Source organism: Ursus maritimus, unplaced genomic scaffold (genome assembly GCF_017311325.1).
Source record: "Ursus maritimus isolate PB19 unplaced genomic scaffold, ASM1731132v1 scaffold_6, whole genome shotgun sequence".
NCBI classification, from domain to species: Eukaryota; Metazoa; Chordata; class Mammalia; order Carnivora; family Ursidae; genus Ursus; species Ursus maritimus.
Genome location: NW_024426774.1, coordinates 85,239,241 through 85,383,419, shown reverse-complemented (window position 1 = coordinate 85,383,419; position 144,179 = coordinate 85,239,241). Strand labels below are relative to the sequence as shown.

The following is a 144,179-nucleotide window of genomic DNA, read 5'->3' as shown; positions in this document are numbered from 1 at the left end:
AGGTTTTACAGGTCCTAGCCACAAAGCCCCTCCCACCTAGCCAAATCCTGTACTCCACTGGGCCCCACCTTCTTCACAAAGTGTCTTTCTCCAGCTCTTCCAGCTCCACTTTGGGGGTTTTATTAGTAGTATTACACAAGTCAACTTTAATTATTTCTAATATCATTATGTCGTATAGTTTCCTTTTCCTTAACAAGTTGTAAAGTCTTTAAGGGCTGGGATGAAGCGTTTTTCTGCTTTGCATCCTCTCCAGCACTTATGTGATCCTCGCTCAATGCTTTCTGAATGATTGAATGATTTAATCTCTCCTTCCTAATCATCAACATCCAAAAGACAGGGCCAGCTATCCCACTGAGGCCATTTGGTGAGGATTTTTAGACATGTGAGTCCTGGGTAACCCTTGAAGGGGTATTTAAAGGAGTTGTTTGCTTCTTACTGAAGCAGGGAAAATAAAGGTGCAGTTCCATTTCTAGTCACAATCCTTAAAGGCAAGTCTGCGAAGGAAAATGGGTTATCACTGGTTCTCCTGATGAGGAGTGGTACCCAGGACCTCACAGAGCAGCTCCACAGGGTAACATCCCACCAACAAGAATTGCTCATATTTAAGCTGACAGTGAAAGTTCTACTCCCACAGCACAGGGACCAGGGTCCGCCACCAAGAGCTGTGTTTCCGTGACCTTGGTTTTACCTGTCCTTGTGATGCCATCATGTGTCCCTGTCCCCGCCCCATATCTGCCATCCAGCCTTCAAGAGTGTAAGAGTCAGGGAGCAGAGCCCATCTCACCGCTGTGTAGGGAAACCTCAGGACACACCACACACAATCACAAACCAAGCTAACTGGGGATTAGGATGGTACAGGCTCACACCATGGTCAGGGCCTCAATCCCTTCTGGTTCTTCCTTCTGGAAAGCCTGTGCTTCCACCCATTTCCAAATCACAGTGCAAACCCTTCCATTTCCCCATCACCACACACACACACACACACACACACACACACACGTGTAGCATACAGCAGCTTTTCTGATTGATGAGGAACTGAGATCACTTTTGCATAAGGAAATGATGTCTTTGTCATCCAGATGCGAGGTCCACCTCTAGCCCTAGAAAAGGAGCCCCTTGTGACTCTTACAGCTCCCTGTGAGATGCCCGCTATATTCGCATGAGCTGGTCTTGCCCTGACAACAGCCCCGGCAAGAGGCACTGTGCTCACCTGCTGTTTTATGTCTACTACTTCCACTCAGCTTTTGGCTTGCAAGGGCTCTGAAGCAGCTCCTATATAATCTTTTCATAGTAATTTCCTTAACATTAGAGCCATGGCGCTCAACCCCAGCCCAGTTTTAAAGTTTCCCAGTGTCTTCCCTTCACCCTAGACCAATTATATCAAGATCTTTGGATGCGGAACCCAGAAATCAGTGGGATTGCTTTGTTGTGTTGTGTTTTTTTAAGCTACCCAAGTAGGTGTAATTTAGAGCCACTGTAATTGAAAACCACTGCCTTAGAGTAACAAGGTATATCAGTTTAGGATGATTTCACTGCAAGAAACAGAAAATCATAGGTCAACAGTTTAAACAGGAAGAAATTTTCTTATCTCCTCTAACAAAAAGTCCTCTAACAAAAGTCCTCCTCTAACAAAAAGATGGAGTAGTTTGAGGAGTTGGTTTGACTCCGAGATGTGATGGCATCAGCAAGAACCCAGGCTCTTCCCATCTATGTCCTGTCAGTGGGCTAGGCCGCCTGGCTCCTGGCATCCCATTCTTACACAGACAGGTCCGCAGGCAGAAGGGGCGTCTGCTGATGAACAAATCAGGGCTCTGACCCTGTAGGACAAGGACAGGGGCACTCTGGCTGGGGTGTGGCCAGTGGTGCCTGCCATACCACCAGAGGCTCACTCACTCTCTTCACATTACCCAGTCTCTCTCAATGATATCATTAGCTTATCTGAAACACCTGTAGATTCTGAGCACTCTGGCCTTAGGGCACTTGATCTGGTTATTCTAAGATTAAGACCAAGGGGCACCTGGGTGGCACAGTCGTTAAGTGTCTGCCTTCGGCTCAGGGCGTGATCCCAGTGTTCTGGGACCGAGCCCCACATCAGGCTCCTCCACAGGAAGTCTGCTTCTTCCTCTCCCACTCCCCCTGCTTGTGTTCCCTCTCTTGCTGGCTGTCTCTCTCTCTCTCTGTCAAGTAAATAAATAAAATCTTTAATAAAAAAAAAAAAAGACCAAGACTCACTGAGCTCCTCAGAGACCAAATCCCAAACTGGGAGAAGAGGGAAACATGGAATCAAAGAGCTGCACATCAGGATCCTCCATGTTGAAAAAATACTTACATCCAAACCCCACCTTCAGAGGTTCTGATTTCATTGGCTTAAAATGGAGCTTGAACGTTGTTTGGGGCTGAATTAGGAAATATGTCAAAATCCATATGTTGCAGTCCTATCCCTCAGTACCTCAGAATGTGACTGTGTTTAAGATGGGGTCTTTAATGAGGTAATTAGGTTAAAGAGAGGTCATTAGGGTGGACTCTAATGCGGAGTAACTGGTGTCTTTACGAGGAGGTTAGGACACAGACACCTACAAAGGGAAGATCATTCAAAGACCCAGGGAGAAGACAGCCATCTCCAAGCCAAAGAGAGAGGCCCCAGGAGAAACAAAATCTGCTGACACCCTGACCTTGGACTTCCTGCCTCCAGAATTATGAGGAAATAAATTTGTCTTATGCTACCCAGTTTGTGGTATGTCGTATGGCATCCTCCACAGACTAACGCAGATGTCAATATTTTTTACTCCCCAAGTGTTACCAATGTGTAGCCAGGTTGAGAATCCACTGCTCTAGACTCTTGGTTGAGAGTCAAGTGTTCAAAAATAATGATACCCGGGCCCCACCCCAGTGGTTTGGATTTACCTGATCAGGTGCGGTATTAAGTCTTCAGTATCTCTCCCCAGGTAATTGCACCACACAGCCAGGGCTGAGAACCACTCGTCGGGACCTTGCTCAGCTCCTGGCACAGCCACAGTGATACAAGCACTCAGAAAGGGGAAATATGGCCTCACATTCCTGAAATTCTTCCCTGGTCTTTGTGATTCAACACAGTTTATCCTGGCGAAGATGAATGTTGTTTTACAATGCAAACCCCCTGTGTGGGTGGGTACAGAGGAGCCAGAAGCAGGGGTTATTTACAATGCACTTTTTAGCTTGAATTCTTTGGATTCCTTTAATTAGAATTGCTTTCCTCTGGGTACTTAGCTGAGATCAATTACCCTGAAAATTAGGAATTTTGGTTGAGGGAGGAAGAAGAGAGTTCTGAAGTATAAAATAAGAAGTAAAATTCCTGCCTCTGTCTCATCCCATTAGCTCTCCCCAAAGATAATAATGGTTACTGCCATTAATAATTACTGATGGCTGCCAATTTTAGCAATTTCTTGTGTCCTTACAGAAGTTTTATGTACATACCAGCATATGAATAGACTTAAATTTTTACAAAATTGGGATTATACTGTATATATACACTCTATTATACTGTATATACCATATTATACTCTATATATTTGTGGCTATCGCTTTTAACTTAATAGCATAATGCACTTGAATTCTTCCCATTGGCTTTTACATATTCAAGTCTCTCCCACTTAAAAAGTGGATCTCACTTTCCTCTCACCCAATTCCATCCATCGCCTTATTTCTCTCTGTTTTCATGTGCACAGTTTTCAAGAGTTCTCTATACCATGGTCTACTTCCCTGCCTCTTGTTTCTTCTCTAACCCTCCAATCTGGTGTCTGTTCCCTTTGGCACAGCTGTTGCCAGAGTTCCGTATGCCTTCTAGGCACTAAATCCAAAGGGCAATGTTGTTCTAATGTGAAGCTGGCATCCTTTGATTATGGGGGCCACCCCCGTCCTCCTAAACTCAGTATTCCTTCTCTCTGGTTTCCCCACCTAACTCCCTGCCCCTCTGTCTCCCTAAGGCCACCCTACCCAATCATGGCCATCCTCTCTCCTCTGGCATTGTGACTGGCATGCAGAAATTATGGTGACTGTTGTGGATGAAAGCAGTAGATGAAGAAAAGGTGAAATGTATCCTGAGTAGCATATGAGTATATACAGACCTAGTTCATTCTTTCTCATGGTTGCACAGAATTCAATTTTACAAAGAAACTGCAATCTATGTAACCATTCACCCACTGATGGACATTTAGGTCTATCATTTCTGGTTTTTTAAGCTGTTACATCCTATGCAGTGAAATATCCTTCTATGAATATTTTGAGTTATGCTGTATGGTGAATTCTACAGGAATTTTGCTAGGTCAAAGGGGGTGTGTATTTTTAATTTCTGTAGATACTATCAAAATGCCCTCCAAAAAATTTGTTCCAATGTGCTCCCTCCCAACAGTGTATGAGAGCACCTGTCTTCCCATACCCCCCAACACCGCAGGCCATCATCTTTTAAGTTATTTGTCAGTCTGATAGATGAAAAATGACCTCACAGTTTTGCTTTGCATTTCCTTCATTGCGATTCTGGCAAAAATAATGTTTTAAGTGGTGAGCTAAAAACAAGAACAAGCAGCCTTAAATTGCTGCCTGGGGGACGTGGGGGCAAAGTGGGGTGGGGGATGAACCGTTTCCTGTAAAGACAGAGAGGAGCCCCAGGCTTCAAAGATGCTCTGCCATTACATTCTAATGGAACTGAGGAAAGATCATCACCAATGGCAAGACGTCTCGGGTTACCAGAAAAGGGGGGCAGTCTTCTAACTGGGTACCAGGTTCTCCCAGACATGCCCCAGTTTCCCCTCTGGCCTCTATCCTGGGCTGACGCCCACTTGGAGGTCCTCTGCAATGTTCCCAAACATGGCTCTGAAGACTCTGCTCAGGGAGCCATTGAGCTGTTGCCTTCTGTTCCTGGACAAAGTGCTGCCTGAGTTCTCAGGGCAGTGATAGGAACACAAGTGGGTAAAGCATATCGATAACAGACAGTAGCAGCCGCAGGCAGGAGGTAGCCAGCACTGGACAGGGCAGCGATAGATCTGAGAAAGATCCGGACAGGTAGGTGGCTCCTGATTGTCCCTGAGGTTCAATTTCTGATATAATTCTAGAGACAATCCCCCTCTCCTCCCACCATTATGAGTTCTAACAAAGCAAGGACTGGGTCTGTTCCATTCACCATCACATCCTTCAAGTCCTAGGCTAGTCTCCAGCAACAGTAGGCACACAGTAAACATTTGTTGAATACATTAATGGGTTGTGGAAGGGGGACCAGGGACCATCCACAGTGTTTAAGAACCCCTGTATTAGAGAAACCCTTGCCTCTTTTCTCTGGGGCAGCCAGGTTGGTGGCTTGCACAAAAGCACAGGACCACACTACCTGGGAGGAATCTGCTGTTCTGGTTCCTCCCTACTGTGGCTTTGGGCAAGTTATCCCTATCTGCCTCAGTTTCCAAGTCTGTAAAATAAGGATAAGGATAATGCCTACATCATATGTTAGTATAAGTAGTGAATATATTAATATAAAGAGCTTAAAATAGTGTCTGGCCCCTAGGAAAGTCAACAAATGTTCCTATCATCATCCTAACCTCCTGACTGCCACCTTTGATCCCAGCCAGCCTATTTCTGCTTTCAATCAGCCCAGCAAATGCCTTCTGTCTTCTCAACCCCCTGCTGGATGGCTGGTCAAATTTGGAAATTAAAATACAGAGCACCCAGCTAAATCTGAATTTCAGATAAGTGACAACAAAAAGTTTAGCCTAAGTATATTTCATGCATACTTATACTAAATATTATTCATTATTTATCTGAAATTCAATTTTAACTGGGTGTCCCGTATATTTATCTAGCAACTTTACTGCTAGGCTCAATGTCAAGATCCCATTCTTTTCTCTTCATGAAATTATAATATTAATATAAATTTTGAATTATTTTCAAAGCATCATCTCACTATTTACAGTAACGTGTGTATTCTTCTCAGAAGAATGTCCCCTAGCACTAGATCACTGTTTCCTAAAGTTGTCTGATCGAAAGAAGAGCCTGGACTCCCAGATCCTGCCCCAGCCAATCAAACCAGAATCTCCAGCAGGTGGGCTTGGGAACCTATATTTTTGGCAAGCACTTCAGGTGATTCTGATGGACAGGCAGGTCTGGGAAACGTGGGAAAGAGGCCACCTCTGCTCCAGAGAACAGAGTAGATCAGTACCTCCAGGGGATGTTTTGTCTCCACTGGCCTTGAGGTAGATAGAAAAAGTGTAGGAGAGTTGCTTTGCACATAGTAAGTATTCAGTAAATCTCTGCTGCTAATGAACGTGGTGGTCTTGGGACAAGACACATTCCCACTAGCCAGCTGTGCCACAAACACACACACGGAGCCTCTGATGTTGTAACACAGTGGGGCCAGTCACCCTCTAAGGAAGACTGCTGGGGTCACTGCAAATGAGCTCCAGAGGTGACCCAGGGCTCTGCCTCCTGGTTATGATTCTCCAAGTTGGTGTTCTATGAATTTTCTTTGAATACTTGGGTTTCTGTACGTAGTCTTTCAAAATCATTACAAGTAAAAAGTTCTTGTAACTCCCTTTGACATATTCCTCCTCTTCTTTTTAATGCGACTCAACTGTTCTCGATCTTTGATCGATCCCTGACTCCAACCACAGACTTCTTCAAACTCCTGTCTTTCTTTTTTAATGTTAACTTTTACTAAAATCTAATATAAATTTAGTAAAGTGTATAAATAAGCACACAACTAAAGAAATTTTTCATAAGGTACAGACACATGTATTAGCAGCCCAGAATCAAACCTAAGTAGAAACCTGAAAATACTCATGTCTCTCCTCTCCAGTCATGAGTGCCCCCTCCAGAAAGCCCCCATCCTGATTTCTTTTTTTTTTTTTTTTAAGATTTTATTTATTTATTAGACAGAGAGAGAGACAGCCAGCGAGAGAGGGAACACAAGCAGGGGGAGTGGGAGAGGAAGAAGCAGGCTCCCAGAGGAAGAGCCTGACGTGGGGCTCGATCCCAGAACTCCGGGATCACGCCCTGAGCCGAAGGCAGACGCTTAACCGCTGTGCCACCCAGGCGCCCCCACCCTGACTTCTAACATCATACATTAGTTTTGCCTTCCTTATACTTTATATGAATGGAGATATACAATGTGCTTGCCTGACTTTCTGTTTGTGGGAATCACCCACATTGAGGATTCATTCTATTTGCTATATAGAATCCCATTGTATGACTATTCCAGTTTACTCACCCATTCTACTGTCTTTGGACATTTAGGTTTCTTCCGGTTTTTGATTATTACTAATTATATTCCTGCACTTGTCTTTTGGTGAATGTACTGAAGGGAATCAGAACATGCCACCCTGAAGTATGCTGCTTTGGCATTTTGAGTATTTTGAGTTGAAGGCACTTGAGAAATAGCAGATGCAGGAAAGCTCTCTGAATTCCCTCCTCTACCTAAAAACAAGTCATAAAATTTCCCATGAGAAAGATGACCTTCCTTTACCAGAAAGAGAAGAACATTCTCGCCAGAGATTGGAAGTACATGTCAAAGTGGGCCTGTGCAAACAGACCTACTGACATGATCCTTATCTTCCACTCATTCTGACACATATTTTCATCTTCCCGTACCTAAAAAAGAAGGGAAAAGAAGGGAGGGAAAGGACAAGTCACACCCCACAATTTACCATCACTAGAAGCTTAACTCTTTCCCTTTGTTGCTTTTCCAGAAATTTATTTTTCATCATTAAAAATGGTATACAATCTGTCAGGCCCATCAGTTGTTTGGGGTCTCATTTTTCCTATGAAGACTCCCATGTGAACATAACAATACTCAACAAAATTTGAATTCTTTTCTTCTGTTAATCTGTCTTATGTCAGTTTAATTCTTGGGCCCACACAGACCCTAAGAAGGTAGAAAAAAAGGGTTTTCCTCCCTTGCAGTACCTCCGCCTTTAGAAGTGGAATGGCTGGGTCATATTATATGAGCACGTTCAGCCTTACTAGGTAATGCCAACAAGTTTCTCTGCGTGATTTTACCAAGCTATACTCCCAAGAGCAAGTTTTGAAAATTTCACTTTGAAAGAAATGAAGAAAGCTAGAAAGCAAGGAAGCAAGAAAGCAAGTTTCACTTTCTCCATATCCTTACCAACACCAGGTGTTGTCGATCTTTTTCATTTTTAGACACCCAGATGGGTGTGTTGTCCTACTTTTCTTTCCAATACAATTTTTTTTTAAAAAGTAACCATTTTAAACAGAAAAATCCAGAGAGGAACAAGGAAGGTTTGAAAAGGAGGTAAGATTCACGTGGCTAAAAAAGTGAGTATGAGGAAAGGGTGATGCCTGGCTTCGGGGAGCTGACTGAAGTCCAAGTGACAGGAGGTAATAATAATGATGATGATAAATGGTTGGTGAGTATTTCCACACACTGCTCTACATATTCTATGTGTAGGAATATATGTGATTCTAAGACGACCATAAGATACAACTACTATTATTACCCTTACTCTATAGACAAGGCACAGAGAAGTCAAGCAGCCTTCCCTTAGATCACCCGAACTTAAGTGGACCTGTCCACTGGCCTTCCGCAAGTTATTCCCGGAGGTGCAGTTTAGTCTGCTTTCATCCACGCACACATAGTGGGTGGGTGGAAGAAGAAGGCTCTGTGATTTGCCTCTTGCCCTGGGCTCAGACAAAATGCTTCCAGGGCTGATCTTTCTAACTAGCTGGGAACCTCTTCACTGTGATTCTCGAAGATGAGTTGTGAGCTTTGTAAAGCTATATAAAATACACACTCACATTGCTAAGCTCCTGCCCTCTCTTACCCAGATTTTGTTTCAGTCGGTCAGGAATGGGAGTAGGGACCATGAACACACAATTTTAACAAGGTCCCCTAAAATTTTTTTATATAAGCAAGGTTAGTCTGATTGAAAAAGTGTGGGATTGTTAGATTTAGAAATTTCTACTTAGAGTAGAAAGAGTAGAGTTTTGAAACCAAGGAACCAGAAGATTGTTCCAATCAGCTGAAGGAGGTAATATTTATGATGGGTGCCGTTAAGGTCATACCTTCTGTGCAGTGGGTGGATATAAGGAGTAAGTTTTGCTTTTCAAATGCATACATACATACGCATATGGGTGTCATGCGTATGCGTATGCGTACATTTGTGTACATGTGTATATATGTTCAACTTCAAGAGACATAAATAACGCCATATACATATGCACATAAATAGTTGTTCGTCATTATTCACAGATTCTGTATTTGTGAATTCACCCACTCTCTAATACCGTTTGTAACCCAAACTAACACTTGCAATGCTTTTGTGGTCATTGTGAATATGTGCAGAGTGGAGAAAAATTTCAAAATCTGAAAAACCAGAAAAATCTGGCAGGTTCCCAGCTGAGGCCAAACAAGTGAGGTTTTACTGCTTGTTTCCACTTGCCCTGCTGGAACAAGTATCTTTTTTGTGGTCTTTTTAGTGCCACAATTTTTACATTCTGTGCTTTTTGCAGGTGATTTCACTGTTGAAATGGTCCCCAGGCATCCCACTGAAGTGCTGTCTGGTATTCCTGAGCAAGGGAAGGCTGTGATGTGTTAGACGGAGAAAATACATGTTTGATGGGCTTCATTCAGGCCTGAGTTAGAGTGCGGTTGACAAGAGTTCAATATTAATATTTATATTAAATATATTATTAAATAAGGTATCTTTAAGCAGAAATGTGCATAAAACAGAGTTATGCATTGATCAGTTGATAAAAGTACTGTGCTCATGGGACCTACTCCTGTATGATCCTTAAGGGCAATGACTGTGACTTTACAGAATATAAATACTGGGGAGCCCTGTGTGGCCAGGCCCAAGGCAGCTCACCTGCCTGTTCCCAGCCAGAGCTCTGAGGGTAGGGAGTACCTCCCTGTCTTTAGAGCTTTTGTATCAGCACAGGACAGGCTCTTAACAAGAATTTGTTGAATGCTGAGTGACGGAATGATTCTGGGTTGATTCATTGATTGTGCTCCTACAGTGCCTAGTCCTACCTGGAGATCACCATTCCCGGCCAGTTGCTGGCTTCACAGCTACAAGGTGGTGGGGCCTTCCCTGAACCCACAGAGACTTAACGATAACCCTCTTCTGGCCCCAGTCTACAGTCTGGATTCAGATTCCTGCACCCCACCAGCTTCCCTTCATGGAAGCTACCTTAACACATAGGAAAGCAAGAGAAGGAAAAACAGTCACAAAGTATATGCTGTGTATTATTTGTCACAGAAGGAACTTTGGTCCATTGTTCATGATTATTTGACTCACGTGCAATCTTTTCAATGCAAGTATTTCAAGGAACTTAAGTTCATACAAAGGTTTTCTACATTTCAGATGGGCAATAAATCTGAATGTTCTTTATCCTGAGCTAAGCGAGTCAGCGAAGTATCAACTATATCCAGAAGGCATTTCTGTCCTTGGAGACCAGCTGACTCTGGTCCAGGCCAGGCCAAGTGAGTGAGTTCTAAGTCTGAGCCTGCAGGAGAGTCCTGGTTGCACTCCAGGCCAGCAACATTACTGGCCACAGCTAACTGAATTTTTCTTTTCAGGGAACAGAAGACAGGCTGTGGGTTCTTGGAAACCCTCCCAATATCCCTCTGAACCAGTTAACCTTCTGATGAGGTAGACGCTTGAGTGTGAATATCTCAGATTTTTTTGTCCTTGTGATCCTTGAAAAAATTATGTATTTTGTGCTTAGACAAAAGAAAAAAATCTTACCTATTTTTTAAGTGAGATAAGCCAAAAGACCTAGTCTTTCTATAAGAATCATTTGGCTCTGGACATTGTGAGTGACAGGAGAGTGAGGAAATGTTGCTAGGCAACACCGTACACCCCTCCACAGAGCCCCATCATCACCTAGCAACAGGCTGCAAGGCTTGACCCTCACGCTCCTGCTAGGTAGAACCACCACAAGCATGGTGCCTGCCAGGTCCTTGGGTCAGGTCAGTGGCTCACTCTTGCAACAGCTGGGTGTACTGAGTGCTTACGAGTCCCTTGCTAGGGAATGGGGATATATAGATCAAAAGAAGAGGCGCCTTCAGTGAGTTGTTCAGACTGGTTTCAGTGGGAGGCACAGAAATAGATGATTATACTACAGCGTGGTGGTTGCTATTTTAGGAAATAAAAACACTGCTTTATCTAAACAGTTGACACCAGAGTTCTTCACTAGGAAAGAACTGGCTTTATTGGAAGGATATCACCTGATAAACTTCTGGGTCAGGATTTGGCACATGAGGGAATGGGTGTTGTCCTAGGATTTAGGGGAGAGTTCCTGAAAAAAGGGGACAAGAAGTTACCCCAGCTAGAAAAATCATAGCTGGAGGTTTAAAAGGTGATTTCCATTTTAAGTGTTTTGCTCTTAAAAGCACTTCCCGTGACCCATAAACCTTCAATAAACATTTTGCTGCTCATAACAGAATCCAGTTTACTGTTACCGCGAAGGGAATGATCAAAGAGAAAAGGTCTCAACCCATATTGAGTTGATGTCAGGGCAGAAGTACCAAAGTAGCTGCAACATATAGAGAAAAGAACAGTTTGGGCAAGGCTGGAAATTGACACAGTTGTGACTTTGAGAACACCAATTCAGAGAAATCTTGGGCAGGGCACACACTTCCAGTCTGACGACCTGGGCAAGAGGACCTGAGTCAGTCCTATCCAGATCCTAAGGGGGCGGGGGTAGCCTGGCCCAGACAGGGCTGTCCTGTATCGCAGGTGAGGCAAGGAGCTTCTGATTGGCTTGGAGAGTCAGAAGAAAGTGTCCAGAGGAGGGGACTCCTGAGAGAACTGAAGGAGAAGAAGGTGAGGAGGTGCTGAGAAGAAGCAGCAGGAGCAAAGACAGAGGGAGCAAAGGGCCACCTGCAAATTGGGGTATCAAACCTCAGGAAATGGAGAACTTGTCATAAAGTAATGACACCTCACGTAGGAAGGAGTGGAGCAGAGATGGAAAACCTGAGATGATACCCCAGCTTCTGAAACTTTTTTTTTACTCAAATTTAAATCTCACAGCACGTATGGTACTGTTCACTTTCAAGAGTGTCATGGTGTCTAAGGATAGGTAGATAGGTGATGATAGATAGACCAAAGAATAACCTGTTGCTGTCTCTCTCCACATGTATCTGTAGGTCCCGAACCCCAAAACTGAGATCAGCCTCTGACTGTGGATGTGCCCATTGCTCAGGGAAGAATTCAGCTACTGTGTGAAATGAACACACTGTGCTATCTTGCTTTCCAAACTCAAAGTTTGCAAGTACTTGTGTTGTTGATGTCTTGCTTGGCTTCTTATGCTGGGGACAAAAAAAAAAAAAAAAAAAGCTTTCTTTTCTTTTCATCGATAGGCTTACAACCCCTCCTTTAGCTGGAATTTCCTGAGCCTGTCATGTCCTGTCAGCTCTATGGCTTCTGCTCTGACAAAGGTAATCCCAGTGCTTAGGGCAAAACCAGTGCTTTCTACCTGATGATGCTGAATAGATAGAAAATTTATTTGACATTATTGCATGGCCTAGACTCTGGGCAAAGGGTGTGTTCGATGTGTCTGCACATGTCTGTGGTGGGATTCCCTGCTTCTCTTTAAGAGCAACAATTAAATTGCATTCAGCAAAGTTACTTATTTAGTCAGTGGAAAGGACGGGCAGGAGGGAGCACGTATGGTGGTGGAGGATGATGCTGGCAAAGGCTATCCTATAAAGGGGCTACGAGGATCCTGAGGAAGAGTCTGGCCCTATTTTTACTCATACCTTCCGGGGCCATGGGGGTGGAAGTAGGAAAGCATAGAGTTCAAGGCTCAGGGTAATGAGGGCCTGGCTGAGTGACATCATGTTAGTTGGCACTGGTCCCTCCAGCTTGTTGGAAAAGACTTCTCTTGAGGACCTCACACACAAAGCAAGACTGTAGTGGATGTTACACTGGAGGGTCCTCCTTGTATGTAAATGTTTGTAGGAGAAATAAATGCATGAATAACTTGGATAAACAGATTCAGTCTTCCTCAATGGCCATTGTAATCTCACTGATCCACACATGTGCTGTGTTCCCATAGGAACCAAACAGTTCCCTTCACAGTGGAACATTTAACAAACTGCTCTGTAGAGTCCTCACAGATCATAGGGTTTGAAAGCTGTAGGACCAGCAGAGGTTGTCCCTTTGCACACTTTCAAGCAGATCCCACCCTAGGGAAAGAGAGACAGCTAGAGCAAGGGGGCAGGGGTTAATATGGCCACTTAGGTTGTCGGGGTTCCTTTCTCCATTCAGGTTCTGGCTTCTGCTGATAGATTCAGGAATTTGGGAACTTGTTCTCAGTGCACCAAGGAAGGTAGTGTCAGTGGGAAATTAGTTCACATTCCCTGGACTTATAAAGCAGAGTGCTGTGGGAGGTTTACAGATGATCTTATCCAAGGGCCCGCCTGACCACTTTCCACTTTGGCAAGTTTTCCTTCGAGTTTGAAGGTGACAGAAGCTCTCCAGTATCAGAGGAAATCAGCACTTGAGGGCTTTTATGAATGTAGTTGAAAATGAAGTGCAGCCAACCAAGAGATGAATCAAAATCAAAAATTAAGGGAGAGAGAAGGCATGATAAAAAGACTGGTAAAGAGGGATGACCCCACGTAAACAGAGTTAAGATTCTGCTATGGTAGAAATGGTGGTTTCAGAATAAAATGTTAAATCTCAACAGTATACAGCCGGCAAACTCAGGAGGGTGGGAGAGAGAAGAGGAAATCTACGAATGTTAATTTCCTCATTCATGACAAAGAGCAGATACTGCATAAAGCCAAACCACATTTAAAATAACAGTTTTTAAATAAAATACTTTCTATAAACTCTTTCCTTAATTTTAACAGGTCTATTTTAGAAACTAGTATTTTTTATGGTAAGAAAATATTTATTTGAAATTTAGCAATTCCTTCAATTTTTCCTCAGCTTTCTTTCTGCTAAATTCAAGTAGACTTACACTCGATGGTTATTGTTTAGAATAGGATGTGTTCACTAACTGTAAAAACTAACATGATGCAAAGCTGCCATCAATATAGTCATAAGAGTGAAAGGTATTCCGCTATTTCGCTCTTCACACAGGGCATGAGAAGGTATTTATAACATAATCCCAACAAATTAGTGAGAAAAAGGCAGACAGCCAAAAAAAAAAAAAAAAAAAAAAAAAAAAAGCAAAAGCAAAAGACTGGAACAGGCACTTTACAAAACAGATATGTCAAATGGACAATAAATTCAGAGAATTTATTATTCAGAGAAATGCAAATTAAAACCAATTGAGCAATGTAGTGACATTACTCCCAGAATAGCTAAAATGAAGAAAAAAAGAAAAAAAACCTTGTAATTTCAATTGTAGACAAGGTTGGAGATCACCAGTAGTCTCACACATTGTTTGTTAATGGCAGTTTCCCTGAGTAAGAAATACATTTCTATTGTGTTTCAGCCATTACCAATCATATATTTATTATCATATATTTATTACAGCAGATAAGCCAGCCCTAACTAACCTAATGAATCCTTACTAGTACACTGAGGTCCAAGAAAGAGGCCAAGGCTAAAGATGTAGTTGTAGGTGTAGACAAGGGAATCCAGGGAGAGAGTAGAAAATGAGAGAAGAGAGCTGAAGACAGACACTCGGCTAACATCTTCTCTAAACCCAAGGGCCCAGCTGAGTGACAAGGAGCCAGGGAAAGAGAACAAGATGTCAACCCAGACTGTTAGGAGAACCAGTGTCATTATCATTGTTTTTCAAAAGAGGAAAACGAGGTTCTGAGAGATTTGTCTAACATCATTGGATGGGAGAACCAGAACCAACACGCTGCTGGTCAGGCCCTCGACAGCCTGCCCGGGACAACACTGGGCAGCCTGGCCAGCTGACACCCTCTGGTTCCCCCCACTGCCTCCTGGCTATGGCGATTGGTTGATCTTTCCCTGTAGGCTCTGCTCTTCTGGTCTTAAATTTCCCTGGACTAATCCTGACTGAGACAAGAGCTAAGCTCCTGCTGTTGATTCTGTGCCTTCATCTTGTGCCCCAGGTTAGCCATCTGGGCATCCACTTGGGCCTGAGACTTAGCCCCACCTTGTGCCCCAATTCTCATAAAAGGGGCTGTGGTTTGGCCCTTGGCCCCAAGAGCCCTGTCCTCCTAACCCACTGAGAATGTCAGTACCCACCCACACTTTTCTTTTTGTTCTCCTCCTAGGTACCAAAGATCAGGCCCCTGCAGATAGGCCCTATATTCAGGTTTCCTGGTCCCTCTGTTTCCCCTTCCATTAGGGGACCTCCACCTCATCTGTAGCCTAACCCTCGGGCCTGGGCTTTCTTACTCTATCTGCCAGACAAAATCTTTGTACTCAGTCCCTGCTGAAGGAGCTGTGTCCCACCCATTACTGCCACCATCCACCCAGCAGCAAGCCACAGACTGCATTCACAGCCATCTAAGAATAAATCAGAAAGTTATTAGAAGACAGGGCTCTGATAGTCACCAACATTCACTTTTGAAATGGAGCCTAGCCCAATGAGGTGCTGTTAATTGAGCTTATTTGATTTTGTTATCTAGTTTCCTTCCTGGGATATCACTGATCTCATCTGTCAGTCTTTGAATAGCTTTAATAAGATCCTTTCACTACAACTCAATAGTGTTCTAAAAGGATCTTATCACTAGATATCGTGGTGGTCTGTTTAAATGAGAAGAGAATGTTGTAATTGTGATTTACATTTGTTAGAAATGAAGTTATTCTATTCGGCTGGGGATGGTGAGTGAGAATCGGCTTATCAATTCTAATTTGTCCTAATTTCAAAGTTATGAAGTTGGGGTAAGTCTTCGACATTAAGTAACTAATGACAAACTCAGCTAATTCATGCCTTTGGAGATTTCAGTCAATTTACATTCCTTTCTAAGAACATATTCTTCCTCTCCCTTCATAACGATACCAGTCTTAATTAGTAATAGTTACACATACTGACCAAGAATTTATAACCAATTTAAATATTTATTTTAAGTTGAACTTCACTCAGCACACTTTTATGATTTTCTTTCTATGGGAACATAGAGAAAGAACATGGTTGGGAGTGTCTGCTTAAGTAACAGCTATTTGGCACGTTAAAATGCAGGGCTGTCTGCATGTCCCCACAGAGCACGATCATTAACCATTTAGCAGTTAGGTAATGTCTAGGTTTAGACTATTCATGAAAGCAGAGTATCCAGGGGTTGTTTCTAAATTACCTGAAATGACCTCATCTTTCAAATCATATCACAGATTTTCTTGGACCCAATGTTGAAATAATTGGTTGAAAGATCATCTCCATCCTATAATTAATTTTTACCATTTGCCTTTTCTGTTCTTCACAGGAGATCTTGATTTTTCCTATGAATTTTTCTACATTTCTAAATTCTTTCCATTTTCCTAACAGAATCATAGTAGATCATTTTTTGTGTTTTTCCATTCCCTTGAGATCTTACTCTGCATTCACTAAATTTTAAGCTGAAGAAAACCCAGAATACTCACATGATGTTAATTAGTGCCAGTGGACCAATTAATTTATAATTTCTCTCTAATTATTGTATGAGATATATTTCAGAAATGACTGTACATGATAAGCACCTGAGCAAATGAAGTTGGGCCTGCTTTGGAATTTCATTTTTAAGAACAGGAGTTGAAAATTAAAAGAAAGAAAGAAAGTGGTTCTAATGGGCAGTAGATGCTTCTCTTACTCCAGAAACATTAATTACCTCCTCTCTGCTATGCCCCGTTGGGGATAGAAGGTGAATGGATATGGCCCCTAATTGCAGGATGCTCATAGCATGGTAGCAGAGATGAAGCAGGTATATAAAAAGGTAGTATGTGAGGCAGAGTAGGATCTATCTTCTGAGGCACAGAAGGAAGGTGACTCCCCTTAGGGACTTAGGAAGGACTTGTGGAGATATCGCTTGAGTTTGACTTTGAAGAATGGGTTCGCAAATGGAAATTGGTAGGTCTAAAAGGGCATTCCAAATGGAACTATTATCTTCATTTTACAATTGAGAAAATTGAGGTGCAGGGAGGGTAAGCCACCCAAGGTCATGCAAATAATAAGTGGTAGGCCCAGAATTGGAACTCTGAGCTATCTGATTCTGAAAACAAGTTTTTTTTTTCCCCAGTACATCCAGGCTTTCACTCAAATTACCTCATTTAATACAATGATGCATTAGAGATGTTCTTTCTTCCTCAGACGAGGATATTTTGGTTTTAAGAAAGACAGACCATGCAAACAGTTCAAGTGAAAGGGAGGGTTTTGTTTTGTTGGATTTGCTTTTGCTCATTTATTTTAAGATAAAGATAAAGATATAGGGGCTTCTTGAGGAACCCACATGAGGAAATAAGCAGAACCTTGTGCACGCTGGCACTCAATGAAGGCCCGTCTCACTCTCTCTTTACAGTCTCCCTGTGTCTGCTTCTTCCCATTTGCTCTGTTTTTCCTCCATTCTTCTTTTCCTATGAAGGAGTCATCTTTGCTTCTTCATCAATTTATCCGTGGCCTTCAAACTTTCCCAAACCTGAGGAGCTTCTGCATCTTATTATCCATTTTACTTTTCAAATGAGAGACTTGATTGGAGCATTTCTTCTTTCTGGGCAGAGCCCTTCATTGCCAGTCATTTATAAGCTGCTGATTGGATGTCCTCTTAGTTCCAGACAACTGTGTCTGGAAGCAGTGGGAGTAGAGATATATGGTTCATGACCATTTGGCAGTGTGTGGTAGGACAAAGATGCATTCCCTGCCCTGACTGGTTCCTGACTGTTCCCAGAAGTAGTCCCAGAAATTTGGAGATTCAGGAATTCTGAGAATGCTTACCTATTTGATCTTGAAAGCGGTTATGGGCTCTGTCAAGTCTATGATATCACAGTGACTTATATTATCCTCTGTGCTGACTTGTGGTGAAGGACCATTGGAAAACAAGACTTTGAGACATAAAAGAGCTACTGTACTTGATAGTTATGGTAGTAATGATGGTTATGATAGTAATGAAGAAGGACCGGCTTCTTCATGTGGCACTGGAGAGCTTATGTAGAAGAAAGCTTTAAGCTCAGGGCTTTAAACTCTTGGCTCAAGTCAGGGCAGGGTCAAAGAAATGCAGAACTTCCATGATGGTGTTAATAGAACTTCCTATTTTTATATCACATACTGAAGACTAGACCAAAATCTAGTTGTACAGGCTTCCAAATTACAAGACAAGTGCAACTTTTGCAATGTCAAGACTCTTATGTTAAAATTAGGTTATGTTAGTATGGCATGTGGGACCTTGAAACTGAAGTGAAGACATTTGGATAGGTTTCAAAATCTAAGAACCTTGCACCCCAAATCCACTAAGCCTTTCTTACCAGTACAAACACCTCCTTCTATACCATCTGAAGCCACTCACCTGACATAATAGGCTTTCAAGGAAAAGCCTATTCTGAAGATTTGCTATCACTCTGCTCATTACCTCCAAACCCATACTTAGAGTAAGATCCATGAATCCTCAGTCTGTTCCTAGAGACAGATTATACACTAAAACAACAGTAAGATTTTGCTAAGTTTATATCCATAAGAACCTGAGATTGAAAAAAATATTTGAGTGGACTACACTTATTAATATGGGTACTATGATCCAAGATTCTGGACTCCCTGTGCTACTTTGAAGAGCTGGAATTAGCTCTACCAATTTGGTTGGTTGGTTAACTGTTGGTTGACGATTGGCCCAATCGCAGTCTATGTTTAACAAAGCAGAGAGGTTCAAACTTCCCTGGAATAATGTCAAAGACTTAGGAATATGAGAAAGCTGAAAGGAAATTATTTTGTGCAACCCACTTACCCACCACCTGACTGTCTCCCAGGAAGACCCAGAGACTGACCTTTATTAAGGCTTTGAGACATGCTCTGGTAAGGGGAAGACCAGAAGCCTTGAACAGCTTTGTGAAAATGACAATGGGAGAATTTCTGATGAAATGGGCTTTCTGGTTCAGTGGGAATGCTGGGGCCCTGGGACAATGAGTCCAACTGACAGTGCTCAACCAGCAGACAAGATGGGTACAGTTACTATAATGTGCAAAAGGGGTAAAGACAGCTTCAAGTTTGAACTGCTGGGATTACCTTTCAAAAGAAGCATGGGCACCCTACTAAAACATTCCTTTCATAAGCAGAAAAATTCTAGGTCAGCAGAAACATGATTTGAGTAACCGCAAAAGGAAGTTATTTCTCTTTCAATTTCCAGACCTTTGCCAGCTCACAGGAACCCCAATTCCTTTATGAAGAGAAGACTAGGTCTCCTTAGGAAGGGACCTTCAGCACTGTCAGAAATACAATAATATAGAAGTCTTTCTCCAAGCCATCCCCAAAGGGACCCAAGGTCATTTAACAGGGTGACTAAGCATTGAGGAAAAAGAAAAAATAAGAGTTTTGAGGGTTTACTAAGTACTAAATATATATTGATATTAATCGCTGGAAAGCCAAAATATCCCTGTGTTCTACCATTCAGAGCAAATCTGTAGCATATTCTACTGACAACTGTAGTTTATGCTTTTGAGAAACAGCTGCTGGTTTCCTACTGAGCTCTGTTAGAGACTGAAAGGTTGACCACAGTACCCCAGATTAGTAGGCAGCACAACTTGACATCATGAACTGCGTGTAATCTAACCCACCAAACGAGGAATTCATTATCAAGTGATAAATGCCTTCTTTTGATATGTAAGAGTCCCTTGGTCAGAGTAAGTTTTTACAAAATAGCATGATGGTAAATAGAGCATTCTTTGAGCCCATCAATAGTGGGAATAACAAAAGCATTGCAGGCAGAGAAAGCAAGTCCACAGTCAGAATAGTTGTCTGTTGTCTTGAGAACAAATTGCTTTCCCCTCCATGATGGAAAGGGGTTTAATGTAATCAACATACCTCCATGTTGGCCTGTCACCAGCCCCCTCTTGGAAATGGTGCCCTACAAAAAGAAGTGTTGACTTCTGCCATCAGCAGATTGGGAACACAGCAGTAGCAGTAGCTAGATCAACCTTGGTAAGGGATAGTCCATATTGTTGAACCATCATCCCTGTTACTATGGCCGCTTTGTACATGGGCCACTGAGCAAGCTGAGGAGAAAGCTAATATATTTTGAACATGAAAGTACTAAGAAGAACCCACTAAATCCCCTGGGTGCCAAACCCGGTCCTCTCTTATTCCCTACTATACAGAACCAACCTAATATCCCCTTGGAATTCAGGAAGTATTACCCAGACTGCTCATTAAGTCCCCTTCTCTATCTGCCTATTGCTATGAGGCAGTGGTATAAGGAGGGCCCAAATTGCCACATTTCAGCATGTGAGTCAGTGGGAACGTATTAATATCATCAAATCCACCTGACTTTTGAAAGTCTCCTCTGCATTTGATGCCATAGGGAGGTTATCAGATGAGACACAAATATCATCATGTTCCATCCATTTTGAGAAATCAGACCTCTTCGCTAGATCTCCTTGTCATAAATCTTCCAATTTTGTTCTAAGTCCCCAATCAACCAGCCAAACCATTAGCCACTGTCTAATGATCCTTATCTCTGGCTATCTCTCCTGTTCAGCAAAGAGTTCGAAGTTCTGTCCATTGGGAAGATTTCTCTTTACCACTGTCCTTCAGGCCCACCTTGAAAGGGTCTGAATGCAACAGCAGTCTGTTTCTTGTTGGTGCCACATGTTGTGAGGATACATCTGTAAACCAGATCTAAGTTTTTATGTCCCTCTCATATGGTCATAAGGAGTTTCTATAAGGCTTAAGTTTGGAGGGAGAGAGAGGCAGCAATGCAGCAAGAGTGGGCATCATAAGACTCTGTGCTTTCTGGATCTGCATAAGCCCAATCTTATATATATTTAGTTATAGGACCAGCTGGGAAACAAGGTTGGCAGGGGGGAGCTAACCTATAGAATGCTTTCAGCTGGGGAGCAATATATGACGCCGTTTTTTCNNGAATTTACAAGTCCAGGGATCAATGGGGTGGAGATGTTAAAGAACCCTCTCACCATTACCTGATAATCTATCACCATTCTTGAAGACTTGGTCTAGAGATTTAGAGTTTTTTGTTGTCAGGGGCTGGGGTGGAATGCTTTACCAAGGGATACACAACGTTCCCACTGACTCACATGCTGAAATGTGGCAATTTGGGCCCTCCTTATACCACTGCCTCATAGCAATAGGCAGATAGAGAAGGGGACTTAATGAGCAGTCTGGGTAATACTTCCTGAATTCCAAGGGGATATTAGGTTGGTTCTGTATAGTAGGGAATAAGAGAGGACCGGGTTTGGCACCCAGGGGATTTAGTGGGTTCTTCTTAGTACTTTCATGTTCAAAGTAAAAGCCAGTAGAAAACTACAGCTATCCATTAAAGCTAGGACCACTGAAGACTCATATGACTCAGAAATAAAGGTTTGTGTCATTCTACCAGGTAAAGAATGCCAACTACATTAGATGGCAAAGGGAATTTGGAAAGGGTGGTTTAAAAAAAAAAGGGATAATGTCAACCTAATGACAGTTACAGAAATGAGAACTATAGTAGTTTTAAATAATAAAATATAATGAAAATATAGTAAATAAATAAAAATAAAAACACAACATACATAAATAAGTTTTTAAATTATATATACACACACATCTACTTTATCTGTTGCCTATTATTTTAGACAAGGAGAATTGGTGCTACTTAACATGTATAGCTCACTGACCACATGTGAAGTCACATCTGAATCTGACAGGTGAACTATGTATGCACTTTGAGGTGGATCCGAAGATTGCTGGGGCTTTGTGTCTCTCTCTGTGAGGAGAGAGGGTATCTTAAGGGGAGCTTATCCTGGTAGTTGGATTTAATGACATTATTGTATGGAAGTTAAATATGTCTAGATATATGAGAATAGATAGAGCCACAGAAGGAGTGATTGTGCCAGTTATTTTTCATCTGCTCTCATACCTTCTCAGCCCTCAGCCTGCTCTGTTCTATCAGACTTCATTTCCCAGACTACCTTGCAAGGCTCCAGTTAGAATTGGCCAATGGGAGGAACTGGCAAGAGATTGGCAGGAAGGAAAAGGAGACAAGCAGGGTACTCCCTCCCCATTCTCCCTGCTCTTGCAGTATCTCTGGCTGTGTCTCTTGTCCTTCAGTTCTGACTAGGTGGCTTCTCCCCCATTGCCCCAATTCCAGCACACATAGGTGGTCCTGCCTTTTGGATAACAGGCTTCACGTCCTTTCTTTGTCCCTTCTGCCCTAGGGAGGTAGTGCTTCCTGAAATTACTAATGTCTGGGATACCGTGCCCTCCACTGTGCTCTATCAGCTTCCTGACCCATTGCTCCTAATTCCCCAGATTAAATTCCCTTTCTTGATCTCTGTGATTTAGGCTGTGTTTCCCAAGCCTAACTACTGCTATGTGTGCTGTCACATCACTAGAATGTACTGTGTTAAGCCTTATGAATGTCTATCATCCGCTTGACTTGTTTCCCACAAAATCCACATGAGCACCTACATTTGTGAACCAGTTAAAAAATCAAATCCGCATGCGTCAGTGCCCTGCAAAGAACATCCAGACTGAGATGGCTCTGGGAAGCTTTAGGACTGCTGCAGCCTTGCCCAAAGAAAAGGTCACAACCATTTTGTAACAAATAGCTGCACCCTAGAATTGTCCTTTAATCATGTCTAGTATGACATGCTAATGAGGGAGGGGTCATGGCATCCGAGGAGCTAATTATCATTGTGATGGCTTTTCCAAGTTCATCTCTGCCTAACTAGCCACTTTTTGCCCTTAAACACGCAGGAAGGGGAATCTTTCTTAAAGGAAAATTGTGTTCTAGAAATCAACTCTTAAGAACACCCAGACTGAGTCAGGAATTCAAATTTCAGCATGGTTCCCAGTTGGTTCACATTCACCTTCAGGTTTGGAGAAGCATGGTTCTGTGGTGTAGAGGTTTTTACTAAAGTAATTTTAAAAAGTTAAAGTAGTCTTAGGTAAGCATGCACACACCTGCTACTAAAAGTAACGCACTCAGATGTCAGAGTGCCCAGGGGTCTACCAGGCCAGCTGAAAGGGACAGGTATGGGAAGCAGGGGAGCATGAGGGGAGGTCAGGGCCCCACCTTCCCCCAGCTGTGCACCCGTAGGGCCCACAGCCTCCCTGTCTGCTGCTTACTGGGGAGATGGGAGCCAGCACTTGGGGAGGCCGCCACCTCAGAGGCGGAACATTTCCTGCTAGACCTGAGTCCAGAGGAAGTGTTTGCATCATTCTGGTTGAATGAATGATAGTCCCCAAATCCACAGCACCAGAAACCAGCTACTCATCTTTCCTGAAGGCTTCAATGGGTGAGGATGGGGAGGGATATCAGAAATGTTTCTATTTCCTCTTTTCCAGTTTTGCCCTCCACCCCAAGGGCTATGAGCCAGCAGTTTGTTGGAGGCATTCCCAGGCACAGGTGCAGGAAGGCCAGGCTATGGAATCCCGTTTGCTTCCTCAAGCATACTGGAGAAGCACTTTTCCTTCTGTGCAATTATCTCTCATGGCCCCGGTAGGAAGAACAATGGGCAAAAAAACAGACCCAAACTTATGGGGCTCCCTGGGATGGCTGAAGAGCAGGCCCTCTGATTTGAGTAGCCAGCCTAAACAGAGAGGGGCCCAAGGGCACAACAGGCCTGCTTTACTCAGTGGTTGAGATCAGAAGCTATCCTTGCGTGCTTTCTCTTACCAGGGACTCAAGGTGACAATTAAATACATTATGTGTCAGCCCCCATAAAGGTCCCTTCCCAAACCAGGACTCACTGACCCACTTCTGGCTGAGACATGTGGGGGGCCAGAGGTGTGGGGGGACAGAGGTCTTTGAGAAAAATCCTCTCACTCTTGGAAGGAAGCTCCGGGGAGAAACTGGCTCTCCTACCACAGACAGTGTTAGTATCTGGCTGTGATGGGAGCCCACATGGGCAGCCCTGGAGGGGATTCACCTGAACATAGCAGTCTAAGGATGGCAGAGCATAACAGTGGAATGAACCTGGGTCCCCGATGACATCACTGAATGACCATCACACCTCTGGAATGTCATGTGATAAGAGATAATAAATACTTGGGGCGCCTGGGTGGCACAGCGGTTAAGCGTCTGCCTACAGCTCAGGGCGTGATCCCGGCGTTAATGGGATCGAGCCCCACATCAGGCTCCTCCGCTATGAGCCTGCTTCTTCCTCTCCCACTCCCCCTGCTTGTGTTCCCTCTCTCGCTGGCTGTCTCTATCTCTATCGAATAAATAAATAAAATCTTAAAAAAAAAAGAGTTTAAAAAAAAAAGAGAGATAATAAATACTCTTCCTAAGACAACTTGGTTGGAATTTTTTTTGGAACTTAAAGATAATAAGAGTCTGAAGTCCTCCTAATAACAAAGAGAGTAGCCTTACTACTCACACTGAAAAAGCAAAGGCTCTGCCCTGTTTATCAATATTACTTTGCATTTCTATGTTCCTTCATTATTTGTCAACACACATGGTCACAACCACTACTTATCTCTTAATGTGTTTGGGGGTTAGCTAGAGGGAGGGGAGCACTCATCCTTCCATCTTCTGATATTGGCTCAGAGATGAAGAGGGTGTTCTGGTTAACAGCAGCCACTCTACAGGAGTGGGACCACATACATCTCTGAGTTTTTGAGAGGCTTGCCTTTGTAATACATTCATCCTGACCCCAGGAAATGGTGACCCATGAGAACCTGACAGATCTAAGCATTTGTAGGTGACATGCAGTTACTGCCAGGGAGAACAAAGTTCATGCTTTCCTACCTGCACCACTACCCGCCTGCCCAGGTTACACCTGCCAGAGGGCTGGAGGGTGTGGTCTGACCTAATGACTGCACTCCAGACCAGGTGATCTCAGCCTGGCTTTCCACATCAACTATGAGATCTCAGGCCTGACCCAGACCCTGCTCTAGGCTCCAATTTCCAACTGGCTGCCTTACCTTTCTACTTGGATAAGCATCTCAAACTTAACCCACCCTAAAATATAAACCCTGGTTTCCCCCTAAAACTTGTTCCTCCTACCAGTTCGCCATCTCAATAAAGCCACCAAGTGTTCAAGTAAGAAATTGGGGATCATTTGTTTTTTTTAACATACTCCATGACACAAACCAGGCAAAATAAATTGGCAATGTTGGAAAGCAAGCCATTGGCTCCCTCTGAGGAGGTGGGTGGAGCAGGGACTGGGAAGGGCACGTAGGGGCTCTGGGAGCTGATGAGGTTTTCTTCCTTGGTCTGGGCAGTGGTCACCCAGTGTGTTTACATTGTGATGATTCATTGACTGAGCAGCAGTAGCTCACCCCCTACTCTCCTGTCAGAAGAGCAGACAGGCCCAAGGATATTATTGCTTTGCCTTATTTGAAATATATTGGTATTAATATTACCTTACACTTATACGTTACTTTTGGATTTTTGTATGTTGAACCTACTTGTATGTATGCTATTTTTATTTATTTTTTTAAGATTTCATTTATTTATTTTTGTGAGAGAAAAAGAGAGGGAGGGAGTGAGCATGGGCTGGGGGGAGGGGCAGAGGGAGACGCAGACTCCTAGCTGAGCAGGGAGCCCGATGTAGGATTCTATCCCAGGACCCTGAGATCATGACCTGAGCCGAAGGCAGACAATTGACTGAGCCACCCAGGCGCCCCTGTATGCTTTTAAAGTTTATTTTAATATTCTTTGGGGTTAATTAATATTAATTAGGTTAATTAATATTAATATTTCTGTGACTATCTCAAAAATATTAGAATGTCATGTGAAATGACTTGGAACCTAATTCTTTAGACTGGATAGAAACTGATGAAATGTGGTGGGTCTTTTGCCAGGTGGCCTGAGTTTGAACCCTAGTTCTGCCACTTAAGCTTTAAATTGTGTCTCAGCTTTCCCATCTGTAAAATGGTCATGGTGATGATAAATATGGCATTCAAATGCAGTAATGTACATTCAGAATGGTGTCTGGCAGGATCGAGCGTCATATAACATTAGCTCTTTCTTTTTCTAAAAAAAATGTTCAATGGAAAATTTCATTCATATACAAAAGAAGAAGGAATGGCATATTGAACCCCACACATCCAAAACCAGGCTTCAGTGATTATCAACACATGGCTGGCCGTTTTTCATTAAGACTTCTATCCACTTCCCCTTTCCAGCCAGACATAATACCATTTCACCCAAATATATTTTAGTATATATGTCTAAAAGATAGGAACTCTTTTTGAAAACATAACTGGGCTTCTTCCTTGAGTGTTCCCAAGCCTTCTCCATTCACTCCACCCGTAAGTCCTGAGGATGCTAACTCCAAAACAGATCTCCAACCTGGACCTTGCTCTTGGCCTCTATCCCTTCTCCTGGTCGAGGACTCCATTGTTGCTGGGACCGTTACCTGGTGTCCCATCTCTACCTCTCATCCTCCAACCCACCGGTCCATTCTCCACAAAGCAGTCACCTTTATGCTTTTAAAAGATATAAATCATATGATGTCATTCTGCTACTTAAAATCTCCCAGAGGCTTCCCACTATATGGAGAATATGGTCACAGATTCCTGCCAGCCTTCCCTCAGAAGCCAACCCTGTCGGTCCCTGTATTATCTCATCCTTTCTGCTTCCTTCCTAAGATTTCTCTGGTGTGTGATTCCTGCTTATGTGCCCATTTACTTGCTTATTGTTTGCCTTCCCCAACAGACTGTAAGCAACTCCAGGGCAGGGATGGGGGTCACTTGTCACTGGCCACAGACGCGGGGGGGGGGGTGGAAAGCAGTGAGGTGACCAAGGAAGGCTTGTGGAATGGTATGTGTTCTCAAAGTCTGAGTCACACCTGTGCTCCAAAGGCTTTCGAGAAAGGGCATAAAAGCAAGTCTAGTTTTGTTCTTAGGCTTTAACATTGCAAATCTGGTGAGTTGTGCAAATGACTTCGATATTTCTATGCCTCCCTCCTCTAGGTGCTAAGGCCTGTTAATCCTCTTCTGATCTCCCTGTTATATTTTCTCAGGTGTTCTATTCATAAGGTATGAGTTACTAATGACACTGAAATGGAATAATTTCTGTTTCAGCATTCATTCAATTCATTTATTCCATCAAAAAGGGTAGTCCAGGGGTGCCTGGGTAGCACAGTCGTTAAGCGTCTGCCTTCGCTCAGGGCGTGATCCCGGCGTTCTGGGATCGAGCCCCACATCAGGCTCCTCTGCTATGAGCCTGCTTCTTCCTCTCCCACTCCCCCTGCTTGTGTTCCCTCTCTCTCTGGCTGTCTCTGTCAAATAAATAAATAAAAATCTTAAAAAAAACAAACAGAAAGGGTAGTCCTGAGGCTGGGGGCTGATTCGAAGCCCAGCGCTCACCTGAACTGCCACTTAAAACTGCTGTCAGGATCAAAATGTTAACTCAGGTAAGTGCTAACAGCACTGGTATGGAACAAGTGCTACTTAAGCATTGGTTGCGAGTATCCATTCTAAGAACAAATATTTACTTGTGAGGAATGGGAGTCTCTTGTAACCAGGCATTTGCAAGTTTTAGGGTTGCTTTGGGGTCATGATATCACAGTGAGATACTATTTTACCCAATGCATGTGTTTGTTTACATTAACAAACTAGTACTAAGCGCCTGGCATTGTCACCCACTGTACTAGGTACTGGGGACCAAATGGCAACCAAACAGGTGTAAACCTCTGCCCCCAGGGAGTTTACATTCCAGCAGAGAAGACAGACAATAAAATATTCTTACAAATATTTGATTACATAATTTTGGAGGGACTCATCTTAGGCTAGAAGTCAGGGAAATATTCTCTGAAGAGGTGGTGGTTAGCCAGGGAGGCTTCCTGCAGGGGCTTGAAATAGCCAGTCCTGGAACTTCCCTGTATTACTTTCCACCTGCGAATTGATTTGTTAATATTATCTTCCCTCTCTGACCTTTCTCATATATTGTATTCAGGAATCTGTGGTCATCGCCCACGATAGCCGTACAAAGTGAAGCCATGTTCCTAGGGCTCCACTATCCTATTTGACTCACTAAATTTGCCTCAAGGAGTTTTTTTTTTTTTCTTTTTAATTCTAAGTAATGGAAATTCACCTACACTAGCTAAAGGGTTAAAAAAAGGACTGGATGATAAATATATGAATGCAGCTCATGAAACCCACTGCAGCTTCATGAGGAAATACCCAGGACCTAGAAAGTTGTTTCCAGGTCCTGCTCCCAGCCACATGGTCACTTGTCTCCATTTCCATCTGCACATGGCCCAATATTCTGTCTTTGCAGACTGTTGACATGTAACCCAACAACATGAGTTCACACATTGGTAAGTTACAGGTAGAGACTACACCAGATGGAGTTGTCACACAAAGGGAACTTTATTTGCAGCAAATAAGGAGATCACAGGAAATAACTTCCAAAGCTGTGACTTACCCTGTAGGCAGATTCTTTTTATTTAGGATTTAGGATGAATATTCAGAGGGGGAGCTTTGTCATCCCATGTAAAGGCAGGCATAAAGTTGCACAGGCATACTTAGAATACATGCCTACACATGCCTGCATAGATATGCTGACGAAGCTTGTGCTCCTCAGAGGCTTTAACACTATATGAAGCAGAGGTAATGGGTTGGCAAGGGAAAGGGCTATGGGCGTGCTCACAGAGCTGGTATAAATTGGATGGGGTCTTGGGCTCCTTATCTCTGTAAGGAATGCAGGGCTTTGCTTACTTTTGAAACAGCACTGGGAGTTTCACTACTGATTTACCATCTCTGATATTCTTAAGCTATTTCCTGGCCTGGTCAAAACTGTTAGTTTTTGCACTCCCTTTGTTCCCTTAAAATCCTTAATTAACTACTGAATTTTTTGCATTTCTTTGTAATTCAGACACCTCCTAGGAAGTCCCCCAAGAAGTGTGCTAGGGCAAGTAGAGCAGGTAGGTAGGGCGGATGGATCATGGAAAATAGCCAGGGGCCTAAAAGGACTTCTCTACTGTCATGGAACCTAAGTCTCATCTCTCTTTTTCTGAGGACCCCTAACTCTTTCTGTATACACAGCCATAACTATCCCCTTGTCTCCAGGCTAGCATGTCCCCATGCACTGGCCAGCACAGACTGGCTTCTCTAGTCCCCAATTCCCAATTCTCAATCAAGATCTACTGTGTTTGGTGCAGTTCAGGTCATGCGTTCAGATGTGTGCTTGTGAGGGTCACCTGGGACAGATGTGACCTTCAGGGACCGCTGCTGGGGGTGGAGGAACAATGTTTAAGTAAGGAGAGCCATTGGTTGGGCTGATGCCTCTCCAGGCTCATACACATGTTCGAAGATCACTAGGCATGGAAGGCAAGCCTGGGGCCCTGCTGAGCAGCCATATTGGAGCTTGAGGCAACAGGTCAAAAAGGTCGGTGCCCCCTTCAGATTTTTATGTATTTTGTAAGGATTTTTTCCCCAGAACATTAAAGTAGTTCGAAAATTTTGAAATACAGGTTTATTAAAACTCCCAGCATTATTTTAAGTTTAAAATATTTTACTTACACTTAAAACAGAATTAATTATCATTTTATTTTCCAGGCTTTGATGGAAATGACCTTTTTAATAATATTTTATCAAAATCATTAGCCATTTAAAAATACATAAAAACATGAATATAGGGAAGTACATTATTCCCTTTACCTCAGACTCCAATAAGGCTTGGATCCTGTCTTCATTTAATTTTTAATATGTTATTCATCATGAATTTTTTGCATTCATGTGATTTTTTAAAAAATATTAAATCACACTATTACTTATCTGGATGACTGAGTTTTCTGGCACTGTACCCCTTGAAGTTTGTGCCCAAGGTAAATTCCTCACCCTGGTCCCTAACTGAAATATGAGGGTCAGTCACCTGAAAGGAGACCAGAAATATAACCAACTGACAGAAAGTAACCTACAGAGCATGCCCAGTGAGGTCTCCTTCAGGAGACCAAGGTGCCTGAGGAGGGAAGGTCAGAGGTCAAGAAGTAGGAAGTAGCCTGGATGGGGTGCCGATACCATCCCACCCTATCTCCTAGTGCCTTACGCAGCTGGTGTCAGGCTTCAGATTTCTTTTGACTTTAGATACTTTTGGTTCTAAAGGGATCTTTAGATCAATTAGTGTCTTAGTATCTTAGTGACTTTAGATCCCTTAGTGTCTTAGTGAAGTTTTTTCAAATGCTGCAGCCTTTCTGCAAGAAATAAGAGTTTTATCCACGCTGGGAGTAGAGAGTTTAAAATGGGAACAGTGAACCTCTGGGAACTAGCATGGGGTGACAGCCATAATTAAATAGTCATAACACTTACACTGGGCTTCCTATGTGTACACACAGGCTCCCAGCAAAGAACCACGACTCTCCCACCTGTCAGCGCACCAACCCCTGGAGCGTTAGCGTTCCATCCTCACCTGGAAAGTCTCCTTTCAGATGTAAACTTGGGAGGACCTGGATTTGTTTTAATAAAGTGTGGTCTCATTTACTAATGGCAGCAGCACTTGGGTTTACACAGAGAACAAAATCTTAGGGCAAAAGGGCAGCATTTTAGGCGTCTCCCATCAGGGATGGGCCAGAAGAGGCTGGGTGCCCACTCTTTTTGCTGCTGTAGGACAGGTAGTTGAAATTACTGACTGGACTGGTGAGGATCTGCAATGCCAGTCCCACCCCCAATGCCTTCTTCCTCCCTGTCTCTACACCTTGTGAGATTACCCCGGCACTCTCTTGGCAATGGAGGCTCAAAGACAGTCTGCAAGGAATTAAATTTGCTGGGCCCATGAAGGCGTGCATTACAAATAAAGTGCCAGTGGAAGAATTTTGCCAGTGGATTGAAGAGTAAGCTCACCACTAGCATTCACTCTGACATTTAAGATCCCACTGGCTCGTGAATCAAGACATTGTCCATTGGGGCCTCATAGTCCGGGAAGCAAACAAAAGCTGCTCAGAGTTAGCATTGCATTGCTATTCCTGGAAGTGGGGAAGAGCGGGAACAAACCAACCCGGGAAAAGTCCCTAAAAGTAGACAGTGTGAGCAGAGCGGTTTCTGCTGACTTCCTCTTCTGTTTGTTCTAAGTGACAGGCTCTGGACCTTGGCAGTGATTGGCGTCCTGTGATCTGGAAATCAAATATTGACAAGCCGCTGAGGAAACAGGGCAGGAAACAGAGTCCAGGTTTGGATAACAGTTCCATTTCTTTGGAAAGTGGAGTGCTAGCCTCAGCTTTAAATTCCAGTCCAAGGTTGCAACAAGGCAGCATTGCTGCAACTTCCCCAGCAACCGTGTTCTAGATGCTCCGGGGATAAAGAGACACTGGAGCCAATTCATAACTCCTATGGTTCGAATATGGTCACTGCAAAAACCTGATTTTCTTTTTTTGCCTTAGAGAAACTTTGCACATGGTTTCTAAGTACTCATCTTAGATTCTGGAACATTCTAACTTAACACGGACTACTTTCCTTCAACCATGCTATCTCCCCTAGTGACCTTATTTGATCCTGTGGCCTTAAATGCCTTCAGTTGGCCGATGACTCCTAATGTGCACCCCCAGCTTCATCACCTCCTCTGAGCTGCACAGCTGGATGTCCAACCATGGACTGACACTTCTAATAGCCACCTCAAACTCAGTATGGCCAAATCTGAACGTCTTTTTTTTTTTTTTAAAGATTTTATTTATTTATTTGACAGAGAGAGAGACAGCCAGCGAGAGAGGGAACACAAGCAGGGGGAGTGGGAGAGGAAGAAGCAGGCTCATAGCGGAGGAGCCTGATGTGGGGCTCGATCCCACAGCGCCGGGATCACGCCCTGAGCCGAAGGCAGACGCTTAACCGCTGTGCCACCCAGGCGCCCCCAAATCTGAACTTCTGAGTGCTGCCTCTCCCAGTTCTCCTCTCAACAAATTCATAGCCATCCTCCCAATTGTTCAAAGCCAAAAACCTAGGTATTATCTACTTCCCCAAAATATATCCTGAATCATTCAGTTCTCACCATCTCACTGACAGAACCAGAGTGCAAGGCACCTTCACCGCTCACCTAGGTTATTATATTGTGAAAGCTTCCCTCCCTCCTTCTCTCTCACTTATTTTTACTTTTTTATGTTTTAAAAACTCTTTATTATGGAAAATTTTGAACATATAAGAAGTAGAGAGAATAATACAATAAACCGCCATAAACCTATCACCCAGCTTCAAAATATCAGCATTTTGCTCATATTATTATTATTATTTTTAAAGATTTTATTTATTTATTCGACAGAGATAGAGACAGCCAGCGAGAGAGGGAACACAAGCAGGGGGAGTGGGAGAGGAAGAAACAGGCTCCTAGCGGAGGAGCCTGATGTGGGGCTCGATCCCAGAACGCTGGGATCACGCCCTGAGCCGAAGGCAAACGCTTAACGACTGCGCCACCCAGGCGCCCCTGCTCATATTATTTTTATCTTTTTTCACACAAATACTGGTATTTTGTTTTATTTCAGAACATTTAAAGCAAATCTCTCCTATCATGCCACTTTTTTTTCTGTAAATACTTCACTATGCATCTGTAAAACTTTTAAGAAACATATCACCATAGTATTATCGTATCTAACAACATTTGCAATACTTTCATACTGTACATATTGTCTTAAAAATCTATTTTTACAAGTGTTTTGGTGGAGTCAGGATCCAAACAAATTCCACATATTGTGTTTGGCCAATTTGTTCCTTAAATCTCTTTTATAATCATCCTTCCCCTCCTTTTTATGCCATTAATTTGGGGGAACCTCGTCATTTGTCCTGTGGATTTTTCCACATTCCGGATTGATTCATTGATGACATCCCCATGGTGTCATTTAATTGTCTCATTGTTCCCTGCTATTTCCTGTAAGAAAGTTGGTAGCTAGTTCTACAGGTTTGACTAAGTTTAGGTTACATTTTTTTACAGCAAGAATACTACGTAAGTGATGCTAAAAACTTCTTTCTGCATATACCAAGAGGCACAATGTATATAGTTCTGGTTTTAGTGTATTTATGATTGATTTGTGGGTTCAAGTGTCTAGCTTATTTTTATGTAGGCTACAATTCAGAATCCCTTCAAGTCAAAATTAATGGAATGGTGCTATAATTTTTAAAATTCTGTGAGAATTCTATTTGCTGATCCAAACCCAGAGTCTATACAGTAAGTGGGGAAAGTGAGACAACATGATTAGTTGTGACTGCTTGAAGATAAGGGATAGGGATAAGGACATGGCAATGAGGCATCCAAAAATCAAAGGCCACCTCTCTCATCACTGGGATCAGACACTGAATGGATGTCATCCTGAGATCGGCTCTGGACCTTGACTTGCATCCTTTTCTTCCTCCCAGGTGTGACCCTCACCTCCAGCCTACCAGCCCTCTGTCTTGTCTGGACTTCTGGAGCAGGGTGCTCTGCCAGAAAGGAGCCGTTGCTGGTGTTACATTGAATTTTACATTCTCTTTTAAAGAGGAAGTGCCAGCTACTTCACAGCATAGTCAGTGCTAAAAAAATCTTGGTCTCACCAAGAATGGGCCAGTCATCTCTTTAATGTTTTAGAAGAATGATGAAACAAGATATTTTGAGTTCCGAAAGTTTGAGAAAAATTGGTCAAGAGAACTTTAGTCAACAAGAAGTTGAGGATGGGGGGAGCTGACAGTTCTAGGCTTAAGACTTACTAGAGTAAGTCTTTTCAGCCTTAGTATCTTCTTAACTATCCAACCCATCCATCCACTGTGGGCTGTACCCCAAAAGAAGATAGGTCAAAAATATGTCCCCTAATGACCCCCATTATTATGAAGGATAGTCTGTGTGTATCAAGAGGAAGGGATAGTGTTTTGGAAGGGAATAGACTAGACCTTGAGGCTGCTACTTCTGAATAGTGTATAATGGTTTTAAGATTAAGCAGGTCTATGAATTGTATTTCAAGCTGTGTAGAAGGACATTGAGTTAAACTTAGCATATACCAGCTTGTTGAATTCCCATAACAAGCCTATGAGATAGTAGGTATTATTCATCTTTATTTTGCTGATGAGAAAGCTGAGGCTCAGAGAAGTGAATCAAACTGATTTAAGTCTCACAGCTAGTAATGTTTTATTTATTTTTTAACAGATTTTGTAACACTGTCCTCTGAAAGGCCTAGAAACAATGATAGACTCAAAAGCAATGTGCACCCTAGATGTCTCTATGGCATTTCTCACAAAAACTAAACAAAACAAAACAAAAACTAGCCTTCTTTAAAGAAGTCTCCAATTCCAGGTATGGGTGAGGAAATGTACAAAATGAACTTGGAACATATTGTTATATTAGAAAGAAAAGAACTAACAGCAACTACTAGAGTTGTGTCAAAATGAGTTATTAACCAACTTGAGAGCCAACCAAAGATCAGAAAGACCCTCTCAAGTTAGCTATGAAAATTAGAGCACCAAAAAATAATTATGGAGGGTTGAAAACATTAAATATGCTAAAGATCACAGTTCATAAAGGTATCTTTAAAATTCCATTCCTTGGGCACCTTTGGAAGTTTCTAGGAAACCATTTTATTATTTGGAAAACTGGCAAATAAAAGGGTAAAACCCATGCATTTATCCTTCTTTTCCCATATGAACTGAATAGTGTAACTGAATAGTTGATGAGAAGAAGTTTCTCTTTACAGAAGTATTCCAGTTAATAATTGAAGAGGGAATGATAGAATTAGGAGACAACCATTTGGCAACACTTAATTAAATAGTGGATCAGAGCACCCATCTTCAGTAACTGTAAACTTCACACTTACATGTACAAAAAACAGATGTTATGGGTTTCCTGATAAAAGTACAGAATGCTACTTACGAAGTGTTCCTGACAAAATGGAACCTGAATACAATTAAGTCTGTAGATATGAATACCAATTTCTAGGAAATGAGGAGATAGAAGAACATGCTAAATGACACCATCGGGATACAGTTGGCAAGATCTAGACTGTGGGAATTCTCCAGGAAAAAGGAACCAATTTTTTCAACAAATAAATGGAAGCTATAGGGTACCTGGGTGGCTCAGTCTGTCAAGTGTCTGCCTTCAACTCAGATCATGATCTCAGGGTCCTGGGATCAAGCCTGGCATCAGGTTCCCTGCTCAGCAGGGAATCCGCTTCTCCCTCTCCTTCTGCCCCTCCCCATGCCCCTCCCCTTCTGCTCATGCTCTGTCTCTAGCTTTCCCTCTCTCAAATAAATAAATAAAATCTTTTAAAAATGATAAATAAATAGAAGCTAATTTTTTTTTTTGATGGAGTAACTGGGAGAGAAACCTATCAGTTAAGAGACTTAACACATAACCAATTGAAATGCATGAACCTAACTTGGACTCTGTTTTGAAAAAACAAACTATTTAGAAATCTGAGAAAATGGGGGAAATTTGAACACTCCGAATATTTGATGATATTAAGTAATCATTGCTGATATTTTACGTGTGATAATGATATTGTGATTATGTGATTGTGTGTATGTGTACACACTTTTTCCTTTTTAGGGACACCAACAAACTTTTCTTCAATTTTAATTTTTATTAAGAATTTAAAAATCTAAATATTTCAGGGTACCTGGGTGGCTCAGTTGGTTAAGTGGCCAACTCTTGGTTTTGGCTCAGGTCATGATTGCAGGGTCCTAGAACTGAGCCCCGCATCCAGCTCTGCTCTCAGCAGGGAGTCAGCTCAAGGATTCTCTCTCTCCCTCTCCTTCTGCCCCTCCCCCTGTTCAAACTCTCTCTCTCTCTCTCTCAAATAAATAAATCTTTTTAAAAAATCTAAATATTTCATAGAGGACTGGGAAGCCTTGCTGGACACTACACCCTCCTGCATTAAGCGTCCACATACCTTACTGTGCACACACCCTGATGATGTGCAATTTGGCATCACAGGGAGTGTCTATATTTTTATGATTTGTAGAAAATAGGCATTTAGATTTCAAATATTATATTCCTAAATTACCAGCAGCAGTTTTAAGCATTTCGACAATGCTTATGAACTCCACTTTTTCTGATGTCTGGGATTTGCTTCAAAATAACATGAGACAAGGGGAGTGGGTAGGAGAATATATGAAAGAGGATTTGACAAAATGGCTAACTGTGGAGGCTGGTTTGTGGGTTCATTGGGGCTTACATATACTTTTCCGTATTTTTGACACGTTCCAAAATGAAAAGTTAGCAACAACGGCTAACCATTTCCCTCGAGATAATATCCCTGATTCTTAGGACCCACAATCTTTTGACAGCAATTTCTGTTTCCTATCTTAGCTTCTACTTCTCAGACGTACACTTTGTTCTAACCAAAGTGTGTTATTCATTGTCTCCCAATGTCAGGTGGAGAACGCAGACTTTGAGGACATGCATTATATTGTCTTATTTCTGGAATTAACCCATCCATCATTACTCCAGGTACATGGTTCCTTGGTCTGTCTCCTTTAATGCTTCCCATTTGACAATACACTTTTTCCTCTGGGAGCATCAGTAACACATTAGTATGTGCATCTCACCTTCAACACTGACATTGTTAGTTACTTTTCTGTATACATGTGACTTTCCTCCCTAAGATATAAGACCCAAAACCTTGTCTTGTACTTATTGGTACACACAGAAGACTTAGCACTATAGTCTGTAGTAAGTGATTAAATAAATATGACTTAAATGGCTGTAATGACTCAGATGCTAGAGGTAGAGCCTTTGAAAAGAAAAAGGTGGTGATATCTGAAAGCCAAATTAGGAAAAAGAAAAGCTAGAAGTGAGGCAATCTGCCCAGAAGAGAAAAAAAAAATTACCTGGTGACAGCCTTCTGAATACTTTGGGTTTAGCGTGGGAAGATTTTGTCTTATGCCCTAAGCAGATAATATTAGCAGATTTCCCCCACGCTCTAAGTCAAGTGTCATTTTGTGCACACACAAGGGACTTTCATTTTCTACTTACAGCATAACACTTCTGTCTGTCCCAAATGTTCAGTTGCCAAAGTACCCAATCTGGCTGAAACACCCTGAACCACTCATTAAGTGGACACTACTCAGTTTCTTTTATTAATCCTAATTTCTTTCTAAAATATGTCTCAAATAGCCAAAGGAAAATAAAGAAAGATTATTTGAGAAACAGAAAATCTGCCTCTGCTATTTACATGACTGGCTAGCATTCTATCCCTTTGTTCCCTAATCCTTTTTTTTTAAGGTGGCAAATACACATAACATAAAATTTACCATTTTAGCCATTTTTAGATCAGTTCAGTGGCATTAAGTACATTCCATTGTTGTGCAGCTATCAGCACCATTCATCTCCAGAACTTTTTCATCTTGCAAAACTGAAACTCTATACCCATTAAACATTAAGCCCCCTCTCTCTCTCCCCCAATCCCTTGGCAACCCCCATTCTACTTTCTGACTCTATGAATTTGACTACTCTAGGTACCTCATATAAATGGAATTATACAGTATTTCTCTGTTTGTGCCTGGCTTATTTCACTTATCAGTATCTTCAAGATTAATCTAGGTTATAGCGTGTGTCAGAATTTTACTCCTTTTTAGGTTGAATAATAGTCCTTTCTATGAATATACCACATCTTGTTTATCTATTCATCTACCAATGTCATTTGAGGTGTTTCTACCTTTTAACTATTGTGAATAATGCCACTATAAACATTGGTGTAGAAATATCTGTTCAAGTCCCTATTTTTCAATTCTTTTGGATATATATCCAGCCCAACCCATGTTTGGAAGCCAATTATTTGCAGTTATACTTCTGAGGCATCCTGAATATTTCCCTTCTCCCTTCTCTTATTTTTTAAGTAATTCTAGAAGATTTATCTTCAATTTCTAACCTTTGGTAAGTCCCATATAAAAAGCGACAGCGTCTAAGTGTCAGGAGATTGTCAGTCAGAGTTGATTTGGAAACAGGAGCCAGGCGGGTATGGATGAGCGCCGAGCCATCTGATTCAGTCCTTCCTGCTACACCTGGGCCTGATTTAGAATAACAGATGCTTCAGTCTCCAGGCTTGAGGATTTGGAATGACTGTTCAGTAGACAGCAGTAGGACAGGGTAAAAACAGAGCCCAGGAATTTGAGCCTCCCATCGAAAAATGGCTGAGTGTGGCCGTGATTCATGGGAGCGGGAAGCTGGCAGCCTTCAGTTAAGGACTGCAGTGACATACTGTGCTAATGAAGCATTGCTGGGGCCCCCAGTGACTAATCAGCCCTGCCCTTCCCTGGCTTGAGTTTACCAGTTTTTAGAAAAGGGATCCTGTAAAACATGCTTACTGTTCAGAGCCATTGTGAGGAAAGATGAAATATTAAAAGAGATTTGGGCTTTGAAAAAAAAAAGAAATCATATAATTCCTGAGTGTTCCTGTGAATCCCCCACTATAATGCACTCTTCCAGAAAAAAGTAGAAGACCGAAGAAAGAGAGAAAATCCCCAGCCCTTTCTGAGCAGGAAGTTCTGTGGGTTCTTTTCTAATCTACTACTGTTAGAAAACAGGAGTGGCCTGTAGTAACCTTTTGTAAAAGGCGTGTCTAAGCCTCTAGATTACAACCAATTTCCTCACATGATTTCCAGAGTCAAGTAACTATTTAATTAAAACCTGCAGAAGATTCTGGAGAGATTCTCTTTACCACAACAATCCAGTGAGATGGAGAAACATCTGTTTTATTTTCTTAGCATAAATTTGGCCTAATGCTTAAATCCATCACTACTATTAACTCTTCAATTCAGAAAGTAGAGAATGAAAGCACTCAAAAAAAATCTCAGTGAATCTCTGCAAATGAGGAGGTGCCGCAGATCAAACTACTTTAACATGTGAAAGGTCTGACAACAAAATCCTTTCTAAGCATTAGGTAAACTAGCTCCTTCTTTCCAAGATGATTGGCTAACAGAGCCATGTGACACCTCTTTTAAATTGCTCCCATGTTTGCCATAAAGGGGTTTGGCCACTAGCAACATCTGCTGGATCCAGGCTCTGTTCTGGAGCATGGCCAGAACTCTACTGGAGGTAGAAAAAAGTCTCCAACTTCTATTTCAAGAAATATCAACTCAGGGTGTTGGCAGAAGAACTAGGGAGTCCTACAAAAGCATCATCTCAATAATGCAATTTCCTTGGCATTTGAAACTGCTTTTTAACAGTTTTAGTAGTTTCTAATGGTTTTTAGCAGTTTAGTGGTTTTTTTGGAGAGCCATTTCTAGTAGCTGAGATCAGGCCCTCATGAATGAGCTATTAAAAGCACTTAAAATACAACAATATTGTACTATAATCATTAATCTTGCTAAGAGACTAGAACTTAATGATTCCAATCACTAAAAAAGAGAAGATAATTATGCAATGTGATAGAGGTGCTAATTATTGCTACAATGGCAATCATATTACAATATATAAATGTATCAAATTATCATGTTGTACACCTTAACTTTATACAATGTATTTATCAAACATATTTTAATTAAAAATAAATAAAAGTTATTTTTAAAGAATTTCTAAAGAATTGAATAATGGGAGCACTGTGGCTGAGGCTCCATTTAAAAAACTTTTTTTTTTATTACTGTGCAAACCTACTCTTTGTATTACTGTGTATTACTACTATATTAGATGGGGTATCAGAAATTGATTTTCTTAACATATGTGTGAAAGCTAAGTCAAACTGGATTGATTTTTAAGCTGGTCGATGGAAAGAAGTCACACAGAAGACCTGCAATTAGATCACCATTATCTTTTTGTAGATGGCTCGGTCCCACTCTTCAAGGTCATTTTCAAAACCAGGTTCGGGACAAACAAGAACAACACACATCAGTCCAAACATGTAACATGCATACCTGGTGGGGAATTTGGAACTTGGGTTTGCTTTTATGGAACATAAAAATGAAAGTTTCAGAAAAAAAGTTAAATCTGATATGGAAACTACTTTCGGAGAGCTAACCTAGTGTTTGCCCCATCTTTAAATGAACTTAATTTGGTTTCAGTGATTGCTACATCTTACCATTTAACTCTTGGCATGATAGTTTTGTTCTTTTACCTAATTCTTAATGTAAGTTGCATTAAGAGCACAAAGAATTCCCATGTCTTTTGTCTCGATTCCCCAAATGTTAACATTTTGCCACATTTGCTTTAACTTTCTCTCCCTCTTGCTATTTTGTTTTCTTGAAACATTTGAGAGTAACTTGCAGACACAATGCTCCTTAGCCCAGATACTTAATGTGTATTTCCTGGGAGGAAAGACATTCTTTACACAACCACAATGACAAAATCAGAAAATTAGCATCAAAACAATGCCATTATAATCTACAGACCTTATTCAGATTTTGTCAATTATCTTAATAATGTCCTTTACAGCAAAAGAAAGTCTGGATCATGTGTTGCATGAGGTTGTCATATTTCTCTAGTCTTTTTTAGTCTGGAACAGTTCCTCTGACTCTTTTTGTCTTTTATGATATTGATGTTTTTGAAGACAACATGTCAATATATTATAGAAAGTCCCTCCATATGGGTTTGTCAGATGTTTCCTAATTATTCCATTCAGGTTACATACTTTTGGTAGAGATTTCATAGAAGTAATGTATTCTTTTCAGTGCCTCATATCAAGGGACATGTTAGGGTGGTGCATAATATTTTCTCATAGAAAAACTATTTCTTGGTATGCTCTTCTCAGCGGGAAACACATAAGAATTGTAAACCATCACCAGATTCTTAATAACTGTAGTACAATTCTGTATTTATTTATCACTTTCCAAGAGTAAGAAAAGTATAGAACTTATCTTATTCCTGTTTACAAATTAGCACCCAGAAAAGTGCATGACATCTAATTGCACTCAATAATACCTACTGAGTGAATTATTTTTCAAGAGGAGAGCACTCACTTCATCTTCACGAACCATCTTTACTTTTGGTTTCCACTCTGGATCTCCTCAATCTTGGCTTCTTTCTCAACTTAGGGTCACACAGTAGTCCAGTTTGGACACAGCTCCCTCTTAGGACATGACATGTGGCTCCCCTCTGAAGCTCAGAGTGGTAAAATGCCACTCACTTCAGTGCTTGAGAATGTTGGCTCACTAAATAAATACATGTTTAGAATATAATATGCCAAGTAATTCTCTCACTTCTGCTAAACACTGGAGTTTCATAAAGCAGATTGAAGAACTAACTCATTAATATGCAAAAACTTAATAAATTGCAAAAATTTATGGAAACATTAGGATCATCAATTTCAGGTTTCCCTATAAATTGGTGTTAACAGTCAGGATGTAGGGGCGCCTGGGTGGCACAGCAGTTGGGCGTCTGCCTTCGGCTCAGGGCGTGATCCCGGCGTTGTGGGATCGAGCCCCACATCAGGCTCCTCCGCTATGAGCCTGCTTCTTCCTCTCCCACTCCCCCTGCTTGTGTTCCCTCTCTCGCTGGCTGTCTCTATCTCTGTCGAATAAATAAATAAAATCTTAAAAAAAAAAACAGTCAGGATGTAGGTTTTGTCATAGCCTATGTGTTTGGGGTTGCTGGCAGATGACAAAACAATAAACATGACAGCAATGGAATATTTAATTAGAAGAAGATGGTCATAATTGTTTACCAGATTTTAATTTCTTTGTAGATACTCAGTTGTGGTTTGACTTTATATTATATGCAAATTAGTGTTATAGTGAACATTGATCTTTTTTTTGTATGCAGATCTAAATTCCTTCCTATGTTAGTTCTCTCAATTTTTAAATTACAAGTGATTGTTATTATTGTATTATGCAGTCAGTAGTCTTTTTTTGATTTGCCCACATATGCACATTAATGTACACATAACCACATATGTCTCAGAACTTCCATCTGGGATTACTTTGCCTTTTTCTCAATATAGTTCTTTAATGAACAACTTTATTAGCAGGAAATTCTTTCATTTTTTACTTATCTGAAAGCACCTTTATTGTGCCCTCAGTCTTGAAAGACCTCTTAGCTTCAACTTCAATTACAGCTGACTGTTATTTTTGTCAGTGTGTTGAAGCCCTCATCCCCTTGGCCTCGTGGCTCTTACTGCTCTTATTGCTATTAAGAGATTAGCACCCAGCCTACCTGTCCATTTTGGGGAGATGATGTACCTTTCTCTCTGGCTTATTTTAGTGTTCTGTCTTTGTACTTGGTGTTCTTCGGTTTAAGTATAATATACCAACTGTCAGTTTCTAGTCACTTATTCTGCTTGTGATTTGTTGGACTACCTGATCAATGACTGGTATTTTTCATCAGTTGGGGAAAATTTCATCGTTTCTTCATCTCCTACTGGAATCGTAAGTGCATGTATGTTAGGTCTCATAAAGACTCCTTTATGTGTATTACCTTCTTTTTTTACATTAAAAAAAATCTGTCTTTCTGAGCTGCATCTAGATAATTTCTTCAAATGTATCTTCCAGGTGATTTTTTTTTCTTCTTCTGAAATGTCCGATCTAGTATAAGGCAGGCTGTCCATTAAGTTTGTTCATTTTAAGTTTCATTTACTATATATCCTATTTATGAAAGTTTTGTTTAGGGGCACCTGGGTGGCTCAGTTGGTTAAGCATCTGCCTTTGGCTCAGGTAATGATCCTGGATGGGGTCCCTGCTCAGCGGGCGGGGAGACTGCTTCTCCCTCTGCCTGCTGCTTCCCCACCCCTGCTTGTGCTCTTTCTGGTTTGTCAAATGGGTAAATAAAATCTTTTATTTTTTTTTTAAAGATTTTATTTATTTGACAGAGAGAGAGCGAGAGAGAGCACAAGCAGGGGGAGTGGCAGGCAGAGGGAGAGGGAGAAGCAGGGAGCCCGATGAGGGGCTCGATCCCAGGACCCCAGGACCCCAGGACCATGACCCCAGCCAAAGGCAGTCGCTTAACCAACTAAACCTTCCAGGTGCCCTGGATAAATAAAATAGTTTTTAAAAAAGTTTTAATTCTTTTTAAAATAAGTTTATTCAACTTAGAGTCTCTCATTAGTTGCTCACATTTTTGTGCTGAGTGTTCAGAAAGGAGTATGAAAAAATCCGTGCCCAGAAAAAGCTCACCATGTAGTATGGAAAATAGTCAGAAAAACTAAATTACAACATCATAGGGGAAAATGCAACAGGGAACATATAACATATAAATGTAGCCAAATCTTCAAAGGCTTCCTGAAGAAAATGCCTAACTACAAACTGCATGTGAAGTTACCAGTTAATCCATATTTCTTTTGAGCAATAGCATTCATATGATACCAGCTGTTGAACAAACTAGATTTTTAACAGAATTAAATAGTATCAACTCCATGCTACAGGAGAAAACAAATACCCATTGACTTTTTGAAAATCAACCAATCTGTGATAGTCCTGGAATCTCCCATCTCTTATTTTGCGTAGGCGCACATTCTCTGTGCTAGACAGCATCCATTCATCCCCAGATTCATTCTCTACCTCGGGGACAGATCATCTGGGTTTAACTTTGCTTCAGTTCCATTCAACTGCTGAGAAGCACAGGGGAAGGGAGGCTGGCTTGCTCCTTGCCATTGGCTGTGGTCCTGCAGTGGCTGCATCCTTCTGGGATGACAGGACTTGCTAGACAGCCCCTTTCTCCAGCTCTCAACAGGTGCTGGTAACATCTCAGGCTTGAGGGTGGTAACAGCTTCTCTGGGTACCTCAGCCTTCCCTGATGGTTTCTTTCTTTCTTTTTTTTTTTTTTAAAGATTTTATTTATTTATTTGACAGAGATAGAGACAGCCAGTGAGAGAGGGAACACAAGCAGGGGGAGTGGGAGAGGAAGAAGTAGGCTCAGAGCGGAGGAGCCTGATGTGGGGCTCGATCCCATAACGCCAGGATCACGCCCTGAGCCGAAGGCAGACGCTTAACCGCTGTGCCACCCAGGCGCCCCTCCCTGCTGGTTTCTTAATCCTATCTGTTCTTTTTAAAATTGTTCTGAGAACCAGACACCCCAATAATTAGACAGCAACAATTAACAGACAAGGTGAGTCCCTTCGTGTCAAGGGAAAAAAAACGAAAATTATAATCAGGCTGAATGACCATGAGGAAAAAAACCAGTCAACACCAAGATGATAAGCTTGCACAAAATTCGTTAAAATTTGCAGGAAGATCCCTGCAACATATCTTATCATGCTCGTTAGAGGCTGCTGCCACATCCTGAAACTGCTACCAGAAATGGTGAGCTATGTCCTGCTAGTCACTCTGCTCCTGAAGTTTGCAGTGTGGCAAATTTTGACCAATTTTGGAGCATACTTTGGGTTTGCAGCAGAGGCTATGTCTCCCCAGTTTGTAAACTGCATGGCGATAAAGCTTTTTCTTCCCTCTCACCAAATCTTTGCATTCTGAGAATTTTTGTTGAGAGTTCCTTCATTCAAAAGTCTTTTCAAAAATTCCAGCTGAACATGCCTTCTATTTCCCATCAGGACCCTGCTTAACACAATTCCCCAAAATCCTTTTCCATAGAGCACGAGCACAGATTTTAGAGCCAAAAAGGAATTCAAAGGGAAAGAAATCTAACATGATAATTGTGTATTTCATCTTGGACATCAAGTATTGAACAGATAATATGATATTGTTTCCACCAAAACTAGTCTGACACCAATTTGGTACACTGTAATTCAGTTCCAACACTAGCCACCTGAAGTTAGTTGCAGGCCCCACAGGTTGAGGGCAGGGTCCTCCACAGGCTGCCCTCACTTTAGACGACAGCCACAAGTCTCGGAGGGTCCTCTCTGGTTTGGTACTTCTCTAGAACAACTAACAGAACTCAGGAAAGAGCTATACTTATGAGTATAGGTTTATTGTAAAGGATACGCATGGGGCAAGATCTGGGAGGGTCCCAAATGCATAGTTTCTGTGCCCTCTCCCTGTGGAATCAGGGCGTGTCACTACTGGGGTTTCATTACATGGTCATGGTTGATTAAATCATCGACCACACAACTGAATTCAATTTCCAGGCCCATTTCCCCTCCCCAAAGGTGTGGCTCAAAGTCCCAACCCCCTAATTATATGGTTGGCTTTTTGTTGGTGACCAGCCCCCCCATCCTAAAGCTATCTAGGGACCTATCATGGATCACCTCATTAGCGTAACAAAACATTCCTATCATTTAGGAAATTCCAAGACATTTAAGAGACTCCATGACAGGAAGCCAAGACAAAGACGAGAAACATTCTTTATTACACAACAATGATCATGAGCTGTCTTGATGAACTGGTAGCTTCTCCCAGAGCACAGGATTTTCAAACTTCATATTAGTAGTGGGAAGGGACTTAGGATACAAATCAACATACAATTTAAATTTGAATGCTATTTGCAACTAGGGTTTCCCAAATTAAGGTTTTGGCAAGTTTTGACAGATTTGTCATTAAACTTATGAATTGATATCTATATACTTACCTCACTTTGCAAAAAGATTTGGGACTATGAACAAGACTTCTTTTCAAAATATCCTATTATAAGAAAGTATAATTCACCCAAACCACAGAAAATAGTCTAAGTGGAGGCAATAGTAGTGAGCTGAGACTCTGTGGGCTTAGACCCACACCTTAGCTCAGCCACAATGGTACCCTTGCCTGATCTCTGCTGCTCTGTGTGTAACACCAAGAGCTGGACAAGATGATAATCTGCCATCCTACGCCTGCCACAAGTCAACTGCCAGTTCATACAACGATGGCATCATGTGTATTTAAACTTCAAATAACTAGCACTCTTAGAATATTTATAATATATAATTTTCAAGCTTTTAATCTTAGAAACTTCCTATCATATGTGGTATTGAGATTTAAAAATCAATTCTCAATTTAGTAAATATATATATTATATAAATATAAATATATATATATTTAGTAAATATATATATATTTATATTTATATAATGGTATAGATTTATCATTTTTCAAATTTGTGGAAAAATCAGTACAATTAATTTTAAAAAACTACTTTAGGCCACGTAACACTTGTACTTCCTGGTGGCTATTCAATAGCATTTATCCATTCGGAAGTATTTTATGTTTAGTCAGACACTTACAATTAAATGATTGCCAGCTGGCTTGCCAAAAACATGAGATCCTTCAAGAAGAAAAGGGATAACAACCAGAACTACTTAAGTACTTTTGTAAGATTAACAAAATCTGCCATTTATAAGTAAACTAAATGTACTACCTGAGATGTGTTGCTTTGAAAAGGTAGCGTGTCATCCTATTGGTGAAATGCCTTGAAATAAAATGCAGATAGATTTTTAAAAATATAAACTAAGCAGACACCTTTGGAGGCAGAAAAATACACCCATGTAGAAAACATGAGAATATAAGTAAGCATATAAGGGAGAGGGGCTTACCCTGGTAAACTAAATGTGGTTATAATGGGAATAACAGTAAATACATTCTTTAAAGGCTCATGATCAGTTGTTTGTAACAGAAATCAGGAAAGGGGTATTTATTGCAGTCTCTCAGGTGTCTTGGAATTCTTTGTGTTAGAGAGAAGGCTGTAGGCTGAGCTTCTAAGACCCTCCCAGAATACCACCACAGAAGAGGACCACTGGAACTGCCACCTCTGTTTCTATCTGGAAGATGGAGAATCAAGAGGTCACTGTCCCAGATGGACCAGAGTTAAAAAGAAATGCATGCCCTGCCACCCAGCATCTGAGTTTCGTTAGGATATTCATAGCACACTCATTATAGCCCAAAATAGAAACTACTCAATTGACATAAAAAACATAAATTGTGTTACAGTCACACAACTATATAGCAAGGAGAATAAACAACCAATCTGCAAATGATAATACAGAAGAATCTTACAAACATCATTCAGGAAAAAAGTCAGACACAAGGAGTATATACTATACAATTCCATTTATATAACATACAAAGACAGTCAAAATTAATCTATGGAGTATTTTATAGACTCCCATAAAAAAATTTTAAGTCACTGCCTCAATTATGGATCTAGGCCCTCACTGTCCTAGCCCCAGTCCACACCAGCAAGTTGGATGTCTGTACACTGCTCAGACTTCGATGAATCTAAGGACCAAGCTAGGGCTCTACTCTCGGGAAAGATCTCCATCCCCAGCTTGCCTGTGGAATGACAGAGATAGAAGAGGCTGCATCTCACCTTGACCTTCCTAATCTGCAAAGCAGTAATTTGAAGGAAGCCAGCCTAAATAAATTTTTCAAATTTGAGGGTCTAAGAGGTATAGCTGCAAGTCTGAAATATGCCAGTTTCCAGAGCGAGGCACAGGACAGGGGGCTGGGATGGAGTTGTGGAATCAGTGTGCAAATCAGCCTCCCTTTATCATCCACTAGCTAATGTCCTTGGTGTTTGCCTCTTTAGTTTAATCCTGCCTCATCTGTTAACAGCTTGATGCTGTAGCCTCCCCAGGGACTATATTTTATCATTTAGATTTTATTGTGAATGAGTTCAAATAAACAGCAAGGCGAGGAAGAATGGAAAAGTCATGACAAGAGACCAAAGTATGCCTGTCTCTCTCTCTCTCTGTACTTTTTTTCCCCCTTGTGCAATATTTCAAACATATAAAAAAATGGTAAACAGATATATACCCGTCACCCAACTGTACCATATTTAAACATCTTGCTATGTTTGATTCTGATCTGTTTTTTAAAGAAACAGAACACCATGGATATAGTTATTTCTCCACTTCATTATTCTTCCCCTGCAAAGGTAACAACCATATTACATTTGTTATATATCACCCCATGCCTTTTTTATGCTGCATATGTTTGTAACCCCAAATGAAACAGAATATTATTTTCAAATAATATAAACTGTATCATACTCTACATTTCAGTCTGCAATTTGCTTTCTTTTTTCACTTAACACTACAATTTTGAATTTAATCCATGTTGGTATGTATGGTTTTATTTCATTTATTTTTAACTGCTATATAGTATGTCACTGTATGGTAGTACTACAATGTATCTTCTCCTTGTGTTGGAAATTTGGGTTGTTCCCTTTTTGGTTGTTATTAGAAACAATGCTGCAACAAACATGCACTTGCCTTGCTTGAATTCCCTAGAGCCAAAGCTAGCCAATTCCTGGGATCTTGTTGAAATGCAAATTCTGATTCAGGAAGTCTGGGTGGGGCCTGAGATTCTGGACTTCTAATAAGCTCCCAAGTGATGCTGATGCTTTAGGTATAAAGACTATCCACTGGGATGCCTGGTGGTGCAGTTGGTTAAACTTCCAACTCTTAGTTTTGGCTCAGGTCCTGATCTTGGGATCATGGGATCAAGCCCCGCTCCATGCTTAAGACTCTCTCTCCTTGGGGCGCCTGGGTGGCACAGCAGTTAAGCTTCTGCCTTCGACTCAGGGCGTGATCCCAGCGCTCTGGGATCGAGCCCCACATCAGGCTCCTCCGCTATGAGCCTGCTTCTTTCTCTCCCACTCCCCCTGCTTGTGTTCCCTCTCTCGCTGGCTGTCTCTATCTCTGTCGAATAAATAAATAAAATCTTTAAAAATAAAAAGACTCTCTCCTTCTCCCCTCCCTGTGCTTGCGCTCTCCCCCTACTCTCTCAAATAAATAAATAAATCTAAAAAAAAAAAAATAGAGGGTACCTTCTGAGTAGGGTATGTATTGAGAAGTGGAATGGTTGGCTTAAAGGTAGAGGTATCTTCAAATTCATTCCATTTTTCCAAATTCCTCTCCATAGTGGTTCTACCTTCACACCCCTTCTGCGTATGACAGTTCCCTTTGCTCTACATTTTCCCTAACACTTGGTATTGTAAGAATATAAGTTGTTTAGGGGCGCCTGGGTGGCACAGCGGTTAAAGCGTCTGCCTTCGGCTCAGGGCGTGATCCCGGCGTTCCGGGTTCGAGCCCCACGTCAGGCTCCTCCTCTATGAGCCTGCTTCTTCCTCTCCCACTCCCCCTGCTTGTGTTCCCTCTCTCGCTAGCTGTCTCTATCTCTGTCAAATAAATAAATAAAAAATCTTTAAAAAAAAAAAAAAAAAGAATATAAGTTGTTTAGATGATTAAATAGTTTTTCTACATACTGGATTGTAGTATATTATAGCAAACAGATTTTCTGATTTTGAAACAGCCTTTCACTGCTGAGGGGAGTACCTTACTTGAATTTGCTGAATTTGATAAGTTATTATTAAGGATTTTTAACTCTAGGTTAACAAGTGAAATCAGCCTATAATTTTGTTTTCTTGTACTCTACCAGTCTGATTTTGGTATCAAGATTACATTAAGCTCATAAAGTGAGTGTTTCCTTTTACATTCTCTCAAACAGTGTATGTTAGAAAGTATCTGTGTTACTTTGTTTGTTTTGAGAGATTACAGTGTTTTGGGGGAAAGAATGACTTTTAATTAGCAACTCAATTTCTTAAAAAGCTTTTTTTTAAAGATTTTATTTATTTATTTGACAGAGAGAGCGAGAGAGCACAAGCAGAGGGAGCAGCAGAGGGAGAGGGAGAAGCAGGCTCCCTGCTAAGCAGGGAGCCCAACATGGGGCTTGATCCCAGGACCCCGGGATCATGACCTGAGCTGAAGGCAGATGCTTAACTAACCGATCCACCCAGGTGCCCCAACAACTCAATTTCTTGAATGGTTATTTGATTTTAAAAGATTTTCTATTTTGGGGGGCACAATAAGTACAATTCATTTCTATTTATAAACTCAAACCAGGCTGACAAATTTCTGCTTCAACATAGGTCCCAGTGTTAGTGAATGGCTGCAGCTAGGCTGGGGCATGAGAATAAGCATCTGTATCACAGAATTTTCTGGTTAAAATGACCTCAAAGTTCATCCTGTCCAACTTTCCACTCAGTTCAGGAATACTCTCATCAATATCCTACACTAATGGTAGTATTAGCCTTGAATGAAAGGCACATGGTGGTGGTTACAGTCTTCACCTACAAATGTTTCCCTTAAATACTCCTTTATTCTGTTCATTTGCTTACCAAAATATCACTTCATAATTAGTTGAGAGCTTAATTACAGTGCAGTGCAAATCGGAATAGATTTTCTGTAGAGAAAGAGATAGAGATGTATGCAAGGACACAAGGAGAGAGTGAATCTGACCAGTCAGCATAAGAATTACACATGTCTAGACTATACTCATTAACTACCCCCCCTCAAACACACACACAGGGAAGGAAAAGAAGAGCAGACCTCAAGTAACATTCCCCAGGCAGCTTGCAGATGGCTTCAGGAAACCTAAAGGAAACCCTAGGAGAGTGAAAAAATGTTTATGAAATGTGCAAGGTGGATTGAAAGCATATATCATGGTGTGGTGGGAGGCAGGGAGGGGAGTGGCAGGAGATGAGGCCAGAAAGAAGAAAGTGGACCTCGGGAGATTGTAAAAACTGTGTCAGTCTAAAGCCGGGGAGTGGCATGGTCAGATGTTCATTTGCAAATCTCCCTCCGGAAAGGGTGCCACAGACTGGCAGTGGGCACATGGAGATTGAACAAGCATCTTAGTGAAGCTTCCTGCAGTGCCCAAACTGTCCTACTCTCATCACCGAAGCCTTAGACTTAAGGTGTCTTTAGGCGAGAATCTAAATACTAGCTTTTTTCATTTTTTCAATATCTGTATTAGGTTTAACCCTGTAAAAACTGAATGAATTATTTTAGACCAAGGAGAGAGGATAGCCTAAATTAAAGAAAAGTCAGATGCCCAAAAATATAGAAGGACCTATTAAGTTGGAGTTACGCTGGGGAATGTAAATGGGGCGAAATGAGTAGTTTTTACTTTTCCCCCTATCTGGTTCTATCCCGTCATTTGTTTAAATCCATGAGCATATATTACATTTTTTATATAAAAATAGTTAATAAATTAAAGCAAGGCATTTTTATTCATTTGAAGTACATATATAATTAACTGGGTGTCCAAGTTGTGGAAGGTGACTCATTTTTAAGAGCAGTTTGCAAACAAGGGGCAAATATCCTTAAAGATTCTGTTCTTTAAAACATACAAATATCACCCTTTGTAATACAGCAAAGGCAAGTTTATGACTATTCCAAAATGAGTTATCAAAATTCAGATTCATTGGGTTAAAAATTGGTAAATTTATGGCAAGAAAAATGGATGATGTATTGCTGGTTTTCTTCTAGGTTGTTCTTTAATCTTATGATTGTGTGGAAGTGGTGAGGCTTCCATTAAAGGTTAGTGCTCAAAGTGCGAGGAGAGGCTGGGGAGAGGGGAGGTGAGCCTGAAAAAAGAAACATTACCATACCCTATACATTTTAGCGACTCTATCATTCTGAGCAAAGAAAATGATCTTTCTCAACCCAAATGAATTTTATCCTAGGCAAGATAGAAAAAAACTAAACACCTAAAAATCTAGTTTTAATCTTATTCCTGTGCAGCAATATCAGGTATTAAAAGCAGTATTTGCCTCAATCATCAGTGCTTGCTTGTGGTTTTTGTTTGATTTCTTATCCAGGGACTGTGAATTTTCTACATCATTTCTACATCACTAGGTGGTAGCCTTGTAAGCTTAGGGCCAGTTGACTAGAATTTATGTTCCCAGAGAAGTGGCACAGTCTAGTGCTTACCACAAACCCAAGAACCAAGCTGCCTGAGGTTAAGGCCAGGCTTTACTACTAACTAGCTTTGTGAACTTGGACAAATAGCCACTTTCTGCATCTCAATTTCCCATCAATGAAATGGAGACACTAGAATCTAATGGGGAGGGAGCTGGGAGAATTAAACAGCTTACTTTTTATAAAGTGCTTAAAACCTTGCCTGGCATGCACAGTAAACTTCCTGGAAGCATTAACTGTTTTCATACAGCCAAAGAAAACCCTTCGCCAGATTTAGAATCTCCTTAGTGCAGAGTCAGCATGCAGCCACAGAACTGAACTGATGGCTACAACCAAACCATTGTCTCTTGAATACATACTTGTTATGGACTGAATGTTTGTGTCTTCTCAAAATTCATACGTTGAAATGTAATCCGCAGTGTGAGGCTTTTCGGAGGTAAGGCCTTTGGGAAGTGGTTAAGTCATGAAGATAGAGCTCTCATGAATGGAATTAGTGCCCTTGTGAAAGAGACCGCAGATAGCTCCTGTGCTCTTCTGTCCTGTGAGGACACAGGGAATAGACTACTGTCTATGAAGCAGGAAGCAGATTCCTAACCAAAAAAGGATTCTGCCAGAATCTTGGTCTTGAACTTTCCAGCCTCCATAACTATGAAACATAAATTTCTGTTGTTTATAAGCCACCCAGTCTATGGTATTCTCTTATAGCAGCCCGGATGGCCTGAGACAAAACTCAAGGATCACATTTACCAATATTGGAAACCTCTAGACAAATCTCAGGAATTCAAAACTTCTGAGAGATCCATGAGTATTCTAACACATGCTTCCATGTTCTTTCATCAGAACAGCCTAAATTTGGGTTAAAAAATATATAATGCTACTTCACTGGATAACTTATTTCATTCAGTCAGGCCACCCTTAGCTAAACCTCTGGTCAGAATGGCTATGGCCTAGAGCAGTGACAGAATCAGTCACAAAGGTGCCTTTGATCTATTTTAACTTCTCGGGGGCTCCTGAAACCTCAGATCAATTGTTTCCAAGGACTGTGTTGTGCTTCCTGAGATACTCCACAGCATGTTTAAAATGATTATTAGTAAGTTCCCTAAGCTAAACTAAACTTCACCGCTCTATTCTTTTGCTTTTTGGGATTACACAAAGTAGTCATTTGTATACATGATAATACTTAGAATATTTAAAATCAGTTAAAGCAGATTCTCCTAGGGATTACGTACTTGAATCAACTTATAAGGAGAAACTTTCTTATAATCAAATTTACTCATGAAAATCTTTTAAGTTGCTCACAAAGTAAAATCCTCTTAAAGCTGATTTACCTCCTGTGTAAAAATCATTCTTTTGGCTGGTCTGTAAATGAAATGGTTGGCTAGCAGTTAGGAGCCAGATCCTATGAAAAATACTTACCCTTATTCATTTGGCATAAATGCATATCATTGAAATTATCCATGTGATGTAACACTATGAAATATTTTAGTGTTTTCCACTAAAAAAAAAAACAACCCAAAACACCCACTTATCTTTATCACACCAGGCATTGTGCGAGGGTGGGGACTTGTCCCATATTCCTCACCAATAAATACGGAAAAAGACAATTTTTTAACTGAATGGGGAAGCCAGTCCTAAGACAAAACTGAGTTTTAAGCAGAAGATTAAGGAGAATAAAGTATAACATGAAATGATATTCTTCAGAGGAAAATAATCAGATAATGGCACAAACAACTCTACTGCTGAATCTTGAAAAATGAGTTCACAAAGTGTCATTTTCCAACTAACTTCTAATGTTATTCATGAAAATTTGACTCATCACTGAAGGAACAATGGTTTGCAGTAAATTCCCAGAGCGTTTATTTTTTAGGATTAATTTCCAGGAAACTCCAAATAATTGCCATTTGTTTAGCAAAATACAGTTTTTCACTAGGACTAATTACAAAGCTCTTCAAATGGACTGTTCAATGAACCCTTCTAAGATACGTACTTCTAAGGAAATAAGTCATTCTAGAAACAGAAACTAGACTTATTTAATCCTTCAGTTGTATATAAAAATATTTTATAATTGTCATAAAGCAAGAGTGACAACAAATATCTCCAGCAGCAATGATAATTGGATCTTTCCAGGAGAGCAATGGCAGGCAAGTATATCAAGGCTTCCCACATATCCCTTTGCCATCTGAATAGAGGTGAATTTTGTTAAAGTAAAGATCAAAGTATTTATTTGGTGAGGAAATGAGCTCATTAAAGATCAAAGCTTAACGGATATTGAAGAAAATAGAAAAAGGCATTCCCATACCTTCCAGATCTGGTCTGGGTAGGAAGGGTTCAAGTTTGCTGGTGTGTGCATGAACTATATTTTTTTTGTTTTTGTTTTTTTAAAGGTAGTCGTGAAGGTACTACCTTCTGTCCAAGTTGATTCCTCCAACACTGAAGCCAAACTACAGTAGTTTTGCCCAAATTTGGCAATTTGAAGTGCAGAAAATATTGTAGGAAAGCACTGAATCTTCAAATCTTAACTAGCTGCCATTTACTTCCTGACCCTGAACAACCATCAAACTTCATTCCCTTATCAACTTTAAGGGACAGGAGAGGGATCAAATCACTGGAAACTTCGAAAAGCACTGTGTGAACTATAAAACACTACATAGGTAAGAAGTATAAAGGACTACAATGATTTAGACAATTCAGAGAAAAAATGTAGTGAGAATCTTTTATTTTGACAAAACAAACTTTTACAAATTATACACTCTATAAACTCCCAAGATTTCACTCATTTAAAAAATAAGAGACAAGGCATCCTGGACTCCCAAGATTTCAGTCATGAATAAAATAGTACCAGATTTTCAAGTTATATAAACTAGCTGCATTTTACATACCATAAAAGTGAAGCGAATTGTGACCAAACATTCACTAGTTTCAAGTGTACCTATAAGAAACGCATGGACATACTTGGGTTGTCTACCCCACACAGTTTCATATCAACAAACATCTAAGTAATTGACATATATATTTCCATTAATGGCAGACACAACTCCACAAAATCGAATTACGCATATCATTTGCTTTTAATAATCTCAATTTGGAAACTCTACATCCCTCTTTATTTTTTAGTTTAAGTAGCTGAAAATGCTATACTTATTGCACACAAGCACATCATGACAAGGAATGCTAGAAGTAGTTTCCCTCAGGAATGATTTGATTTTGAAAATTTAAAGTTAGATTTTATTGGAAAAGTTAAAATCTTTAGTGTGAAAAGCAGGTTAAATGAAGTATTGACTCAATCTTGAAGATACAGTAAATTATAGATTTTGTGCAATTAGTTACTAATATGTGTATTAGTACACTGTGTATTAGTTACTAATATACACGTTTTGAGATTAATATTGACTTCAGTAGAACATTTAGATGGTTCTGAAGTATCTACTTTTTATAGTTCACTTTAGCTTTATATGTCAATGAGATATAAGATTCCTCGGCGGGAAGTTATATAGCTTGTTCTGCACTAGATATAGGCAATGTGCACATGATTCCAAACAAATGACTGCTTTTCACCTTCAAGGAACCTCTATTTATACAAAATGAGACTATTTTTACCCATATGTATGGATAAAAGTGCTTCTCATATATACATAATCCTAAAACAAAAAGGCACACAACAGATAATAGTTTATATATTTTATGTGAATATTTCTGATATGTCTTTAAACAAATTCAATTGCTATCTAGAAAGGTGTGACAAACGTGGTACAAATTTCTCCGACTTGGGAAAGTAAAGATCTAAGAACTCTCTAAAACTCTGCAGTTCTGTGCCATTTATATACTGGTTCATTCACTCTGTAACCTGTTAACTCACTCCTTAGCCTCTGTGGGCTGCAGGAACTTATGTTTCAGCAGTTAGGAGACCAAAAAGACTAAGGGAGAGGGACTTGTTAGAATTAATCTCCCACAAAGTTGTTCTGAATCTTGTTACAAATTGATTTAATATGCTTGTGAGTTAAATTCTATAATAATTATATAGATGTTTACCCTAACATATTTGAATGAAATGTAATTAAGAACTACACTTAACTCTGTAATCTTAATGAAAGGTATTTTTCACTTATATACAAAAGAATTCAATAGCCAGCAGCATTTAAATAAAGAAATAGTCCATCTCTTCTCTTTTCCCTTTTATAAAGTGCTATTTTTTACTGGGTAGATTTACTCTCCAGCTTTTCAATAACTTCACTGTACGTCTCTAACAAATTCAAGGAAACTGGAAAATTGAAAGTCTTTAGTATTATAAACATTTGCAAACATTGCTACAAAGCACAGACTATGAGTGTACATTATTACTAAAATAAAAAGTGTACCTTATGTGAGAATCATTGATTTAATAATTACTTCACAGAAGCATAGGCTCACTAACATTTATGCCAATTTTTGCTAGTCTTCTAAATCAGAAACAGCTTCTGTAGGCAATTCACATCTAAGTACCACTAAATAGGGTCATGTCAAATAGAACCAATGGTTATATGATCCCTGGAATTAAAATTCTGGCAAATTTAGACGTTTAGAATAGCAAAACAAATGAGTGAGAATTGGAACCAAAGGTAACGTTTTACTTAAAAGTACCATAGGTTAAGTGTTCTCTTTAAATAAAAATTTGTGTAGTTATTAATAATGTACCTTAACACTGAGTGCAGTGATACTAGAGATAGTTAAGAGGAAACCACACTATAGATTACCTCAAAAATGAATGTTGCCTACTTCTTTAGTTCAGTGATTAAAGTTGAAATTGCTTTTTAAAAAAATAGTTGAGCACTACTTACAATACAAACAGGATACCATTTTTATTCACATTATTCTCTAAATAGTATTTTCACTTTTCAACTTTGAACTGACCTTCAGTAGTATTTTAAAAGGTAAATGCAGTTAGTAAAAAACAAAAAACCAGGGCAGTGTGTAGTTTTGTTCACACTTAACAATTTCATTACAACTTGCATTTCTTGTTGCTCTTGGAAGAGTAAACACTTTTAAAAACAAACATAAAAGTGCAATATTCCTTATTTTGCATGGCATCCCGTAATGGTAAAATCAAAGGAACCCTCAATCATCAATTCTGTACACCCAATTTAAACACATTTCCAGTCCTCAGAAACAGGGACTCCAGGGCAGAGGGGTGGCATAGGGAAAAGAGGCCTAGGGGGAAGGTTTGATGAAATCAATTGGAAACCTACTTCACCCAGAATGCAGGAGGAATTCCTCCCACCCATTCCAACTTCCCAAGCAAGAATGCAGAATTTAGCCTCTTTTCTGGTCTCGCTTGCTTGCCTGCACTGTGTATTCTATTCCTGAAGACCAATAAACTTAGAATTTTCTAAAAGAAATTATTTTTACCCAAATACATTGGACTTCGGCCTCAATTTGAATGAGGATGAGTGGCCTTTAAGAGCCCGATCCTCCTCTTCCTCCTCCCCTTCCTCCAGTGGCTGCTCCGGGTCTCTGAAAGAGGGTGTAGTGTGGATGATCTGGGTCCGGAAGCGGATTTTGTTGAGTCTGGGTTTTATTCGTCCACTAGAGCTGCCAGGGGCCTTGCGACCTGGATCCTTTGCTTTGCCTCCAGCCCACCCCTCAGTCAAGTGGTGGTGGTGGTGGTGATGGTGATGGTGATGATCCCCTCCATCCTCCAGGACATGCGAGAGTTTGTAGGTGATGAGGTGTGAAGGGAGCACCTTTGAAAGCCTCCAGCGCCCACCCCCGCTGCCAGTGGCACTCTCTCCATCATCCTCATCCAGAGCTCCCACCAGGTTCTTGATTTCCTCCGCGATGCTCTGACTCAGGTACTGAGAGGCCTTTTTCCCACTGTAGTCCCTGATATCCACGTCTGCGTCGTAAGCCCCCACTAGCAACTTCACCACCTCCACGTGCCCGTGCATGGCAGCTAAGTGCAGGGCAGTGTAGCCTCCGCTTGTCCTGGCGTTGATGTTCACTGGCAGCTGGTGTTTGTTAGCGAAGTTGACCAGCATGGCCAGGAGCTCCTGCCTGCCGTGCTTGGCGGCCCAGTGCAGGCAGGTGAAGCCGGTGATGAAGTCTCGCTTGGCGACCAGGCCCGGCTCGCAGGTGAGCAACCCTTCCAGGCTGTCCCACTTGCCGTCAGAGGCTGAGAGCATCCAGGCGTGTTCCAGAGGGTCCAGCGTCACCGAACCCCCACCGCTGCTCTCCTCCTCCGCCGACGACGAAGCCACTGATGCACTGTCTGAGTCGCCCCCGCCTTTGCCGCGTACTCCCCCACAGGAGCTTCCCGGGCTGCTCCCCACGGGACAGACGCTTCTCTTCAGCTGCGGGGAGCTGCCCATCACAAGGTCCCGGAGGTTCTGGCGGGTAGACCTTGGGGTGGTCACCGCCCCGGGGTAGCTGCCCGAGTCCACCTCCCCGCAGCCGTGGGTTGGGGGCGCTAGGTCCTCGCTGGGCCCGGGGACCTGTCCCCGGGGGGGAGGCTGCACGTCTCGCCGCGAGTTTTTCCTCCGGGCCCCGCCGTTCAGGGGCGGCCCGTTCCGGCTTTCGCCGGCCGGGCTTAGCTGCCCAAGCGCTGCGGCCGGGCGCTCCCCATCGCTAGGCTCGCAACCCGGACTCGGGGACGCCTCGGGGGACGCCGCCTCTGGGCACAGGCCGCTGTCCCAGGTCTCCAGCAGGCCGTCGGGCCCCCCCGGGGCGCAGCTGCTGGACTCGGGCTCTGCAGTCACCGAGATGCTGGGCGGGTCCCGCGGGGGCACGGCTTCGGTCGGCGGGGCCCCCTCCAAGAACCTCTTCCTAAGGTGCACATACTTAGAACCGTCGGCAGGGTCGGTGCGCACCGTGGCCACGGCATTGACCAGCTCCTTGAAAAGGGCGCGGGCGCGGGTGCGCTGCTCGGGCTTGCCGCCCAGGGCACCCCTGAAGTGCTGCACCAGCTCGGCGTGCCGGGCCCGACCCCCGCGCTCCGAGAGGAAGCGCAGCACGGCTTCGGGGCTGAGCTCCGCCGGCCCCTCCATCCTTAGCCACGCTGCTGGCCTGGCGGCGGGCGGCTCAACCGGGCCCCATCTCGGCCGGCTTCAAAACGCTGGCTTCTGACCGACGTAGAGTTGAATCGGATGGCTCCTCAGGACCCGCGCCTGGGCGTCCACAGCAGAAGACGCCGCCACCGCCTTACTGGGGCCGCGCCCCGGGCGAACACGCCCCCGCCGGCCCCGCCCCCGCCGGCTGCATCCCGCCCTCGAGCCCGCCCACTTCCGGTCCCCGCGCTGGCCGCCAGCTCGGCTCCCGCCGGCCGCCGGCGGGCACGCCCCCTCCCCGCCCCATGGCCCGCCCACTTCCGGCCTTCGCGCGGGTCCACAATCACTGCACCCGCCCGCTGCTGTTCGCTGGCCGACATCTGTTTCCTCGCATCTTCTTCCTCAGGTCCCGAATCTCCTCCAGTCACCCTCCCCCTGCATGGATTTGTCGTTCTCTGAGACGTCGAGGGGCAGTCCTGTGAGAGGCTCGCTTCGCGCGCGCACTCAACGATTTGGCGCGGTTAATGGCGCGCGCCCCGCCTGGTGGGGCCTCCGCCCTCCGGCTCTGCGCCCTCGCGTCACTGAGGCTACTAGGCTTGGCTCCTCCCCTTTCCCCGGACAACCCCCCCAACGCTACCACCCTCCCCCACGCCCCGGCGGAGGCCGGCCCCGCCCGTTACACCCGCCTCCGGCCCTCGCCCAGCGCGTTCCACCCCTCCCGGCCCCCCTTCGCTCCGTTAGTGGTCGGGACGCTCGGCTCGGGGGCCGGGGCTGAGATCCCCGCTTCACTGGGACCGCCGCCTTCGCTCAGCACTCGCTCGGAACCATGACCTCTGAGGTGGCGCGGCACCTGGTGAGTCCCGGTCCGCCCCTCACGCCCCCTCCGCTGCCCAGCGCTTCCCCCTCCCCCGGGACCCGACTCCCAGGACTCCCGCCCCGCCTTTCCCGGGGTCCCAGCGTAATTTCCTCCGCCTGGGGCTCGGGGCCCGCAGCCCAGTCCCGGCCGCGTCCAGTCCAGGCGGGGATTGTGAGCCGCGCCCCTCTTCGGCCCCTACTGCCCACTTGCCTGGTGCTCCCGGGCTCCCGCGGCCGGCTGGTCCCACCCGGGTGGGGAGGAGGGGTGCTCTTTCTCCTGCTGCAGCGCGGGAGACGCCTGGCGGGGCCGTCGCTCGCCCCCAGAAGCGGGGCCCAGGGCGGACCCCCACAGCTCGCTGAGAGTGCGGTGCTGGAGTGGCTGGAAGTTTTTGCCGTGCTTCCTTGTCTCGCCAGAAGTTAAATCTGAAACAGCGATTGTGGGTCCATCATTTTTATAACGGTTTTGGACGCACAGAGCAGATTAATAAAATAGTGGTGTAGTATTTTACGGTTGTACTCGCTTCTCTTACTGTACTCACTGGAGCCCAGCTTCCTTGGACTTTAAGAAGCTCCCTCTTTTTACCAATTGTGCGCTTGTCCAAGTTGTCCTCCATGAGGATTTGAGTTTTTTGTTTTTTTTTTGCCTTGGCACCCTTGAACGTTAAAAGAATGTATGTTTTGTTCAATGATTTGTTCAATGTTTTATACTTTTAAAATCACTTAAATATTTACCTCATTTGATAGTAAGCCAGTGTTTCTTAAAGTGTGGTCACAATTATTTTCATAACAATACCAAGCAATTATTTGCCCTTTTCACCCTCTTTCTGAGTATACATTGAGTTTTCCAGAGACTACATGAGGTGGAATGACCTCACCATTCTGAGGGCTAATATGTGTACTTGTCTTTTTTAAAAAAATTCTCTTTTAATTACTGATACTGTAAATATTAATGGTTTTAATCGAGGTAGGTGAAAGCTCTTTGGGGGCCTGAGACCAAAACGTTTTGGAACTACTGGTCTAAGCAATCTCCTAAATTAGTTTAGATAGTAGGAACAGAGTTTGAATTGTAGCCATAGAGGTAAGGAGATGTGTGGAAGTTATACAGCCAATTTCTTTGATAGAGCCTGGATAAGGATTTTTCGACATACCTGATACAGCCCAGGTCTCTTTCGACTTTCATCACGTGTTTAGAGAAATCTCAGTTTTTGTCTGAATTGTGTTACAGTTGCTTGGTGTGCATGTGTAGGTGAGGATAATGTGTTTTATAAACTGTGATTCAGAGTAATCTTCAGAATCAAACGGGCTAAAGAGAGCACTTCCTTTAACTGGTGTTGGATTTCTTGTCAATTGCTGTACTTTTTTCAATAATACTACCTTTCTAATTAAACTTTTTATTTTGAGGTAATTGAGGATTCAGATGTAGTCGTGCAGTTGGTAAATAACAGAGATCCCCTGTACCCTTTATCCAGTTTTCTTCAATAATTACATCTTATAAAACCATAGTACAAGACTACAACCAGGACATTGCCATTGATACTGTGAAGATAGAGAACTTTCCATTATCCCAGGACCCTCAGGTTGTCCATTTATATTCATTTTTCCCACTTCCTCCTTAGCCCCTGACAACCACTAATCTGTTTTTCAGTTCTATAATTTTCTCATTTCAAGACTGTTATATAACAGAATCACATAGTATGGAACTTTTTGGGATTCAGAGCATAATTCTCTGGAAATTTCATCCAGCTGGTTGCATGTATCATTAGTTTGCTCCTTTTAATTGCTGAGTAGTATCCATGGTATGGATGTACTACACTTTGTTTGAAGACCTAGTTGTTTCCAATGTGGGCTACTAGGAATAATGTTGCTATAAACATTCCAGTACAGTAACATGTCATGTAACAGAAATCTTCATTTCTCTGGAATAAATGCCCAGGAGTATAGTTGCTGGTTCACATGGCAGTTGCATGTTTAGGTTTATTGTTTTTGTTTTGTTTTGTTTTTAAAGATTTTATTTATTTATTTGTCAGAGAGACAGAGAGAGAGAGCAGGGGGAGCAGCAGACAGAGGGGGAAGCAGGCTCCCCACTGAGCAAGGAGCCCAGGGCGGGACTCCCATCAGATCATGACCTGAGCTGAAGGCAGACGCCTAACCGATTGAGCCACCCAGGTGTCCCGCATGTTTAGTTTTGATGAGAAACTGTTAAAATTGTTTTCCAGAGTTTCTGCACTATTTTACATTCCCACTAGCAATGTATGTGGGGTCAGTCTCCCCATATCCTCATCAGCACTTAGTGTTTCTATTTTTTATTTAGACATTTTGATAGATATATGTGTATATATGAGAGGTATGTGATTTTAATCTGCATTTCCCTAATGGTTAATGTTGTTTACCATCTTTTCATGGGCTTATTTGTCATCTGCATATTCTCTTCAGTGAAATGTCTCTTCATTTCTTTTTTTTTTCTTATGTTCAGTTGGCCAACATATCATTAGTTTTTGATGTAGAGTCCAACAGTTCATTAGTTGTATATAACACCTAGTGCTCCTCACAACACGTGTCTCTTCATTTCTTTAGCATTTGCTAATTGGATTTTTTTACTGTTGATTTTAGAGGGTTTTTTTTCTTCTTTAAAAATACGTCTGATACTGGTCCTTTCTTGATATGTAGTTTGCAGCTGTTTTTCTCTCAGTCTGTTGTTTTTTTTTCTTGTCCTCTTAAAAGGCTCTTTGCAGAACAAAAGTTTTGAATTTTGATAAAATCTGTTTTAACAATTTTTCCTCCAATGGATTATACTTCTGGTGTGAAGCCTTAGAACTCTTTGCCTAACCCTAGATCCCAAACATTTTCTCATTTTTTTTCCTAGAAGTTTTATAGTTTACTATTTTACATTTAAGCCCATGACCCATTTTTCAAAAAAGATTTTATTTAATTATTTTAGAGAGAGTGTGAACAGAGGGAGGGGCAGAGGGAAAGGAAAGAGAGAATCTCAAGCAGACTTGAGGGTGGAGCCCCCTCTAGGGCTCCATCTCCTAACCCTAAGATCATGATGTGAGCTGAAATCAAGAGTTGGACTCTTAACTGACTGAGCCACCCAGGAGCCCCAAGCCCATGGCATGTTTTGAGTTAATTTGTGTATAAGGTGTAAGACTTAGATCAAGTGTCATTTTTTGGCTTATGGATGCTCCAACACCATTTGTTAAAAATGTTATCTGTCCTCTATTGAATTGCTTTTGCACTTTGTCAAAAAACAAGTTGAGTATACTTGTGTGGATCTATTTCTGGGTCCCAATTAGCACATAGTCTTGATTCTTGTAGCTGTATAAGTCTTGAAATAGAGTGGACTGATACCTCTCACTTTATTCTTATTTTTTCTTTTCTTTCTTTCTTTTTTTTTTTTTTAAGATTATTTATTTATTTATTTGAAAGAGAGAGACACAGAGATAGCGAGAGAGAGCACAGGCAGGGAAAAGAAGGAGAAGCAGGCTCCCTGCTGAGCAGGGAGCCCAACACGGGGCTTGATCCCAGGACCCTGGGATCATGACCTGAGCTGAAGGCAGATGCTTAACCGACTGAGCCACCCAGGCATCCCTATTCTTCTTTTTTCAAAAATTATTTTGGTTATTATAGTACCTTTGCCTTTCATTATAAATTTTGGAGTAGTCTTGTCTATATCTACAAAGAATTTTGCTAGGATTTTGATAGGGATTACATTAAATCTGTATATCAATTTAGGGAGAATTAAAATCTCTAGTATGTTGAGTCTTCCAATTTACAGACATGATATCTCTCCCCATTTCTTTACATTTTCTTTCATGTCTTTCATCAGCATTATGTAGTTTTCAGCATACAAGTCTTGCATGTTGGATTTACACCCATTTCATTTTTTTAAGCAATTGTAAATTGTATTTTTAATTTTATCATGCACATATTCATTGTTAACATATAGAAATACAGTTGATTTTTGTGTTTATCTTGTGTCCTTTGACCTTGCTGAATTAATTTATTCTTGGAGTTGGGATTCCTAGTAGATTCCTTGGGATGGTCTTCATAGAATATCGTGTCACTTACGCATAAAGACCGTTTTATTTCTTTCTTTCTGTTTGCCGTTTCTTGCTGCCTTATTTGTGATGCTTAGGACTTGAAGCATCATTTGAATAAGAACGGTACGAATAGATGCCCTTGCTTTGTTTTGATGTTGAGGGGAAAGCAGTCTTTCATCACAGATGTAGATTTTTTGTAGATGTTCTTTCAATTCATGAGGGATATTGGTCTGTAGGTTTTTATATTGTCTTGGTCTGGTGTCAGAGTAATAATCGCTTCATAAAATTAATTGGGAAGTGTTCCGTCCGTTTCTTTTTCTAGAAGAGATTGTGTAGAATTGGTGGTGTTAATTCCTCTTTAAATGTTTGGTAGCCTTCTTCAGTGAAACCATCCGGGCCTGGAGGTTTCTTTTTTACAGTTTTAGAATTACAGACTTAATTAATCCTTAGTAGTTATGTGGCTATTAATATTATTTCTTATTGGGGGAATTGTGGTAATGGGTGATTTGATGACCCATTCCTTCCAAGTTGTCAAATTTATGTGTATAGAGTTGTTCATAATATTCCCTTTATTATCATTTTGATGTCTTCAGGGTCTGTAATGATGTTCCCTGTAACATTTCTAATAGGGTTAATTTGTGTCTTCTGTCTTTCTTGGTCCATCTTGCTTAGAAGTTTGTCAATTTCATCTGTCTTTTCAAAGAACCAGCTTTATAGTTAATTGATTTTTTTCTCTATTGTTTTCCTATTTTAAATATAACTTATTTCTGATCTTACCTTTATTTCCTTTTTTTTTTTTTTTTTGCTTGTTCTCGGTTTATTTTGCTCTTCTTTTTCTAAGTTTTTGAGGGTAGACCTTAGATCACTGATTTGAGACTTTTCCTCCTTTCTAATATATATGGACTTGGTGGTGTGAATTTCCCTCACAGCATGGCTTTAGCTATGTCCCACAAATTTAGGTATGTTGTATTTTCATTTTCATTCTGCCTTTATTTTTTAAAGAGCTATGTTAATCTCACTTGATACTCAGGTTTTCAGACTTCTTTTTTTTTTTTTTTTAAGAGAGGAGAACATCAAGACTCAGGGAAGTTTCATATTTTGCTCAAGGAATTACAGCTGGTGATGGTGAGATTTGCTCTTGGCCATATTGTTTCTGCTACTGTCTCCTGCATGTCCCTTATTAGTAATTGCATAAGTGTTATGATTCAAGAGATCTTAACTGTATAGTTATTTATTGCTGACTGCAATAGTAGATCTTGAAATAATGTTGACTATCTTTTCTGTCTCCTGAGAAAAGCACTTAGAATTTCCTGCTTTTCCAGATTATCCTTCCCAAAACTTCTAAATGGTGTCTGAATTTTCTCCAACTCTTATCTGCATTTTGAATTTCTCTTTCAGTTGTAATGTTTCTGAACTCTTTTATGTTTCTTTTTTAGTTATCCTTCAGTGAAGATAATATTTGTATCTTATAGGCTTTCCTCTTTTTTTTAGTTTCTATTTCAAAGTTGTGATTCTTAATTCTTTACTTCCATGTCCTGGAATTAATTACCACCTCAGTGCCTTGTTGTGTTTCCATTTCTCCACCTGGAGAGACGTCCTTCTTTCCCACTGATCCAGATCCTATAATCATTATAGGATAATGAAAGACCAGGTTCCTGTCCCACCTTCTCTGAAGCTTTCCCAGAGAATCCTAATCCTTGACAATCTGTTGTACTGCTCATTTGCCGCTTAGTCATATGGTACCTTGTAATACCTCCTAACTTATGTTTTGTATTGCTACTTAACTTTTTGCATCAATTAAGTTTTAATGAGCCTTGCATTTTTCTCCTCTATTAAATGATCTGTCTTCAGGAAGAGCAACCTGTAATATTCTTTGTATCCTTCATAGCCATGATTATATATTGTTGAGGACAGATGCTGCTTATTCTTTATGTGGAAAATAAGTTCACCTTGAATTGTTTTATTCTTGTTGAATGTTAAATGCATAAATTATAAATTCTTACAGGCAGCCAGGAGCTATTTCTTGGTCTGCATTTATGCTTTTATGAAGCTCCGCCTTCCACCAGGCTGGACACAGATAATGTCATACCTTTTAGGCATTCCCAGACTGGTTTTGATCCTGACATAGTCCCAGACTACCTATTTGTATTGGTATGTATGTATGTATTTTAGTGTGTGGGAGAGCAGTGCTTTAAAAATTTTACATTTTACTACAGAATAGATTTCCTCTTTCAGGAATATGTATCAACCCCCATTTTTAACCATATTAAATCTAATTTTCTCTGCTTAAGATTTTAAGTACTCCTAATACAACATACCTGATTTTCAGAGCTCTCTCAGTAAGAACTTTGATTTTTACACTTTCTTCTCATATCTGGAAGGAAGTTTGATTTAAATGATGCTTTATTTCAAAAATTTATTGGGCGCCTGGGTGGCTCAGTCGTTAAGCGTCTGCCTTCGGCTCAAGTCATGATCCCAGGGTCCTGAGATCGAGCTCCACATCGGGCTTCCTGCTCAGCAGGAAGCCTGCTTCTCCCTCTCCCACTTCCCCTGCTTGTGTTCCCTCTCTCGCTGTGTCTCTCTGTCAAATAAATAAAAAATCTTAAAAAAAAATTTATTTAACGCCTTGTAAGATTTGTATCTGCTACTGATTTGAAGATCACAGAAATAGGAATCACATTTCTTATAGTCTCAACAACATAAATAAAAGATTAAAAACTAATTTTAAATACCTTTTAAATAAATATGATTTTGTAGATTGGGATATAGCACTTAGACTTTTAGTAAATATGCATATTTTGCTCCAATATTCTTCCCATCTTTGAAATTTTGTCTTTGGCAGTTACAATTTGAAATTAACTGCTTTCTCTGTATTTCTCAGCAAGTCTTGAGATTTTTCACTGAGGAGTTTGCTGAAACAGCTTGTTCCAGGACATGACATTTTGAAGGTGAATTTTGTTTGCCAGTCTTAAAGTTGTTCAGACTTACATTTTGGCACCCCCCTTTTTCTTGTTCGTTTTGCTTAAATAATGTCACATCAAATGTGCAGGTTTCCCTTTGGCTACCTACAAACCTTGTTATCATAGACAAATGAAGGTGTGTGATTTACAATTTTACCTAGTTAGAAAAGTCTTGAGTCCTGGATATTCTGCAGCAGTGCCAGTGATCTTTCTAAATACCATGATCCCTTTAGACCTTGTGTTTGGAGAAACAGGGTTACCATATTCTCTCAGTAACTGCGAATTGACTACATTGGGAGTTTTAGAATTTTCAGATTTCTTTCAGTCTGTTTTTTCAGACACTAGACAGTTTTAAATTGTGGAATAAATAAGTTGTCGGGGAAAATTTTAAAAAGTGAACTGGGTATTGATACTAGAAAGGAAGGTAAAGTCAAACAGCATGGGAAAGATTTGAAATTCACCCTTGGGGAGATATAAACTGAGGAGAATGACCGCAGGCTTTAGAATTTCAGTCCTTCTTTCTGTTATAAGGGAAGATGCTGGGAGACTCAAGTGACAGAAAGTAGTTTCTCTGATAAGAATAGGAGAGACCTAAGGCTATAGAGCCTCTGTTAGGGGAGAGGAATAAATATATATCTTCTCAGCCATACTCTATTGAAGGCTGTCCCAAATCCTTTTCCATATAGAGAACCCTACATACTCTGATATTTAGGCCTGAGATAACTGACAGAAAAGTATACAGCGGTATAGTAGAGATTGCGTGGTAATCATTTAGTTAACAAAAGTTGTGTTCCAAAATCCTTATGATCAGAAGTAGAAATTGTATAGGAGGCCTAGGGTTATTTGCTGGGATGTCAGACCAGAGTAATAAATTGAAATATAAACTAAAATGATACTGTATGTTGAACAAAGTAATATATACATAGGAAGAAGAAGGGGCTGTGGTTAGGGGAAAGGAGAAGAGACAGTTGTGTTTGAGATTTGGATGTGGGGTGAGACCAGGAGGATGACCCAGCCCTGCAGGTCCTTGCCAGGTATGATGGGAGTCTCAGCCCCTTCAAGCTAGTTTTAGGCAGCCTGCTGTCACATTACCAAGGGGTTTACCAAGGAGAAGATGGGAGAATTGTCAGACATCTCTGATCTCCTTTCCCCTCTCCTCTTTAGACCCAGTTCAAGTTTATCCTACTCTCTGTGTGGGCTATACTTATAGAGACAGCAAGGAGTCCTATTGTTCTGGTTAGCCTATATGTGTAGAAAGATATTTTGTGAGTCATCTGTATGCTGTTTTATTCATAGACAAATATAAGTTGTGCACAGCAATATTTTGCCTAGTTGTATGTATACTGTTTAGCTGGAACATTACTTTGAGCTGTGGATTAAGCCAGAATCGCTCGAATGATTTTTGAAAATAAAAAGATGTCTGTTATAAAGGAGCTTTGTTTTTAACAGGAGTTGCTAACTAGGGTAGTCCTATATACGTGAATGAAAAATTGTCCTCTTTGACAAATCCGTAGCTTTTACTGCTTAGTCTGCAGAGCAATGAGTCAGGGCTTCAAAAACAAAGACATTGAATTATCCCCCACCTCCAGTATGATCTTCAGCATTTTCCCATTTATACTGCATGAAGTCCACTCATTAAAAAGTCTTTTCTTCTCTTGTGAAAGTATAGCTAGCTCTAGAAAGTAGTGGGTCGCTTTCCGAACCCCTAGTGAGGTCTCGGGAATCCAGAAAGGGAATCCATTAGGAGTGAATACAGGTGGGCAGTTTCAATTTAGGGCCAGACTGGGGGAAGAGACTGGAGTGGGCGGGACAGCATGGGAGAGCGCTGCAAAAGCACGGTGGGAAAAGACAAAACAGCGAACATGGCCTGTCTCAAGGTTTACCTAGAGTAGTATTTCTCAACCTTTTATTTTCATTTTTGCCCCTTAAGGAGAAAAATTAAATTTAAATCAAGTTTAGTTAATAAGAGATTTAATTAATCTTTTAAAATTAATTAACGTAATTAATTGAATAACTTTTAAGTTCTCCCCGATAAGAGGAATTCAATACCAAAGAATAATTCTTTCAAGTAGGTTGAGCCTAGGAGGGCTACAAACCATTGATTTTGTGGTTTTTCATGTCCCCTGGACTGATTTCCACTACCTTTCTGTGGGTTAGGTAATATCTCCATTACAAATGCATGATCTAGAGTTGGTCTTTCTAGGAAGAGGGCAACGAATATGCTTTCTTCTTAGTTAGCTGCCGGATTTGAAAACTGTCTCAGACTGTAAATTGTTTGTATATCATAGGTAGATAAATAAGGCATTTGTGAACCTACTCAGGACCTGAATTCCATTTATAATATTGTTTCTATGGAAACTTTATTCTAAATTTAAGAAGCTTATTACTAAAATGAACTTTTAGAAAATACAACCTATTTGTGAGATTATGATTTATGCTAGTTTTAATGTATATATGGAAGACTTTGCAAAAGTTCAATATTGAATAAGTATTAAAGGAAGAGATGGCCATAGATTAGAAGAACTGGCTGGATATTTTAGGTAGGAAGAAGATTCAGTATCTCAGACTCAGTCCGTATACCCAATCTTAAAATAACATGAGATGCCTTTTAATTGTATTTACTAATCACGAAAAACTTCCCTTTAAATTTTTTTAGGAATGGTTTTAAAAAACTAAAGGGAACTTTAGCTATTACTTTCAACTTCTTTGGACATACTTTTACTTCCTTTAGCGGTCCAGTAATCTCTAAAGATCTTCGCAAACATTAAAATATTCAAGATACATTTTAAAATTTTTTTCCTAAAGATTTATTTATTTATTAGAGAGAGAGAGAGAGCATGAGCAAGAGGGGCAGAGGGAGAGAGAATCTCAAGCAGACTCCGTGCTGAGCGCAGAGCCCGATTGGGCTTGGGCCTGGATCCCATGACCCTGAGATCCTGACCTGAGCGGAGACCAAGAGTCAGATGCTTAACCAACTGCGCCACCCAGGTGCCTCTTGAGATACGTTTTTATATGGATTTCTCCTTTGCTGCTTTGAGTATATCCACTGGGATAATTGAATGCTACCGAATGCTAAAGTGCCTTCACTGTGACAAGTACATTGGTTGTATTATCACATTTATCATCCTAACCCTAGGAGCTCAGTACTGTTATTCCATTTTGGGGGGATGAGGGTTACCTTTCTCAAATTTTGTTGAGATATCCTGTTTTGTTTTTTGAAGATTTTATTTATTCACTTGAGAGAGAGAGGCAGAGAGAGAGAGAGAGAGCGAGAGAGAAAGAACAGAGCCGGGGGGGGGGGCAGAGGGAGAAGCAGACTCCCTGCTGAGCAGGGAGCCTGATGCAGGGCTAGATCCCAGGACTCCAGGATCATGACCTGAGCCAAAGGCAGATGCCCAACTGACTGACCCACCCAGGCGCCCCCAGAGAAATCTTGTTTTGTTCATGTTGTCATGTATCTCCTCATCCCAGGCCCTCATATGGGGCTTTGGCAGTTACTTTGTGCTCCAGCAGTTTGCATCTGTTGCCACCATAAGCAGTTAATTCTAACAGCCTTCTTAAGCCATATGTTTATACTGATGTCATGTTAACTCTTCTCTACTGTGACATGGACCGTTGAGAGCATTTCTAGGGCTGTCTGTTTTGGGAGAAGATAGGCCGCTTGTCATATAGTAACAGAGATTCTGTTGCATAGCAAAGAAATATAATTTACAATTTTGACATAACTCTGAGAGCCAAAAGAACCTACTGCTCAATTGTAATTTGAACAGTTGGAGAAAATATTTTAATCTCCTTTTGCATTTGCTTATTTTGGTGTATATTTACTTTTTTTATTGCTGCTTACAGATATGTTAGTCTTAATTACTTAGTTTATCCTCAGATGTTCTAAGTTTTTGTTAGCTACTGCTTCGCCTGTATTGATTACGTATGTTTAGTTAGAAAATTTTGTTATATTTTCATGAATTAAGTTTTTTGTTGAGGTATAATATGTGTGTAGTGATATTTACCCTTTTTTAGTATAAAGCTCCATGAGTTTTGATGAACACATACAGTTGTGTAACCACAACCACAATCAAAGATATAGAACTGTTCTATCACTGTCCAACCCCCTGTTCCTTTGTGCTTCTTTGTAGTCTTCCTCCTGATCTCTCACAATCACTGATCAGTTTTCTGCCCCTATTTAGTTTTGCCTTTAACAGTGTTCTATGTATGGAATTACCATAGCTTTTGAGCTGGCTTCTTTCACTGAATGTAATACTTTTGAGATTTGTCCCTGTTGTTGCATGTTCCTTTTTATTGCTGAGCGTTATTCTATTGTATGGATGTGTCACAATTGAGTTTGTTCATTCTTTCTCCATTTGAGGAACATTTGGGCTGTTTCCAGTTTTGAATGAAGTTACTGGTTACATTCACATACAGGTTTTTATGTGAATATAACTTTTCCTTTCACCTGGGTTATCTCAGAGTAAGATTGCTGAGTGGAATGGTAAGTGTTTATTTAATTTAAGAAACTGTCAAATGTTTTCCAAAATTTTTGTACCAATTTGTATTCCCACCAATGACTGAGAGCCCTTGTGGCTCTGCATCTTTACTGTGTCAGTTTTTTAAAAAGTCATTTTGATAGGTGTGTAGTGATAGTCTCGTGATTTATTTGGCTTTACTTAATGACTGATGATGTTGAGCATCTTGTCATGTGCTTATTTGCCATCCCTCTATTCTTGGTGAAGTGTGTGTTCAAAACTTTTCCCATATTTTAAATTAATTTGTTGTGTAATTATTTAGTTGTACAAGTTTTCAATATATATGTATTTCTCATATAAGTCCTTTTTGAGATAAATGACTTACAAATGTATCATCAAAGTATGTGTCTTGTGTTTTCATTCTCTTAACAGTTTGTTTTGAAGAGCAAAAGTTTTTAGTTTATTAGGTTCAATTTATCATTTTTTCTTTATGGATCACACTTTTGGTGTTGTAGCTAAGAAATTTTTGTCTAACCTAAGGCCACAGAGTTTTAGGTCTACAATCTGTTTTGAGTTAATTTCTGTATATGGTGCAAGTTTCCTTTTTTTTTTCTTTTTTGCATATGGGAGTCTAATTGTTCCAGCACCATTTTTTAAAAAGACTCTCCTTTCTCCATTGAATTGTATTTGCACCTTGTTGGAAATATGCCCCTCCCCCCATTAGCCCTTTGACTGCCCTGGATCACATCACTCTCTCTCATAACATTGACCACACTCAGCTTTCTTCTTTAACTGCCTCCTCTTCACTAAGCTCCATGAAAGGAGGAACTTTTGTATGGGACCGGGGATGGAAAGGGTATCCAGGCAGAGGGAATGACAGTTGCAAAGGGCCTGCCTGTGGTCGGGTGGAGCTTTGGCATGTCTGAAAACATGCCCAAAGTGGGGGCATCAAGAACAAGATGAAGCTGGAGAGATAGATAGATGGTGGTCAAATCCTGTAGGGCCTTAAAGAGGCCATGGTACCAAAGGAGAGTATGGCCTGCGGCAAAAGGATTGCCCTACAGAGGGCACAGGGCATCATCACAGGGTGATATTCCTCTTTGTCAATGTAGATGAAAGAGGAATAATAAAATTTTTCACTTATTTATTGCTTGTGTCTTGTTCCACAGTTCCCTAGAGAGTTCTGCCCGCTGCTTTTCTTAGGTTCAATGGATTAAGCCTTCCTTATGTATTTGTTAATTTAGTCAGAATATAGTAATATTTTACCAATTTTACATGTGACCAAACTTTTCCCAGAGGGGATTTGTGGGAGCTTTGTTTCAAGGCTTACTGTTATTAATGGATGCCCCTTGTAGTACGGAACCTATTATCACAGCATATGTTTTATGCCTGTCTTCCCCTAACTAATGGAAGCTTCCTGATGGCCAGGACTTTTTTTCTGTTTTGTTAAGTTATACATCTGCTGTACCTAGGACAGTTCCTGGAACATAGTAGTCACTCAATACATACTTGTTGAATAAATTCATTTTTATAGATATTTGAAAAATACTTCTTTTTTCTTTTAGTCTTTGTTAAATTCACATAAGTGATAATATTAATGGATATCAAGAAAAAAGGTAATATTTATTCTCTTTCCTCCAAGAATCAGACTCTGTATATGCTTGTTCATATGCGTAAATAACTTGTAATCATGGTGTCATTGTCAGTCTTAAATTCTTATTTTGCCACTTAATATCACATCATATTATTTCTCTTAATTTTCATAATTATTGCTTCCAATTTTTGTAATAATATTCCCCATAGTCATTATTTCAATGTAGATATTCAACTTTTTTCTTTTTTTTTTTTTAAACATTTCTTTTTCTGACTTACAAAAATGTAAAACTACCTTCTAAACTGCAGCCTATTAGTAGTAATATAGCATTAACTATCTTTAGTCTGGAAAGTAAGCCCGACTGGCTAAGTAAGTTAGGCTGAGTTTTCAGTGCTCTAAAATGTAGAAGAATTACCAATATGGATGAATTCCAGTCTTAGAGAATCAGTGGAAACTTCAAGAGAAATGGGAATTACCACTGTATTTTTAATAATCATGTAAAAATTACCCTAGATTAATTATATACTTGACTAAAGATTTGGGTGATTAGACTCCATGAGGGATCCAGAGTGCCCATGGGAACCTTCAATTCAGTATTTCCAAAATTGCATCACACCTGTGCTGATTTATCTCGTCTTCTTTCCTGCCTCACAGTAATATATATCAAATTACCTTAGGTCAAGACACTTGAAGGTGGGCAGGGCTTCACTCTAAGGCACAGTGGACGTCCAGCCCCCTATTGCCTTGTCCAGGCTCACCTTTTCTGTCCTCCTTGCACTTAACCTTAAGCCTCCTTAGGCTTAAATGATGAGCTTACTGCTTTTTTCCAGCCATTCCAAGTATACTTGCATGTTTTGCACACATCACTTCCTCTACTTTCTTTTCCCATTTGCTAGGAATATTTGTATTTCTCCTTCAAGTCTTTGCTCAAGCCTTTTCTTGGCAGTGTCTTCTCTGACCATGCAGGATTCATATACCCTGAGCTACTGTTGTGTCCTGTCCATAAGTTGAAAGACTGTTTTCTCACTGTACTAAAATTTAAATTGCAGGGATATTTGACTTACTTTTGGTCCTCAGTGCATGGGGTTTGTTATTCTTCCCTGAAAATGGAAGGCCTTTTAGTAGGTATTGTGTATGTTTGTGGAACAAATAAAAAGCAGTTGTGTATTGATAGTCTTCATACTGATTCCTCAGTATTCTTCTTTCCTCAGATATTCCTTGTCAATTTTAAGTCTTTTTAGTGAGTTTCTTCTGCCTTCCCCCTTCTTTAGCTCCTTTTCTCATATGCTTTTCCTGGGTAAATAAATGACTTTTAAAATTTGATTGGGTTTTTTATTACCCAGTCTGCATGGAACATACTCCCTCTCCCAGGAATTCAAGCTGTTTACTTTTCATTTAAGTAAGCTTTGAGAAGTCTTTTCACATCAACTATCAGTTTTGTTGTGCCTTTCCTTACTTCCCCTTGTCTGAGCATGTAGTTTCCATGACTCATTCTTCATTCTCCAACACATCACATACTTTTTTTCCTCATTGCTTGCTCATAGGTATACAGTCATAAAATTGAGTTGAAAGAGACCCTAGAAGATGATTAGTTTTTCTTCCCACTCAGTGCAGGAATTGCCTATACTGTTGGCCCAGTTGATGACTGTGTCACTGTTTGAACCAGCTCCCCCCCTAGTCCTTCAGTAATTTCTCCTCACTGTGTCAGATTGGCCTTGCTAGGCCATTCATGCATTCTAATTTTTCCCTTAGGGATTCGTTTCCCTAAAACAGACTATGGATGTTTGAATATACTTTGCTGTTCCTTGATGGAGCAGTAGGCTAAGGATGTTGGGAAAAAGTCAGATTGCCTTGACTCACACAGTGCTAGAAAGTAATTTTTAGAAGGCTTAAAAACTTATGTGTAAGACATGAAACCCTAAAAGAACTTGGAAAAAATTTAGGTGCATTTTTTTTTAAACCTTAGGGTGTGAAAAGATTTTTTAATCTTTACATTTAAGGAAGAAACCACAAAGGAAATGACTGATAGATTAGGCTTTATGAAAATTGAAAAAGTCAGTGACAGATCAGGAAAAGATATTTGTAATAGACATGACAAGCACAGAGTTATATCCAACAACTTTTGTTAATAAGAGGAGCAAAAAAGCCATACCCCGATGGGCAGTGGGGGAAAACATGAACTAATGATTTATGAAAATATGCTGAAAAAAATGTTCAAGATACTGGACATCAAATTAAGATGTCAATGTTTCCTATCAAATTGACAAACACTTAAAAAGTGTTAGTACCCTGTATTAATGACTACATAAAGAAATGAACACACAAATTTTATTTTTTGGTTTTTCGGTTTTTTTTTTTTTGAACATACTCACTTTGGAAAATGTGAGTCAGTATAGCCTTTCTGAGGGGCAGTTTGGCAATATGTTTGTACCTTTGACCAGTAATTATATTCTAGGAATTTATCATGAGGAAATTATCAAATGTACGAAGTGATTGATGGTAATACAGTATGTCCCTTTGGATCCTCCAGAAAGCAGATGCTGAAGTTAGGAGTGTTAGAGGTAGACTTGGGGTAGGAGGTAGGGAGGGGAGGTAATGCCTGTGAAAGAGAAAGTGGGAGGACACAGGACTGCAAAGGAAAAGCCTTTATGCTCTGATGCAGTTGCAGACGGCTGTGAAAGGAAAGAAGCTGGGAAACTAGAACCTGGTGGAGAGAGCCTCAGAGGCCATGCAGGTCTGGCAGAGTCTGGGCCAACCCGGTAGAGAGCTCTCTGACTTACAGGGCTGCCCACCTAGCATTGTGCTCGGTCCTGGGCTAGGGGCTGCCAGGGAGAAACGGTCTCTGGTAGAATTTTCCACAGCTGGAGGCTGTCAGCCAGCTGCATTCTTTGTAATCAAAGGGCAAATTCTTGCTAGAAGAGAGATCCAAGTAGTGTACCACAAGAGGGATGTTGGTTGCAGTGTTATTAAAAAAAATAACACAATTAGAAATGGTATTTTTTCCTATAATAAACATAAAATACTCCCATTTCTTTTTTTTTTTTAAAGATTTTATTTTTTATTTATTTATTCGACAGAGATAGAGACAGCCAGTGAGAGAGGAAACACAAGCAGGGGGAGTGGGAGAGGAAGAAGCAGGCTCACAGTGGAGGAGCCTGATGTGGAGCTCGATCCCAGATCACCGGGATCACGCCCTGAGCCGAAGGCAGACGCTCAACCGCTGTGCCACCCAGGTGCCCCAAAATACTCCCATTTCTAATTAAAGGGAGGGAAGTAATTTCAAAATAAATTGCATTTATTATTTTAAGCAGCCTTCCATTACTGTAAGCTTTTGTTAAGCTCGATACCCCTAACTCTTTATTACATGAACCACTGTCAAGATGTCTTGATCTTCTGCGGCCGAATATTAGACTTTGTAGTTATCCTCTAATTTTTATATTTATTGGAGATGATGGTAACATTGAGGTGGTATTTTGATGGAACTTTGACTACCCCAGGCTGCTCTAAACTGAGACTGCCCTGAGGGAGATCCAGGCAGGACATGCACACAGGAGACTGCTGTGTTGCACTGCCTTACGCTATCCAGTCTTACTGGTTTCAGTTGAATTCTTTCTTTTTTTCCCTGGGTTGTAATTAGCATCCACTTCTAGAATCAGGTAATGTTATTACTTGTTTTTATGAAAAGTTTAGAACAGCACTCTTAACGTTTATTTTAAAAGTTTCCTTAATCTGAAGAGTTAATAACTCATTTAAATAATGAGTTTGTGAAATCTTTCAAAGTATTATTTTAAGCCCAAGAACTCTGTCCTCTTGAAACCCATAAAATAGGCCCAGGTAATTATTTTGACCGCTTTCTGCTTTCCATTCTCTCTTACTTTTTTTTTCTTTCTCCTAAAGAGCTCCAGGAAACACCAGGGAACAATTTGAAAACTTTGGTTCTATTTCTTGGATTAATTTTATAAAGAAAAAAATTGTGGGACAGTAAAGTTAAAATGAAACTATGGGAAAGCCAAGTCACATTTCTGTTCCTCTAAGGCTCTGTTACACCTAGAGAGAGGGCTAGTTTCAAGAATGTTTACAAATAAGGAAATTTGTTATCTGAGGTCCTGTTGTGAAGGAATCACCAAATGTTTCCCCATAATTGGCTGATAGGAAAAAAGTCATCTATATGTCTCCCAGAGGACCCCAGAGCAAATTGTGTGCCACCTCTGTTGTATTGCCCATACTCCCCAAACTGAAATTTTGAAGAAAGTAGAGTGCCCATCTCCTCCTCCAGCTACCCCAAAATGTTATGGCACTTTTTTCTATGATTCATTACATTTCTATGATTCATATATTACAACTTTAAAAAAGTGTGTTAGGGGGCGCCTGGGTGGCACAGCGGTTAAGCGTCTGCCTTCGGCTCAGGGCGTGATCCCGGCGATCTGGGATCGAGCCCCACATCAGGCTCTTCCGCTACGAGCCTGCTTCTTCCTCTCCCACTCCCCCTGCTTGTGTTCCGTCTCTTGCTGGCTGTCTCTATCTCTGTCAAATAAATAAATAAAATCTTTAAAAAAAAAAATTAAAAAAAAAAAGTGTGTTAGACTTTGCCAGGAGTTAAAGGTACTGTATGTTGTTTTCCCCTCTAGGTAGTGTGTGTGTAGATTTAAATATATATGTGTTTGTGTATGATGTGTATATGTATTTAAAATAAAGTAAAAACTATAGAGAAAGCAAACTGAATAATCAAGTGTAGGCGGTGATTTTGTTAGTCTTCTTTGGAATGAGATTGATCAAGGACATTGTATTTCTCTGAGGTAAGTTCTTAAGATCAAGGGCTCTGTCTTACTCCTCCTGAGACCCCAGTACCCAGCACAATGATTTACACATAGTAAGTGATCATTGATATTGCAGACTGAAATTCCACTTGCATTTTTTTTTTTTAATTTAGGGTTTGCCACTAGAGGGACTTGGTCAGCTCTTGTCCCCTTGTTATTTTACCTTCCATAATGTCTTGTTAATTTGTTAAAAACTTTATTCTAAAACTTGTTTTGGAAATTCAACTAGTCATGTAGTGGCAGTGGAAAAATTAAAAACAACTATTTTTAATACTTCTGTGTGACTCATTCATACTTCCTGATCAAAACATTTATCCACAGAGATATTAAATAGACTTTTTTTGGCAGGTATTCAGAAACACAGGAAATGAACAATCAAAAGCAGATCTTTGAAATTAACTTACATAAATGACAGAAATATAACCTAGGTTTTATTAGTAAAAATTTAATGATGAACTAATACAAAACCTATCCTGTTTTTTTAAGCAAATTTTACTTATCAACCAAATGGCTTACTAAGCAAGTATTTAACAAAAATATGCTAGTCATTATATTAAAACTGCAAAGCTATTTTTCTTACCATAATTTTTTGACAATCAGGAGGTAGCACTGGGCATGGAATGTTCTGCTGTCTTACTCAGTTTATCTAAGGCAAGTCTCTGAACAGGGCCCCCAAACAGTTATTTTCTGTGGTACTTCTTTGCCTTTACCAACAGTCAGACTCTTGAGATGAACACTTTAAAATTCCTCAATCAGCTACTCATCTGTTGTCCCTAATCGGTTTCTCAACCTCATTTATAACCTTATTCATTCAGCAAGAGACCAATGAACTCCCCCCCCCCCAAATTCTTATATTCACTATTTTCTTTCTCCAGATACTAAATTCTACCTCCCTCTGGTACTCAGGGATTTTTTTTCTACCATAAATGCCACCTTCTCTCTCACTATATATGCCACTTTTCCTGACTCACTGAAATATCGTTGTCATCTCTGAAAACTGCTCTGGCCTTTAATGATCCCTTTCTCCACATCTCCCTAACTACCACTGCTCTTTTTCCTTTGCTTTCACTTTTCTGTTCTGGCATAGGAGAGGGACATGAGCTACTGCCTACATGTCACACAATGGTGGGGGGCAAGGGAGCTTGATGAAGTATATATGCTTAAAAACAAAAAACAAAACCTTAAGCCAATTTGATGTGCCTATGTATTTTTCACTTTTTTAGATTGTGAAAATACAGCCAGTACCTAAGTGTTCATCACAGAACTTTTGCTGTGTGCTTTATATAAGGACATCATCCAACCGACAAGAGTCATTTCATGTTGAAACAATGTGTTCAGTTAGGTACTCAGGATTTGGAAACACTGTATATATAGTGATTAAGTCACAAGGCCAGCTTCAATAGCTTGTATTACCCAGAATGTACAGAGGGAGATTGTTGTTAGCATTCTATAAAATCCAGTCATGATACATATATGTGTATCTGTGAGATTGTATTCACAATCCCTGTGTGTGCATGTGTGTGTGTGTGTGTATGTGTATGGTGGGGGGGGCACTTTAAGATGCCAGAAACACTATTCTCTTGCTGCAGTGGTAAGGTTCTCCCTTTCATCATACATGTGGTCAAAGCATAGTTTATTGTAATTAAAGACTGGGGACTGCTTAAGTAAAGACAGAGATCCACATATATTGTGGATCCATTATATATTGTTATATATAAAACAGAATACTGTACTACTGAAGGAATGAAGTAGATCTGCAGAGCAGTGGAACATCTCCAAGAGAGATTAAGGGGAAACACCACAATGCAGAGCAATAGGCCACTACCATTTTTATAAATAAAGACACCTGCATTTTCACATATGCTCATACATGCATGGTCTGTCTCTGGAAGGATACATAGGTCTGCTGAGGTACTAGCACTCAAAAGTAGGATAGCAGTTTTTGAGGTAGCATCACTTTGAAATTCCCTCTTCTCTTGTACTTCTCTTCCCCTGTTCCTCACTGTTGCAAACAGCGAATATTTGTTTGGTTTATAGCTTGGGACAGTAGTGGATGGAACATCAGCTTTGCAGACATATCAGACCCGTGTCTACAGGTTACTAGCTTTTATGATTTGGGTACATTATTTAACCTTTCAGAATCCTAATTTTCTCATGTAGGCTATGGGAATGAGAATATGTATAGCTCAGAGAATAAGAAATGTGCTTAAGAAAATGTACTTAATGAGCTATATAATGATTGGCATATAACAGGAATCCCTAACTATACCGAAATTGGATCATTAACATTTGTATTTACCCTGGCATGCTACTGTGGAATATATCAATTTTGAGTATCTTATTGGCTCCTAGAATATTTTTTTAGTGAAATAGCTTATTTTCCTTTTTTTTTTTTTAAGATTTTATTTATTTATTTGACAGAGAGACAGCCAGAGAGAGAGGGAACACAAGCAGGGGGAGTGGGAGAGGAAGAAGCAGGCTCCCAGCATAGGAGCCTGGTGTGGGGCTCAATCCCACAACGCCAGGATCACGCCCTGAGCTGAAGGCAGACGCTTAGTGACTGAGCCACCCAGGCGCCCCAACTTATTTTCCTTTTTTAATCCTGTAAAGTCTTTCATTAAAAAAATTTTTATTTAAATTCAGTTCGGTTAACATACAGTTTATTACTGGTTTCACAGGTAGAATTTAGTGATTCATCAGTTGCCTGTAACACCCAATGCTCATTCCATCAAGTGGTTCTCCTTAAAGACCATCATGCAGTTACCCCATCCTCCCCTCCATCAACCTTCAGTTTGTTTCCTATGGTTAAGAGTCTCTTATGGTTTGTCACCCTCTCTGATTATGTCTTGTTTTATTTTTCCCTCCCTCCTCCATGCTCCTCTGTTTTGTTTCTTAAATTCCACGTATGAAAGAAATCATATAACTGTCTTTCTCTGATTGACTTATTTCACTTAACATAATACCCTCTAGTTCCATCCATCTCCTTACACACACACACACACACACACAAACACACACACACGTATATATATTCTTTATCCATTCATCTGTTGATGGACATCTGGGCTCTTTCCATAGTTTGACTACTGTGGACATTGCTGCCATAAACATTGGGTCCTTCAAATGTGCCGCTTCGAATCACTACGTTTGTATCCTTTGGATAAGTACTTAGTAATGTAATTGCTGGGTTGTAGGGTAGCTCTATTTGTAGCTTTTTGAGGAATCTCCATACTCTTTTCCATAGTGGCTATACCAGTTTGCATTCCCAGCAGCTGTGTAAGAGGGTTCGCCTTTCTCTTCATCTCACCAACATCTGGTTCATTTTAGCCATTCTGTCAGTTGTGAGGTGGTATTTCACACCTGTCAGGTGGTTTTGATTTATATTTTCCCGATGCTGAGTGATGTGGAGCATTTTTTCATGTGTCTGTTGGCCATTTGTATGTCTTCTTTGGAGAAATGTCTTGACTGGATTTTTTGTATTTTGGGTGTTGAGTTTGGTAAGTTCTTTATGGATTTTGCATACTAGCCCTTCCCTTTATCTTATAAGACATTTGCAAATATCTTCTCCCATTCCATAGGTTGCCTTTTAGTTTTGTCAGCTGTTTCCTTTGCTGTGCAAAAGCTTTTTATCTTGATGAAGTCCCAATAGTTCATTTTGCTTTAGTTTCCCTTGCCTTTGAAGACATGTCTAATAAGAAGTTGCTGTGGCTAAGGTCAAAGAGGTTGCTGCCTGTGTTCTCCTCTAGGATTTTGATGGATTCATGTCTCACATTTAGGTTTTTCATCCATTTTGAGTTTATTTTTGTGTAAGAAAGTGGTCCATTTTCATTCTTTTGCGTGTCATGGTCCAATTTTCCCAATACCATTCGTTGAAGAGACTGCCTTTTATCCATTGGATATTCTTTCCTGCCTTCTCAAAGATTAGTTGACCACAGAGTTGAGGGTCCATTTCTGGGTTCTCTGTTGTGTTCTATTGATGTATGTGTCTGTTTTTATGCCAGTACCATACTGTCTTGATGATTACAGCTTTGTAATACAGCTTGAAGTCTGGAACTGTGATGCCTCGAGCTTCGGTTTTCTTTTTCAACATTCGTTTGGCTGTCCAGGGTCTTTTCTGGTTCCACTGTAAAGTCTTATAAATAAAAGTAATGTTTTTTGTCTTCCTGGATGTAAATGGGAATTTACTGTTTTACAGTATTTTTACATATTTGGGTAAATATGTTGATGTATATTATATGTTGAATATTACATATTATTTACTTTTGCATATATTTAACTAGCAAGAAAACCATGGTTTTAAGCATGAGTCAGCTGTATAGATGGTAAGTCAAAACTTGGTGATAATGATAATATCAGAATTCCTTTTTAACATAGGTAGATATGAGGTGTTTTGGAGTAATACCTGTTTTGATTTTTTTTCTTTTTCAGCTCTTTCAGACTCACATGCCAACAAAAACAACTTGTCTGTCCTCACAAATATCTGATGATGAACAGAACGTGAGTATATCTTTTAAATAGATCCATATTGTACTCTGCACGCCTCTAGGGTTTCAAAATAACTACTCAGAGACCTGACAGACTTTTGTTTGTACCTTGAATATAAATTAACTTTTATGTTGATTGAAATTAAAAAGTCAATAATGGATTAAATAGTTGTTGAGTGTTTTCAGTGTCTCTTTCTTTTGGGACGTGAAGGAAATTAAAACTCTAACTGCTTCCACAGCATTCAGTAGGAAGGCTAACACTGCTTTTGCCGAGCATACTTGCAGAACTTGGTGGATGGAGAGAACTCCTTTAATGACAAAAGTGTAGGAAGTTGCTGGATGGCCCTGTCAGATGCCTTCCTGAGTACGAGATCAGCCCTTAAAGGTTCTTCTAAGTGTGCCTGCATAGAAGGGATGTGTTTTGGTAATTCGTATTAAAATTTGTATTTAAAAAGAGGGGTAAATTTAACTTGGTGAAAGGTGAATTGATGATTCGTTAAATAGAAAAGCGCAAATACAGGTTAAGCATCTGCCTTTGGCTCGGGTCATGATCCCGGGGTCCTGAGATTGGGCCCTGCATTGGGCTCCCTGCGCAGCAGAGAGCCTGTTTCTCTCTCTCCCTCTGCTTCTCCCCCTGCTTGTGTTCTCTCTCTCTCTGTCGAAAAAATAAATAAAATCTTTAAAAAAACCCAAAAACGAAAATCACCAATACAAGCATGGGTAATTCAGTAAGGTTAAATGATTTTCTTAGTTCTGTACCCATTAAGCCTCTTCTTGTTTTCCCTTCTTCCTTCACATATGCTAAAGGCCCCATGGTTTTGACAAATTGTAGTTTGACCACCAAACTACCGTCCTTTTTATCTTTTTTTTCTCTCTTTGGTACGAAGAGTCTGCCCTATCTTTATTTTATCACCTTGCAGACATTTGGAATTACTTTTTATCTGCTTTCTAACACATTGCTCTGCTGAAACTACTGTCACAGCCACTAGTAATACTTGAGTGACTTATTCACTGAGTGGTCATTGCTTAATCCTCATTTTCTCTGGCCCCTCTTCTTCATTAAATTATGGTGACCACTACCACATTTTTGAAAAGCTTCTTTTAACATGACCCTAAAATCTTATAGCTTTAGAACTAGAAGGGATTCTATAGGTCATATAGTTCCACTTTTATCTGATGAGCATGTGCTTATCAGGTAGAAACTCTAACACATATTACTCTAATGTTCTTGAATACTTTCATGACTGGGAAGCATAGTGTTTCTTCTTTCTCTTTCTTAATAATAAAGACAACATACTTACGTGACTAAAAGAGATTCAAAGGGTAGAAAAGAGAACAAACTGTTGCCCCATAACAAATTGCCATGAATTTAGCTTCTTAAAATAACACCTATTTATTAGCTCATTGTAGGTTAGAAAGCCAGGCCAGCACAGCTGGCTTCTCTGCTCAGGGTCTCACTCGGGATGTTGGCTGGCTGGGTTCTTATCTGAGGCTCCTCTTCCAAATTCTTTCAGGCTGTTGGCAGGATTCAGTTTCTTGCTGGCTGGTTGCTATCAGTTCGTAGAGAACATTCTTATGTCCTTGCCATATAGCTCTCTGTCATCCATACAAGAAGGGCGAACCCAAATATCAAATCCCCTTCAGGTTTCAAATCTCTTTCACCTGGAAGCTCACAGTCTTTTTAAGGGCTCGCCTGATTAGGTCAGGCCCACCCAGGATAATCTCCCTTTCTCAGATTAATTGATTTCTGACCTTAATTACATCTACAAAATCCCTTCATAGTAGCACCTAGATGAGTGTTTGATCAAAAAAAAAAAAAAAATAGAAGGTGTGGGTACACCAGGGGCCATGAATCTTGGGGTCCATGTTAGAATTTTACCCACCATATACAGTAAAAAGTGAATCTTCTCACCTCTGCCTCCCAGACCACTCCCTCAACCTCCACGTCCATTCCCTAGTAATAACCACTCTCGATACTCTATCACTACCCTTTGAAAGATTTTTATCCATATTCATATATGTGAGAATATATGAAAAAATAAGCTTTTATTTTTTTAGTCAAATCACAGTAAATAAATCACTTAGTTTTTGAGACTTATCCATACGGTGGCATATATCAGTAGTTTAGTATTCCATTGTAGGGATGCACTACATTTTATTTCTCCATTGACCAATTGTTGGATATTTGTGTTGTTTCTAGTTTTTGATTATTTGGACTAAAGCTGCCAAGAACATTCATGCGTATTTTTATTTATATTGGGTACCTACAGGTAGAGTTTTTTGGTTGTATAGTAACGTGTATTTAACTTTATAAGAAACTTCCCACCTGTTACCCAAAGTGTCTCTATCATCTTGCTTTCACACCAGCAAATTTATCAGAGTTCCACTTTATAATCTCTAATACTTGACATTATCAGCCTTTTAAATTTTAGCCATTTTGTTGGTGTTCAGTGATATCTTACTACAGTTTTAATTCACATTTCCCTGATAACTGTTGAGCGCACTTTCTTTTGCTCATTGGCTATTTTCTTACCTGTGAAGTTCTATCCGAGTCTTTACCCATTTGTTTAAAAAATGAATTGTTATTAAATCATTTGAATTCATGTATTCCGAATATAAGTGCTTTGTCATGTATATATGTCAAATATATAGTATTTTCTTTCAGTCTGTGATTTACATATTCCTTGATCACAAGTTTTTAATTTTGATGAAGCAGACAGATAGATAAATAATTAGATTGTCACAACACCGCACTTCTGGTGATTTGTAGCTTTATGATTAGGTAGTTTAAGTCCTTCAACTTTGTTCTTTTGCATAATTGTTGTAGTTGTTCTTTATTGCCTACATTTCCATATAGATTTTACAACCAGATTGTCAGTTACTATATTGACAGCATAGAGTTGAGTCTTGCTCTTTTATCCAATCTGACGATTTCCTTCTTTTAAATGAAATGTTTAGACATTCATTGTCCAGTATGGTAGCCCCTAGCCACATGTGGCTATTTAAATTTAAATCAGTTAAATAAAATTTAAAAATCGATTCCTCAGTTGCATTAGTCACATTTGAAGTGCTCAGTATCTGCATGTAGCTGGCTAGTGGGTTCCTGTTGCACAGCTCAGATATAGAACACTTCCACCATCGTAGGAAGTTATGTTGGATATCACTGGTTTAGACCATTTTACATATAATTTCATTATAGATCTGGCTAGGTTTAAGTCTGCCAGATTTGCTGCTATTTACTTTGTCCCATTTGTTCTTTCGTTTTTCTTTTTTTGTGCCTTTTGGATTAATATTTTTATGATTGCATTTCATCTTTACTGTTGACTTATTGACTATACCTCTTTGGTCTTTTATTTTTTTAAAATAGTAATTGGTGTAGGCGTTAATTTATCACACATATTTTCAAACAATATTATAATACTTCATGTATAATATAGAAACCTTACAACAGTAGCTCTCCGTTCCCGCTCCCATCTGTTGTGCTGTCACTATCATACATTCTACTTCTCCGTGATTACCAATTCTGCGATACATTGTTGTTGTTGCTTTAAACAGTCATATTTTCAAGAAATTAAAAGTAACAAAGAAATTCTCTTAACAATTATCCACATTTCTACACCCTTTGGCAACTTTCATTTCTTTTTGTAGATCTGATGTCATTTTCCTTTCTCTTTTAATATTTATAATAATATAATATTTATAATTATATAAATTTATAATTATATAAATATTTTTATATATAATATATATTATATATAATTATATTTAATTATATAAAATTTATAATTAAATATTATATTATTTATAATAATAATCTTTAATATTTCTTATAGTGTAGGTCTGCTCTTAGTGAATTTTCTCAGTTTTTTTTTCTTTTGTCTGAAGATGTCTTCCTTTGGCTTTCATTTGTAAATGATATTTTCATTGGCTATAGAATTCTAGGTTGTCATTTTTTTTTCTTTTGGCATTTTATTAATGTTGTTTTGTTGTCTTATGCTTTGCCTTGCATTATTGTTTATGAGAAACCTGTAGTCATTTTATATGTTTCACTTGTGTGTAATATGCCTCCCCACGTTTGGTTGGTTGTAAAGTTTTTCTTTATCTTTGTTTTGAAACATTTTGCTCTAATGTGCCTAGTTGTGTGTTTCTCTGGATTTTTCCTGTTTGTAGTTTGCTAAAATTCTTGGATCTCTTAGTTCATGTTTAGAAAATTGGAGAATTTTCGGTTACTGTCACTTGGATATTTCGTTCCCTCTCCCAATCTCTCCCCATCTTTTCTTTATGGCATTCCAATTACAGGTATGTAAGACCATCTGATATTGTCCCACAGTTTTTTTAGACTCTATTACAGTTTTATCTTTTCTATAAAGAGATTTTTTAGCTTGGATTGATAAAGATATTTAACTTGGATGCAACTATTGAACAAATCTTTCCTTCCATTGTTTGATCTGCCGTTAATTCTCTTCAATATGTTTTTTATTTCAGATGTTGCATTTTTCCTTCTAGGAATTCCATTTGTTCTCTTTTGTTGTTGAGAGCTTTCATATCTCTCTTATAATTTGCCACCTATTATACCTATCTCCTTTTCCTGTAGAAAAAGTGTATTTTTTTCTTCTTCAGCATATTTATCATAGGTATTTTAAAGTTCTTATCGGCAGATTCAATATGTGGTTCATTTGTGGATCTCTTTCTGTTGACTTTTCCCCTCACCGTGAATCACATTTTTCTGCTTCTTTCTCTGTAGTAATTTTTTATTGTATAGTAGATGTTGTGGATAATACATTGTAGGGTGCTAGATTCTGATTTCTTCTTCTGAAGAGTGTTGACCTTGGTTCTAGCAGGCAGTAAATTACTAGCCTGTTGCATTGTTCATGTTGAGCCTTGGTTATACACTTTGCTAGGGCAGGTCTATTTTAGTTGTGTACTAGGGAACATTTCTGATTCCTGGGGTGTGATCCTTACTCCTAAAATGTGGTCCATATAGGTTTTTAGTGGAAAGCCTGAAATGTTTATTGAGCCCCTTGAACTTAACAGAGTTAAAATTCAAGCTCCCCAGGGTGGCATTCTTGAAAACTCTACATAGCTCCTTCCAATTTCCATTCCCCCCTTGCAAGGCTCTTTGTGTTCCCCCTATACTTACACAGTTCAGCAGTCAGCCAGAGATTTGAGGGGAGTGCACTTGCAGATTTTGGGCTTCCTCCTTTCTGTAATTTTCTTCTTCAATTTTCAGCTGATCGACCTGCCCTTATTTCCAACTTCTCAACCCAGTGAGACTACCACTTCCATCCTGAGGTCTGTCTTCTTTGTGCAGCAGTTACTGGGGTATGCCCTCGGAAAGACCCAGAAAATGTGCATCTCACTTTACATGGTTTCCTACTCCCAAGAGTCTCATTCCCTCCAGTGTCTGTTGGCCTTTGGTTGCACTCCTTTGACTTGGAAGAATAGATTATAATTGTTATTAGCAGGTGGCAGGTGTTATTAGCCATTACTGGGAGCTGAAACTGTAATTTTGTATTGTACTTTCTTCATGTGAAGTTTTTTTTTTTTTTTTAAGATTTTATTTATTTGACAGAGAGAGAGGCAGCGAGAGAGGGAACAGAAACAGGGGGAGTGGGAGAGGGAGAAGCAGGCTTCTCGCTGAGCAGGAGCCCAATGCGGGGCTTGATGCCAGAACGCTGGGACTGTGACCTGAGCCGAAGGCAGACGCTTAATGACTAAGCCCCCCAGGCGCCCCTTCATGTGAATTTTTAATGTAAAATTTAAGTTACTAAATACTTACCATAAACATATGTAATAACTTTAAACATTCTATTTCGTGAATGACTCTGCCATAGTTTACATGAGTTTTTTCCTATTTCTTGGAAATCAAGTATTTGTTATAAATAATGCTGGACTCTCATTGTGTGAAGAGAATAAGAAATGTGCATGTGTTTTCAGGGTTTGGAAACAGGTCTCTCACAGATTTACTTAATATAGTTGTATCTTGGTGAAGATCTAATGATCATAAAATCTTGTTTCTTTGGTAAATTATATTTATCCTTTCAAATGTGCCTACATCCTATTTTAGTAAAAGTTTTTTGTTTTTAATTAATTTTAATTAACAATTTTAATTAATTTAATTTAAAAACAATTTTAATTAATTGTTAATTAAAATTGTTTTAAATTATTGCCATTGTCTTTGTTTTCCTTCAGCAAAAAAAAGAAAATATTCGTTCTTTAACTATGTCTGGCCATGTTGGTTTTGAGAGTTTGCCTGATCAGCTGGTCAATAGATCCATTCAGCAAGGCTTCTGTTTTAATATTCTCTGTGTGGGTAAGTGCCAAACTCTTCCTTGTGTTCTCTTCACTCTTGGAAGCAGTATGGTGCTCATGTGATTAATTTGAGATCATGATGGCAGATTTTTTCAGTTACTTAAATTCTATCAGTTTTGTTTTTCTTCGCTGTACTGCTTTAAACTTTTTTGTTCTTTAAACATTTCAGTGCTTTCTCCGGAGTTCTGAGTAACTTAGCATATATACTCACTTTTATGTTCTGTTAATGACTCAGTGGACCAGCCTTAACTTGTTATGTCTTTCATAGACAACTCAGCCTTTGGAATGTTTGAAACATTTGGGCTCCTTGAAACCAGTCTAAGAGTTCTCTTTTTCTCATTTGTCCTCTGCACCTGTGAAGATATACCTTTGATTCTTTCAGGGGAGACTGGAATTGGAAAATCAACGCTGATTGACACATTGTTTAATACTAATTTTGAAGACCATGGATCCTCACATTTTTACCCACATGTTAGACTTGAAGCTCAGACATATGAACTCCACGAAAGTAATGTTCGATTGAAATTGACCATTGTGAATACAGTAGGATTTGGTGACCAAATAAACAAAGAAGAGAGGTACATGTTTTCTTGTTGTAATTGTTTTATTTCAAGACGCTTGTCTTGTCCCATGAGCCGTGATTTGGTTTTTTACAATGGAAATTCATACCTTTTCCTCTCAGAATTTAATTTTTTAAAATAAATCAGCAATTTGTTTTATTCTTAACAAATTGATATTTTTTTCTATCCAGTTGTCTTAATTTTTTTAGCATAATTTGACTCACATTATTGAAATGTGTACTTTGGCAAAAATTGTTTTAATTATTTCCTCATAGGCCAGTTTGGTGTATAATAAGTGATTTGTACTAATTTTGAGGCAGGACTTATTGAGGGGAAAAACGTAAGACATTCAGTGGCAAATATATAATGGCCAAATCCATGGTGCATGAATTTTTCTGTGTGTGCAATTCTAAGCAAATCAGCCAGGTCCATTATTAAGCATTGCAGGAAAAGTTTGATAGTGAAATTGTTATTTATATTTTACATTATGTCATTCTTTCTCCTATGGTATTATAAAGGATGATTATAGATTATGTGTGAAATTTAAAATATGAAACAGGGAAATAGGTTGGGGTTAAGCAATAACTTGTTCTTTTTCCTTTTTGAAGTGCGTATATTTTCATTGTTGGAGGTAATTTTCTAATTTCCTAAAGTTTGCATAATTGAGTCCCTTTGTGTGACTTAGTGTTAGCCTTTCAGCACATTTACGTGGACTTTCTGGAAGAAGCAGATTAGTGGTAGAGTCAAAGGCCTGTGACATGTTGCTTTAAATCTTCATAATTTCTTTATAGTTTTCTATGTAGAGATCTTATACAGCTTTACTTAAGTTTATTCTTAGCTATTTGGCATATTTGATGCTGTCATAGATGATATCTTTTAGAAATATTTCATTTTCTATTTGGTGTATAGAAATATAATTGATTTTGCATACAGTGACTTTTGTAAATTCTCTGATTAATTCCAACAATTCATCTCTAAATTTGTGTAGATTTTCTATGTGTGTATAATAGTATAATCTATGAATAATAACATTAATATTTTTTTCAGTTCTTTTGTTTCTTTTTGAATAAGTTTTATTGATGTATAATTTACACAGAATAAATAAATGCAGTGTTTTTTTCAGTGTACGATTCAGTTAATTTTGACAAATACGTAGTCTTGTAACTACCACCATGATTATAACATAGGAAATAGGTATATGCAGATTAGTGCTTCACCATGGACTGGAGGGAACCGCTGTCTGTCTAGATCATTAGCACTTCCATTGGTGCTGCTGCCTTCTATTCAGTGTTCTTGCCTCCAGATTCTAGTTGCCTTGGCCTCCCTGAACTCCTTTTTCTGTCTCCTCAACTCGGTGAGTCCGCCAGGCTCTGTGCTGTCTTGTGCTGTGTCCTGGAAACTTGTCTTCAGGCAGTAAGCTGGGAGAATCATAAAGCTTTTCTTTTTTATTTCCCTTCTGAGAAGGGAAATACTGCCTGTTGTCCAGTGTCTGAAAGCCTTTTTCGTGTATTTTTCCAAGTTTCTAGCTGTTCAGAGTGGGAGAGTAAATCCATTCCTGGTTACTTCATCATGGCTGAAGACAGTTTTAATTTTTCTTTCTTCCATTTTTAAAACCTGACTGCACTGGGTAGGACTTTTTACAGTATTATGTTGGATAGTCAGTGGTATTAGTGGGCTATCTTTGCCATCCTAATGCAAAGGGAAAGCTTTATTTTTACCATTTATTATGCTTACTTGCTTTTTTTTTTAAAGCTGGAATAAGGGAGTTCCATTGTATTACCAGTGAGAGTTTTTTTTTTAATCATGAATAAATATTATCAGATATTTTTATTTTTGCATTCTGTAGAGAAGATTGTACATTTTCTTTAATCTTTAACAAGGTGAATTTCAGTAACTGATTTTTCATCGGTAAATTAGCCTTGAAATCTTGAATACCATTTTGTATTCTTTTTATATTATGTATAAAATTAGAGTTATTTTTCCCTGAAGTGATTGGTGGAACTCACTAATAAAACCATCTCGGTCTGGAGTTTTCTGAGATTTTTAATTACGAACTAATTTTCTTTAATGATTATAGGCCAATTTAGAGTAGTTTCTTGAGACAGTTGTAATATATCAGTGTTCCAGAATCTGTCCATTTCATCCAAATTTTCAAAGATATTTACTTAAAATATTTGGTAACATATTCCTGATATCTTTTTATTGTTTACAGCATTTGTGATGATATTTGCATTTCCTTTTCTGAATCTGGTTATTTGTGTTTATTTTCTTTTCCCTTTGATCAATCTCAACAAAGCTTTGTTGGTCTATTTGTTTTTTTCAGATTTTGGCTTTATTATTGGTCCTCTCAATTTTATATTGTTTTTTTCCTACTTATTTCTGCTCTTACACCTATCATTACCTTTCTTTGAGTTTTGATCTAATTTGCTCTAATTTCTCATTGATTCTCAGCCTTATGCACTTAAGATTATAAATTATTTACTGGTACTTGTTTTTTTTTTCCTTTGGTTCTCTTGGTTCTCATTCACTGCCCTTTTTTTTCTTATATGCTTGGTTATTTTTTTATTGTAGTTCTCATGGTCTTTGAAAAAGTTTTTGCAGAGATAACTTTGAAGTCCAAGATGAACTTGTCTTCCTTTGAACAGATTTGGATATGCTTATGTTAGGGCCCTGTTGGCTTTAATCCTCTGAGGATCCTTAAACTCATTTCATGGCTCCGGGTTCTCAGCATCAAAGAGGCACTGTGAACCTGGGCTGTGGATATATGTGAGAGCAGACCCTGTGGCTTCAAGTTTCAAGGACTTTTTTTCCCCTTTCCTTTTATTTTCCCTGCTTCATTTAGTGCCAGGGCAACCTTTCCTCCAGAAACTTCGGGAAAGGGGAGGAATTGTAGGTTAATTTTTAGTTCATTCTCACCCTGAAGGTGTGGCTTTTAGGATCTCAAGTCAATGTGGGGAGGCAGTCTCTTAATAGATTCCTACCTGTGCGGACCCTGAGCTTTCATTCCTTCCTTCTTGTCCGGTAAGCCCTACAGAAGTGAAGCTCAAGAACTAGATTGACAAGTGGCCTCAGGACAAAACTAGTGCTGATGCTTTTAGTGCAGGGTTAGTAAACTCTGTAAAGTGACAGATAGTAAATATTTCAGACTTTGCGGGACTTAATGGTCTCTGTCCGAACTACTCAACTCAGCCATTGTAGCACAAAGTGAGAGCCAATACGTACACCAGTAAACAGGGCTGTGTGATACAGGCATCATCTGGACTTGGCCCATTTACTGACCCCTCCTCTAGTCCTCTGCTCACCTCTCTCAGGCTTTACTCTCTCTTCAGTGACCTGGTTAATTCCTCAGCACTTTATGAATATTTGGAGGTTTTTAAGGAGGTGATTTTTATATTTTAAGCCATTGTCTTTTGTTTCATTGGAAGACTGAGTATGCTGTGTATTAGAAATGGAAACCTAGGGCAAATTACTTTGGAAAAACTCCTAATGGTATGCTGTTTATTTAGCAGAAAATGTTTTGGTCTTCATTTATGACAAGTGTAATGCAGCACAGTCAGGTAGGGGACCGTTTATGGCTGTTAGGTCATAAAATGGGTCATGTTACTGATCTCTTTCAGGTCATTAATAAATGCTTGTTTAGATTTTTTAATGTTAAAAAGGTACTTAACAGATAAAGTTTTACTGTTTTATTATTTTGCGGAGGGAATTATGTTGGATCACATTTAGACGAGTATCCCAAGGATAGTGTTCCTAATAGTGAACACTCATGTTCCTAATACTCTCTCTGAGAATGTTCAAAGTATATGCTAGGTGTTGTGGAGAACATAGAAGTATAAGATACTGTCTCTGTCCTCACATTGTTTACCATCTGCTTGGGAAGAACAAGGTATTCTATGAGATTAAAAGAGGTGATGATCCTTAACGACTAGAAGGATCAGGCAACTTTATGGAAGAATCAGTTCTATGCACATATACTGAGTACCTCAGCTGCACAAAGTACTGCTCCATTTGGGCTACAAAGATAATTATAAAGGTGTCCAGGGAATTTGACAGAGGAATTATTTGCTATTATTTTCACTTGGAAAGCCAGATTTATTTAATAAGAATAGTTAAGAGTAGAAAGTTGAATTGTGTAGATAATTTTTAGTATATCAGAATGAAGTAGAACATTCAAAACCTAAGATGAATGCCCCTGCACATGCAGTGTGATATGATTTGCGTCTTGAAGGATGAATAGAATGAAATAGCTAGAGGGAAAAAGGCATGCCAGGAGGAGAAGTGATCTAAGCAAGGACTTAGTGCATAGGGTGTGTGTGCCTTTCCTTTGTTTATAATTAAACAAAGATAAAATCATGCCTGTACCGCTAGTTACTTTCATTTGATGTACGCCTTTCTTCCTTTGTTGCTGTTTTTCATGCTTTATGAATCCAATTTAAGAAGCAAGAAGTCATAGAATTTGATTTAAACATCTTTTAAGTTATTAATACTCACGCCTTTTCTCAGTTAAATAATATGTCCAGTTTGGTTATGGTTAAGTGCCTGGCCTCATTCAGCAGTCTGGCAAATATGGGAACCCTTATCAGAAAGGGGTGCAGTGTATGAATGAACGTGAGAATGGGTCCATGTACATTCATTCAGTTTCTATAAAGCAGTTTAAAGCACAGGTGGTACGGATGGTTTTAAAGTACTACCTTTATATGTGCATATTCTGTGCAGTTTGTTTTATTATAAAGTTCTCTGTTTAGCAAAGATAGTAGCTATTCATTAATTGGTAAAAATATAGATCTCACACCTTAGAATTACTTACTAAGTATCTTACTGAGGTAGCATGAATATGTTGTATTAAGTACCTTAATATTTATTTTTTCAGCTACCAACCGATAGTTGACTACATAGATGCGCAGTTTGAGGCCTATCTGCAAGAGGAGCTGAAGATCAAGCGCGCTCTCTCTAACTACCACGATTCTCGCATCCACGTGTGCCTCTACTTCATCTCCCCTACAGGTCACTCTCTGAAGACACTGGATCTCTTAGCAATGAAGAGCCTTGACAGCAAGGTGGGCTTGGAAAAGGACTCAATTTATCATGCATTAATATTTAGTTCGAACTATTAAGTTACCTTTATAATATGTATGTGTATTTTAACTTTTATTCTTTGCATTTTCAAAATATTTGATAAGTTTCAATCTTAGGTTATTTTCCAGAGAAATTCAGTTTGGAAGATGAGTTGCAAAGAAAATAAATTAACATAAAATTTTAGTCCTTTTTTGAGTGATTAAATTGCATGCCAGAATTTATTTAACATTATTTTACTTTATGATGCTATTAAGTGAGAAGAAGTTCATTGACAAAGATTAAGGTCTAATGTTTCATCATGTGTTATAATAAATTATGTTTTAATTTGAGCCATACCAAGAAAACCTGTTTTTGAATTTCTGAGCCAAGGAGTGATATATAAATTCAGGGAGCTATAAAAAATAATATCTATAAATTAACTTACTTTTTTTTTTTTAATTTGTGTAAAAGGTGGTTGAAGACTACTGTCTTGTACTAAAAAAACTAGCTTTCCCGTAACCTCTGATGGTGTGAGAAATGCAGCTTTCATTATCCTGGCTAACGATTTTATGAGATAGGATTCAAAAAAAGTACATTCTGGCCAGTACTACTTTCTATATAGAAATCAGAATGGAAAGCGTAAAGCTGCCACTGAAGTTGTGATTGATTGACTTTTGGCTAGTTGCACAGTCCCCTGGCTTTAGCAATAATGTGATGACGTTTACATCTGATCAGATGTTATAACCATTTATTCAGTATTTTCATAGTTGAGTGTGATTATATGGAAACTCATAAAATTGACATAAAACCAAGCATGTGTGAGTTTGTCTTAGCTAGACAGAAGCAACATGATGTAATCTGTATAAACAGCATGGAATTTGGTGTCAGTGGAGGCTGGTTTTAAATACTGGCTCTGTCACTCAGTAGCTTTGTGTTCTTTGGCAAGTTTGTATGGCCTCCTGAGCCTCAGTTTCCTCACATCTCAAATAAAAAAGTAAGGAAAATAATACCCTATCTCAGGGGGCAGATGTGAGTGTTAATTAAATTAATAGCTTGTCTTTTGTTCCTAAAAGCAGAATACTCCACTGTTTGACGTGAAAGTTACCTTATGCAAACAGTGACAGGTTACCATCAGTGTGAAACATCTTTTTCTCTCCCCCCAATATACAAATAAACATATGTATAGCTTTCAGCGTAGCTTTCAGTCTGTGATATACCCTCCCAGCCTAATTATAGTGATATTCTTGGCTAGGAATGCCTGAGGTACTTCCCCAACTGTGTTATTCATAGCAGACCCCACAGACATCCTCCCCAGGCCCAGTGTCATGGCTGGGCCAGCCCTTGTGGCTCTTAACTATGATCTCAGGATGCACTTCAGCCAGATACCATCAGGGAACTTTGAAGAACAAGATCTATTGCTTATAGGTCCTGGAGGGTAGATAGCATGCTGGAGGGCCACACAGTGAGCTCGAGTGTGAACCTACGCTCTGCCTTTATTAGGGTTGAGGGTTGGGTGTCTAGGGTTTCATAAGTTCACTCGTTATTTATTGAATTTAAAACATAAGAGGGGGATTAGGGCATGCTCAACTGGTCAGTTATCTGGGTCACCCAGGTTTTTTACAAGGGGAATGTTATGGGTGGGGGTGGCTTTGTGCCTTATTCAGTTTTGCTAGTAGCTGTGTCATACAGCTGTCAATATGTTTATTCGACATGGATATCTTTGAAATGATTACCTTGACAATCAAAAGCTTAATGTCAGACACACTACAGCGTGCTTTTGCTATTACTGTGGTTGCAATTATAAGTTATTAACTTGGCATAGTTTACTGACAATCTAAGTATATAATATTGAAACCAAGAACTTGGCATCAACTTTTTATGTACTTTAACTAATTTAGCATGAAAGCTGTTTACCCACTATTGCTGATAAGTTTTCATGGGTAGATGAAAAATCTTTTATCTCCTGTGGAGCATATTTATAAGACTAATAAATTGAATATACACAGTAAGTCAGTGTGAAATTGGAGAAGGGCAAGAAGTTTAAGAATAGAATTGATTTTTACTTTTCATTCTGAAAATTACATTGTTATCTCACTCTCTTGATACTAGTTAGCCTGAAATTTTTCACTAAAACCGACTAAATAACCAAAAAACAAACAATCTGCAAACCCCTAGATTTGTGGAGACGTCAATCTTTTGTGGGACTAAGGTTACAAAGTTAGTTTTTATGACCCCAGATTTTTTCCTCTCTGGCCAGTGATAGGATTTGAGGCTGAGAATGTCATGAACACTTTCAGTTGGTATTCATAAAATTGCCTTCCTTCAACATCTAGGTAGGAGTCTCTCACAACAGGGTGTAAATTGGATGGATTCATTGGGGAGGGGATCTGCCGAAATGAGAGGCAGAAGGAGAAACTTGCCTGCTTCATAGTTTTGCCGAGGGATCAATTAAATCCCTGATTATTTAGTGCTTAGATGATTAAGAAGTAAAAAGTACCTAGTGAATTAAGCAGGCGATCTCAGCTTCCTGCTTACATATTGTGTGTGATAGAATTATAAGAGACTTGGAGAAAGAGAAGAAAATGTAAGATTTATAACCCTAAATTCAGATATAAGATTAATCTTATAAGAACTCTGCTTTTTAAAAGCAGTTACTATTAAGGTCAGCATCTGTAGGAATGATTGTGTAGGGGAATATGGTGACAGTGACAGCCAGCGATTATCTAGGTTAGGAGTTGGCAAGCTTTTTCTGTGAAGAACCAGGTAGTAAACACTTTAGGCTTTACAGGCCATATGGCCTCTGAGGTAACTACTTATTTCTGCTATTGGAGAGTGAAAGTGGCTATGGATAATATGTAAAAGAGTGGGCCTGGCTGTGTTCTAGTAAATCTTTATTTATATCAACAGACAATGAGCTGGACCATAGTTTGTTCATCCCCTGATCTAGGTTAAGGAGGTTTGTGAGAGACTGAGTGGTTTTGAATACAGAAACTACAGAATTAAAAAATAAATCCTCAGTTACGAGATTTTGTTTTTCTTTATTGTTCATAGGTGAACATTATACCAGTGATTGCCAAAGCAGATGCAATTTCTAAAGCTGAATTACAGAAGTTTAAGATCAAGCTCATGAGTGAATTGGTTAGCAATGGTGTCCAGATATATCAGTTTCCAACAGACGATGAAACTATTGCTAAAATCAATGCTTCAATGAATGTAAGCTCCTAGTTGAATGTTAATTCTGTTTACATGTGAAAAGAGTAATTTATAAGTGACATTCCTACTAATGCACTTTTACTTGTGTCTTCCAAAAAGACTTCACACAAGGTGAATTTTCAGAAAGTTCAGGATAGGAAAATGTTTTATTTTCTAGAGTTGGCAAAAATATATGAGAATATATTTTTGAGCATATTTTCTTTCCTCTACTTTCACCTAAATAAAATGATACATTGTCGAGGCTGGGATACTCCTTTTGTAGCACCATACTTAACTAATTGCTTAGAACGATGCCTTTTACCCTGTTTTTAAAAAACATGTGAAGTCTTTATACTCTTCCTTGGAATGCTTTGGAATCTTAAAATCTTTAAAGACATCTTCTAATCTGACATTTAAGCTCATTCTCCCTTACAGTGTCACATGTACATTTTAAACATTCACATAACTTTTCATTTAATATGACTAAAGATGTTTAAGTTCTTTGTGATACTTTCTTCAGGCTACTAAATTTCTTTAATATCTGGTTATATTTTGAAGGGTCATTGGTTTTGACTTAACCATATGTTCTTGTGGGAGATATTAACCTCCCTGAGACTGTTAACTTACCTACAAAATTGGATTAATACCTACAGTTGGGTTGTTGTGAGGATATAGTCTTTGTTCACTGCCTAACACAGTGACATGCAGTAAGTGTTCATGCCATTTTTCCTTTTCCTTTTCTGATTTTTCGTTAAGATACTTTAAATATGTAAAAAGCTGACTAATATAAATGAAATGATCTCAATTCCTATGTGTTATATTGTCTTTAGATCTAATTTTATTTTTTGTGCCCACTTGGAATAATTTTTCAGAAAGGTACAATTAAGACATGTGAGTGTCAATTATTAAATATTAAACACAATACTTAATACTTTTACATTAGACTTTTCTGCTGTATTAATTCTCAGCTTCAGACAGACCAGTCTACTCACTGTTCTCTAAGTCTGGCTATTATGTATTTGTTCAAAATCTTCTCCTTACCTAAGTTAGTTCTTACTCTCCTTGATCCATCTCTGGTTTGGGTTGTATCTTCCTGCTCACAGTGATCCCTCACTCTCTAAGTTTATGTAACGTTTACTATCTTTAGCACTAGTTTGGGACTTAAATATTACTTTGTATTAGTATCATACATCTGCGCATACACTAAATATGGCTATATATTTTAGTTATTTATTTTGTGTGTCGGTGTGTGTGTGTGTGTGTGTGTGTGTGTGTAATTTCCTCAACATTGTCTTTTAGGGCAAGGATAATATTGAGGGAAATGATAACCAATACTAGAATTTTTTTTTTTTTATTCCTATGCATGATACCCTGCATGTGGGGGATGCTCAATGAATAATTTTCTTTACAGGGCCTGAGATGTACTCTTATAAAATATATTCACTGCCAAGTTTTAAAATTGGAGGTACAGGGATGCCTGGGTGGCTCAGTCGGTTAAGCATCTGCCTTTGGCTCAGGTCATGATCCCAGGATCCTGAGAACAAGTCCTGGGTCAGGCTCCTTGCTCAGCAGGGAGCCTGCTTCTTCCTCTGCCTGCAGCTGCCCCTGCTTGTGCTCTCTCTCTCTGACAGATAAATAAGTAAAATCTTAAAAAAATAAAATAATTTTAAAATAAATAAAATCAGAGGCAAAGCAGATCATTTGATTTTAATAACTTTGTTATTTAGTAAATTTTCTTTAATCTGTTACTTTCATAAAACTTTTAGTTAGTCATTTATCACAATAGCGTGAGATATGATTTGATATCATGGTTCCTTTCCAGGGACATTTGCCGTTTGCAGTTGTAGGAAGTATGGATGAGGTAAAAGTTGGAAATAAGATGGTCAAAGCTCGCCAGTACCCTTGGGGTGTTGTACAAGGTAAACGAGATGAATGATGACTAGGAATATGTGTAACCCCTAACAGTCTGAAAGTTGCATTCAGTGCATTCTCTGAGGTGATGCTTATATTGGGTTATGATTTGGTATTCAGAAGAGTGGAATGTGTTCTGTTTAGGCCAAGTGTGTGGAGGCTGGGCAGAGCTTCCCCATTTTCTCCATTATACCACAAACATTTTGTGCCTGGTGTGCCAAGACATTTAGAAAGTGGGAAGCACTAGTCAGAACAGAATTTGAATATAAATACTAGTGTTTAAGCATACATAAACTAATTACTAGGTAATTCTAGGCACAGTAAACCATCTTGTACATTTATGTATTTGCAATCGTCAAAGTATTGCCAACTATTTCCAAAACAAACTAGTCAGCCAATTAAAAAACTTTAGGATTTATCTAGCATTATAATGAATAAGTAATTAGTACTGTCTGGTTCATTCATTTACTGGTGGTGCTATTAATGGGGAATGAATTACCCCTGCTAGTACTGGTTTCCCAGTACTGCTGCTTTTTTAAATTGACAGATTTGTAGTTAGTAAAAAGTATTGACAAAACTTAACATTTTTAATAAATAAAAAATACAAAAACAGTAATTGTACTTAAAACTATTGGGTACAGTTACACAGTTATTTGTAGTCTTCTGGTCACCATAACCCTAGAAGAAGGACCATGTAAGGAGAACTAAGTGTATTTATTCACTAATTTTGAGTGGGTCAAACACAGCATCATAATGTAGCATTGTATAAAAAGAATTTGATAATTATAGCATGTACAGATGGTATCTTGAGTACACAGAATTACTACTTTGAAGTTTTAGTAAAATAATGTTACAGACTCTTTTTAAGCGCTTTATAAAATGTCCTAAGGATGGTTTGTACGCTGCTAACAAATTATTAGTGAAATAACTGGAGCATATGGTAACGTATTTCTTTCCTGTTTATTCATTGCGTACTAAATTTAAAGCAATTTCCCAATCTGTTCATTTACATTGCCTATAATTCAGTGTGTATAATGCAAGAGTTTCTTCCTTGGTTCCTTATATAAAACAGTCACAGGTGTTAGACTGATCATTTCACTGTTATTTCAGATGTGTTTTTATAGATTCTTTCATTTGACAAATGCTGTGTGCCAGGAATTAAAAATTGGTGTTGCTGTTTTCTTGTTTTTCTGGTTAGTGGAAAATGAAAACCACTGTGACTTTGTAAAGCTCCGGGAAATGCTCATTTGTACAAACATGGAAGATCTTCGAGAACAGACCCACACTAGGCATTATGAACTTTACAGGCGTTGCAAACTGGAGGAAATGGGCTTTACAGATGTGGGCCCAGAGAATAAGCCACTCAGGTAACAGGGGGTTTCTGTGAGAAGCCAACCAAAGTTAGAGAGGGTTGTACCTTGTTACATATCCAGGATGTTGGAGAATGTGGTTTGCAGAAATCTGGCAAACAATGAAGTAGAATCATTTGCTTATGATTAATTATTGTGCTTTTCAGACCACTTGAGGCCTTCTTGCTTTTGAAGGGTCTCTAATACCTCACCTGACTCAGAGAGTTTAAGAAAGAACATAATAGCAGAAGCCCATTATCTTCGTACATGCTAAAATGAATAACTAAAGGAAAGAACTCTCATTACTTGGTGTGTTTGTATTTTTCTGAAACAGATGAAAGTATATTTATCTGTTCTTCTAAAAAAAAGCTGGAATGTGAATCAGATTAAACCAAAAAAACCTTGGTTTTTATCTTGATGAAAGTTTGTAATGACTTAAACTTAGGAAAATGTCTTACAAAGGAAGAATGAAAGTGCTTGTAGGGAGTCAGGGATTAGACTGTTTCTTAAAATATTACAGGGTAGTTATAAGAATTTTAGAGCCTGATGACCTTCTTGTTCAGTAATTACAGCATTCAGTGTTATAAACTTGCTGGGTAATTTTGTGCTGCCACATTCCTGACTTTTTTTTTTTTATTAAGATATGTAAACATGAAACTCTAATCCTTAACCTACTACATCAAATTTGATTTGATGTAGCTTTCCAGAACAGTTTTTGCATGGAGGAAAGCATGAGATCTTTAGGAAAAACATTCTTTAAAAAACTCTGTTGTGGAACTAAGGATTTCTTTTCCATTTCATTATTTGCCTTTCGGTCATTTCCCTGTTAGTATTTGTACTAGTAACTAGTTACTAGTAACTAGTAAACACAAAAAGAAGGAGAAGGAGAACATTAAATCAGTGCTGCCATTGCATATGACCTTTGGGAAGATTTAATAGTAGCTGAGGTTAAATTTTTAAATTTTTTAATCTACGGATTTAATTTGTGTTTTAGCTCTAGTAGTGTGATAAATTAAGAATTATATATACTTAACCCCTCCTCACCAATTTCAGGCATGCTGTGCTTTTGATTACAGACCAATTCTGATAAAATTATTTTCTCTGTTGAAGATTTGGCTTCACTAGTGTTTCCCAGAGGAGGCTTCACTTCTTGTTTCTTTCAAGTCTGAGGGTCAGTTCAGAGGTCTCAGTGTGTATTACTAAGCCACGAATCCTGAGTGAGAGCAAATGGGACAGCTTTGAAGTACTCTAAGAAAAAGGATTCAGGTTGCTTGGAGGGTCAGTCATAGGCATCTGTGGAAGATTAAGAAATGAGGGTTCAGAATTTCCAGGGATGGTGCCTGAGAATCTGCATTTAAGTTAAAATTTCCACTCAGTCATTTAGCAGATATTTGCTGTTTATCTCCCATATGCTTTCACACACTGCTAGTCAGTGGGTATGTAAGCACTGTGGGATTAAACAGAAACCCTGCCTTACAGAATTTCTGGTGTGGAGGTGGGAGGAGGACACTCTGGCCCTTTGTGGAAAAGAGTCAGGGATGCTGCTACAGTAGTCCTGTGAGGACCATAAAGGCTTAGATCAGGGTGGGTAGTGTAGAGGTGGTCAGAAGCACATTTAGGACATCTGATTGGAAGATAAAGTTCATAGGACTCATTGATGGTTTGGATATAGGATGTAAAGGACAGTGGAAATCAAGGACAACTCCAGTCACTGAAAAATGACCTGAATTTGGCTGAATGGTGGTAATGTTTACTGATATGAGCAGACTAGGAAAGGGATAGATTTTAGGGGTTATGGTTGATAATTGAGAGGTTTTGGACATGTTAAATTTAAGTTGCTTATTAAATATTCCAGTGAAGGGGTGTCTGGCTGGCTCAGTGGGTTAAACATTCAACTCTTGGTTTCAGCTCAGGTCATGATCTCATGGGTTGTGGGATCGAGCCCTGCATTGGGCTCCACGCTCAGTAGGGATTCTGTTTGAAGATTCTATCCCTCTGCCCCTCTGCCCACTCATGCACACCATGTGTTCTCTGTCTCTCTCTAAAATAAATAAATAAATTTTTTAAATAAATGAATATGCCAGTGAATAGTTTCAGTAGGTTATTACATAAATGAATCTGGCACTTAGGGAGAACTCAATGCTGGGATAATTTGGGAGTCAGCAGTGCATAATATTATGAAAAATCATAAACATTTTATTTAATTTATTTTTTAAAAGATCTTATTTACTTATTTGACAGAGATAGAGCCAGAGAACACAAACAGGGGGAATGGCAGAGGGAGAGGGAGAAGCAGGCTCCCCACTGAGCAGGGAGCCTGATGTGGCGCTCCATCCCAGGCCCCTGGGATCATGACCTGAGCCACCCAGGTGCCCCCAAATCATAAACATTTTAAAAGTGTCTACTATTTGCAAGGCTCTGGGCTAAGTGCTGGGGATATAATACTGAATAAGATCCTATAGACCTGGCTCTCATGAAGTTTACATTCTTATAGGGGAGGCCAAAATCGAATTGCAGTTAATCACAGTTGTGAAATGTGCACTAAAGGAGAGATGGTATATAATGGGGCAGGGTTTCTTGACTTAATCTGGAAAATTAGAGAAGATTTTCTTGAGGCTGTTACTGTTTTGAGCTAATAATTTGGGGAAATCAGAGCAAGACATGAGAAGACTGCAGGCAGAGAGAGAATAACGTCTTCAGAGCTCTGTAAGAAGGTCAGTGCAGCTGGAGAGCAGACAAGTTGAGGGCATAAGATTGAAAGAACAGGTAGGCAGGAGTCAAACTGTCGAGGACCTGGTTGGGATTTGGGCTTTGTTCCAAGGGAAAGGCAGAACCATTCAAGGAGTTATCGTACCATATTTGCATTTGAAAAATTACTTTTAGCTGTAATGCAAAGAAAGTATTGAAGGTGTGTGCAGGGGTGCCTGGGTGGCACAGCGGTTAAGCGTCTGCCTTCGGCTCAGGGCGTGATCCTGGCGTTGTGGGATCGAGCCCCACATCAGGCTCCTCTGCTATGAGCCTGCTTCTTCCTCTCCCACTCCCCCTACTTGTGTTCCCTCTCTCGCTGGCTGTCTCTATCTCTGTGGAATAAATAAATAAAATCTTAAAAAAAAAAAATAAAAGTGTGTGCAAAGGTGCTTAGGAGAGACCAGTGGGAGAGTATTGCTTGGACTAAGGTGAAAGTGGTGAAAATAGAACTGGATGTGTTTGAGACATATTTAGAAGATGAAATTGCAAGAACTTAGTGACTGTTTGGATATAATGAGGTGAAGAAGCAGGAAATGCCAGAAGGTGCTGCTAAAAAAAAAAAGACTTCTAGTTTTCTGGTATTATGGTTTCATTGGCTGTGTACATGGTTGTACCTTTCCCCGAGATAGGAATCTCTGGAAGGACTGGCTTTTTTGTGGAGCAGCAATGATGGGCCTGATGTAGCATGAGCTTGGTTTGGGACCTGCTGACTTGAGTTTCCTCCGGAACATACAAGTGAACAATGTTGCATAGGCACTTTGGATATTTTTCTGGAGCTCAGAGGAGAGGACTGGGCTGAAGGAATAAACTTGAATTGTCAGCATTTAGATGGCTAACTGAATGTGAATATGGATGAGATTGCCTGGAGAGAGAAGTACATCTGAAAAGAAAGGTACTACCTTGGAAACAGACTTGAGTCACTCTAGTATTTGTCAGCTGCAGAAGCAGACAGAAGAGATTGAGAAGCCTTGCATAGAGGAAGGAGGAAAGCCAGCAGTGTCATGTCTTGGAAGCCAAGTGAAGGAGGGTTTCAGGAAAGGAGAGATCAGCTGTGTTGAAGCTGAGGATCAAGTTCTGGTTATAGAAGTACAGCAGTGTAATACAATCCAGTTGCTTCCTTTACACCTCCTTGAAAATAATGAAGACCACTCCATCTAAAACAGAAAGGGCAGTAGTGTTATGGAAGACTACATCAGCCAAGAATTACAGATTCAAAGCGAATACTTAGAACAGGTAGAAACCAGTTTCATTCTATGCTGGGAGTGGAGTGAATGACCTGAAACCATTTCCAGCCTTTTTATTCCCTGCTTGACAATTTATATTCTAGTCCAGTAGGCCTAATTAGGACGTATACCCTTGTCTTGGCCGGAGTGGGCATGAATCTAATTAATTGTTCTACCAGACTATATCCCCAGGGGGAAGAGGTAGCTCTCCAAAAGGTAATCAGGTTAATACCAACAGGAGGTATAGGTAGATGGTGGGCATTCAGAATCAAAGATTGCTTAGAAAGTCCATTCTTCAGTTTGGGAAGCATCTGCTCACTGATCAAATGAAGAATGGAAAATTGGAAAAAGGAAGTTCTTCAGTTTACAGAAGGTAACAGATTGGGTAGCGAACAAGCAAGAAAGGATGGGGAACCTAGATCTCAGTGTAAGAGAGGACTCTGCCTGCCTAGGCTGCTCTCCTTTAGAGAGAAGACATTTCTCACTGGATTTCTTGAGTCAGGCATGGCAGAGTGTTTCTTCTCTTGGTGTTTTCTTATTTGTGAATAAATTATTTGGTAAAGCATCTATGGTTCATTATAGTTTAATGTCTTAGGAAGTCTTTTACAGTTTCAAGAATTTATAATCTATTTTCTGGGCAATATTTTCCATTTAATTTGGGGTATACCTAACAGTAGTCACTATGATTTGGTTGACATGTAAAATCCATCCCTCAATATTGTATCTATCAATTAAAAAACAGCTATATGAACCTGTTAGGATGACTTCTGTTTCTCTTTACTGCCAGACCTTCAGCTTGTTTTCCACTTATATTTTATTGTGAATGGTTATGCTGAGTCATAGTTAGTGTCCTAATCTCTCAACACTATTCATGTGTTTATCATTAGTTCCCAGTAAATGGCATTATATGCTCCTCTGGTTAACTGATCTTAATTATCTAAGCTAGATCAGAAATGCTTATAAACCTCAAATCCCTAAGTTATTTTAGATTAACATAACCATTCTCGTTCCCACAGTTAATTATCTTTAACATTTGAGTACAGAATCACTGCCATTTGAAGTGTTGAGGGACCTGTAGTTTTGAAAGGAAGATTTTTGTAGTATTTTAGAGTTGCTTAAGTGTTTGACAGAATTTTTTTGTGTTGTAAAATTTGTGTCTTTGGAACTCTCAGGAAATAAAAAACTTTTTGCATTTAGTCTACAGCAGAAATGGAAGGCTTTTTAGAACTGTATATGAAACACGAAGAAGTCCTAAGTGAAGGGACTGCAGTGATTTTCTTGAGGAATATGAGCATTTGTGAATTTTTTTTCTTCCTCTTTGGTTTTAAACTTTGCTTTAAATCAGTGATATTTGCGAGTATAGTAATATGTTTCATTGAATATTTGGGACAAGCTACTTTTAGACTAGAAAAAGCAAGAATTTTATACTGAAATAGCAAGAAAACTTTTTCATTTTCGTTTAATGAATAAATCCATGATAGTAAACAGTAGTTGCATTAGTTTTACAACACTAAGTATGTAAATTGTTCTCTTACAAATCTTCCAGGAGTTTCTTTACCACCTTTTGAAAGGTAGTGCAGGTTTCTTTACAATTCGTTTTACTTAAAATTGGCTTCTGGTTGTCAAAGTTGAAAAACCATGTGACTTGATGGAAAATATGCAGGAGCAGTACATGACTTTTTACTCTTTTGATAAAACAAAAATCTGACCTGGTTCAAATTCCAGCTTTTTATTTACAACTATATTGCTTTGATTACTTTACCACTCTGAGCTTTAGTTTTCTTTTGTGTAAAACAGAGTATTAATGCTTGTTCTTCATGGATGCTATGGGAATTAGGTAGATAAAAGATTCCAGAAAAGTACCTTCTTGGTAGCAGCTATTCAACAAATGTTACGTCTTTTCTCTTTGCCAGGTAGATTTACTTTCCTCTTAAGCAACTCAAGTGCTTATAATAAACAGATAATGAGAACGTTTTAAAATTTACATTTGGTGTGAATTCAAAGCATTATTTAAACCAAGTTTGTCCTTTAAAGGGTATCAGTCCAGTGTAGGATCAGTGAAATGTCGTGAGGTTTCTGAAAATGATGAAAGCAGCCTGATAGATAGAGAGGCTGCTTTAAAATAAGACCAAAACAAACACAGAAAAACAAAAAGCCTGCTAAAAAGTGAAATGTTTCCTTGACATTTGGGGCATTTATGCAGTTATCTAGGGCAGTTTGTACGTTTTGCTCTTAAAGACAATATCTAGGATTTGTTCCTTCTCAGAACACCTGCTTGTGCACACCCTGCACAACCAGCCGTAATCGCTGTTGTGCAGCATTTCTTACTCTGATTCTCCTTGAACTTCTGGAGTTCTATACTTACAAGATTTATTTCTCCAGTTATAAGAATAATGGATAGGTTGGTGTGGCTGGAACCTTAGGAGGATTAGATTTGTTTGGTAAGAGATGAATCTGGAAAGGTAGAATTAGGCCAGATCGTGAAGTTTCTTAAGTGCTATTTAAAGGAGGCAGGACTTTATTTAAAATTGTAAAATTCCTTAATTCATCACATTTATATCTACTTAGATATAAAATACTTTCGTAAGCAGTAGAAATTTCTCACTGCAACACAGCTGGAAGGTATATTTGTACTCCCTGTTAGATCTTTGGGATAGTCTCATAGTGAGCCGAAATGGAAGGTCTTGGTGTTTGTGACGTATAAGAAGGTCTGTTATACCTCTGAAATGCTATAAGAAAGGGCAGCTGGGCATAGTGTTTCAGGACAATCCTTGTTCTGCTTGGTTAAATCTGGCTCTACTTTCTGGCAATTTCTGTCATTAAATGAACATTTATGAAGAGCCTGAAATGTCTAGAGAGCTTTGCTGGATAGTTGGGTTACAAAGATAATGATCTGTTAGAAGAGGGAGACAAGTAGGATATAAATGCCAAAGAAGAGGTACAAACAAAGTGCCATGAGAGTGCTTAGAAAGCATAGTTAGTTCCAACTGGGGAGGCCAGAGAAGCCCCCCCCCTTTTTTTTTTAAGATTTTATTTATTTATTTGACAGAGAGAGAGAAGCAAGCACAAGCAGGGGGAGCTGCAGAGGGAGAGGGAGAAGCAGACTACTCCCTGCTAAGCAGGGAGCCGGATACAGGGCTCAATCCCAGGACCCTGGAATCATGCCCTGAGCCAAAGGCAGATGCTTACTGACCAAGCCACCCAGACACTCCCAGAGAAGGCTTTATAGAGAAAGTTGCATTTGAATTTGGCCTTGAGGAGTAGAGGATTAGCTGGTTAGAGTGGGGGTTGGCAGGTGGGCAGTAGCCTTGGAGCACAGGAGTTCCACAAGCTTAAAGCATGAAATGTATGGTTTGAGGAACAATGAATAGTTAGTATGGCTGGAACCTTAGGAGGATTGGATTAGTTTGGTAAGAGATGAATCTGGAAAGGTAGAATTACATTAGATTGTGAAGTTTCTTTTCTTTTTTTTAATGTTTTTTTATTATGTTAGTCACCATACAGTACATCCCTGGTTTTTGATGTAAAGTTCGATGATTCATTAGTTGCGTGTAACACCCACTGCACCATGCAATACGTGCCCTCCTTACTACCCATCACGAGCCTATCCCATTCCGCCACCCCGTCAACTCTGAAGACCTCAGTTTGTTTCTCAGAGTCCATAGTCTCTCATGGTTCATTCCCCCTTCTGATCACCCCCCCTTTCTTTATCCCTTTCTTCCCCTACCGATCTTCCTAGTACTTATGTTCCATAGATGAGAGAAATCATATGATAATTCTCTTTCTCTGCTTGACTTATTTAACTTAGCATTATCTCCTCCAGTGCCGTCCTTGTTGCAGCAAATGTTGAGAAATCATTCTTTCTGATAGCTGAGTAATATTCCATTGTATATATGGACCACAACTTCTTAATCCAGTCATCTGTTGAAGGGCATCTCGGCTCCTTCCACGATTTAGCTGTTGTGGACAATGCTGCTATGAACATTGGGGTGCATATGGCCCTTCTCTTCACTACGTCTGTATCTTTGGGGTAAACACCCAGTAGTGCAATGGCTGGATCATAGGGTAGCTCAATTTTTAACTTTTTAAGGGATCTCCACACTGTTTTCCAGAGTGGCTGTACCAACTTGCATTCCCACCAACAATGTAGGAGGGATCCCCTTTCTCCACATCCTCTCCAACAATTGTTGTTTCTTGCCTTGTCTATTTTTGCCATTCTAACTGGCGTAAGGTGGTATCTCAGTGTGGTTTTGATTTGAATTTCCTTGATGGCTAATGATTTTGAACATTTTTTCATGTGTCTGTTAGCCATTTGTATGTCTTCATTGGAAAAGTGTCTGTTCATATCTTCTGCCCATTTTTTGATTTGTTTATTTGTTTCTCGTGTATTGAGTTTGAGAAGTTCTTTGTAGATCTTGGATACCAGTCCTTTATCTGTAGTGTCATTTGCAAATATCTTCTCCCATTCCGTGGGCTGCCTCTTAGTTTTTCTGACTGTTTCCTTGGCTGTGCAGAAACTTTTAATCTTGATGAAGTCCCATAAATTCATTTTATCTTTTGTTTCTCTTGCCTTTGGGGATGTGTCATGAAAAAGGTTGCTTTGGCCGATGTCGTAGAGGTTGCTGCCTATGTTCTCCTCTAGAATTTTGATGGATTCCTGTCTCACATCGAGGTCTTTCATCCATTTGGAGTTTATCTTTGTGTATGGTGTGAGAGAGTGGTCAAGTTTCATTCTTTTGCATGTAGCTGTCCAATTTTCCCAGCACCATTTATTGAAGAGACTGTCTTTTTCCCACCGGATGTTTTTTCCTGCTTTATCAAAGATTAGTTGCCCAAAGAGCCGAGGGTCCATTTCTGGGTTCTCTATTCTGTTCCATTGGTCTATGTGTCTGTTTTTGTGCCAGTACCATGCTGTCTTTGTGATCACAGCTTTGTAGTACAGCTCGAAATCCGGCATTGTGATGCCCCCAGCTTTGTTTTTCCTTTTCAACAGTTCCTTGGAGATTCGGGGTCTTTTCTGATTCCATACAAATTTAAGGACTATTTGTTCCAGTTCTTTGAAAAATGTCATTGGTATTTTGATCGGGATAGCATTGAAAGTGTAGATTGCTCTGGGTAGCATGGACATTTTAACTATGTTAATTCTTCCAATCCATGAGTATGGAATATTTTTCCATCTTTTTGTGTCTTCTTCAATGTCTTTCAAGAGTGATTTATAGTTTCTAGAATATAGGTCCTTTACGTCTCTGGTTAATTCCAAGGTAACGTATGGTTTTTGGTGCTATTGTAAATGGGATGGATTCCCTAATTTCTCTTTCTTCGGTCTCATTATTTGTGTATAGAAATGCAACTGATTTCTGAGCATTGATTTTGTATCCCGCCACATTACTGAATTGCTCTATAACTTCTAATAGTTTGGGAGTGGATTCTTTTGGGTTTTCCATATAGAGTATCATGTCATCTGTGAAGACAGTCAGTTTGACTTCTTTTTTGCTGATTTGGATAGCTTTTATCCCTTTTTGTTGTCTGATTGCTGTTGCAAGGACTTCTAGTACTATGTTGAATAATAATGGTGAGAGTGGGCATCCTTGTCGTGTTCCTGATCTTAAGGGAAAGGCTCTCAGCTTTTCCCCATTGAGAATGATATTTGCTGTAGGCTTTTCATAGATGGTTTTTATGAGATTGAGGAATGTACCCTCTATCCCTACACTCTGAAGGGTTTTAATCAGGAAAGGATGCTGTATTTTGTCAAATGCTTTTTCTGCATCTATTGAGAGAATCATATGATTTTTGAATTTTTCCTTCTGGATAAAATGTATGACACCGATAGATTTGCGAATGTTGAACCACCCTTGCATCCCAGGGATGAATCCCACTTGGTCGTGATGGATAATCCTTTTAATGTACTGTTGGATTCTATTAGCCAGGATCTTGTTGAGGATTTTGGAGTCCATATTCATTAGGGGAATCGGTCTGTAATTGTGAAATTTCTTAAGTGCTATTTAAAGGAGGTGGGACCTTATTTTGTAGATAACTAATGCAGGGGAAAAAAAGATAATGAGATCTGTGGGGTTTTTTGGAAAATCTTAGGAGTGGCAAGAAGTTAGAAAGAGGAACTAAAAGCCTAGAGATCAGTTAAGACATTAGTTTGTAATAGTGAAGGCAGAAAATCACTGAGATTGAGTTGGGCTGTAGCAGAATATCTGTAGAAATCAGAGACTGGATCAACATGATGTTAAGGTCACAGACTGAACCCCCAGACCTTGGTGATCAGATACAGAGATAAGGTGAAGGGAAAAGTCAAGGATGACTTCAAAGTTTCCAGGTACAGTGATGCTAATTAACAAAGACTGAAAGAGGAATTCATCTGGGGTGAAGTGAGAATACTTCTTGTGAAGGACTTGATAAATCAGAGATTTCAGAAATCTCGTACCCTCTATTAGCTGTAGCACTGGTGGCTTTTTATGTCTCATGCTGTAGGAAATGTCATGTTTCGGGTTGCTCTGTGTAAGAGGGTATTTGTACGTGTTGTTATAGTTATAAGGCTTAACCCGAGAAGTTTGAGTGTTTGCAAGTTTCGTACATCATTTTTTAACATGAGAGCACCACAAATAACTTTTTAGTCTTCAAGAGACCTATGAAGCCAAAAGACATGAATTTTATGGTGAACGTCAGAGGAAGGAAGAAGAAATGAAGCAGATGTTTGTGCAGCGAGTAAAGGAGAAAGAAGCCATATTGAAAGAAGCTGAAAGAGAGGCAAGTATGCTGGTTTGATGTTATCTGTATTTGTTTTTTAGGTGTCCTGTTAGGAGATTCATCTCAAGGATTTAGCTGAGATGCTCTTGGAGACTACTTGTTGTTCATTAAAAAGTAGATATCTTAACACATAGTCTTTGCGTACAGACTTTAAAAAATCTGAATTCAAATAGAAATTTTGGCCTTTTTGCATAAATAGTCTTCCATTAGAAGTGGTTCACCAGGGGCGCCTGGGTAGTGCAGTCGTTAAGCGTCTGCCTTCGGCTCAGGGCGTGATCCCGGTGTTCTGGGATCGAGCCCCCCATCAGACTCCTCTGCTGGGAACCTGCTTCTTCCTCTCCCACTCCCCCTGCTTGTGTTCCCCTTCTCACTGGCTGTCTCTCTGTCAAATAAATAAATAAAATCTTAAAAAAAAAAAAAAGTGGTTCACCAAGGACTTGTATTGGACTAGATTAGTAAGAAGTGTTTTAAATGCCTTAAGTTTGAACCAGAAATGTTTCAGCTGTGGCTTGATAAAGCTTTCTTGAGAGTTCTTGAGAGTTGTTGGGATTGATGCTTGCTATGAAATGGGTAACTATGATAGCAGTTAAGTAGCTCTTTGAGTTTGAAGTCAGGCTTTCTAGATGAGTCAAGTGGTCAGATGACCTTTGGATAGCCTTGGTGCACATATGCATGTGAGTACACATAAACATCGCAGGTAATTTCCGTAGTACTATTTACTTCTAGTTCTTCAAGCAATAATTTTACTTTTATTTGAGTTAAGCTCTTTTCTGTAGACCTAACCACAATGGCTACTTTTAAGTGAAATGGCCATATTTAAGACGATGGTCAAAAAGGATGAGCTCAGAAGGGAATTTGCCATCTGTATTTTATATATGCGTGTGTATGCATCTGAGGGGAGGATGTATGTTTTTCCCTGGTCATCTGAAAGCTGGTTGACACTTCATCCCGACGCCCTTCAGTATGCATCTCTGAAGCTTAGGCACATTTTCCGCCATAACCATTGTACCAGTATTACACCTAAGAAAATTAATAGGAATGTCATAATCTCACCTGGATCTTCAGTCGAACATTCACACTTCCCTAGTTGTCCCAAGATGACCTTTTATTGTTGTGGTTCTTTTTGTTTTGTTTGGTGATTTTTTTACTTTTGTTTTTGAACTGGAATTCAGTCATAGGTCTCATGTCACATTTGGGTATTCTCTTTAGTCTCTTGTATTAGAGAATAGTCCCCTAGTTTTGAGTTATTTTTAAATATAAATATTGAGGGGAGAGTTGTGATGAGTAGGAAATAAGTATGCTGATTTTTTTTCATTAGTAGATTCATCTTTAAGATGGTAGTAGAGTAAAACTCTTTTATTTAAGAGTTTATCTCTCATGTATCATGATTCTTAGTTTCTCCAGTGAGGAGAAAAGATGTAGAAGTGGTTTCTAGTTTTTAATTTTTAAAATCCCACATAAGAATATTTTGCTTAAACGTGTATTATTTAAAAGGAAATTAAAAATTCAGGGTAACCACATGGTTGAAAGAAAAAGAGAAAGACTATTTGTCAGCAGATCCTTTGCAGACTTTTATTTTTATGGCTCAGGTGCTTTTTTTTAAGCACAAAAATGAAGGTAGTGTAAACCTAAGGCATCAACAACCAAAGTTCTCATAAGAGTTCTAAACTTTTAATTTATATACCATTAGAGGCAGTAGATTCCAGGCCTCTTTTATTAATACTACAAGGTACTTCGTGACCAGTGTTTATACTGTAAAGTCAGTATCATTAGATATTTTAGAGTCAAGGTCAGAAAAACAGGAGACCTCTGTGCTGTTGATATGCCCTTAAGACAGCATCACCAGTGTGGTACATTGTTATAACTTTTGTAAACACTACTTCTGAGTATTGGAAAATATGTTTGAATTAAATCCCTATTGTAGTGAATAGTGGAACCGTGAGTGAGTCTTGTATATGGTATAGACTGTTGCTGTCAAAAGTTGTGAACTCCACATGATGCGAATAATAGTCACACCTACCTCGCCTCCCCTTTTATTTTTTAAAATATTTTATTTTTAAAGATTTTATTTATTCATTTGAGGGAGAGAGAGAGAAGCACACTCCCCCCCTGAGCAGGGAGCCCGATGTGGGTCTCAATCCCAGGACCTGAGATTGTGACCTGAGCTGAAGGCAGACACTTAACCATCTGAGCCACCCAGGCGTCCCCCGCTTCTCCTTTTAAAACACTTTTCTCTTCATAGTATTTCTGCAATTTTTAGTAATCCTCACGAATGATATATGAAGTACCCTATAACCTTTCAAGATATTTAACAATGCATATAGAGTATGCAGCCTCCATTTAAGTAATCAGAGATGTCTTTATTAACATAATAGAAATCCACTCCTCTATCCTGTCTTTCCAGGCTTTACTCAGCTCCTTTCCCACATTTATAGGAGATGCACACATACTCAGAGAGTTGTGACTCTCTTATTTATACCACTGATTTGAATGACAACTAGATGTACCCCACCCTTTAAACACACACACACACACACACACACACACACACACACACACACACACAGCTTTTTGCAAAAGCAGGAACTATTTAAATAAGCAAATACTAAGGAACTGATGCTTCTCTGAAATGCCATCCTCAGGAATAAAAGAATCTTAGGGTAGTCTTACTTAATCTGTTTCAGTTCTTTTCTCTCTCCATTTAAATATATCTCCTATCAGGCTTTACTGGTGTACAGCACAACCTCTTCCATATTTGGAACAGTTTTTATTAGGATGGAGTTTAGCTCTTCACTTTCCACTCTCAACCTCTGATTTTTAGTAAAACATTTCTTCAGTTATTATATGCCATCTTTTCTAGAAACCAAGTCCTACTTCTTCTTTTTTTTTTTTTAAGATTTTATTTATTTATTTGAGAGAGAGAGGGCAGAAGTGCCTGCGTGCACATGCACAAGGTGGGGAGAAGCAGAGGGAGGAGCAGACTCCCGCTGAGCAGGGAGCCTGATATGGGACTCGATCCTGGGACTCCGGGATCATGACCTGAGTTGAAGTTAGATGTTTAACTGCCTGAGCCACCCAGGTGCCCTAGGTCCTACTTTTTGTATGAATGCTGCCCAGAACTGAAAATACTAAAGTTAGGGGCGCCTGGGTGGCACAGCGGTTAAGCGCCTGCCTTCGGCTCAGGGCGTGATCCTGGCGTTGTGGGATCGAGCCCCACATCAGGCTCTTCCGCTATGAGCCTGCTTCTTCCTCTCCCACTCCCCCTGCTTGTGTTCCCTCTCTCGCTGGCTGTCTCTATCTCTGTCGAATAAATAAATAAAATCTTAAAAAAAAAAAAAAGAAAATACTAAAGTTAATCTAACTAGATTAGAGAATTTTAAAAGTTACCTTTGTGATCTAGATTCTAGATGCTGTACTTGTGTTCTTGGCAGGCAAGGCACACAGCTGATTCATGTGGAATCTCCTCGTCCCTAGATTTTTTTTTTCCACATAAACACCAAACTATGGGAAATTTCACCTTGTAATGTTACAACCTTTTACAAACTGCATTGAGTGTACTTAGCATAAATTTATTTTTTGACTTCATAAGACAGGCTATTTTTTCCTGTTATGGTGTAAATTCTACAGTGAGTATTTTTATGAATAAAACTTACTCAGTTTAGGATTTCTTGATTTACTTTAGATAATGTAGAGACTTATAATAGGTTTTTAAGGTTCTTGATTTAAATTGATAATTGTCACTTTCCAAGCAGGTTTACCAGTGTAACTTTTTACTGTTTCACTGTACTTGGTAACTATTTGGAAACTAAGGTGTTTTTTTGATAACTCGATTTTGTGATTTGTGTCCCTCACTTTTATTGAACATGGATTTTAGAAAGTTTATTTGAAGACAAGGCTTTGTGGGGAAAATACAGAGCAAGAAAATAAAAACTCTAAGAAATGGTCAGATGTTTTAAAAACAGGTTTTTACATGAGGCTTTTTATTTATTTTTTTGTTCATGCATTTTTTGCATGGGAACTCATTTAGAATTAAAGTTACTGGGGCGCCTGGGTGGCTCAGTCAGGTGTCTACCTTTGGCTCAGGTCATGATCCTAGGGCCCTGGGATTGAGCCCGCATTGGTCTCCCTGCTCAGTGGGGAGTCTGCTTCCCCCCTTCCTCTGCTGCTCACCCTGCTTGTGCTTTCTCACTCTCTGTCAAATGAATAAAATCTTTTTAAAAAATAAAGTTACCAAGGCAGTTTCATATGTACATTTTTACTTCAAGCATGAACTTTTGAGACATCGGGAAAATTTGTAGATTACTGTGTTAGGTTGGTGTTAGCAAGTGTTGTGAAGGTGGAGAATATTCCTGTGCGTGTGCTGCCACAGTGTGTTGTTGATGGGAATTGCACCTATGTTTCACAGCTACAGGCCAAATTTGAGCACCTTAAAAGAGTTCACCAAGAAGAGAGAATGAAGCTTGAAGAGAAGAGAAGACTCTTGGAAGAAGAAATAATCGCTTTCTCAAAAAAGAAAGCTACCTCAGAGATATATCAGAACCAGCCCTACATGGCATCGGGCAGCAACCTGAAGAAGGAGAAGGACCGTAAGAAGTAAGCTATCCCCAAAACTCCCGCTCTGGTGGTTCCCTACTTCATTACTTTCTGTTTCATTGCCCTATTTGATCTTAGGCTTATCACAGTCTGTTTCCTTATTTATTATCAGCCTCTGGCAACTAAAATGTCAGCTCCTTGAGAGCAGAGACCTGTCCCTCTTGTTCACTGCTATTTCCCCAGGATCTAGAATGGCATCTGGCACATATTAAGTACTCAGTAAATATTTGCCAAAATGAGCAAATGAATGAATGACAAAATACGTCATATTGTAAAAAGGCTCAGTTACCTGAGGGGAAGAAATGGCTGCTGTTATTTCATTGTCCAGCCTGTGTTTCTAGCACACATCTAATAACTGCTGACCTACTGTTATTATGTTAAATTTCATGTCTATATGGAAGCTATATACTTTGCTGAGGAATCATAGAAGTAAAATAATATTGGATAAAAAAAATTAGTTCATTTTTTTTAACAAATTCTACTGATGATGATTTTGTGAGAATTTTTATTTTAATAAGGGAACCAGGCTATCGATTCGAACTCCTGTGCTTTGATGTCAGAGCTTGTGAAACCAATGGTGGACGTAAAGATGCAGAGGAAGGTAGAGAGGGCCCCTGTACAATGGGGCGGCCATGAGTAGCATTTGGATGATAATCTCAAGTCTTATAGGTTTGGGGTATGTGTTAAAATCATAGTTATAAGGTTTTAGAAAATAAGTTGTTTTTTTTTTCCTTTTCTGTACTTTATGTCTTTTATTTCTCCCACTTAAAGTGTCCTTGTCATTTTGCCTATTTGTTCCTGAAATTCATCGTTGACTTGTTCTGTTGAGAGTGCTTCTTGATGACTCTTTTCCTTAGTTTACTCCACCTACCTCTGCTTTGGCAGCGTCCAGCTCTCCTTTGTTCCTCACAGAGCAACATTTCTGGTTTAATTTTATCATCACATCTCATTTCAAACCCAGCATTTTCAGAATACTCTAATTTAACGTCAAAATAATTAGGAAAACATAATGTTGGCCCATGGCAGCTTTCCATTTTTGAATTATGGAGAAGTGAATCCACAGAGTTTTGGTGGGTTTAACTGACCTGTGGATTTTATGGTTTGTGGGGAAAAGAATGAATTCTCACGTTTGATCTTTGAATATAAGTTCTACATGGGCGTGGATCTTTGTTTTGTTCATTGATACATCCATCCCTGGAGCCTAGAACAGTGCCTGCTATGTAGTGGGCATGCAATTATTTGTCAAAAGAACAAATATGACTTTTAATATCTACATTTTACTCAATCATTGAACTTCAAAAGACAAACTATAATTTATTACTGCTTTAAGATATGCTTTGAATTGTAAAGCTAAGGGACCTTTTACCTGTTCTTATCCTTTCACCTTAATCCAGTGTTACTAAAATTGAATTCCCCAAGTTTATTCCATACATGAAAGACAGTTTACATTTGCTTTGTAAAAATTGTTGCCCTGCTCCACTTAAAGACCATTATTAGCATGTGCTCTTGTTTATAAAGTCAGGGCCAAGCCCATAGCTTTTTTGAGAACTCAAAAGAATTCATATTCAAGAAAACAGAGTTTGATGTCTTATTATTTTTTCTTTTCCAAAGATACCCTATAGTATATTAGGTGTATATTTCCTCCCTCTGTAAAAGCTTTGTAAAACTAATGATTCTAGTAATTTTTATTTCCTATATAGTTTTTTTTTATTGTACCAATCAAAAGGTTTTTTCTTTTCTTTCCAGCTCCAATTTTATGTAAAACAAAGGTTCCAGATCACAGAAGGTCATCACAAGCAAAAGTTATTAAAATGTTAGAAGTATGCTTTGATTTTCTTGCTGTTTTTATTTGCTGTATCACTTATTCTATATCTGGCAAATGGCTGCAGTTACTGCCATTTATGGAAAAATATTTTCAAGTATAAGGTTAATACATAAGCCACGGTGGATATCACTTTTATGTTCACTGCTGTTAGACGTTTTCATGTGGCTGGTTTGTGATGAAGCTAAATCATTTCTCCTGCTGCCCAGTTATTGTCACTTACATGCATTGTACCACAGAGCAAAGTGTCAGTGCTGTTGAAAATACAGAAGTTATTCATTATATGGCTATCTGATTGCATTTATATTCCAAGATGAACTCCTTTTTTGTACATACTAAAGGTAAAATTTGGGAAATATGTTATAAAATGTATTATGTACCTGAAGTTCTAACTTCTTAATAGTTTTTTAGAACTTTTTAAGTTTTGATACCATTATCCAATTGGTAACACGATCCTAAACTTTTGTATCAAATTATGTAGCATGGCCTTCCATGCTTCAGTGTGCCTTATTGTGGTTGACGTATTCTTGTGATGAAACAAGATGTGTTTAAAAGTAAAAACATCTAGGTATAAATCCCTTTTCTAGTGATGAGTACCTTTGAACCTGGGGTATTGCCACCCTATTTCGTTAGGATGTTTTACATACTTGTTGTTTAAAGCTCTGTCCTCCAGGGGAAAAAACGTAAGGTAGAATCATCTTATTAAAAATATTTCTTAAGAAAATAACTGTGAACAACTGAATATTAAAGATATGAAAATTCAGATAATTCATATATTAGGAGATATGTGAATTCAGTGCCTTTGTAGTATTCTTAGAACAATTTAATGCCTTTTAACTTTTTCTTAACAGTGATTGGTATATAATTTTTCATTTTTTGTACTTGAATATCTTAAATAAAATTGACATTTACTCTTGACAAATAAAATATATAGCTACATATTTACTAAAATGTGGTTAAATGACTTTAACTTTTATTTTGCAAACTGTCCTCTTAAACATTTTTTCAAAATTCGTTCATTTAATCATGTGTTTGAATTATTTTAAGACAGAGGTATATATTATCAGTATCTTTCAGAAAACAAAATGTTTTACTTAGCCTATGTCAGATTCTGAGCCATGTATTTTTTCATGCAAATAAACCCTTTCATTTCATAGTACAGTTTATCTGGACAAACAGTTTAAATTCCAGTTTTACATTTGGAATTCACAAATGTCTCTTAGCCTTTTAAAACTTGAGTAAAGTAAGTCATACGTATCACAGAAAAAGCTCTGAACTTTCTTCTCAGGATCAGTAATGCCCAGGTTCTGGATGGTGGGAGCAGGAGAACCCGTGAGTCCATGAGGGCAGGTAGCCTGTCGTACAGAGCCCAGTCACTGCCACAGCGCTGAGCGTTAGCCGAGGAGAGTGTCATCCTAGAAGCTCGATTATGTGATGTGAGTGGTGATTATCTGTAGATTTATTATATCAAACTGTGTATTAACAGCTATCCTCAACTTTAATAAAGTTACTTTTAAATGCCAGATTGGTTGTTGGCATGTTGAAACAAAGTTATTCAGTTCTCTAGTTGAAGAGACTATGGAAACCTGCCCAAAACTCTGAACTTAGCAGAGGGGTAATCATTTTGTGCTACTAGTGACTCTGCTATGAGAAAGACTCACCACATGTGCTTCAATCACAACGTGATTTTATATATATTTGGGATTCCAGGTAATATTTTATTTTAAAAGAGTTATCCTGCAAAGAGCAAAATTTTCAGACCAATTAGAACATTCAGATTCTCCTTACAATGCTGATTTATATTTCACTCTTCAGGCACAAGATTACAAAGTAAATTATGATCCACTGATACTTAAATTTAAATTTCCTGGGAACAAAATAAAGCTAGACATGTTTTGTTTAAAATTTTTTTCCATAAGGCATGTGAAATAGTTACCACTCACTACCAACCATTAATCTTTACGTACTTACCTAATTTTTAAAGTTCTTTCACATAGACTGTGATTTCAGCTTCGGAACAACACAAAGGAAAACAAATGCCTTATGGGGAGTATAATCCCCTTTTGGAGGATGAACTCAATTTAGGCTCCATTTTCCTGTTGGGCTAGGAAATGGGGATTCACATGGTTAAGGCTAGTCCTGCTGTCATGGAGCAACCAGAACAGTAACAAGATGAGAGAGCAGATTTATGCATAGAGGACGCTCAGAAAGGCTTCAGCCTCCATCCACAGAGCACAAGAAAGCACCCAGGGAACTGACTGGGTCTTGAAGGATTGGAAGCAGTTTTTCAGATACATGAATGGAGACTGGCAATCCAGGTACAAGGAATGGCATATTTTTTATAAAATCTGGGTACTCTAGAAAATCACTAACTCTGAGTAGAGTGTATAGGAGAGATGTGGGACATAAGTAAATAAGGATGAGATTTTAGAATTAGGTAGGGGACAGATCAAGAAAGAGTTCATAAACCCAATCCTGTAGGCAGTAGGAGCCATGGAAAGACTTGCCCTCACATGGTCAGTTACTCCTCCAGGGTTCGCGGGAAAGATGTACTGGAGGAGCTCGAACTGGCCTGGGCTGGCTGACTCAGTACAGAGACTGCAGTCCAGGCAAGCAGTTCTTAATACAGTGTGCAGTAGAAAAAATAAGTAGTGTTTAAAAAAATACAGATGCAGAAAGGTATATATGGTAATGGAAGTGGTAGCCATCTGGATAAATCAAAATGAATAATGACTGCAAAACAATGTCTTATGGAGATGGAAATACAGAGAGAACGAAGATACAAGACTAGTGTATTACATAAATTGGGGGAGGGGATAAATCGAGTAATCTAAGGCTCGCATTAACGGAGAGTCCCGGTCAGCCTAGAACATGAGACTTAGAGTGCACGTAGACACGGTAAAGTGTGTGACTTTCAAGCCAGTAGAAGGGACAGTAGTGCAATAAATGATCATCTGAAAGCAAACACAGGAAATAAAACAGGTATGACAACCAGAAAGCGTTTAGTAATATGGTAGATTTAGACGCAAATAAGTTAGTAGTTACCTGGATTACATGCTGTAATTTTTTTTTAGATGAAAGTCTTTAAAAATCAGCTATAAGCATTTGACAAGAGAAGTCTGAAACTTTCTCTGTCTTCATAGACAAAAGATAGGAGAAGTGCATCATGCAGACTCCAGCCAAAAGCTAATGTGTAGCTGTATTTTCTATGTATTATAAAAACTTTAAGGCAAAAGCATTGTTAGAGATGGAGATAGACTTTTCAAATATGAGAATATATAACTCCAAATTTGTATGTACATAACAGCCTTAGCGTATTTAAAGCAAAAATGATGAGAATACACGGAGAAGTATGCAAATCCACACTTGGTGGGAGATTTTCACACACCTTTTGTGTACGATAGACTAAGCAGACCCATATTGGTACAGATATTGGAGCCCTGAAGAAAACATTCAACCATATTGGCCTGTGAACAGTTACAGAGCAGTGTACCCCAAATCACAGAACGCACACTGCTTTCAGGCCCACCAGGAACAGTTATGAAAACTGACTAGGACATGTGACTACCAAGCGAGCCTGAATACCTTCTAAAGGAGTTACATCATGGGACTGTGTTCCCCGATCATAATATAATTAAGATAGAAATCAGTAATAACAAAAATTCTCATGTTTGGAAACTAAGAAATACACTTCTAAGTAACCCATCAGAAAAGAAATCAAAAAGGAAATTAGAAAAATATTTTGAGCTGAATGATAATGAAAATATTATACATCATAACTTGTGAGAAGCAGCTACAGCCATTCTTAGAGTCAAAATTTATAATCCTAAAGTCTAGTATTAGGAGGGGAAAAGGCCGAAGACCACATTCATCTTAAGAAATTAAGCAAAAATTATAAACTAAACCCAAAGCAAATAATAAAGATGAAAACAGGAATTAAATAGGAAAAAAAATCAAAAGTTCTTATATTTTTAAAAGATTATGAAAATTGATAAATTATGGGAAGAATGCCCAAGAAGAAAGGAAAGAGGCATAGAATGGCTAAAGTTGAAAACAACAACAAATCTGACATTAGAAGAAAGAGGAGTTGTGGAATGACGAACATTGCTGGTGGAAATGCAAAATGGTTCAGCCCCTGCAGGAAGTCTGACGGTTTCCCGTCCCTCATCATATGTGTTAGTTTTCTACAGCTGCTATAACAAATTGCCACACACTTAGTGGCTTAAAAACAGTGTTACAGTTTTGGAGGCCAGAAAGCTGACGTGGGTCTTACATGGCTAAAATCAAGGTGTGGCCAGGGCTGTGTGCTTTCTGGAAGCCCTAGGGGAGAATCCTCTGCCTTTTCCTGCTTCTAGAAGCCACCCACATTCCTTGACTCCATCTTGCTTCCCCCATCTTCAAAGTCAGCAGTCCTGAGTTGAATCCTTCTCACATGACCTCAGTCTGACCTTTTCCTCTCCTGTCCCTCTTCCAACTTTATAGAGACGCTGGTGATTGCATGGTGCCCACTAGCAAAATCTCTCTATCTGCTGGCTAGCAACCTTAGTTTCCCTTTGCCATGTAACCTAACAATCAAAGGTTCCAGAGATTGAGATCTAGGGAGACATTGGTCAGCCTGCCAAGTCATACAAGCCAGCAATTCCAGTCCTAAAAAATGTATTCAAGATAAATGAAAATATTTGTTCATATTAAGACCTGTACTGAAATGTTTATAGCAGCTTTTTCCATAATCTGCCAAACCGGTGACAACCCAAACGTCCATCAACTGATGAATGTATAAACAAGCTGTGGTTCATCGTACGATAGGAACACACGGATACAGGTAGACATGTGAACAAATCCAAAAGTATTATGCTAAGCCAGACACAAATGGCTGTATGACTCCATTTATGTGACATTTTTGTCAAAGCAAAACTATAAGGACAGAAATAAACTGTGGTTACCAGGCCTGCTGAGGGAGGGGGGCAGATTTACTTCAAAGGCACACAAGGAAACCTCTTGGAGTGGTGGAAAATTTTCATACACCTCAAATAAGCCTGATATTTTTTCTTAAAAGTAAAAGTTAAAAGGCAGAAACAATGGGAATGAAAAAAGAAAATGTCACTATACAGATCCTGTCAGACATTAAAATGCCATAAATAAATTTGAAAATACGGAAGTAATGATAAATTCATTTAAAAAATAACCTACTGATAAAAAAATTAATAGTAAATCTCATAATAACAGATAATCCATAATTAAGATCCTCATGAAGTTTAGGTCGAGATAGTTTCACCCAAGAATCCTAGCAGACATTTAAGGAGGAGAGTGTTCTTTCACTACTCTCCTCCCTGTAGTAGGTAGGGCAGCGCTCCCCTCTCCCCAACCACTGAAGAGGTGTGTGCCCTAATGCCCGAACCTGGGAAGCTGTAGCCTTGCCGGGCAAAAAAAAGACTGTAGAGGCTACAGCCTGGAGATGGGGAGATGGGCTTGGTCTGTCAGGTTGGGCCCAGTCTAATCATTTAGTTCCTTAGAGCTGAGACCCTTCCCTGGCTATAGTCAGAGCGGGAGTCAGAGGGGACCACTGTTGGCTCTGATGATGGAGGAAGGCGCCACAGCCAGGAACGCAGGGGCCTCCTGAAGCTGGAAAAGGCAAGGAACGGATTGTCCACTGGAGCCTCCAGAGGGAACTCAGCTGTGCTTTGATTTTAGCCCAGTGAGACCTTTGCTTAAATTCCTGCCTCTCTTAGCTATAAGTAGCTGTCACCCACAAGGTCAAAGCAGCAGGTGCCCTAAACCTTAAATTCTGCCAAGTCTGGAAGTGTAAAGCCAAGTGCACAGCTAAACACACCCCATAGGGCACCAAGCCACAACACCCACCCATGTCAAATCCATGTAGCTAGAAGTCGGAATAATGGTCATTCCAGGTGAGGAGTGGTAACTGAAGGGGGCCTGAAGGGACATTCTGGGGTCCTGGTAAGTTTCTTGATCTTGATGTTGGGTGCCACTGTTGTGTGAAAATTTGTCAGGCTGTACATTTACATGTGCACTTTAACAAGTGTTAAGAAAGGAGGGAGGGAGGGGAAGTGCCACCTTCTGAGGTCCATACACCTGGTCCCACAAAACCTCACCATGAGTTCCTTGGTCTGCATCATCCATTCTCTGTGTTATTTCTCAGTGTTTCTGACCAGTTAAAAATTTTCAGGGGCTAATAAATAGCCCCCAGTTTCCTCACCTGAGTTCTGAACAAAATTGAAAAGTAAAACTGGCAGCTGGTGGCCAGAATACCACCTTTATTGCTGACAAAGGCTAAGCTTAGTGTGAGAGCCAGATGAGCCCATAATTAGGGAGGGTCACCCCCTCTGCATACCCAGCCCACACAATGCTGGATGAGTGCAGGCCATCTCAGGATTATATCCACTACCACCTCACCTAATTTGCCTGATTCAATCAGGTAAAACACAAAAACAAAATTTTGGTCCTAGACATTTTAGTTAACATTGGCTTAAACATAGTTGCTGAGTCTGGTGCCCTCTCAGCAATCCATCACTTGTAAAGCACTTAGTAATTTTCAGACTTCTCTAATGTCCGTGCTCCTATTTGACTCAAGGAAGCAGGTGTGTGTGGGGGGGTGTTACTGACCTTCCTTGTCTCCAGGCATTTCTGTCTTTCCCAGTTAACAGTGTAGCTGTTTGTCCACAAAACTTGGCTCTGACAGTCTTACCAACACAGCCTTGTCAATAGAATGTCTCCAGGATAGAAGTGAGCTGAGGGGAATTTCTTTTTGGGCATCTGGAAACTGGAAACTGATTATAATGTCCCTCAGGTTAGACACCTAAGGAGAGAGGGCAGCTTACTTCCCCGTGCCAGCACCTGGTAGTATTCTCCAGGGCTTGACCCTGTATGCTTCAGTTATTTCTGCTTGTTCCCAGTTTCTTATTGCAGAGTTGTTAATTTCAGTGTTTTAAGGTGTTATCCACACAAAGAAAAATATTAGGTTTAAAAAGATGCTTAAAGAACGGAAAAATCTTCAAGACTCAAGTTTGAATGATGAGATTTCAGAGATATTAGTAGGTGGGAAATTTTTTTTAAGATTTTATTTAATTGAGAGAGCGTGTGCGCACGAGTTGGGGGGTCAGGGAGGGACAGAGGGAGAGGGAGAAGCAGGCTCCCCGCTGAACATGGAGCCTGATGTTGGGCTGGATCCTAGGACCCTGGGATCATGACCTGAGACGAAGGCAGATGCTTAACCTACTGAGCCACTCAGGCGGCCCTAGATGGGAAATTTTTAAAAACACCTCCCAGGATCTCCTACTCGCTAATTTGATCATAGTAAAGGCTGTTTTTCGGTACTGGTTAGAAACTGTGTTTACATGAATTTAGTGGAGTCATAGTTCATATGACACTGTATCACTTTAATACTTATCTGTGCTAAGAGCTTATTTCCTTTAAAAAAATGTTTCAAAGGTTGTTCTGTAAAAAAAATTGATACATGAATGTGACATTGAGTGGAGAATATTATCGGAATGCAGACATTACCTCACACCTATGTTACCCCATTGCACAGCTTTGGTTTGATCAATATTTCCCATGGAACTCCACATCAAGATTTCTGCTTTAGAAGATAGATGTTTTGCTGTTCTTGAGTAGCAGATGCAAATAAAAAACTGTTTTCCAAGAGAAAAATAATTGCCTAATATTTCTTTTTAAAATACAGAGAATAGCACAATAACAAAAAGGATAAGTCACTGTCTTGCTATTGTTTTTTGGGCCCCAGTTCACATGTTTGCACACATTTCATAGTGAACATTGGTATATTGATTTTTCAAATGGTTACATCTTAAGAACCATCCATTTAAACGTGAACCATTTTCCTTTTTTTTCCTCCTCATTCAACAAAAACAAAAAATACAATCTTTCTGAGGCGCTAGATTTTCCTAGTGAATATATAGACAGTTTGCCATAACTTTTCAAATCCAGGTGTTTATGATTCCCACCAGCAGGTGCTGCTGAGAAATAACTGTGAGTTGTATGTGGCTGCATGTCTTAGTCATGCTGTTATGACGGCTGTCTTCTTGATGACTATCAATAGTTTTGCGCAAATTTCTGAACAAAGGTAAGGTTTACCCCGTGTCAAAATGGTTAATGCCAATTTAAGAGAGGTGAGGATTTAGTAAATCACTTGAGACCGTCGAGAAAATACCTGAGAGGTTTTTAAGAGTATTCTAAAGGTTGGTGGGATATTCAGAGATGTGTGATTTAAGGAAAACTTCCCGTCTCTTGGGTAAAAATAAGATGTGCCATTACTCCATACCTAACTGCTACATATGACCTTAAATAGTGCCTGGTGTTCATAAGCAAAAGTAATGACAGACCAACTGTAAAAATAATCTCTAGCTTTAGATAAATTATTGGTCTTGATAGTATTTTTCTGTTTTAGGATGGATAGAATTATCATCTCTCCTTTTGGATGACAGGACTGTGACCCATTTGCTAAGTGGTTTATTCTATTCCCACATCCAGATATGGGAGAAGTCATCCATTGAGATCTTCCTGAGGTCCAGCTGTCTTTGTGGTGCCTTCAGGGGTAACAGGAATGAGTGAATGGAAGCCCCTGCTTTTCCTGAGCTTGGACCTATACGTGTTATTTTATGTAACGAGGTTAACATGCTATGTGTGAGGCACGATCTGGGTGCATTATGTTGTCATATTATTATTTTACTTATCTTTAGAATACTCCAAAAGATAGTTGTTTTTCTCTCCCCTCTCAAGACCTGAGGCAGGTTCAGAAAGATTAAGCCCCGTTCTGACCTACTTCCCCTTCTCCACCTTCTGTGCTGGGCCAGCATCCTTAATCACTGAAAGATGGTGTCACCAGTTCCATCCTCAGCTTTCCTTCCCCTTTCCCTCCTCAGTCCTCCTGTGTATGCTCACCACCACTCTTCACTTCAGCCACATGCCAATAGTACCATATTTGTACTGGGGTCTTCATCTCTTATCCAAGCACCAGATCCATATTTCTAACAATGTGTTGGAAATATATCCACCTGGGTGGCCAACAGTTACCAACACTTCAGCAGTCCCAAACAGGCCTCCTCATTTCCACTGCCCACTCCTCCTCTTGGGTACCCTAGTCTGACTAATGGAACATCCTCTCCTCTGTCCGGTTGCTCAAACCTGTCTCCAGAGGCTCCCACATGGATTCCCTGTTCCTTGGAGAACCTCAGTTTTGTGCCCAGGAGGCTGTGAGGCACTGGGCACCTGCCCTACCAGTCTCTGGTAGCACCTTGCCCAGAAGATTCCTCTCTTGGTCTGCATGGTCTTGTAACCATAGGTGGTTCAACCCAGGAGGGCTCCTGACCCATGATAGCCATGGGTGGCTAGCAGCCCGTAGGATTAACCTGTTTGGGATGAGAGTGAAATAAGGGCCTGATACTGCATTTAATAGCAACTTAGCAGTCTGGATCTTTAGGATCATCAAGAAGAGGGGAACCCAGGGAGTTCACAAATAATGTCTTGGGGAGACTGCTTATACAGGTGTTGCAAAGCACAGGGGAACCCTGAGTAATACGGAAATGGCAGCTCCCAAGGGCCATGCTGACGAGAATGGCAAGCAATTGCCACTTTGCCCCTCTTGCCCCACAGTGCTCCCCTGGCTCCCCTCCGCAAAGCCTAATCAGAAACTGCTGCAAAGCTAAAATATGGGCTACGGAGTTGTGGGAGGGTGTGAGCTGTGGGCCACATAACCTAGTCGGACTCTCGCACATTCTCCCTGGAATGTGGAGCAGGTGGTGGTCCGCAGCCATAGCAGGGGCTGAGAAATCAGGAGACAGTGAGGTCAGCATCAGTCTACTGACCCTCCTCTCTCTCTGTGTCGCTCTCGTCATGTGGTAAAATCCAAGAGCACATCAAAAATAAAAGTGATAATGTCAAGCTTTCCCCAAGCCTTGTGATCCTGGAAAACAGTGAAGACTGGGAAAACCCCCACTCTTTGTGTTCCAGGAAATGACTTTCTGCCAAGATCCCCTTTCCATACAATTTAGATGACATTCACGATGTCCCTTGTTTGCCAAGGACAAGATTTGACCCAGACTGGTCCCCACTGATTAATGGGAATAAAGCGCTCCAACTCTGACCCACCCTCCGCTGGACCCAGCCTCTCAGCCCCTCCTTGGACCCTCCTGAGAACAGGCTGGCCTCTGGGTGAGTCATTTTCTGATTTCCGACCAGATCCTGCCACTCCTCCACCCCACTTCCCCACAGCTGGCTCTCTCCAGTTTCNNNTTTCCCTACTACCTATAATAGGAAAGCCCTTTTTGCCTGACCCTGAGCTGAGCAGACACCATGATCAGAGCATTCTCCCTATTGCAACAGTCCTTGTCTCCAGCCTTACAACAATCCTTTGGAATAAAGTCTTTCCTTACTAAGTCTATATTTGTTTTTTATTTGACAAATCTTACTGGGGTGGTGAGGGGATGTGGGGGAGAAGAATTTCCCAGGTGGGAGATGGAAGCAGGGCATGTCAGGCATATAAAAGGCAGGGAGATGTGACAGCAGTCAGTGCTGTGGGTACAGGGACTCTAGGAGAGGCTTGGGATGATTTGGTGCCTTTGGGCAGGAGGACAAATGGATACCAGTGCCCTACGGCCTGCCCGTCGATGTTCAGACCAGGGGTCCTTATGTGCACAGGACTGTGGATCGATGGCCCAACAACCCCATCGTGCCTCTCCCCTCCTCCACATGCACACACAACTGCTCTTTGTCCAACCCTCAGCTTACTCCTGGAGACCTGGGTTGTCCTGTGAGATTGTCCAGAGCAGAGATATGCAGAGGTCCTGGGAGCCAGCTGGGCCTGAGCTCTCCTCACCTGTGGAGAAGGGGTGGCTGGCAGTGCCCAGTGCAGGGGTTGAAGTGTGCACTGCTGGGCATCGAGCAGGAAGGCTGGCTGGGGAGGAAGAAAGGAACAGAATAGCTGGACCAGCAGGGGGATGGCCCCTGCTGTTGACAGGACTCCCTTCTTGGAGCTCCCACAAAACATATTCCTATATCATGGTGCTTCGATGGCTTATGTTCTTGAGCTTTCACTATACCACAAAATCCTTCAGGTCAGGGTCCATGTCCAATTCATCTCTGGAGTTTCAGGGTCTGGCATGCAGTCCACTCAGCTGTCAGCTGGATGGATGATGCCAATCTGTGGGCATTACAAATGGTGTTCGTGTGCTCCATACAAGATTTTTTTTTAATGGCTGGAGAAAATGCTTCTAGGAGACACTATATACATCAGTCAGGAGCAGTCAGGAGAGAGAAACCACATAGTGAACAGGGAAAATTTAATATGAAGAATTATCAACTGTAACAGAATCGAAGAGGATTTGGATAGTAAGAAGTAGAGAAAATGCCAGAGAGTACAGCAATTAACAGCTACAAGGAGCAGCCACTACCCCTGGGGCTGAGAAGGAGCTCCCCAGGAGAAGCTCCCCTCCCCACCCCAAAGTCCCTGCCAGGCTCACAGAGCAGTGTCTGTGGTGCTGCCCTGGGAAACCTGCTGGAAATCCACTCTATAGGGTGCTGGGAAGGCTGTTCTCAGGGAGGCGTCTCAGAAAAGGCACTCCACTCCACAACTAAATGCTACAGGAGCCTGCTGGAACTTGGAAGGACAATGCCTCAACTGACAGATTTAATGTCGTGCCATCTGGCAAAGAAAAAATACTTAAAGGGTCCATCTTAATTCTCACAAGCAGGCAATGAAGGATGAATTTGAAGTTGAGAGACAATGTATTGATAGTTGACACAGTGTATCTATATTATTTAAGCAAGAAGTACACAAGATCTATCAACTAGGCAGGGCAGTTTGTTGCTATTGTTGTTATTTACTGATTTACCTTCAGAGGAACTGACCTTGTTCTTGACTGATGAGACAGGCTCCTTGCACTTTGGTCTCCCCTGCCTGTGGCTCCCTGGGCTGCACCCCTACTGCCTGAATTGCAGAGGCCATCCCACCTGCTCCTCTCGGAAGAAAGTGGCAGCAGCTCAAACCCCACCTTGCCCAGGGTAGGAACTCGATCCTCTTTTAGAAGAGATCCAAAACACAAAGTAGATCTGGTCAACAGACTCACACATCACTTCTCTCCCATGGGCCTCCATACCCCCTTTTTAAAATCAAGATTCCACACAACCCTCTATCTATCACCTAGGATAAAACATGAGCATTTTCTCTATCTCTTTTTTTTTCCCTGAAGAAATACAGAATGATATTTGTGGAACTGTAGAGCCACTTAGTTGGACACTGACAACTTTTGGTTGTTTTCTGTAAAACCCTCCACATTGACTTGCTTCTGATCATGGCACATTAGCTCAGTGCCCCCCATGAAGCTGGCGCCTGTCCTGCCCATCCATGGCCGTGCAGTTCAAAACCTTGTCATGCTCAGGGAGGTCCCAGTTGATCAATTTACCAAGCAAAGATCTGTAGGTAATATTACTGTCTGAAAGGTTCCCAATTGTTGACATTGCAATCATATAATTCTTCCTTGAGTAACTTGTCCCCATCTTTTCATCTCTATAAGCATCTTGTTTCTGCTACTAATTAGGCTCTGCCTTCCTTTATGAGCCAGTGAGAATTCTACACCCTCTGATATCGTCCTCTTTTTGCTTGGGCTGCGAGGGAGCTCAAAGTTCAATTTAGTGCCGAATAACAGTAATAAACTTGTTTTTAATTCCTGGGATGTTTATCTCCCTGCTTCACCTGTAAGGTTTCCTATAGCTTAAACAATTAACTGCCAAGTTTACATTTGTATGTGTTTTTACTATAAAGCTTATCATATCTGTCTGTTTTTGAATTTGGCAGACCGTAGGTTTTAAACAAGTACACATAGTTCCTATACAGGTCTTCGAATTATTTTTTTTCTTCTGCTTTGAGGAATGTTTTGTAAAGCTTAGTCTTTAACTTTATTTATCCATTTGTCCAGCTTCCAGATATCTGTGTGGACTCTGTGGGCCACATAGCGAGCTAAAGTTCAGGCGTGGTAACGCAGCCAGCCGGCACAGCTCAGAGCTTTGCTGTTTGAGGGCTCTGATGCAGAAGCTCAGGTTGCTACTGAAGCTGGTAAACGGCATGCCCAATCTGGACGTGGCGGGGCCTGAAGCACTCTTCCCAGAGGAATTAACACCCATGCCGAAGCCTAAAGGATGCTGGGTTAGCCTTCTTTTGTTTTAATCAGGAACGGAGGCTGGATTTTGTTCAATGCTTTCTCTATTGAAATGATCATGTTTTTTCTTTTTCAATTTATTTTTTAAATATATTTTATTGAGATGTAATTGATATAGTGTAAGTTCAGGGTATACTTGTGTTGATTTGATACCTTTATTTTTTAGTTTTTTAAATTTTTTTAAGATTTTATTTATTTATTTGACAGAGAGAGACCGCGAGAGAGGGAACACAAGCAAGGGGAGTGGGAGAGGGAGAAGCAGGCTTCCCGCTGAGCAGGGAGCCAGATGCGGGGCTCGATCCCAGGACCATGGGATCATGATTTGAGGCGAAGGCAGACACTTAAGGACTGAGTCACCCAGGCGCCCCGATTTGATACCTTAATATATTGTGAAATAGTTCTTACCGTAGTGCCACCTAACACTTCTATCACATCACATAATTATCTTTCCTTTTTGTGGTGGGAACAATTAAGATGTAGTCTTCTAGCAACTTTGAAGTTCATAATATAATATCGTTCTCTGTAATCTCTATGCTGTGAATTAAATCTCCAGGACTTATTCAAATTCCCCCAGCCCCCAGTCCCTGGTAACCACCACTCTACTCTCTGTTTTTAGGAGATCAACTCTTCTAGATTTCACATGTAAGTGATACCATACAGTATTTGTCTTTCCCTACCTGACTTATCTCACTTAACATAGTGCCCTTGAAGTCTATCCATGTTGTCACAAAAGGCAGGATTTCCTTCTTTCTCATGGCTGAATAACATTCCATTGTATATATGCACACACCACATCTTCTTTATCCATTCATCCCCTGGCAGACACTGAGGTTGTTTGCATTTCTTCACTACTGTGAACAGTGCTGCAGTGAACATGGGATTGCAGATGGCTCTTCAATATTCTCTTTTCATTTCCTTTTGATAGATATCCAGAAGTAGAATTGTTGGATCATATGGGAGCTCTATTTTTGCTGAGTCATATGGTAGATCTATTTTTAATTATTTGAGGAAGGTCTATACTGTTTTCTGTAATGGATGAACCAATTTACATTCCCACCAATATTGTACAAAGATTCCCTTATTTTCACATGCTCACCAACACTTGTTCTCTTATCTTCTTGATAATAGACATTTTAACAGGTGTGAGGTTTTGGGGCACCTGGGTGGCTCAGTTGCTAAATGTCTGCCTTTGGCTCAGGTCATGATCCCAGGACCCTGGCATGGAGCCTCAGCATCGGTCTCCCTGNAGGAAGCCTGCTTCTGCCACTCCCCCTGCTTGTGTTCCCTCTCTCACTGTGTCTCTCTCTGTCAAATAAAATCTTTACAAACAAAAACAAAAACAAAAACAGGTGTGAAGTTTTGATTTGCATTTCCCTGATGATTAGTGATGTTGAACATCTCTTTCATGTACCTGTTGGCCATTCAGTTGTCTTCTTTAGAGAAACATCTACTTAGTTCTGTGGTCCATTTTTAATTGTATTGTTTTGTTATTGAGTTATAGAAATTCTTTGTGTATTTTGGATATTAAAACCTTATCCCATATATACTTTGCAAACATTTTCTCCTATTCCAGAGCCTACCTTTTCATTTTGTTGGTCATTTTTTTGCTGTGCAGAAGTTTTATAGTTTGATGCAGTCCCACTGATTTGGTGTCATATCTTAAAAAGTCATCACCAAGGTCAATGTCGTAGGGAGCATCTTCCCTATGTTTTCTTCTAGCAATTTTATTGTTTCAGGTCTTATGTTTAAGTTTTTAATCAGTTTTGAGTTGATTTTTGTGAGTGGGATAAGATAGGCACCCAGTTTCATTTTTCTGCATGCAGTTATCCAGTTTTTCCAACACCATTGTCAAAGAAGATATCCTTTCTCCACTGAGTGTTATTGGCTCCTTATCAAATGTTTGCAAATGCCAGGGTTTGTTTCTGAGCTCTGTATTCTGCTTCATTGGTCTATGTGTCTACTTTTATACCAGTACTATATTGTTTCAATTACTATAGCTTTGTAGTAGTTTAAAATCAGGAAGTGTGATGCCTCGGCTGTGCTCTTTCTCATGACTGCTTTGGCTATTTGGGGTCTTCTGTGGTCCCATACAAATTTTAGAATTGTTTTTTCCAGTTCCATGTAAAATACCATTGGAGTTTAGGTAGGGATTTTATTGAATCTATGGATGGCATTGGGTAGTATGGACATTTTAACAATATTAAATCTTGTGATCCATGAATATGGGACAAATTTCATTTGTGTTTTCAATTTCTTTCATCAAAGTCTTATAGTTTTCATTGTTTAGATATTTCACTTTTTTCCAGTCCTACTGAGATATAATTGACATACAGCCTTGTAAAAGTTTAAGGTGAACAGCATAATGACTTGACCTTCATATATTGTGAAATGATGACCACGATAAGTTGTAGTTAACATCTATCACCTCACAGGGACACACACACAAGATGCTTTTCTCCCCTTGTGGTGGGAACCTTAAGATTTATTCTCTTAACAACTTTCAAATGCGCTGTACATCAGTGTTAACTATAGTCATCATGCTGTACATTACATCCCTAGGACTTGTTTATCTCATAACTAGAACTTTGTACTTTTTGACCCCCTTCATCCAATTCTCCCTCTTTCACTTTCTTGGTTAAATTTATTCCAAAGTATTTTTTTTAAGCTAGTGTGAATGGCATAGTTTTCATTTCCTTTTCAGTTGTTTCATTTTTAGCATATAGAAACACTACTGATCAAATTTGTTTTCCGTATCCAATTTGTTGAGGGTTTTTAATCATGAAAGGATGTTGTATTTTGTTAAATCTTTTTTCCGCGTCCCATGTAGATGATCATAACATTTTTACCTTTCCACCTATTAATGTGGTATTTCAAGTTTATTGATTTACATATGTTGAACCATCCTTGTATCAGGGATAAATTTCATATTTTAATGTGTTGTTGGATTAAGTTTGCTAACATTTTGTTGAGAATTTTTACTCTATATTCATCAGGCCTATAGTTTTTGTCCTTACCTGATTTTGGTTTCAGGGTAATGCTGGCCTTATTAAACAAATTTGGAAGATTTCTCTCTTCTTCAATTTTTGGGAAGAGTTTGAGAAGGATTGGTGTTAATTCTTTTTTAAATGTTTGATAAAATTCACCAGTGAAGCCATCTGGTTCTCAAGTTTTCTGGGTTGGAAGGTTTTTGATTACTAATTTCATCTCCTTATTCATTAATGGTCTATTCAGATTTTCTATTTTTTCCTGGTAAATTCTTGGTAGGTTGTATGTTTCCAGGAATTTGTCCATTTCTTCCAGGTTGTCCAATTAATTGTTTATGGCAGTGTCTTATGATACTATGTCTTTCTGTAGTATCAGATGTAATGTCTCTTCCATTTCTAATTTTACTTATTTAAGTCTTGTCTCTTTTTCTCTTAGTCTAGCAAAGTTTTGTCCATTTTATTTATCATTTCAAAGGACCTACTCTTAGTTCCACTGTTTTTTTCTCATCTCTATTTCATTCATTTCCACTCTGACCTTTGTTATTTTCTTTCTTATGCTAACTTTAGGCTTTGTTTGTTATTTCTAGTTCCTTAAGGTAAAGTTAGGTTGTTTGTTTGAGATCTTTGTATTTTCTTACTCTATGTATTTATTCCTGTTAATATCCCCCTCAGAACTGCTTTTGTGAGATCCTATAGCTTTTGCTGTATTGTGTTTCCATTTTCATTTGTTTTGAGATTTTTTAAATTTCCCTTTTGATTTCTTCTTCAACCCATTGATTGTTCAGGAGTGCATTGTAGAGTTTCCACATATTTGTAGATTTTCCAGATTTCATACTGTTGATTTATAGTTTCTTACCATTGTTGTCAGAAAGGATACTTGGAATGATTTCAATCTTCTTAAATGTGCTTAGACTTATTCTGTGCTCTATCATGTGATTTGTCTTGGAGAATATTCTGTGTGCACTTGAGAAGAGTGTGTATTTGCTGCTGTTGGATGGAATGTTCTATAATTGTCTGTTAGGCCCACTTGGTCTAATGTATGGTTCAAGCTCAACATTTCCTTGTTGACTTTCTGTCTGAATCCATTGCTGAAAGTGGAGTATTAGAGTCCCCTACTATTATTGTACTGTTTTCTATTTCTCCCATTAGATCTGTTAGTATTTGCTTAATATATTAAGATGTATTTTATTTTTTAAATTAGTTTCAGAGGTAGAATTCAGTGATTCATCAGTTGCGTATAACACCCAGTGCTCGTTACATCTAGTGACCTCCTTAATGACCATCACCCAACTATCCTTTCCCCACTCCCACCTCTCCTCCAGCAACCCTCAGTTTGTTTCCTAGAGCTTAGCATCTCTTACGGTTTGCCCCCCTCTCAATTTTCATCTTATTTTATTTTTCCTTCCCTTCCCCTATGTTCATCTGTTTTGTTTCTTAAATTCCACATGAGTGAAATCATGACTGATTTACTTACTTAGCATAATACCTCTAGTTCCATCTATCTACCTATCATCTATCTATCTATATCCCCCACATCTTCTTTATCCACTCATCTGTTGATGGACATCTGGGCTCTTTCCATATCTTGGCTATTGTGGATATTACTGCTATAAATATTAGGGTGCATGTACCCCTTTGACTTACTCCGTATCTTTTGGATAAATATCTAGTAGTACAATTGCTGGGTGGTAGGGTAACTCTATTTTTAACTTCCTGAGGAACCTCCATACTGTTTTCCAGAGTGGCTGCACCAGTTTACATTCCCACCAACAGTGTAAGAGGATTCCCCTTTCTCCACATCCTAGCCAACATCTGCTGTTTCCTGAATTGTCAATTTTAGCCATTCTGATTGGTGTGAGGTGGTATCTCAGTGTGGTTTTGATTTATATTTCCCTGATGCCAAGGGATGTGGAGCATTTTTTCATATGTCTGTTGGCCATTTGGATGTCTTCTTTGAAGAAATGTCTGTTCATGTCTTCTGCCCATTTCTTAATTGGATTTTTTGGTTTTTGGGTGTTGAGCTTGACAAGTTCTTTACAGATTTTGGGTATTAGTCCTTTATCTGATATGTCATTTGCAAATATCTTCTCCCATTCCATAGGTTGCCTTTTAGTTTTGTTGCCTGTTTCCTTTGTTGTGCCAAAGCTTTTTGTTTTGATGAGGTCCCAATATTCATTTTTGCTTTTGTTTCTCTTGCTTTTGGAGATGTCTAGCAAGAATTTGCTGTGGCTGGGGTCAAAGAGGTTGCTGCCTGTGTTCTCTAGGATTTGGATGGATTCTTGTCTCACATTTAGGTCTTTCATCCTTTTTGAGTTTATTTTTGTGTATGGTGTAAGAGAGTGGTCCAGTTTCATTCTTCTTCATGTCATGGTCCAATTTTTCTAACACCATTTGTTGAAGAGACTTTTATCCATTGGATATTCTTTCCTGCTTTGTCAAAGATTAGTTGACTATAGGGTTGAATGTCCATTCCCGGGTACTCCATTCTGTTCCATTGATCTATGTGTATGTTTTATGCCATCTTGATGATTACAGCTTTGTAATATAGCTTGAAGTCAGGCACTGTGATGCAATCAGCTTTGGGTTTTTTTTTTTCAACACTACTTTGGTTATTCAGGGTCTTTTCTTGTTCCATACAAGTTTTAGAATTGTTTGTTCCAGCTCTACAAAAACTATTGATGGTATTTTGATAGAGATTGCATTGAATGTGTAGATTGCTTTGGTGGCACAGACATTTTAACAATATTTTTCTTCCAATCCATGAGCATGGAATGTTTTTCCATTTCTTTGTGTCATCCTCAATTTCTTTCATAAGTGTTCCATAGTTTTCTGAGTACAGATCTTTTACCTCTTTGGTTACATTTATTCCTAGGTATCTTATGGTTTTTCGTACAATTATAAATGGGTTGACTCCTTAATTTCTCTTTTTCCTACCTCGTTGTTAGTGTATAGAAATGCAACTGACTTCTGTGCATTGATTTTGTATCCTGCCATGTTGCTGAATTCTTGTATGAGTTCTAGCAATTTTTGGGTAGAGTCTTTTGGGTTTTCCACATAAAGTATCATGTCATCTGTGAAGAGTGAGAGTCTGATTCTTCTTTGTTAATTTGAATGTTTTTTTTTTATTACTTTTTGTTGTCTGACTGCCGAGGTTAGGACTTATAGTACTATGTTGATAGTAGAGGAGAGAGTGGGCATCCCTGTCATGTTCCTGACCTTGGGGGAAAAGCTAGCAATTTTTCCCCATTGAGAATGATATTGGATGTGGGCTTTTTGTAGATGGCTTTTATGATATTGTGGTATGTTCCCTCTAGCCTTACACTATGGAGAATTTTAATTGAGAAAGGATGCTAGGCACGCTTAGATGGCTCACTTGGTTAAACATCTGCCTTCTGCTCAGGTCATGACCCCAGGGTCGTGGAATCGAGCCCCACATCAGGCTCCCTGCCGAGCTTCTTCCTCTCCTTCTGCTTGCTGCTCCCTCTGCCTGTGCTCTCTCTGTGTCAAATAAATAAACACAATCTTAAAAGAAAAGAAATGATGCTGTATTTTGTCAAATGCTTTTTCTGAATCAATCAACAGGATCACATGGTTCTTGTCCTTTCTTTTATTAATCATGTTGATTGATATGCAGATGTTGAACCACCCTTGCTGCTCAGGAATAAATCCCACCTGGCCCTGGTGAATAATCATTTTTATGTACTGTTGGATCCTATTGGCTAATATCTTGGTGAGAATTTTGGTATCCATGTGCATCAGGGATATTGGTCTGTAATTCTCCTTTCTGGTGGGGTCTTTATCTGGTTTTGGGATCAAGGTAATGCTGGCCTCATAGAACGAATTTGGAAATGTTCCTTCCCTTTCTATTTTTTGAAACAGCTTCAGAATAGGCAATAGCTCCTCTTTATTTTTATTTCTTTTTGGAATGCCTTTAATTTAATTTAATTTAATTAATTTAATTTAATTTCTTTATTTTAATGTTTTTTTATTATATTATGTTAGTCACCATACAGTACATCGCTGGTTTTGATGTAAAGTTCGATGATTCATTACTTGCATATAACACCCAGTGCACCATGCAATACGTGCCCTCCTTACTACCCATCACCAGCCTATCCCATTCCGCCACCCCCTCCCCTCTGAAGCCCTCAGTTTGTTTCTCATAGTCCATAGTCTCTCATGTTTCATTCCCCCTTCTGATTATCCCCCCTTTCTTTATCCCTTTCTTCCCCTACTGATCTTCCTAGTTCTTATGTTCCATAGATGAGAGAAATCATAGGATAATTGTCTTTCTCTGCTTGACTTATTTCACTTAGCATTATCTCCTCCAGTACCGTCCATGTTGCTGCAAATGTTGAGAAATTGTTCTTTCTGATAGCTGAGTAATATTCCATTGTATATATGGACCAAAACTTCTTAATCCAGTCATCTGTTGAGGGGCATCTCAGTTCCTTCCATGATTTAGCTATTGTGGACAATGCTGCTATGAACATTGGGGTGCATATGGCCCTTCTCTTCACTACGTCTCTATCTTTGGGGTAAACACACAGTAGTGCAATGGCTGGATCATAGGGTAGCTCAATTTTTAACTTTTTAAGGGACTACCACACTGTTTTCCAGAGTGGCTGTACCAACTTGCATTCCCACCAACAATGTAGGAGGGATCCCCTTTCTCCACATCCTCTCCAACATTTGTTGTTTCTTGCCTTGTCAATTTTTGCCATTCTAACTGGCGTAAGGTGGTATCTTAGTGTGGTTTTGATTTGAATTTCCCTGATGGCTAATGATTTTGAACATTTTTTCATGTGTCTGTTAGCCATTTCTATGTCATCATTGGAAAAGTGTCTGTTCATATCTTCTGCCCATTTTTTGATTTGTTTATTTGTTTCTCGTGTATTGAGTTTGAGAAGTTCTTTGTAGATCTTGGATACCAGTCCTTTATCTGTAGTGTCATTTGCAAATATCTTCTCCCATTCCGTGGGCTGCCTCTTAGTTTTTCTGACTGTTTCCTTGGATGTGCAGAAACTTTTAATCTTGATGAAGTCCCATAAATTCATTTTATCTTTTGTTTCTCTTGCCTTTGGGGATGTGTCATGAAAAAGGTTGCTGTGGCCGATGTCGTAGAGGTTGCTGCCTATGTTCTCCTCTAGAATTTTGATGGATTCCTGTCTCACATCGAGGTCTTTCATCCATTTGGAGTTTATGTTTGTGTATGGTGTGAGAGAGTGGTCAAGTTTCATTCTTTTGCATGTAGCTGTCCAATTTTCCCAGCACCATTTATTGAAGAGACTGTCTTTTTCCCACCGGATGTTTTTTCCTGCTTTATCAAATATTAGTTGCCCAAAGAGCCGAGGGTCCATTTCTGGGCTCTCTATTCTGTTCCATTGGTCTATGTGTCTGTTTTTGTGCCAGTACCATGCTGTCTTTGTGATCACAGCTTTGTAGTACAGCTCGAAATCCGGCATTGTGATGCCCCCAGCTTTGTTTTTCCTTTTCAACAGTTCCTTGGAGATTCGGGGCCTTTTCTGTTTCCATACAAATTTAAGGACTGTTTGTTCCAGTTCTTTGAAAAATGTCCTTGGTATTTTGATCGGGATAGCATTGAAAGTGTAGATTGCTCTGGGTAGCATGGACATTTTAACTATGTTAATTCTTCCGATCCATGAGCATGGAATATCTTTCCATCTTTTTATGTCTTCCTCAATGTCTTTCAAGAGTGATTTATAGTTTCTAGAATATAGGTCCTTTACGTCTCTGGTTAAGTTAATTCCAAGGTAACGTATGGTTTTTGGTGCTATTGTAAATGGGATGGATTCCCTAATTTCTCTTTCTTCGGTCTCGTTATTCGTGTATAGAAATGCAACTGATTTCTGAGCATTGATTTTGTATCCCGCCACGTTACTGAATTGCTCTATAACTTCTAATAGTTTGGGAGTGGCTTCTTTTGGGTTTTCCATATAGAGTATCATGTCATCTGCAAAGAGAGACATTTTGACTTCTTCTTTGCCAATTTGAATACCTTTGATCCCTTTTTGTCGTCTGATTGCTGTTGCAAGGACTTCTAGTACTATGTTGAATAATAGTGGCGAGAGTGGGCATCCTTGTCGAGTTCCTGATCTTAAGGGAAAGGCTTCCAGCTTTTCCCCATTGAGAATAATATTTGCAGTAGGCTTTTCATAGATGGCTTTTATGAGATTGAGAAATGTACCTTCTATTCCTACACTCTGAAGGGTTTTAATCAGGAAAGGATGCTGTATTTTGTCAAATGCTTTTTCGGCATCGATTGAGAGGATCATATGGTTCCTGAGTCTTTTCTTGTTGATATGATGTATCACGCTGATTGATTTGCGAATATTGAACCACGCTTGCATCCCAGGTATGAATCCCACTTGATCGTGATGGATAATCCTTTTAATGTACTGTTGGATTCTATTAGCAAGTATCTTGTTGAGGATTTTGGCGTCCATATTCATTAGGGAAATCGGTCTGTAATTCTCCTTTTTGATGGGGTCTTTGCCTGGTTTGGGGATCAAGGTAATATTGGCCTCATAGAATGAGTTTGGTAGCTTTCCTTCTGTTTCTATTTTTTGAAATAGCTTTAGGAGAATAGGTATTATTTCTTCTTTGAATGTTTGGTAGAATTCCCCAGGAAAACCGTCCGGGCCTGGAGTTTTGTTATTTGGAAGGTTGTTTATCACTGACTCAATTTCTTCATAATTAATTGGCCTGTTTAAGGAATCAATTTCTTCCGGTTTCAATCTTGGTAGTTTATAGGTTTCCAGGAAGGATTCCATCTCTTCCAGATTGCTTAGTTTATTGGCATATAGCTGTTGATAAAAATTTCTAATAATCCTTCCAATTTCAATGGTGTTCGTCGTGACCTCTCCTTTTTCATTCATAATTTTAATAATCTGGGTCCTTTCTCTTTTCTTTTGGATAAGTCTTGCCAGTGGTCTGTCAATTTTATTGATTCTCTCCAAGAACCAGCTTCTAGTCCTGTTGATCTGCTCTACTGTACTTCTGGTTTCTGCTTGATTGATTTCAGCTCTAATTTTGGTCAACTGCTTCCTCGTGCGTGGATTAGGCCTGTCCCTCTGTTGCTGTTCCAGCTTCTTGAGGTGAGAATATAAAAACTGCATTTTAGATTTTTCTATTCTTTTGAGAGAGGCATGGATGGCTATGTATTTCCCCCTTAGGACTGCCTTTGCAGTATCCCATAGGTTTTGGACCGTTGAGTTTTCATTCTCATTGGTCTCCATAAATTGTTTAAATTGATTTTTGATTTCCTGGTTTATCGAATCATTCCTGAGCAGGATGGTTCTTAGTCTCCAAGTGTTTGAGTTTCTTCCAAATTTTTCCTTGTGGTGGAGTTCCAATTTCAGAGCGTTGTGGTTTGAGAATATGCAGGGAATAATTTCAGCCTATTCGTATCGGTTGAGACCTGTTTTGTGACCCAGAACATGGTCTATTCTTGAGGATGTTCCATGGGCATTAGAATAGAATGAGTATTCTTTGGTTCTGGGGTGTAGTGTTCTATATATATCTATGAGGTCCAACTCATCTAGTATGGCATTCAAAGCTCTTGTTTCTTTGCTGATTTCTTGCTTAGGTGATCTGTCTATTGCTGATAGTGGAGTGTTGAGGTCCCCTACTATTAACATATTTTTATCTATAGGTCTCTTTATTGTAGTTAAGAGTTAGCTTGTGTATCTTGCTGCTCCCCTGGTGGGGGCATATATATTTATAATTGTCATATCCACTTGTTAGATACATCCTTTAAGAATAATATAGTGCCCTTCTGTGTCTCTAACTATAGTCTTTAGTTTAAAATCCAATCTGTCTGATATGAGAATTGCTACCCCAGCTTTCTTTTGAGGTCCATTGGCGTGAAAGATGGTATTCCATCCCTTTACTTTCAGTCTGAATGTATCTTTAGGTTCAAAATGAGTCTCTTGTAGACAGCAAATGAATGGGTCATGTCTTTTTATCCAATCTGCAGCCTTGTGTCGTTTATGGGAGCATTCAAGCCATTTGCATTGAGAGTGATTGTTGAGAAACATGATTTTAATGATGCCATGTTGCCAGTAAAGTCTTTGTTTCTATAGATTGTGACTTTCTCTTCTGTATCACTCTTGCGGCATTTATACCTTTTAAGAACCCCCCTTAATATCTCCTGTAGGGCTGATTTCATGGTTACGAAATTGGTCTAACTGGCGATTCTGGAAGGTCTTTATTTCTCCATCAATTCTGAATGACAGCCTTGCTGGATAAAGGATCCTTGGCTGCATGTTTTTCTCTGAAAGAGCTTTAAAAATGCCCCCCCCCCAACCCTTTCTCTCATTCCAGGTCTGTGTAAGCAGGTCTGATGTAATTCTGATACCTTTGCCTTGGTACGTGAGAAATTTCTTTGCCCTGGCCGCTTTCAATACTGTATCCTTGGATCTAATATTTGCGAAATGCACTATGACGTGACGTGGTGTAGGTTTGTCGTGGTTGAGGTTGGGAGGGTTCCTCTCTGCCTCTTATACGTGAATGTTTGTTTCCGTCACTAGATTAGTGAATTTTTCAGCTACAATTTGTTCAAATATCTCTTCTAGACCTCTGTTTTTCTCCACCCCCTCGGGGATGCCGATGATTCTGACATTGTACGTTTCATTGAGTCAGTAATCTCCCGCAACCTACATTCTTGAGCGTGGATTTTTTTGAGTCCAGATTCTATTCTAGCTTTCTCTTCTACTAACCCATCCTCCAATTCGCTGATATGTTCTCCTGCCTCATTCACCCTGGCCATCAGAGCCTCTAGTTTTGACTGCATTTGGCTCATAGAATTTTTAATTTCTGCCAGATTCGCTCTCATTTCTGCCCATAGAGATTCTATATTCTCATTAACATTTTCATTAATAGTTTTTACAAGTCTATACATCATCTTGACCATTGTTACTCTGAATTCCATTTTTGATAATTTGGTTATATCCATATCCATCAGTTCTGTTTCAGAGGCCACAGACTCATTGTCTTTTCTTTGCTGGGGGGGATTTCTCCTTCTCGTCATTCTGATGAGGAGAGTTGCGGGGTTGTCCAGAGCCCAAATTATTGACTGGGACCCAGGCCGTCCGCCCTTGTTTTATAGGGATCTTAGGGATGTGGGCTTCTTGATTTTTCAGACTGCCTTCTGGCAGAGGGGCCTGCCACGCCGATACTCAGGCAACCCTGTTTGGGTAGAGTCTCCGTGTCCCCTGCTAGGGGAGGATGGGGATCGGCACACTGTGAGCTGGTATTTCCAGGCTTTTGTTCTCTGGAGGCTTTCCCTGGCGGTTTGCTGTGCCTCTTCTGAGAGTCAGAGCAGCAGTGGCCGAATCTCAGCCTCTGTCTCAGAACAGAGGGATCGCAGACCGTTCTCCACTGATGTTCTGGCCACTTTAACTCTTTTTCTGTTGGTGCTGCTCAACCCTGCAGCGTCCCGGGATGTGGGCCCCACACCTGGCATCCCAGCCCTCACTTCCCGGGCTGGCGCGTCTCTGTCCTTTGTGTGTCTAACACCGCCAGCCTCCAGCTGCCAGCCGCACCCGTGCGCTCCCGGAGCTCCTGGTCTCAGTGTGGTTCCAGTGAGCGCACCGGAGCTCCGGTTTTCAGTCTGGTCGTGTGCGTTCCCTGGCTCACAGTCTCAGTCTGCTCTCTCGGGGGTGCCGGTCCACGAGTCCACCCGCTCCCCTGTGCAGGTGGCTACCGCTTCCCGGCGCCCGAATGCGTCAGCTCCCTCCCCCTTCCGTTTATCTTCCGATATCTGTGCACGGTTTCATGGCTCCCCGCTTCGTCCCTCAATACTCAGCACTGAAGATGTTCATTTGTAGAGATACAGATGTATCTTCCTGCGTCTCAGGCTGATTCCATGGATGTTCAGGGTGGTCTGGTACTTATCCAACTCGACTCAGGGGACCAGCTGAAAAAGGGGTCCCCTATTCCTCCGCCATCTTAACTCCCCTGGCATTAGCTCTTCTTTAAATGTTTGGTAGCATTCTCCTGGAAAGCCATCTGGCCCTGGACTCTTGTGTGTTGGGAGATTTTTGTTTGCTGCTTCAATTTCCTTGCTGGTTATGGGTCCGTTCAGGTTTTCTATTTCTTCCTGTTCCAGTTTTCATAGTTTATGCTTCCAGGAGTGCCTAATTTCCATTTCTTCCAGATTGCCTAATTTATTGTCATATAGTTGCCCATAATATGTGCTTTTTAATAATACTTTATTTTTTTAAGTTTTTTGTTATTTTTTTATGTAAAGTTTGATGATTCATTAGTTGCGTATAACACCCAGTGCACCATGCAATACGTGCCCTCCTTACTACCCATCACCAGTCTATCCCATTCCCCCACCCCCCTCTCCTCTGAAGCCCTCAGTTTGTTTCTCATAGTCCATAGTCTCTCATGCTTCATTCCCCCTTCTGATTACCTCCCCCCTTTCTTTATGCCTTTCTTCTCCTACTGATCTTCCTAGTTCTTATGTTCCATAGATGAGAGAAACCATATGATAATTAAACTTGTTTGTATTTCCTTGGCGTTTGTCTTGATCTCTCCTTTTTCATTCATGATTTTATTAATTTGGGTCCTTTCTCTTTTCTTTTTGATAAGTCTGGGTAAGGGTTTATCAATCTTATTAATTCTTTCAAAGAAAAGCTTCTAGTTTCATTGATCTGTTCTACTGTTCTTTTGCTTTCTATTTCATTGATTTCTGCTCTAATCTTTATCATTTCTTTTCTTTGTGGTTTAGGCTTTATTTGCTGTTCTTTCCCCAGCTCCTTTAGGTATAAGGTTAACTTGTGTAAGGGCACCTGGGTGGCTCAGTCGCTAAGTGTCTGCCTTCGG

General features: G+C 39.8%; 2 protein-coding genes across 5 annotated transcripts; one reads left to right on the top strand and one right to left on the bottom strand.

Moving 5' to 3' along the window:
- Nucleotides 1-54,109: 54,109 nt before the first annotated feature.
- SOWAHC (sosondowah ankyrin repeat domain family member C) lies at nt 54,110-58,426 on the bottom strand. The gene has a single exon (XM_008712241.2). It carries the CDS (start codon nt 58,424-58,426, stop codon nt 56,789-56,791), a length of 1,638 nt encoding a protein of 545 aa, XP_008710463.2. The 3' UTR covers nt 54,110-56,788.
- Nucleotides 58,427-59,111: 685 nt separating this feature from the next.
- SEPTIN10 (septin 10) lies at nt 59,112-118,680 on the top strand. 4 transcript variants are annotated; one of them, XM_040623686.1, is made up of 12 exons: nt 59,112-59,279; nt 64,384-64,446; nt 81,581-81,649; nt 87,829-87,949; nt 88,331-88,526; nt 93,379-93,565; nt 96,615-96,776; nt 98,578-98,674; nt 99,865-100,033; nt 110,610-110,742; nt 115,148-115,335; nt 118,446-118,680. In XM_040623686.1, the coding sequence occupies exons 1-12, from the start codon at nt 59,253-59,255 to the stop codon at nt 118,546-118,548; spliced, it is 1,515 nt and encodes a 504-aa protein (XP_040479620.1). In that variant the 5' UTR covers nt 59,112-59,252; the 3' UTR covers nt 118,549-118,680. The 4 variants fall into 4 exon arrangements, with proteins under 4 accessions (XP_040479620.1, XP_040479622.1, XP_040479623.1 ...); XM_040623688.1 differs by lacking the exon at nt 118,446-118,680 and adding an exon at nt 117,082-117,156 and having other exon boundaries at nt 59,123-59,279; XM_040623689.1 differs by lacking the exons at nt 64,384-64,446; nt 87,829-87,949; nt 88,331-88,526 and having other exon boundaries at nt 59,129-59,279.
- Nucleotides 118,681-144,179: the final 25,499 nt, after the last annotated feature.

Excerpts from the sequence above, each read along its gene's own strand:
- SOWAHC (XM_008712241.2), bottom strand. The coding sequence starts at position 58,426 with ATGGAGGGGCCGGCGGAGCTCAGCCCCGAAGCCGTGCTGCGCTTCCTC.
- SEPTIN10 (XM_040623686.1), top strand. The coding sequence starts at position 59,253 with ATGACCTCTGAGGTGGCGCGGCACCTG. Across the intron at positions 98,675-99,864 it reads CCCTTGGGGTGTTGTACAAG|TGGAAAATGAAAACCACTGT; the intron begins GTAAACGAGATG and ends TTTTCTGGTTAG. Across the intron at positions 115,336-118,445 it reads AAGGAGAAGGACCGTAAGAA|GATCAGTAATGCCCAGGTTC; the intron begins GTAAGCTATCCC and ends CTTTCTTCTCAG.